The sequence below is a fragment of the Molossus molossus genome, unplaced genomic scaffold (genome assembly GCF_014108415.1).
Source record: "Molossus molossus isolate mMolMol1 unplaced genomic scaffold, mMolMol1.p scaffold_m16_p_16, whole genome shotgun sequence".
NCBI lineage: Eukaryota > Metazoa > Chordata > Mammalia > Chiroptera > Molossidae > Molossus > Molossus molossus.
Window position 1 is genome coordinate 44,194,029 of NW_023425351.1, and position 144,179 is coordinate 44,338,207.

The 144,179-nt window shown below is 40.5% G+C and overlaps 1 protein-coding gene, 3 long non-coding RNA genes and 1 pseudogene across 6 annotated transcripts; 3 read left to right on the top strand and 2 right to left on the bottom strand.

Annotated features, from left to right (window-relative positions):
• Positions 1-11,304: 11,304 nt before the first annotated feature.
• Positions 11,305-35,647, bottom strand: PABPC1 (poly(A) binding protein cytoplasmic 1). Of its 3 annotated transcripts, none has more exons than XM_036263857.1 (15): positions 34,960-35,167; positions 31,050-31,243; positions 30,454-30,569; positions 26,657-26,796; positions 24,813-24,907; positions 24,113-24,250; positions 23,618-23,713; positions 20,251-20,523; positions 19,942-20,032; positions 18,683-18,793; positions 18,447-18,601; positions 17,362-17,446; positions 16,687-16,817; positions 15,921-16,014; positions 11,305-11,451 (listed from the first exon to the last, which is right to left on the bottom strand). In XM_036263857.1, exons 1-14 carry the CDS (start codon positions 35,150-35,152, stop codon positions 15,922-15,924), a joined length of 1,911 nt encoding a protein of 636 aa, XP_036119750.1. In that variant the 5' UTR covers positions 35,153-35,167; the 3' UTR covers positions 11,305-11,451; position 15,921. The 3 variants fall into 3 exon arrangements, with proteins under 3 accessions (XP_036119750.1, XP_036119748.1, XP_036119751.1); XM_036263855.1 differs by lacking the exon at positions 11,305-11,451 and adding an exon at positions 14,805-15,047 and having other exon boundaries at positions 34,960-35,647; XM_036263858.1 differs by lacking the exon at positions 11,305-11,451 and adding an exon at positions 14,805-15,047 and having other exon boundaries at positions 26,666-26,796; positions 34,960-35,645.
• A 168-nt stretch (positions 35,648-35,815) lies between these two features.
• LOC118631821 lies at positions 35,816-60,045 on the top strand. Its single transcript, XR_004959906.1, has 5 exons — positions 35,816-35,852; positions 46,670-46,859; positions 47,906-47,980; positions 55,056-55,237; positions 59,945-60,045. It is a non-coding gene; the product is annotated as an uncharacterized LOC118631821 (long non-coding RNA).
• LOC118631540 lies at positions 37,750-68,070 on the bottom strand. Its single transcript, XR_004959853.1, has 6 exons — positions 67,876-68,070; positions 66,539-66,617; positions 62,733-62,778; positions 61,213-61,474; positions 53,097-53,160; positions 37,750-38,710 (listed from the first exon to the last, which is right to left on the bottom strand). It is a non-coding gene; the product is annotated as an uncharacterized LOC118631540 (long non-coding RNA).
• LOC118631822 lies at positions 61,804-63,017 on the top strand. The gene is made up of 3 exons (XR_004959907.1): positions 61,804-61,835; positions 62,589-62,656; positions 62,759-63,017. It is a non-coding gene; the product is annotated as an uncharacterized LOC118631822 (long non-coding RNA).
• Positions 68,071-90,785: 22,715 nt separating the features above from the next.
• LOC118631539 lies at positions 90,786-91,460 on the top strand (annotated as a pseudogene).
• Positions 91,461-144,179: the final 52,719 nt, after the last annotated feature.

Below are 144,179 nucleotides of genomic sequence, written 5' to 3' on the forward strand. Positions count from 1 at the left end.
CTTTCTTTTGTATTCCAGCTAGTGACACTATAGCTCAAGTTTGTGGTTTCTCCCTTTCCCATTAAGCTTGGTCTATTATCTGGGCATCTACTATGTCTACCGGATCTGGTTCTTGGAATGCACTCATGCAAGGAGCTGACAATGAATGGGGGGAAGTGTGGGTTTGGCACTTGGGGCACTGATGGAGGAATCCTCCAGTGAGGTACTCCCAGAGTTTTGTGGACAAACTTCCTGCTGAAGTCCTGAGCAGACACCAGGAAATGCATTCCTTTAATGCCCTTTGATATTCGTATCTGCTTCATTTTCTTTCTCCCTCCTCCTAGTAATGGAGGTCCCTCCTCAGAAATTTGGGTACTGCTGGAGAGAAACAAGTTGTAAAATCCACACAACTGTAGTAACCAGGCATTCACTTACCACTTTTGCTTTTCACTTCCTTCTTAGGAGAGGTCCCATCTCCTCCATCATAGAGGTTGCCACTGCCAGTGTCATAAGCCCAGCCCCTTGCAGTGTCACCCTGGGGAGAGGGGCCACCCTGGTGAGTTCTTCCCTTTGCTCTGCATCCAAACTCATCTCTATCCCACTCTGAAAGCATGCTGAAATCTTTCCTCAGGCAGGCTGGACTTCCATCCGTTCTCTCTGGCTCATGGGTATCTGTCCCATTGTGTACTCCTCAGGTTCTTTTCTGCCCCATCATGGTGAGCAAGTATGGACAGGTTCACTAAATTTTTTGGATCTACAGTCTTTACTGAAGACCTTTTTGCTTATCTTCAGGTACATAGGTGAACTGGATGTGCCAAGGCACTTTTGTTTGGTTATAGACGTCTAGTTAGGTGTTATAAACGAGGAGAGAAAAGACTTAACACTGCCATGAATCTGGCATCACTGGTCATCTCTATCTGAGACCAGATGAAAACTATGTTTAAATGAAAAAAAAAAAAAAAAAGCTGTCTTTTTTCCCTCAGTAATATAATTGGTAAAGAAAACACAAAGAATTCCTGTCTGTTTAATTTTTTTAGCAAGAGAAATAAAAGCTAAACTAAAACAAAATAAAAGCAATAAAAGTTGCCAGCACAGACAATAGAGTCAGAGAGCCTGAGTTCTAGAATTCACTTTGCCACTTACTAGTAGTATGTATTATTTGAATAAAACATACATAATTTGTTGGAAATTTCTTTTCTAGCAACAGCATTTGGCAGTTTATATAACATATTTCTTAATAACTGCTGAGAAAAGATTGATACCTCTCTAATTGGCACATGTGCAATACAGGGTGAGAAGGTTAATTCCATGGGTTTCATTTAAAAAACAACAACTCTTTGATAATTAAAAGGTTTTTGTTAAGTCCATTTGCAATCCCAAGAGAACCTAGAATGGAACTAATGACAAGCTCAGAAAAATGATCACAGCATTACTAAAGGAAATGTTTGATATTTCTAGGCAGTCTAAGATGCTTATTAGGAAGGAATTTTTTTTCTTGGAATGTAAAGCTCTTTTTTAATTAAATTAAAGTATAATTGACATACAATGTTATTAGTTTCACATGTATAACATAGTGAGATTTCACATTTATATACCTTACAAAATGATCACCACAAAAAGTCCACTATCAACCTGTCACCATACAAAGTTATTGTGATATTATTAACTGTATTCCCTATGCTATACATTAGATCCCCGTGACTTGTTATAAGTTTATACCTCTTAAACCCCTTCACCTTTTTGCCCATACTCCCACCACCCAATCCTCTAGCAACTATTAGTTTTTCTGTATCTATGAGCTTGTTTGTTCACTTATTTAGGTTTTTAGATTCTACATATAAATGAAATGATATAGTATTTATCTCTCTGACTTATTTCACTTAGCATAATACCCTCTAGGTCTATCCATGTTGTCACAAATGGCAAGATTTCATTCTTTTTCATGTCTGAGTAATACTCCAGAATGTGTGTGCATATACACACACTTATTCTCTATCCATTCATCTATTGATGAATACCTAGGTTGCTTGGCTATTGTAAATAATGCTGCAGTAAATATAGGGGTGCATGTATCTTTTCGAATTAGTGTTTCATTTTCTTCAGATAAGCGCTCAAAGGTGGCATTGTTATAGCCATTGTTTCAAAGTCTGTTTTGTCTGATATTGCTGTTCCAGTTTTTTGTTTTTTGTTTTTTCACTTTCATGAAATATCTTTCCATCCCTATACTTTCCATCTGTGTGTGTCTTTCAATCTGGAGTCTTATATAAGCAGCATATGTATGGATCTTGTGTGTGTGTGTGTGTGTGTGTTTTGTTAATCCTCACCTGAGTATAGATTTTCCATTGATTTTTTTAGAGAATGTGGAAAAGAAAGAGGGGGAGAGAGAGAAACATCAATGTGAGAGAGACAATGACTGGTTGCCTCCTGCATACATTCTGACTAGGGATGGGGATAAATCCTGCAACCCAGGTACATGCCCCTTGACCAGGAATCAAACCTGTGACCCTTCAGTGTGTGGGCCAATGCTCTAACTACTGAGCCAAACCGGCCAGAGCATGGGTCTTGTTTTTTTATCCATTCAGTCACCCTATGTTTTTACAATGGAACACTTAAGTCAATTTACATTTAAAGTAATTATTGATAGGTATGTACTTATTGCCGTTTTAATTGTTTTCATACTAGATTCATAAGTGATGGGTCTAACCTCTTTACTATATATTTGCCTTTACTAGTGAGGTTTTCTTTTTCATATATTTTCTTTTATTTTTTATCTTTATTGTTGAATGTATTACAAGTGTTCCTTATTTTTCCCCCATTGACCCCCTCCTCCCCACTTCTGCCCCCCTCCTGCCTTTTCCCACACTGTTGTCTGTGTCCATTGGTTATGCATATATACATATAAGTTCTTTGGTTTATTTCTTCCCATCCCCCAACCCCCTTCCTTTTGAGGTTTGTCAGTCTAGAAACCAATTTGTACTTCTTAATCCCTTTACCTTTTTCACCCATTCTCCCAACCCCCCTCTAATCTGGCAACCAACAAAATGTTCTCTGTACCTATGAGAATATTTCTGTTCTACCTGTTCATTTTGTTTGTAGATTCAATTGTCGATAGATATATATTCATTGCCATTTTGTTTGTTCATATATTTTATCTTTTTCTTCAAAAAGACCCTTCATCATTTCATATAATAACGGTTTGGTGGTGATGAACTCCTTTAGCTTTTTCTTGTCTGGGAAACTCTTCATATGGCCATTGATTCTAAATGACAGCTTTGCAAGATAGAGTAATCTTGGTTGTAGGTTCTTGCTTTTCATCATTCTGAATATTTCTTGCCACTCCCTTCTGGCCTGCAAAGTTTCTTTTGGGAAATCAGCTGACAGCCTTATGGGAACTCCCTTGTAGGTAACTACTTTTTTCTCTTGCTGCTTTTAAGATTCTCTCTTTGTCTTGAACCTTTTGCATTTTGATGATGATGTGTCTTGGTGTGTGCCTCTTGGGGTTCATCTTGTTTGGGACTCTCTGTGCTTCCTGGATTGTATGTCTGTTTCCTTCACCAAGTTAGGGAAGTTCTCTGTCATTATTGTTTCCAATAGGTTTTCAATTTCTTGTTCTCTCTCTTCTCCTTCTGGCACCCCCAAGATGCGAATGTTGGCACGTTTGAAGTTGTCCCAGAGGCTCCTTACACTATCCTCATTTTTTTGGATTCTTTTTTCTTTTTGCTGTTCTGATTGGGCGTTTTTTGCTTCCTTATATTCCAAATCAATGGTTTGTTTCTTGGCTTTACCTACTCTATTATTGAATCTCTGTAAATTATTCTTTACTTCAGTTAGTGCCTCCTTCATTTCTGACTGTGCATCCTTCATTTCTGACTGGTCCTTTTTTATGCTGTTGAGGCCCTCACTAAGTTCGCTGAGGTTCTCACTAAGTTCATTGAGCATCCTTATAAGCAGTGTTTTGAACTCAGCATCTGTTAGGTTGCTTATCTCCCTTTCGCTTGGTTCTTTTCTTGGGGTTTTGTTCTGTTCTTTCATTTGGGACCTGTTTCTTTGTCTCCTCATTTTGGCTGCCTCCCTGTGTTTGTTTCTGTGTATTACTTAATGAGAGGTATGGGGCTCAGACCTGAAACTGCTTGTTTGAAAGAATTTAGGAAAACTTGAGGCAGGATCCAAGACAGGCCAATCCTATGGTTAAGCAATTGGCAACAGCTTGGGTGGGCCTGAAAGTTGGGTGGGGCGGGGCCTCAGGGAATCACCAGGGCGGGGCTACCAGTGTGAGCCAGGTTGCTGAAGTCCCAGATATGGCAGCTATCTGCTGCCTCAGGGAAGGGCTCACCAAAGGAACAAAGGCCTCTGACAGCACGTCTGTCCCGGAGAAAGCCCCCTCTGCAGCCCTCGCTCCAGTGCCAAACAGCTCAGTTCTTCCCTGTATGTCTCTGGCACCCCTCGAGCTGCCTCCCCTCCAAGCCTGGAGGGAGGGAGTCTGATAAGTCCCTGCCCAGGCCCTTTAAGAGGAGCTGCCTGGGGCTCCAGTTGCCTCAGCCTCCCTGAGCCTCAGTTCCCGCTCGTTTTTCCAGCCAGAAGTTATGGGGATTCTCTTCCTGGCACTGGAACCCTGAGCGGGGCACCTGGTGTGGGACAGGGACCCCTCAGTCTGTCTCACCACTGGCCCTCGCGCCTCAGCCCCTCCTACCAGTCTGGATGTGGCTGCTGCTTTAATTCCGTAGTTGTAGGACTTCCATTCAGCTTGATTTCAGGTGGTTTTGAATGATGGTTGTTCTGTAGTTTAGTTGTAACTTTGATGTGGTTGTGAGAGGACGTGATACCGCGTTTACCTACGCCACCATCTTGACCGGTAGTCTCTTTTTCATATATTTTCTATTTCTAGTTTTGGCCTTTTCTTTTCCACTTAAAGAATTTCCTTTAACATTTCTTGTAATTCCAGTTTAGTGGCGATGAACTCGTTTAAGTGCTTGCTTGTTTTCGAAATTTTTTATCTCTCCAGTTCTAAATGATAACCTTGCTGGTTAGAGTATTCTTGGTTGTAGGTTTTTCCCTTTCATCATGCTAAACATATCGTGCACTCCTTTCTGGCCTGCAAAGTTTCTGTTGAAATGTCAGTTAACCTTATGGGCATTCCTTTGTATATAACTAGTTGTTTTTCTCTTGCTGCTTTTAGGGTTCTCTCTTTAACATTTAACAGTTTTACTAAAATATTTCTTGGTGTGTATCTTTTTGGGTTCATTTTGTTTGGGACTCTCTGCTTTCTGGACTTGGATGTCTGTTTCTTTTACCAGGTTAGGGAAGTTTTCTGCCATTATTTCTTCAGATAGGTTTTCCATCCCTTTCTCTCTTCTTCTGGGACCCCTATGATTTGAATGTTAGCACCCTTGATGTTGTCTCAAAGGTTCCTTATGCTACCCTCATTCTTTTTTTCTTTTTGATCTTCCAATTGGGTGATTTATACTATCCTGTTTTCCTGATTGCTTATGCATACTTCTGCATCATCTTATCAGGTGTTGATTCTCTCCAGTGTATTTCTCATTTCAGTTGGTATATTCCTTAGTTCTGATAAGTTCTTTCTTTTTTTATTATTATTATTATTTTATATCCTCACCCGAGGATATTTTTCCATTTTTTTGTTCAGATAGAGTAGGAGGGAGAGAGAGGAAGAGAGAGAGAGGGAGAAACATCGACGTGAAAGGGACACATTGAGTGGCTACCACCCGCTCGACCAACCAGGGCCGGGGACAAACTGCAACCGAGGTATATGCCCTTAGCAGGAACTGAACCCGGGTCTCTCTGAACCCCAGGCTGACTCTCTAACCGCAGAGCCAAACCAGCCAGGGCGTAAGTTCTTTTTTTATATATCATTTGTATATCTTTGTTGAAGTTCTTACTGAGTTAGTTTATCCACTTGTCTGCTGAGTTTGATGAGCATCTTTATGACTATTACTTTGACTTCATCTAATAGACAGCTTACCTCAGTTTGATTTTGTTCTTTTTTCTGCGGTTTTGCCCTGTTGTTTTTTTTTGGGGGGGGGGGGTTGTTTGTTACATATTCTTTTCTTTCCTCATTTTGCCTGTTTGTTCCTGTGTTTTAGGTAGGTCAGCTACATCTCCTTGTTTTGAAAAAGTGGACTTATTTAGAAGGTGTCCTATGGGGCTCAGTGGTAGAATCCCCCTTGTTACTAGAGCCAGTGCTCAAGAGGTGTTCCTTGGGTGGCCTCCTGTTGTGGTTGGGCCACAACTTCTATGGACACATTGGCAGGAAAGGCTAGTCCCTGGCCCACTGGCTGTGAGGCCCAACCATGCTGTTGCAAATACACTGCTGTGTGCTGGTGCTGACTGAGGCTGCCCTCTGGGTGTGGCAGGGCAGGAGCTCTGGAGGGGTGCTAGCCTGGATGAGTCCTCATGGAAATGCCAGGGCAGTGTGAACAGTGTTAGCAAGGTTAATGGAGTGTGTCAGAAATAGCACTAGCCAGTGTCAGACCAGCTAGGTTAAAGAAAAGGGGTCTGGGGATGGTGCCAACCAGCACCTCGGACACAGGAGAAAGTTTCAACAGGTCCTTGTCTCTCCAGTACACACCTTAAAATTAGTCAGTGTTATCACCTTCACATATGACCTGGGTGCTTTCAAACTGCTGCCTCTGTGCCAGGACTCAGAAAGAGTGCAACCTGTGCTTCCTACAGCTCTTTGGTTTTCCCAGATGTAAGCCCTGCTGGTTTTCAAAGCCAAATGTTGTGGGGTCTCCTCTTCCTGGTTCAGGTCTCCTACACTAGGGCTTGGATCCCCCACTTTTTGGAGATGACCTCCACAATTGTGATGTCCCTCCCACGTGTGAGTCACTGCATGGAGAGTGGGGCATAGATTTAGAGTACCCTTCCTACCCATTTCAATGTGGCTTTTTCTTTGTATCCATAGTTGTAGAAAATCTGTTCTGCTAGTCTTCAGGTTGTTCTCAGGTCGTTCTATATATTAGTTGTAGTTTTGGTGTCAATCAGAGGAGGTGAGCTCAAGATCTTCCTACTCCACCATCTTGAACTCAAAGCCAGATTTGCTCTTGAATGCCAACTTAGTCTGTCTATGAAATGTTGTTCCTTGCGGTTGGTGCACTGCCCTCACAACAAACATGTCTTGCGATGGGATCACCGAGTCACTCAGAAAATATTCTAATTTAGAATTTTTACGCTCAGCCTGGTTAAAGATCTCCTTTTTTCCCTAAAAGAGATGACTTCTCTTAGTTTTTTTACTGCCATAAAATGTTACAACATAAAGGCTAATTCTTGTATGCTTTTATATACCTTTGTCATTCCTCCTCCCACTGCCCAGATGGAAAGTAGCCCATGTACTTGAGTTTATGTAACTTCACTTTGTTGTTGTTGTTTGTTTATAGGCAGAGTTTAATATATAGAGCCTAAGATTCGGAACTGTAGAGCCTATAGGAGGTGTGGATACAAATCCCACTTTCACCACCACTATGTTACTGGGCAAGTCACTATACTTGTTGAATATATTACTGAACCAATCTCATAGGGTGGTTATAAGAATTAAATGAGATAGTGCATGTAAACTTCACTTGATAAGTAAACATGTAGCACATGGTCAATATTAGCCTTTACAATTATTGATTCAGAAGTAGTCATTTCTTCATTGTTAAAAAAAAAAGATTCTGATTTTTCAAACACATGCCCCTACCTTAAGAATCACTGCTTTATACAGGTGCCCGTAACTGCTTTCTCTTTTTAGTGAACATGAGCTTTGTTCCTCAGGTGCTTATTTCACAATTCTCATTCGTATTTTTTTTTAACTTCCTTGGCTTTTTATTACATTTATTGAAGTGACATTGGTTAGTAAAACTATACAGATTTCAGGTATACAATTCTACAATACATCATCTGTATATTGTTATTTTTGTTTTTTTTTTTTTTTTATCCTCACCCGAGGGCATTTTTCCATCTTTTTGTTCAGGTAGAGTGGGAGGGAGAGAGAGGAACAGAGAGAGAGAGAGAAACATCGATGTGAAAGGGACACATCGAGTGGCTGCCACCCACACGACCTACCAGGGCCGGGGACAAACTGCAACCAGGTATGCGCCCTTAGCGGGAACCGAACCCGGGTCTCTCAGGACCGCAGGCCGACGCTCTAACCGCTGAGCCAAACCGGCAAGGGCTATATTGTTATTTTTGTTACAGATGTTTCTCCTTTATCCCATTGACACCTTCCTCCTGATCCTGCCCCTATACCCCCACAGAATTCTTGTCCATGTCCATTGGTTTGCATATATGCATGTAAGTTCTTTGGCTTATCTCTTCCTTCCCCCTCACCCCCTTTCTCTGAGGCTTATCAGTCTGAACCCTACTTCTATGTCTCTGGGCCTATTTTGTTCATCAGCTTATTTTGTTCATTATATTCCACAAATAAGTGAGATCATGTGGTATTTGTCTTTCTCTAATTGGCTCTTGCTTAGCATAATACTCTGCAGGTCCATCCATGTCATCTCAAAGGATGAGATCTTTCTTACAACTGCACGGTATTCCATTGTGTATATGTACCACAGCTTTTTTTATCCACTCGTCTATTGATGGACACTTGGGCTGTTTCCAGATCTTAGCAATTGTAAATAGTGCTGCTATGAACACAGGGGTACATATATTCTTCCTGATTGGTGTTTCAGGCTTCTTAGGATATATTTCTAGAAGTGGGATCACTGGGTCAAATGGCAGTTCAATTTTTTTTTTTTTTTTGGTACATGCCCCTAGCGGGAACTGAACCTGGTACTCTCTGGTCCTCAGGCTGATGCTCCAACCAGAGCCAAACCAGCCAGGGCGGTTTTTATTTTTATTTAATTTTTTGTGTGGAACGTGCCCCTAGAGGGAACTAACCCGAGACTCTCTGGTCCGCAGGCCGACACTCAACCGCTGAGCCAAACTGGCCAGGGCTGCAGTTCAATTTTTAATTGACTGTCACAGTATCACTGTGCTTGTGTTCAAGTAACCCTTATTTTACTTAAAAAAATAATGGCCCCAAAGCATAATAGTAGTGATGCTGGAAATTCGGATATGCCAAAAAGAAGCTGTAAAGTGCTTCCTTTAAGTGAAAATATGAAAATTCAATGTTATACATGGTTTCAGGAATCCACTGGGGGTATTGTAATATATCCCCTGTGGATAAGATGGGACTCATGTATAGGGAGAATGTATATATTAAATACATGTATCCAGGTCCTCTTCAAAGTCATTTACTCACTGCAAATGCATAATCTGGGACTATAATTTTATATCAAAAGAACAAAAAAATACTTCAAAGTATTCTCTAAAATGCCACCTGTAATCCACTACTGTCATGGACAGCATAACAATGTTTTGGTCAATGACAGACCTCATATACAACAGTGGTCCCATAAGATTATAATGAAGCTGAAAAATTCCTATCGCCTAGCAGATAATGTAACATCACCGTGTAACACATTACTGTTTGTGGTGCTGCTGGTATAAACAAACTTAAGCTGCCAGTCATATAAAAGTACAGTACATACAATTATCCAGTAGTCGTCCCTTGCCACTTCGCGCTTCAACTTTCGCGGTTTCCTTCTATCGCGGTTTTATAGTATTTGAAAAAAACACGATAGAGTGAAGGCACGAAAGTTGAAGCACTAAGTGGGGAGGGACAACTGTGTATAAATAAAGAATCCTACTTTGTGGAAATCCATTTATCGTGGTAGAGTCTGGAACTGATAAACCGCGATAAACGAGGGCCGACTGTACATAATATTTGAAATGGTAATAAATGGTATCACTGGTTTATGTATTTACTATATCACTATTTTATAGCCTTTCTACTTAAAAAGTTTGCTGTAAAACAGCATGCTGTTATGTCAGCAGCAGCCTCATACATCTTATTTGCCAGGTCTCTTGATTAAGTCAAGCACCAAATGATTCAGTCTCATGTTTATTCACCATGGCCCCTAAGTGTATAAAATTTACTACTAACGTTGTCGTAAGAGGCCATGTCCAATGAATGACCTGGAAACAAAGTTAAGTGATTAAGGACTATGAAGGTGGTAAATCAGTGACGGTTATTGCTCACCTGTGAAGCATGTCCCATTCCATCTTAGCTACAATCGCTTTAAATAACTATTGATTTTTAGAGAGAAACATCAATGTGAGAGCAAAACAGATTGGCTGCCTCCCTATGGGGGATCAAGCCCACAACCTGGGAAGGTGCCCTGACCAGGAATTGAACCAACAACCTTTCTGTGCATGGGACGATGCCGAACCAACTGAGCCACACCAGCCAGGGCCTTAGCTACACTCTGGAAGAACAAGAACTAAGTGATGGAAACTATTAAAGGACCTGCTTCATTGAAGGCAATGAGACTAACAAAAACTCAAGAAGGGCCTATATGAGACATGGAGAAACTTCTAATGACCCAATTGAAGACCAGACACAGAGCTTATCCCTCTCAGCACCATGATGATCATGGCCCAAACAAACAAAAATGTTTGCAATGGTGAAAGTAAAGGCTAGATCTGACTGATATTGAATTTACTGCTAGCTCCAGGTAACTTAAACAATTTGAAGAATTGTTATTCATTACATAATGTAAAAGTGGAGAATCTGCCAGTGCTGATGTGAAGGCAACAGAAAAAATTTTGTAAACTCCAGATAAGCTGACTGTGGAGGAAAATTACTTGTCAGAGCAAAATTCAATACAGATGCCCTATTCTGGAAATGGATACCTGAAAGAACTTTCACCCTTAAGGGAGTAATAATCATTACAGATTTTCTACCTTTATAGTCCTGATTCACTTTTAATTTTGTTTCAAGGCTTTTTTTTTTCATCCTCACCCGAGGACATTTTTCGATATTTTGTTCAGATAGAGTGGGAGGGAGAGGGGGAGAGAGAGAGAGAGAGAGAAAGACATCGACATGAAAGGGACACATCAAGTGGTTGCCACCTGTAGGACCCAACCAGGGCCAGGGACAAACTGCAACTGAGGTATGTGCCCTTAGCGGGAACCGAACCCGGGTCTCTCTGGACAACAGGCCGACACTCTAACTGCTGAGCCAGACTGGCCAGGGCTGTTTCAAGATTTTTAAGAACAGGGTAACAGTCTTGTTTGGGGGGTGTTGCAGGCTACAAATTGAACCCTTTGTAATCTGGCACAGTGGACACTCCAGGGCCTTCAAGCTTATCAATAAACAGACACTGCTGGTACACTACAGGAACATGGATGACCCAGCTCCTCTTCCAAGACGCCCTTCTAAATTGCTAAACCAGCAAAATGAAGTACTATTTGGAAAATAACATACCTTTCAAGATTTTGCATATTGTTGATAATGCTCCTGGACATTCTCCTTTTATTGGTGATCTTCATCCCAATATCAAAGTGGTATTCCTCCCTTCAAACACCACTTCTTTGATCCAACCAATGGGTCAAGGAGTTATACCAGCTTTGCCCAGGCTATTGCTGCAAATGAAGACACTGATGTAATTCCGAAAGGAATACACCTATGACTTCATTAAGAACCTTGCTGAGGCTGGGAGTGATGTCACCAAAGAGTATAAATGTCATCTGGAAGACACTTAAAAGGTTGGTTTACAACTTCAAAGGATTTGCTAAGGATGAAATTGCAAAAATCAACAAGGCTGTGGTTGACATGGCAAGTAACTCTAAGTGGGTGTGGATGAGGATGACATTACATTCCTAGAGGTGGTTACTGAGAAACTGACTAAGTTGTTAGGTGTGAAATAGGAACACATAGCTGAAGAGGAAAAAGGAAACTGCAGAATAAGAACTCCCAAGAAAATTCACAGTAAAGGGGTTAGCAGCTTTTGCAGACCTCAATAAGCTCCTTAAAAAGTTTGAAAACATGGACCCCCAACACCTGAAAGGTTTTCACTAATAGACAGGAATGTTCATGATGCATTACCTGCTTACAAGAATACTTGTAACAAAAAAAGAAACAAGCCAAGCAAACCACCATGGACAAATTTCTGAAAACAGTAACAGCCTCAGGAATAGCCTAAGGCAGGTCCTTCAAGAGGTATTGCAGAAAGCAGTTGTCATAGAAGATGACAGTTCCATGTGTGTTATTGCCCCTGAAGACCTTCCAGTGGGACAAGAGGTGAAGGTGGAAGACAGTGATACTGATGACCCTACAGGCGTAGGCCAATTGTGTTTATGTCTTAATTTTTAACAAAGCTTAAATTAAAAAAATATATTTTTAATAGGAAAAAAATATAGGATATAAAGAAAATATTTTTGTACAGCTGTACAATGTGTTAGTTTTAAGCTTACTGTTCTATTACAAGATTCAAAAGTGAAAAAAATTAAGACAAGATTAAAGTCACAGTAAGCTAAGGTTAATTACTGAAAAATAGCTTATACATTTCATGTAGCCTAAGTGTTCAGTGCTTAGTTTACTGTCCTGTCTTAGGCCTTCCATTCACTAAGCACTCACTGAGGCACCCAGAACAAATTCCAGTCCTGCAAGCTCTATTCATGGTTAAGTGCCATATACAGGTGTTCCATTTTATCTTTTATGTCATATTTTTACTGTCTTTTTCTATGTTTAGATACTCAAACACCATTGTGTTACAATAGCCTACAGTAGTCAGAACAGTAAAATCTTGGCAGGTTGTAGCCTAGGAGCAACAGGTTATACCATATAGCCTATGTGTAGTGGTCTATATTTGGGTAAGTACATACTATGATGCTGGCAAAGACACATTGCTAACGATGCATTTCTCAGTTCATATCCCCAACACATATTCCCATTAAGCCACCCCTGACTATAGTTTGATGGGAGGCAAAGCACAGTCACATTCTGCATGATATTTCAGTCACTAACAGACTAGGTATAACAATGGTGGTCCCATAAGATTGTAACAGAGCTGAAAAATCCCTATGGCCTAGTGATGTCAGAGCCATCATAACATCAAAGCACACCAAATTACTCAAGTGTTTGTGATGCTGGTGTAAACAAGCCTGTGCTGCCAGTCCTATAAAAGTACCATCTAGGTTTGTGTTGAGTCTGCTCTATGATGTTCACACAAGGAAGAAATTGCCTAATGTATTTCTCAGAGTGTATCCTCATTGTTAAGCAGCACGTGACTTGTATAATCAAAGATAGCATACTGTAAACAAGATACATTCCCTCAGCTGATCTTAAACCATGAGGATGAAGTTTTTTCTAAACTGATTCCTGCCAATCACAAACTTTAGCTTTGTTGGCTTCTCTCCAGTCAGAAGTTTGCTTCACTAAGAAAATAAAGGTATTTGCAGAACAGATGCAAATTATTTATCTGCATCACACAAAATCATATAAAGAAAAATACTGTTACCCTGGCCAGTGTGCTCAGTAGTTAAGAACATCGGCCCACGCACCAAAGGGGCCCAGGTGTGATACACCGCCAGGCCTGGGCATGTGTGGGAAGCAACTGATTGATGTGTCTTGTTCACATTGGTGTTTCTCTCTCTCTCTAAAAAAAAAAAGAAAACCTATCAAATGAGGATTAACAAAAAAGAAAGCTACTGTATGCAAACTCATATCTACAACTCTAGATTTTAAAATAGTTTTAAACTGTGGTAAGTTTATAGATAGAGCTTCTAAGGTGTTGCAAACTAAAGCCTGCTCCTTTAAAATATCAAAGCTTGAACCATTTTGTACTCAAATTTTGAAAAACAGCATACACACACACACACACACACACAGACACACACACTCTTCTTCACCTTCCTAAAGTATTGAGGAAAAACTTTCATGGAGACTGAGAAATTGTTTTCATCTTAATGAACTGTCAAGCCCCTTAGAGAGCAAGTCTGTGGTTAGGCAAAATACAAAATAGTCCGTAGAATGCCTATAAAGCACACTGATTTAAATCATGGGATAGAGAAGTGGACTGAGTTTAAAAACAGGAAGCCAAAGTGAAAAGCATTCCAGGTACAGAGCAATATAAGGCTTCATTATGCAAAGAGGGCTAACACTGTCATAGGAATGGCTTTTTATTTGGATTTATTTTATTTGCTCCCAACACAGCAACAGAGCTGTTGAAACCATTCTCAAAAGTGCATTTAAATTGCCAGAGATATGTTTCATTCAAATGTCCTGGGTCCTGCCCTGATCTTCTAAAATTCATTCTCTGGAGACAGAACCCCTAATCTTCATTTTTCTTAAGTACTTTGGATAAGGTATTATACTGAGATGAAGTCATATAATCATCAATAAGGCTTAAAATGAATCCTAACTTTTTGATATTTAATCAATATCAATTATACCCAAGACACTCTTCTCTATACAGAGTAACCCTGTTGTTACTGTCTTCTACCATATAAACAAAGGATTAAGATAATTATCTCCCAGCCTAGAAACCTTAGTAACTGTCATCACCTCAAAAAAATGTTAAGATCATTGAACAAATACAGATACACCTTGCTTAAGAATCCACAAGGAAATCTAAATTCATAAAATACTTTAGAGGAATTGTCTTGTCTCCTCTTTTCCACAAAACCAAGACACTCTGGAAACTTACGCATCTTTGCCACAAAGGGGTTCTTATGCTAATTCCAGCTTATTACCTATTTACACAAGCCAAGAGAAATAAAATAGCATAACATCACCGTACATTGTTTAAGGAATTTTTATTAAAGCAAGAATTTTATAATCCAAATTATGTTTCCTTGCTCGGTTATCAATTCTGTTATTTAAAACAGAAGTGACATTTACAAAATTAAAGAAAGGAATGCTTTAAATTTTTGTACTTTGCTGAAAATTCTTTTTCCCAGGGTCTATAAAACATTAATTTGTTTTTATATTTTACTATTTTTTTTTTGTTTTTTTCTTTTTGTTTTTTTTTGTTTTTTAAATCAATAAGTAATCTAGGTCTAGCATTACGTTTGCTAGACCTGGCATTTGCTCGGTACATAAGGTCCAAAGTTTCCTTTCCTTTTTTTATTTATTTTATATTTTGCAATGTTTTTTTTCCCATAATATTTAAGTTTTTCGATGTTTAGGTATTTTTCTTCGGTGAAGCACGAGTTTCTTTTCGTGGTCCCTGATCAATCTGTAAGGGGGGTTGGGGGGGGAGAAAGATTATAATCATAAAACTTGCTCTGAGACTAGGTCTTAATTATTCCAAACTTAAAAAGAAAGGATTATTACATAAAGTGTGAGGTGCTAAGCATTGCCACAATGGCAATCATATCACAATATAGTAATGTGTCAAATTAACGTGGAGCACCTTAAATTTGCCCGTTATATATCAAACATGCTTCAATAAAACCCAAAACCAACAAAACAAGGCAGGTAAGACCAATACTATACTGGTGAGTAGCAAATGAAAGCCAAGGGCCAAATCCAGTTTGCAGCCTATTTCTCTCAAGTTTTACTACAACACAACCACACTCATTTGTTTACATATTGTCTATGGCTGCTTTCACACTATTAACAGTGAGAGTCAAGTAACTGCAAACAAAATCAACAAAGCCTACAAAGCCCAAAATATTTCCTCTATCTGGTCCTTCACAGTGAAGCGTTGCCAATCTCTGGTCCTGGCTCAAGAGTTGCATTACTCTGTTTCTTGGGAGTAATGAAGGGCAATATTAAAAAGGCCAAAAGGCAACTGTCATTACTGTCACCCAAAAAAAGGTATAAGCTAGGCAAGTTCTCTGAGAGAAATGTACACAAAGGGCCAATATAGGCAATTTACTAAAACTTACTATACGAAATGTTTAATCATGCTTTGATTTTGAAAATTCAAGTCAATACCAGGATAACAGGTAAAATTTAATTATTTTACATTTCTACTTCTCTGAAAAATTAGCAATATGTTGGGATTTAATGGTAAAATAAATTTTTGCTATGTTTCAAAATATGCTCACGCTATTATAAGAGATTAAGGAAATAAGCTTAAAACAATAAACAAGGGAAAGCTCACTTTAAACAGCTGGAACACCAGTGGCACTGTTAACTGCTTTCTGGGCAGCCTCTTTAGCTTGGTGGGCTTGTAGTACAGCTACAGCTTCATCAACCTAAAAGAGAAAACAAACTGGCTCTGAGAAGAAGTAACTAGAATTTCAACTTGACTATACACAAATGTCTAAAGGTAAAGTAGAAAGAACTGTTAATCCAAAAAACATTCTAACTGTATCCACATCTTTCTGGGTTCCACTCCATCACTGTTCTAGAATTATGAACCCCCTTATGTTTCTTCCTCTCTCACCAAAAATACTTCAAAGCTGAAAAATACTAGCAAATATCACTATCTTTTTCCAGTCAAGTAGGAGCACTTAAGATAGCATGGACACAAGTTAAAATGACTGATCTGAAACCAAGCTCTGCCACTTCCTAAGCTTTAAGCACTGGGCAAATTACTCAACCTCTCTATGCTTGTTCCCCCTTTATAAAATGGAAATAATAGCACCACAGAACTTACAATTAATACTTACAAAGCTCTTAGAACTGTGCATGGCTTGTACAGGGTGGTACAAAAGTAGGTTTGCAATTGTTTGTATGGAAAATAATACAATAATAAATAACAATCCAAGAATGAACTGTTTAGTACTCACAACTGTATACCTACTTTTGCCCCACCCTGTGCAATATAGCACTTTAAAATATTCTATAAAATTAAGTTCCTATAAACAGCCCTGCAATATATGTAGTCTTAAGAGGTTGTTAGATAAATGATAAAGTTAAATTACTTTAGAACGGAGAGACTCTGGAGACTCAAGCATATGAAGAAGTTCTGAATTATCAATCTCCAACAACATGCCAGTGATTTTACCAGCAAGAGTAGGGTGCATGGCTTGAATTAGAGGAAACAGCCGTTCACCTAAGGACAAAAACATTTCAAAAACTTCAATCAAAAGAATCTTAAAGGCATGAACCATATTAAAACTGATTTAAGAACCTTTTGTATATAGCAAATATATGCTAACCCATGACCCATCGTTTCAATACATCTTTTATGGGAAAACTACTATAAAACAGATTAAGATCCACCACAAGGCAATTAATTCTTGGCAGTATTGGTTTGTAAGAAAAAAAAGGGAGAAAGCTATGTTACAATATTAAATTGTTCAATCTGTGCTCAGTCAAAGCCAAAATTCTTCATTTGGTTCAAATTCCCTCTTCCAACAATGTGGTGGGGATGTATGGCAAGTAGGAGTGTGATGCTCTATTAGCCTATCCATTCAAAGTGACACACTAATTGATCCCTGGGCTTTAAATTAGGCAGGGAGACAAATTGTGCCATCATAACCACTCATACCAATTCAGATCAATCTCGCCACCCTAGCTGTCATTAGTAGATACAAAGGAAGTCTATGTGTCTTTCTATTTTCTAGTCTCTAACTAGGCAAGACAAAGGTACTTACCCAACATTTGCTTTTGCTCTTGAGGAGGGGCAGATGCCAACATGGAAGCAGTCAAAGGCTCCTGACCTTGTACATGAACAGCAGGCTAGATATAAAATAGGAAAATTCCAAAGTTTAGTCAAGTACAGAAGTAATGGCAAGTACAAGCGACAGTCATCACTGAAAAATCAATAAAGCATTAAAGACTGTAATCTAAACATAAATAGAAGCTGAGTAAATCAGAAATACAACCAAAGAGAGCTACTAACACTTATTTGCTCAAGTATTAGAACCACATGAAATAGCCCTGGCCGGCTTGGTTCAGCGGTTAGAGCGTCGGCCTGTGGTCCTGAGAGACCCGGGTTTGGTTCCTGTTAAGGACATGTACCTCGGTTGCGGTTTGTCCCCGGCCCTGGTCGGTTGTGTGGGTGGCAGCCACTCGATGTGTTCCTTTCACATCGATGTTTCTCTCTCTCCCTCCCACTCTACCTGAACAAAAAATGGAAAAATGTCCTCGGGTGAGGATAAAGAAAAAAAAAAAAGAACCACATGAAATATTTCGTTTTTTTTTAAACCTGGAGTATTCTTTGGAACCAGATTCCTATTATGATCAATGACAGTTTTAGTCCCAGGATCAAAAAAAAAAAGTGAGCCACATCTCACAAACTAAACTTGATTTTACTGTTTCTTCCTTATATTTATGCTAAACAAAACTCTCAAGCCACACAAGTAAATTAAGAATGGAAAATGCTGAATGCTCATCTAATTCCTATAATATAAGGCAGATAAGACATTTTTACATACTATCAATGAATGGAACAATTAACAAGATGTTCTAGACAGCTTAAGCCCATGGTTCTCAACCTTCTTAATACCGCGACCCTTTAATATAGTTCATGTTGTGGTAACCCCCAACCACAAAATTACTTTTGTTGCTACTTCATAACTGTAATTTTGCTACTGTTATGTCTTAGGCGACCCCTGTGAATGGGTCAAGACCCACAGAGCTTAAGCCTTAAGCTCTTCTATATCATACAGTTGTCTTCAATTTCTTTGATTGCCACCAAGGTTCCGTCACCTTTATGAAGAAATTAGTAAGTCCATACCTGCTGCATGGTAACTTGTGGCTGTGCATTAAGATGTTGTTGAGGATTGCGAACTCCCGCAGCGTATTTATACTGTGGAACGGTGCGGACAGCAGGAGTAGCTGCAGCAGCAGCTGCTGCAGGACGTGGACCCATTGTTTGTGTTGATGTGTTAGCTAAAAAACAAACATTTTTGTACATTTACCCTGCTACTTCAAATTGGAGATCCATTTTTTACATGCAGGGTTATGACTCACCAACACGCTGTGTTGACATGACTCGTGGAACCTGTGAAGAAGCTGGTCTCATAGTACTAAATGGTGGTCTAGGAGCAGCTGGGCGGATAGCACCGGGCATATTTTGGAATGCTGCATTTAAAGATATGAACACACATTAACAGGCAAAACTCACTAAAAGTGTTCATGTTGCTTTTTTTGAGCTGAGGTTTGCACAAAACGATTTTTTAACACTTAGTCTCACACCTGCAATTTCACCAGATTTGTAAGATCAGAGCAGCAGTAAACATTCATTCATGCAACAAGTACTTATTAATATCTGAACATGACACATGAACCTCATTCTAAGTGCTCCTGCAACACAGCACTATTCTACAGACAGGGCAAGGCCAAAAATGCCACGACCCTGGTCTTCATACACAAAACAAAATCTTTTTAAAACTACTGCCCAACAAATATGAAATTAAGGGTTGGATCCTGCCCTGGCCAGTGTGGCTCAGTTGGCTGGGCTTTGTCCTGTGCATCAAAGGTTGCTGGTCCAAGGCATGTGCCCCAGTTGCAGGCTTGATCCTGGTAGGAGACATGTGGGAGGCAGCTGATCACTTTTCCACTCTCAAATCGGTTTCTCTTTCTCTAAAAATCAATTTTAAAAATCTTAAAAAAAAAAAGTTGGATCCTAACAAGATGAAATAAAAAAAAATTATTAACTAAAACAGGTTAAAAAAAAAAAAAAAAAAGAGTTCCCTCCATTCACAAACTTATAAAGAAAAATCAAACCAGCACAGAAATCAATGTCTCAATAAGGAGACATGAAGCATTTCACAGGAGTAATGAAGCATTTTACAATTCTTTTTTAAAAAAGAAAAGATGCTAGAATCCCCAAAATGGACAACCATAAATTATGAAAAGCAAGTTAATAAACCACAGCTAATTGGCCTCATGTATATATTTTTTATCCTCACCCCAAGGACATTTTTTTTTTTTTCCATTTATCTTCAGACAGAGCGGGAGAGAGAGAGAGAAACATTGATGAAAGCAAGAGAGATACATCGACTGGTTGCTATCTACACGACCCCAACCGACTGGTTGCTATCTACACGACCCCAACCGGGGCCGGGGACAAACCACAACCAAAGTTCATGCCCTTAGCGGGAACCAAACCTGAGATTCTCTGATTCGCGAGCCGACGCTCTAACTGCTGAGCCAAACCGGCCAGGGCACCTTATGTATATTTTTATCCCAAATAATTCATCCCCTTAAGAGAAAAATAAAAGGCTTACGATGAGGTCTGGCACCCTGAGCAGTCCAGCGAGGACTTGGTCTTAGTTGAGCAATTTGGCTAGGAGGATAGTATGCAGCACGGTTCTGAGTCTGTAGAAAGCAAGTAAATATATCAGCAAAAAAAAGCGCTAATAATGCAACTAGCTATATACTCTAAATATATACCTGTTATACACTAAATGCAGGTTCTCACACTTCAAGCATTTTTAAAAATTTAGTCATTCACATGTCTAATATTTACCTCCAAGGCTTTATCATTACTACTTTTGGTACAAAAAAAAAAAAAAAGACCAAACAGAAAAATGTACCTGTGGGATAGCTGCCATGAAGTAACCTGAAGGAGGTGCTGGCTGATAGGGGTTGATTACAGGGTTGGGCACAGCTCTCACGCTTGCCATTCTCTGCATATACTGGTTAGTGAGGTGAGCCTGGCGCTCTTCTTTGCGCTGAGCTAAAGCTACATAGAGTGGCTTGGTAGCCACAATTCTACCATTCATTTCTGTAACTGCTTTAGTGGCTTCTTCTGGGGAGGAGAAACATACAAAACCAAACCCTTTGCTGCGACCACCCTCCATCATAACCTATTGAAAGAAAAAAAAAATATTAAACAAGGTTAATGCAGTGGTAAAATGAGGCACAAAAAGGAGAGCATTACAATTATAGTTACTGACTCAAATAACTAAACCCTGTTAATACTTCCACCATTTTCCCACTATTTCTCCTTAGTATCCAAATATTAAGGGCAAGCTATACACATGCATTACCCTAGCTAAGCAAAGGAGTAAGTAAAGGGGTAGAGGTTCAACAGCAACTTTAGATATTCAGTTAGATATTAAGATTTTCAAATTAAGGTTTCAATATCTAAATACATTCTAGGCCTACTAAATTTGACTCTTAGCACCACTGGAAATATCCACAATTAAAATCTTACTCTTCTAGCAATTCAAGCTGACAAAATGCTTTACTGCTCTTTAGAGAGGAAAGAGGGCCAGATGGAATCTCATAATACTCCTATTTTAAAATAAAAACTTCACACTAAAGACCAGAAAGGCCACAAATATTGGGGTATAAATAATATTTAGGAGGAAGCTTCCATTGGCTCAAAGATCTTTTAAACCAGCAATGAGGAGATGCAAAGAATTCTTCAAACTCCTCACTATCCTGGCAATATACTGAAGTATGCTATCCAGCTATATTAAATAGTATGCTGGCAGCATAGGAATAAACAAAATGGCAATAAAACAGACTACAACAATCTCACTTATACATGGAATAAAAACAGAAACAGAAGAAAAGAAACAAAAAAACTCCCGAGTTCATGGATACTGAAAACAGACTGGTGGGTGTCAAAGAGGTGGGGTATAGGGAGTTAAACAGTACAAACTCCCAGCTACAAAATAAATCATGGAATGTAATGTACAGCATGGGAACTATAGTTAATACTGTATTGTATTCTTGAAGGTTGCTAGGAGAGTTCTTAAAAGTTTTTCCAAGAAAAATATACTTTGTGACTGACTATATATGATAATGAACTGTGGTGATCACTTCACAATATAAACAAATACTGATTCACTGTATTGTAACCCTGAAACTAATGTTGTAAGTCAATTATATCTAAATTGAAAAGAATCTAGAAACATACCCATGCAATTATGGAAATTTAGTACATTAAAATTAACATTTACAAAATAGTGGGGAAAGGATGGACTTTGAACTATTTGGTATGTGATACATTGGGATAACTGAAAAGAGTTAAGTTAGATCTCTTCTTCACACCACATGAAAAAATAAAACTGCCAGATAGATTCTCAAAGCAAAAATAGTAAACACAAGAAAAAATATGCCACAATTTGAAAAGATATACACTGCTTTCTTCTAAATTACAAGACTAGTAGAAATTTGTTCAGCCCTTTTGGACAGTTTCGTTGTATCAATTTTAAATACATATATCCACAAACCAGTAATTTCAATTCTAGAACTTTAGAAATACTGGCATTGTGTGCAAAGATACACAAATGTTTATTAGAGAGGTGGATTTAACAGTGGAAATATGCAAAACAATCCAAATGCTTATCAATACAGGTACAGTAAAATAATCTATGTACATCCATTTAGCCCTTAGCAAAAAAATGAGAAAATGCCTGAAATATGTATTTAGATATACTGTTAAATAAAACAGCAAACTGCAGAATATGTATGGCATAATCTTGTTTTCTAAAAATAATTTATACAGCCCTGGTTGGTTTGGCTCAGCAGTTAGAGCACCGGCCCGTGGACCAGAGTCCCGGGTTCGGTTCCTAGTAAGGACATGTACCTGGTGGGGATGTGTGGGTGGCAACCAGTTGATGTGTCTCTCTCACCTCAATGTTCTCTCTCTCTCTTCCTCCACTCAATCTAAAGATAAATGCAAAAAAACAAAAAACACCCACAAAAAAACAAAATTTATACATATAAACCGTGTGGACAAGTATGAAAAATCATCTAGAAAAGCCACCCAAATCTCCACCTCAGACTGAAAATGGGAGAATGCTGGAATCGCCTTTCACTTTTTGTCCTTCTGCCTTGATATATACATGTGTGTTTTTTCAGCAAGCACTATAAAATCAACATAATGACTTCCTCCTCCAAAATAAATTCTTGCCAAACTTTTCACCTCTTTGTAGTGATATTATTAATCCACAAAGGGCTTTTTAAAAAGGATTTAATAAGCAGTCTTTTATAAAACATGCATGTCTCATATATTCAAAGCAAGCTGATGCACAACATTCAATTTAAACAACTTTCAGGGAACATACTGAGAATAAAGACACTCAGGAATAACTGCTATCACACTCCAGGTACTCGTACAAAAGCACAGGCTGCCAACACAAGGCAACCATATCACTTGCTTTTTTATTTGTATTCATCTACTGTGACCCTAACATCTACTCACTTTCACAGAAGCTTCCTTGGTTAATGGGTTAATCTTTCTACTCAGGAAAAGCTGAGTAGGAAGCTAAGCTACAGGTCACTCCAGAGCACTGAATTTTAATTTTTTCTATACTCTTTTGAGAACCTGACTAAAGTTTTAGACACTTCTTCCACCTCCCCCCATACCCTAAAATACATGTGCACACACTTGGACCTTGAGCACCATAAAAAACACCTAGAGCAGAGGACCTTAAATCAAAATTCCAGAATTTAGAATAGAATAATCCTACTGTTGTATTTCTCAATTTCTGACCTCAAGAAAAAGGAAAAACAATCTCTACTGATAGGGGGCTTCAAATTTGACTCCTCAGAATGAATAACTGAATACAGATTAACCCAATGTTTAAAAGGTATAGTTCCCTAATAAACTGCCTACTTTAACCAGTAAAAACACAAGTCTGACAAAGTGTATAACAGTGCATATCACTGAGGATCAATCAGTAACTAGGGTCGTCAACCAGTCTTCCTCAGGAAAAAATTTAGAACCCATCACCTGCAAAAATAAACCATGGGGCCACAACATCCACATCAAATTTGAAAAAAATTTTAAAGTAATGAAGCAATGATTTCCAGGAAAAGATTTCGAGTGGAGACCTACTTATTCATTTACCAAGTAAAAAAGAACTACATTTTGATGTGAAATTTAAATACACATAGCCACAGATTTTTTCCAAAATCTTAAAAACAAAACCTTCATATGCTTACCTTTGCACTAGTGATTGTACCAAATGGAGAAAACTCTTTCCGAAGACGTTCATCATCAATACCATCATCAAGATTTTTCACATAAAGGTTAACGCCCTGAAATAAATATATAAACACCATAATAAAAGGAAGAAAAACTGGTGGTTAAGCACACTTCCTACTGTTTTACCCCATGTGTCTTCTCCTTTCCCACTCTCAAATCACCTGTTACCAGGCAGTAAATGAAATGAACATAAAATAGATTTCTCATCCCGCCCTGCCTTATTTTGCTTGTTCAATTAAAAATGAACCTGGTAGCCCTGGGCCAGTTTGGCTCAATAGTTACGTAGGCCCGAGGACCTGAGGATTGCAAGCTTGATTGCTGACCCCGGTTGGGGTCCGACCAATCGATGTATCTCTCTCACATTGATGTTTCTCTTTCTTTCTCTCCTTCTCCCAAAACAAAAAATCAATAGAAAAATATCCTTGGGTGAGGATTAAAACAAAAAAATAAACCTGGTATCTGGTGATCCTGTCTTGCTTCATCTGTTCAAATTTGCGCTTAAGTTCCGTCTGCCGTTCCACTTTTTTCTGAGCTCGGCCAACGTAAATTTGTTTTCCATTAAGCTCCTTTCCATTCATCTCATCCACAGCCTACAGATATCACAAAAATTTAAATTACTTACTTAAAATATGGAAGTTCATTTCTTTAACAATTTTTCATAACTTTTATTAAGTTATGAAAACTAAAGATAGACCCATCACAAAAACTAAACTTGAGATTTTGGGAAAATTTAGGTTTCCCAATTTATACCCTCAAAATATATAAATTCCAAATAATTCAAAACAATATTATGTAAAGATGAACATGTAAAGTAGCCACTGGGGCCTGGTCGGTTTGGCTCAACGGTTAGAGCGTCAGCCCGCAGACCGATGAGTCTTGGGTTTGATTCTGGTCGAGGGCACATACTTTAGTTGTGGTTCGTCCCAGGCCTCGGTCGGGTCATCCGGGAGGCAACCAGTTGATGTGTCTCTCTCCCTCCCACTCTATCTGATGATGAATAGAAAAATATCCTCAGGTGAGGAATAAGAGAAAAAAAGAAAACAGCCACTGGTATGCATGTAAATTTGAACATAAGAGCAACCCAGTTTTAAATCCCATTATGTAAAATACAGAAAACCCACAGCGCTTTTAATTTGTATATTTAAGCCTTACTTTCTGTGCATCTTCATGCCTTTCGAAGCTTACAAATCCAAAACCTTTGGATTTTCCACTTTCATCGGTCATTACTTTCACACTTAAGGCAGGTCCTAAAAAATATATTTTTTTTAATGATTCAAAGATATTCCATACAACATTTAGTTTATACATTTCAAATTTCAACACATAAAACAAAGCCATGCATGGGCACTAAATATTTTCAAAGATCCTTTATGTGTACTATAAGAAGCTAATACTCTATTCCTTGAAACATTCCTACTTCCACTATTGAAGGTATGTTTTAGACAACTGTAAAAATGAGTTTTATTCTTAGCAGTAGAATAAAACAGATAGGCTTTTTTTTTAACTCAATAATTTGGTTTTCTTGACATCAGATTTAACAAATAAGAATTTCTTTAAGCTCTGGCCCACTTGATTTCAACAGGCAGTGGAAGGAATAGAGTCTGACATGTGGGGAGACAATGAATCACCTGAAGGAGGTGGCATGTTTCTGAATTCACATGTGTCCCCCCAAAGTAAAAAAGACACTTAACCAAGGTGCATATTATCTCAGGTAGATGGGTCAAAAAGGCTAAAAATTACATTTGATTATACAGAATTTGCAAAATGTACGAGCACAGGTATACTGTTACTTTTTAATGTGCCTCAGTCCTAAGGCTGTATTTTCAATTTCTGCTATTCAAAGCCATAAAGAATATAAATGACAAATTTACATATTGATGGTCAACTGACAGCATTATTTATTTGAAATAAGGACCTAGCAATATCCAACCCAACCTTAGAAACAGCTTCTAATTTAAAAAAGACAAATGAAATATACAAAAGCCAGTCACTAAAGAAAACTTGGAATACTAAGATGCACGACATGATGTTACATTTTCTCATCTTACACAATTTATTTTTGTGCAAAATAATATTTTTTTTTTTTTGCTCAAAGCAGAGGTACAATATGGCATGTTAACTTGGCAATAGAAAATTATTGAATTTCAGAAGAGGGGGAGGGAAGAGATAAACCACAGAACTTTTATGCATGTAAACATAACCGATGGACACAGATAACAAAGCTGGGGACGGGGAGATGGGGAGGAGGGTGTCAATGGGGAAAAAAGAAGAAACATCTGTAACAAAAATAAGTTAATAAAAAAAATTACTGAATTTCCAAATTCTTTATTTGAAGTGCTTAAAAAAAAGGCCACCAAAGTTCAATACAAGGAAAACAAAGAGTATGGAGCAAGCAAATCATACGCAAACGTGTACAATTTAAGTTCATCTCCTGATCACTTAATATTATTTAAAATAAAGCTGGTTATACGTCATTAATTTGAAATGAAAGGGAAGAGTAGTTAAGATCCCCTGGATTCAGAAGGCCATGCCAAGGCGATATCCCTGGAAAATCTGGATCTTTGTTTGGCCTTGTCTTTTTAAGTCAATTTTAGCTCAACATGATGTTCCTGAGACTGACCAAAGAACCTAAGTAAAGCTGGCCAGCTTTCCTGTCCCATAATTAAACACTGCACTTTCACATGCATGCCTCTGATGAGATGGGATCTGTAAGTGGATTAAGTCCACCACAATTTAACACAGCAAAACCTTTTAAATCTTGTTCAACTGCAGTTGCACCTGACTGTGCTAATACAATGCTATGCAATTTTTAAACTAGATAGAATTCTATTTATATATTACTATGTAGTATAATAGACTATCAGTAGCTCAATTTAAAAAACTACAAATATTTTAAGTACCATGGAAGTCTCTTTATTTTTAGTAAAATTAGCCAAAATTAATATTGAGCAATTACTTAGAATTTTAAGTGTAAAAATTTAATTCAGACACATTACCAAACTTGCCAAAGAGATCCTTAAGGCGCTCATCATCCATATCTTCTCCGAAATTTTTGATGTAAACGTTGGTGAACTCTTTTGCCCTAGCTCCAAGTTCTGCTTCTCGTTCTTTACGAGACTTAAATCGCCCAACAAATCTAATAAAATATGTAAAGACTATAATATTAGGTTCTATTTCATGAAGTTCATATTAATTAAGCATGATAGTTGATTTTGTAAATGTTACTGATAATTTCAGAATCTCTAATAAAGAGAACACGGTAGCCCTGGCCGGTTTTGCTCAGTGGTTAGAGCACCGGCCTGCAGTCCAGAGACCAGGGTTCAGCTCCCGCTAAGGGCGTGTACCTCTGCAGTTTGTCCCTGGCCCTGGTTGGTAGTGCGGGTGGCAGCCACTCGATGTGTCCCTTTCACGTTGATGTTTCTCTCTCTCTCTCTCCCTCCCACTCTATCTGAACAAAAAATGGGAAGATGTCCTCGGGTGAGGATAAAAAAAAGAACACGGTAAAACAGCATCTCAATTGAAAAAACCCGAAGCATAAAATATAAAAATAAAATTTCACAACTACAATCACAAAAAAAGAAACCCTTCTTATTCACCTTCAATGTTATTGACTTTTAGAGGGGAAGGCAGAAAGGGGGGAGGGGTTGAGGGAGGGAGAGAGAGAAAAACATCAATTTGCTGTTACACTTATTTATGCATTCATTGTTTTTTTTTTTATCCTCATTCGAGGATATTTTTGCATTTATCTTCAGATAGAACAGGAGGGACAGAGGGAAGAAGAGAGAGAAACATTGACGTGAGAGACATACTGACTGGTTGCCACCTACACGACCCCAACCTGAGCCAGGGAACAAACTGCAACTGAGGCACGTGCCCTTAGCGAGAACCGAATCCGGCACTCTGATCCGCAGGCTGTCGCTCTAACCGCAGAGCCAAACCAGCCAGGGCCATTCACGGTTCTTGTATGTGTCCTGACCAGGGATCGAACCTGCGAACTTGGTGTAATGGAACAACACTCTAACCAACTGAGCTACCTACCTGGCCAGGGCAAAAAAACATTTTTCTTAATACACACTTCTCTCTCTTCTGTCCAGCTAACCCAGGGTTAAAGAGATCACACCTCTAATACTACAGATGAGTGGGATGCCACAGAAAAGACAAAAGCATCCTGGCCAGGTGTGGCTCGTTGGAGCATCATCCCATATACCAAAAGATTTCAGGTTCAATTCCTAGTCAGAGCACATACCTAGGTAGTGGGTTCGATCCCAGGTCAGGGTGCGTACAGTAGGCAACAAATCCATGTTTCAATGTTTCTCTGTCTCCGTTTCTCTAAAACATATCCTTGGGTGAGGATTAAAAAATAAATTAAAAAAAGACTTAAAAATTTTCACAGCTGCTATTTCAAAGTGGTTCTTGAACTTTGTTTGCAATCTCCTAACTTAATATACTTCTTAATTCTACACTTTTAACACACAGTAGCCCCACATAATTTTCTTTACATTATCAACAAAATGTTTTAAAAATGTAGTTTTCCCCTAAAAGTAGTATGTGTCATTGAATATTTAATATACATCAAAGTAAAAAAACAATTTCCAATAATCCCACTCAAAACATGATTGACTTTTCGTGTTTGTTTTGTTTTTCCTCATCCAAAGATATTTTCCCATTAATTTTTTAGAGTGGAAGGGAGAGGAGGGAGAGAAACATCAATGTAAGAGAGAGACGTATGGACTGACTGCCTCCTACACGAACCCTACCAGGGCCGGGGATCGAACCTGCAACCCAGGTACATGCCCTTGACAAGAAATCGAACCCAACACCCTTCAGTCCACAGGCCAATGCTCCAACTGCTGAGCCAAATTGGCCAGGGTATGAATGACTTTTCATAATCTGCATTTGAGAACATTAGAGATACCTATGATTTTATTTCCTTTTATCACCCCCTACATGGATGCTTCTCCATGTTACTAATTTTATAAATGTTCTCAGTGGTAGCATAATATTCCAGTGACCATAATTATTTATAAAAACTTTCTGCCTTTGTAAATAATGCTGGAATTTTATGAGACGTTGTTACTTGTTTTTATGACTAAGTTGCAGAAATCAGAAGTTCAAAGGGTATATAAAGGATCTTAAATTTATACATACACAGTTTTCCAAAAGGGTAATATCATTTCATACTCAAAACAGCAATAAATCATGTCTTTATTTAATCTAAAGCACCCCAACAGTGATGGGCACTTTTCCCCCTTAAAATGCTGCAGACAGGGAAACTATGTTTTCATCTGTGAATACTACTAATGCTGAATATTCCTTATTTAAATGTACTCTAAGAATTAGCCTTTGTAAACATCATTCATATGAAGGACTTGCTGGTTTTCTTAAGACTTGGGTTCTTTACATATTACAAAATCTTTCCTTCATCATGTAATTGACATAGAATTTAAAAAGGTAACACCATGTGCATGACTTTTTCACGTACAGACTGATCATACCACTTGATGCGCTGGTTTATGAGAACCAAACCTTAAGAGTGATGCAGCTGACTTACAACCAAACCCAATTGGTATGCCATCATTACACAACATCATGAACTCACAGATCATTTACAATATGACCTCACAGCTGAATTTACCCATATCCACTGACAATGAGGATAAAACATTTAAGATTTATCAATTCTTTGGGCTCATAAAATCCGTATTCTTACAACTTGAAGCAGAAATAGTCTTATACAGGTTTTATCAATGTCATTATTTTATTTATTTTTTAAATGTTCTTATTGCCCAGCGGTATGGCTCAGTGGTTGAGTGTTGACCCATGCACCAAGAGGTCACAGGTTTGATTCCCGGTCAGGGCACGTGCCCAGGTTGTGGGACCATTCCCCAGTGCGGGGCATGTAAGAGGCGGCCAGTGGATATTCTCTCTCATCGATGTTTCTATCTCTCTCTCTCCCTTTCCCTTGCCCTCTCTCTAAAATAAATAAAGAAAAATGTTTTTATTGACTTTACAGAGAGAAAGGGAAAGGAAGAGAAACATTCTTCAGCTGCCTCCTGCACACCCCCTACTGGGAACTGAGCTCATAACCCAGGTACGTGGCCTGACTAGGAATTAAACCAGCAACCTTCTTGTACATGGGACAACATCCAACCAACTGAACCACACTGGCCTGGGCATCAGTGTCATTATTTTAAAAGTCTGCAACTTTAAGAACAAGTTTACATCAGAATATTAATCATAAAGACTTCTGGTTTAATTCAGCTTTTTCTTTAAAGAGATCAAGGGGGTTCACAAGGTTTTAAAAAACAAAACAACTTTTAATTCCATCAATAAATTGCAGCAGTATAACCAAGTCAAGAGTCACCCTGGGCTCAGAATTCAGACCACTCAGTTTGTATCCTAGCCTATCTGTCATGCCAGCATTTAATTACAGGCAAATTATTTTAGCCTCAGTTTCCTCAAATATAAAATGAGCTAATTACTACCTTAGGAATCACGATTAAGTTTCTGTCCGAATTTCTAGTTGTTCAACTATGCACTTATCTTGAAAAAGCTTTATATCCCAGTATACCCACTTTCTTTTTGGTTTGAATGTTGACCACTTTATTAATTCACTATTATTTATATGTAACATTCAATGTGGAGAAAAAACAATTATAAAATCTACCAAGATATAGGTTTTTAAATTTTTATTCTATCTTTTTAAGAGTACAAACACATTAACTTATAAAATTAATGTATTGATTTGAACTATTAAAAAGAGATCTGAAGTATGATTAATTTTTATACTTACACTTTGCGATCATTTAGAAGCATTCCATTCATTTTTTCAATGGCTCTTTCAGCTGCTTCCTGTGTCTCAAAATGTACAAATCCATAACCCTTGGAACCATTTTCATCACAAACCACCTAGGGAAAAATGTATAGCAGTTTTCCATTAGTTACTATTAATTTAGCATTTTCCTAGTGTTCAGACATACAGCTGACCAACACTGAAGGGAGCGGTCGAAATCCACATATAACTACTTTTGACTCCCCAAACACGTAAGCTGTTCCTGAGTATCCGGTTCCCGAGATACCAAATTCTGTGGATGTTCAAATCCCCTATATAAAATGGTGTACAACAATGCATAGTTGGCTCTCTGCATCCACGGATTCCCAATCACAGACAGAAAACAGTATAGGCATTTATTGAAAAAAATCTGCATTTAGGTGGGCAAACAGTTCAAATGTGTGTTGTTCAAGGGTCAACTGTAAAACTTGTCAGTCACCTAAACTAGGTACTTGGGAAATAAGGATATCCATGAATAGTATGGTCACTATTTTAATGAATGAACTACAAGTAGATAAAACACTGTAAATATGTTTACCTGTCACATTTTTGCTTACCTTACATGAAAGGATGTTACCAAAAGCAGAAAATGTATCATACAGTGCTTTATTATCAATGGATTTGTCCAAATTTTTAATGAATATGTTGCCCACTCCACTTTTGCGAAGTGATGGATCACGCTGAGACCACATGATGCGAACTGGCTTGCCCTTTATAACATCAAAATTCATGGTGTCCAAAGCACGCTCCGCTGCAGGAAGGATATTTTCATAGTGAATTATTACTTTAAAACTTTTACAGACCACTTAAAATTTTATGAACTACTGCATGTGGGAGGAGTGGTTGGGCCCACAGTCTATTTCTTCAAACTTCAAGATGGCTGGACTTTAGCTGGAACTAGTTGAGATTTGAGTTGTATAATATATAAAGAGAAGACAATTTCAAAAACTATATTTCCCACCTGTTAATGAATGACACTATTACTAATGATGTATTTCTAAAATAATCTTTCCCTGAAATTGCCATTATATTTAAAAGCACCTTTTTGTTCCTAGTCAACATGAAACCAAGATTCCTTTTCATATATAATCTGTTTAATGAGCAGTATAAAAGACATTAGACAATTGAAGATTATCCACAGGCTAAGTGTAGTTTTTAACTTTTAAGCATTTTAACTTCTTCCCTATTGCTTGCCAAAATGGTCCTTTCACTGGCAGCTGATCACTGCTAATATTACACAAAAATTAGTCCATTTTCCTAAAAGATAAAAGTCCCTGAATTATTGTGTGTGGGGGTGGGGGTGGGGATTTCCATGATTCATGGCACAACTTCCTAATGTCATGTAAACAAAAAAAGGAAATGCTATATCCATATCTATTCAGATCAAGATTTGAATCAGGCCTTCAAAAACTAATGTGACAGAGAAAGACAAGTACCATCTCTCACTCAAATGTGGAATTTAACGAACAAACTACCAAGCAAAATAGAGACAGATCAGAGGGCAGGCAGACAGTTTTGGGGGGGCGAGGGGGTGAGCAAAAAAGAAAAAAAAGAGAACCGCAGACATGGACAACAGTGTGGTGATTTTGGGGATGGAGGGGGATGGGTGGAGGTGGAAGAGGGCATAGAGGCAATAAAAAGTGATAAAAAAATAAAATAAAGGCTCTATTAAAAACAAAAACCCTCTAATGTGAGGTTTGGCCTAATTAGCTGTGTAATACAGAATTTTTTAACTACTAGGTCTACAATGTTCACAATTCACTATTAATGCTTTCTTGACATATAAAACCAACTTTATCTTAGATCACTTGTGTACTTAAATGATAATTTAACCAATTATTTCTGGATAGTGCTAGAAAATTTCAAAATCTATCCTATTATTTCAGGATCTATGAAGAATCATGTGCACCCATACCACTAAAGAAACACTTATTAGAAAAGTTGAGACTAATTGAAAAAAAAAACAAACAAAAAACACCAAACATCCGTAAGTGAAAAAATCTAGTCCCTTAAAAGGAGAAAAACAGCCCTGGCCAGTTTGGCTCAGTGGTTAGAGCTTCAGCCCACGGCCCAGAGTGTGGGGTTCGGTTCCCACTGGGGGGGCACGTACCTGTTGCAGTTTGTCCCCAGCCCCAGTTGGGGTCGTGTGGGTGGCAACCAGTCTACGCATCCCTCTCACATCGATGCCCTCCCCCCACCTGAAGATAAATGTAAAAATGTCCTCGAGGATATAAAAATAAAAAATAAAAAAAAGGGAGAAAAACATAGTCCATTTCCAGTTCTACACCAAATTTCACAAATCCCATGCCAATGTAACTTTAAAGTTGTTGAGAGGACAAATTTTCCAGCCACTTTTTACAAATGAAAGTTTCATTTTCTAGAAGACAGTGACAGATAAGCTGTCAGCTCATTATCAATTGACCACACCTACTCACTCCCCTAGTTTTTAGCTGACTTTGAGTTTCTTTTGAACGAGTCACCTCTTCCAGTTAAATTGGAAACTGGTCACTTTCAGGAGCTATTCTACAAGTCCATCCATGTAGCAATAAATAAGAAAAAAAGAAAACCACTCAAAAAACTATTTGGAAGGATACTAATTTGTACATGTAGAAACCAAATAAATGGAAAAATGCTATCTTCTTTTGAGCAGGCAGAGCACTATTTTATTGGTATAGAATGATAACATATATGATGTATTGTAACCTCGGTAAACCGAAGTTCAACTTTTTTCAAATCCCAAGAAATTAAAAAGTTGTTTCTTTGGATTTAAAATGGTTAAGCTTAGAAAAATTAGAAGCCCCCTTTCAAAAGCTACTATTTTCTGGTCTCTAGCATTTGTTCAAGTTTTCTCTTAGCAACTCTTTAGCTTGTGATTACCTGACCCAAACTTACATTCCCTAATACTACTTGATCTTCCAGTCAATGATAAGTCTTGCCCAGAGTGGGGAGAACTGTCAGGGAGTGACATTTGGAGGTACTGCCTACAGAGCAAAAGGGGCAGGAAACCTGCAGTTTTACAACTTCTGATTCAGTGTCATTCAGTAGTTTGCCTACCCCAAATCTCAATATTAACTTTACCTAGTGAGAAGCTGATAATTACGTAAATAACTTCTAAATGAACTTAATAAAATAAAGGTTTAAATTCCACTCTTACGGCTTTTTTTTTACGAACATAAAAACAAATTCCTTATATTTTAGAATATTTGATATGTATATAAGCGGCCTGGGGGAAAAAGCAAAATTGGGCCATAAAATAGAATGAAGCTGACTTGGATTTCAATTGATCTAGAAAGAAAGAAAAAATCCTGGCAAAACCCATCAGGCCACATACCCTATCTATTAAATTTTGTCTTTGTGAACTGTTTAACTTTAAAATAAAAATACAAGGTTAGCAATATTATTCCCCCAAAAGTTTCTGGCTAATTTGAATCTGTTACTCAGTACTCAACCACTCCTCATGATTTATGGATATTCTGGACCACTTTTTAAAAAATAAACCTGAACTACTCCAATTCCACGTAAGTAATAATGATCCAGTTCACAAGTAACATTTTACAGCCAAATCTGGAACTCATTTTTTAAGTAAAACCCTTCAAAATCATAGTAACTATTAGTTTCAGAAGAGAAAAAACAATATTCTGAACAAATGACCAGTACTACGAAACTAACTTGATTAAAACATTTAAATGATCTACATTCCCTGAGAAAACGATGGCCTTCCAAAGGGCCATCCTCCACATCTCCTCCAAACCTGCAGTTATGTTCAAGTGAGAAGTCCTTGATAGGGGAAAACCCCAAATGCATGGCTCATAGATAATTTACATCTGTAGAACCATCGACCACTGACAAGTTATTAAGAACGTAGTCAGAAACCTGAGGACCACCACTGCACACACACCACCATATCCACTTTATTCTAAGGCCAGTAGCTTTCCCAGGAGACTGGGCCACTAGCAGAAACAGGCCTCGGGCCTGAGGTTACAGGGTTCAACACGTGGTGTTTTTCGAGCACCAAGCTGCACTTCCACGCGGTGCCGGGGCGCCGGCAAAAAACTCGGGTGGTGAGAGCGCCTCTACCTATTACCGTAAAAGGGGGCTCGGCGCTCGACGCCCCAGAATCCCGCGGCTACTGGCGGAAGAGCCATGGAAGAACCCAATCTCACTAACCCTCCCAGCGCGTCATCACCCTAAAGTTTGAGAGCGGCTGAGGCCGAGAAAATGGTTGCAAAGGAGGAAGTGGCCAGGCGTGCGAGGGGCGTGCGGCTGCCGGCGGCGCGTGTTCCCCCTGGTATGGAGAACCGGGGTCTTGGCGCCCGAGCCTCTCCCCACCAGCCGTCGATAAAGGGGGGGTGTGACATGCCCTCCCACCCCCTCCCCCCACGCCGGGCCCGCCGGCCTAGCCCGCCCGCCGCCGCCGCCTGAGCCTCATGGCCGCCCGCCCGCCCGCCCGCCCGGCCCGGCTCTCACCGTCTGCCGGCTGCTGGAAGTTCACATACGCGTAGCCCAAGGAGCGGCGGGTGATCATGTCCCTACAGACCCGGATGGAGAGGATGGGCCCGGCCGGGCTGAACTTCTCGTAGAGCATCGCCTCGGTCACGTCGGGGTGTAGATCCCCCACGTACAGCGAGGCCATAGGGTAGCTGGGGGCGCTGGGGTTCATCTCGGCACGGCTGCCCGCAGGGCCACAGGCCGCGACCTTTCCGTGAGAGGAGGAGAGCGAGTGCTGGGGCCGGGGGCTGGAGCCGGGGGGAGGGGAGCGGGGGCAAGCGCAGAGGGACAAAAATCAACCGGAATCGAAAACTACTCAACAGCCGCAGAACGGGGTCGATCCGCTGCCGCTGGCCGCTGGCTGCCGGCTGGGGAGCGAGGGTGACGGTGTCGGGTCCGGGCAGCGAGAAGGCCTCGGTCTCTTGGTTCCTTCTTGGAGCTGCTGCGGGGCCGCGGGCGGGTCGGTCTCGGCTGCTTCACCGGGTTATTTTATAAAAAGGAAGAAAAAAAATAAAAGTCTCCGGCGGGGGAGACGCGGACTTTTTGTTATTTTTTTTGGGTTTTTTAAAAGATTTTTTTATATTTTTTTTGGGTTTTTTAAATAATAAATGTGTGTTCCGAGCCCGGAGCACACACTCCGCACTCTCAGCACTAACCGCCGGGGAGAAGGGGAAGCACCGCCTCCTGCACCCTCTACTTATACCGCACGCGGCACTCGTCCCGCCCCAGCGCGTCTGACGCCAGGACCCTACGTGAGCGTCAGCGCCGGAGGAGGAGGAGAAGAGGGCGAGAGGGAGGAGGGAAGAGAAAACAGGAGGAGGAAAAAGCTGAGAGGAAGGGAGAGGTGGCGGCGGCCGCGGCAGCTGCAGCGGGTATGGGGGTGGGGCTGGGGCGAAGGGGCGGGGACTCTGCGCACGCGCCGCGGCCTGGGGGCGGGGCCAGCGCTGCGTAGGGCCCTTGGGGGAGGGGACGGTCGGCTCGTGGGCAGCTTTCGGAGTAGTCGGGTGGGACCGCCCCGCCTTCCACACTCCCTGCCCCCACCTCCACCCGGGAGAAGCGTTAACCCGTCACCGCTGCGGTGGGCGGTGCGCGGAGCTTCCGGGTTCCTCCGTACTGACCACCCCCCACGTGCACGGTTGCCCGGCCCTCTTCCCGCGGCAGCCAGCCAAATTTCGTTCGCCCCCGTCCCTAGGGACGCCGGGCACGAGTGGGAGGGCGTGATCCCTTCCAGGCCCAGTTTCCGAAACGTGCGTGAAAGGAGCCAGGGCTGGCTTCCCCCTTCTCCTACCCGGACCGCACTACGAAACCCAGCGGGCACCGCCGCCCCGCGCGTCCGCCGCAGGAGCGGTGCCTGCTGGGAGCTAGAGTCCCCAACGGCCGCGGCGCCCGCCGACCTCAACTGGCCGCGGGTCCTGGCGACCCCAACCGTCCCGGCGCTGAACCCCGGTTGCCACCCCCGCGGTGCGTTCAGCGGGGTTAGGGGGAGGGGTCCTGGGGCTCCTTGTCCTTTGGTTTCCGAGCCTTAGGCTCTCCTCAGTCTCTTCTTTGGACTTGGTGGTTGGTCAGTGGCTTTAATTGAGGAAAGCTGTTTTGGGGTCTTTGTCCGCTTCCCCTTTTTAAACTATGGTGATAACTATTAATTTAAGATGCTAGGTTGAAATCACTGATTCGTGCTGTTTCTGCGAGGAATTTCTTTGAGACAGAAGACAGGACTCGACAAAATGTTTTTTCTTAAAGGATGAGTTGTTTATATCACAGTTTTACATGACACCACACACCTGCAACCGGGCAAATTTAGGAATGGTCTAAAACGCAGTATTACCAATGTTTAAAACAATTTTGTACGTTAGTTGTGACCTTTAATAGGAATGCTAAATTTAGGAGTTATTAGCCGTACAAAATGACAGTTAATAGGAATGACTGTATTAACGTACAAATTCCCACCTTAAGGTAGTAATGTATTTAGTAGTTTTTAAAGGACTTGCATAAACGTTCTACCGTCTATTCCCTACAGCAATCTCGTGTGGGACATGGAGCAAGTAGTAATAATTTTATTTTACTGTTAAGGGAACGGTCTCAAATGATTGCCCAGTGCATTCTTTATTTCAGCAAACTTCAGTGCATGCCAAATATATTGGCAGATATGGACCGGGTTCAGTATACTCATTTAATGAAAATTTAAACCAGCCAAGTCCCATGTAAGGGCTCGTTTACACTCCCACCCCCATCCCCACCCCCCGTTGGTAGGAAGAAGGTAATATTTCTGAAAAAAATGTTGCCTGGTGTGCTTTATTAGGCAAAAGAGCAAAAAACTTAGGAATGTGCATTAAGAAGACACTATTACTAAATAATAAATCACCATTCAATCTATTAGAACTCTGGTTAAAATCAATCCATCAATATATTTATAGAGTGCCTATCAAATGGAGAGTACTGTATCCGTAAGTAAGGAAGATGGATGACAGACAACAAATTCCTGTCCTCAAGAGGATTGATAAGTTCCTCTGGTAGTCATAACTACAAGCATTGAAATCAGTACAATAAACATCCAATCCCAGCATTTTATCTATGACAATTTCCTGTTAGATTCTAAATGTTTTCCTTAAAAAATAAGAGGGTAAAAATTCCATTATTGTACTTTATTTTTGTACATTTAAAAAAATTTTTTTTTTCTTTATTGATTTTAGAGAGAGGAAGGGAGAGGGAGAGAAACAGAAACATTGATGAGAGAGAACATCCATTTGCCGCCTTGTGCATGCCCCCCACTGGGCATCAGGCCCAAACCTGGGCATGTGCCCTGATGGGGAATCAAACTGGTGAGCCACACCAGCTGAGCTCCACTATTGTACTTTAAAATAAAACGTGACTCCACTTGAATATTTCAGTTAAATTACTGAACAGACACAATATGTAAAACCAAACAGGGATAAAAGAAGACTTGTACTCAATAAAGGAATAAAGGGAGACCACCTCCAGTAATTTGGAAATTAAATTACACCAAGTTAAAACTATCCAAACCATGCATAATTACTAAAATTATCTATCCAGGGGATTTTACATGTACTTCTGGTAGAGGAAGATGAGGGTGCAGTTTCTGGTGGACTTCACTAAAACATGATTGTAACTAACAAAGATGAAAAAAATTGTCTGCTTAGAGGCCAAAAAGTTTTTGTCAGAGAACAAGAGTTTGGCAAGCACTATGTAGGGTTTGAGCACTCCAGTCACTAGAAAGGGCTTACTATTCAGGTTTCACTGGAGCTTGAATTAAATAACTCTCAAAAGACTTCTCTTTGTTATGAATCCATTTTGAACAAGCAACTTCCCAATTGATAAGTCCAATTAATAGGTGAGCTTCCAAGGCACCTTGATGCAGAAAATGGATGCCCTGGATGATAGAAGTATTCTAGTCACTGGAAAGTTATATCAGTTCTTCGTAGGTTAATACTTTAGGAAGGAAACAGGTCATCAGTACTCATGCAGTTGTGGTTCTTGACATTCGGGGCATGTCATTGTCATATTTCAGGGAGGTACAGTTGAGTATGTACAAGGAAGACTAGAGTAAGTCCATTCCTGAGGAGAAGGAGCTAGTTGAATCAGGAGAGGGAGTCCGAGCCCGTCTCAGGAGGAAATAGGAGTGGGGTCTGAAACTAGAACCAAGAACCAGTTCCCTTGGTCCATCAATCAAGTCACCTCTTTATCTTCAACCAGTTCACTTCTCTTAGAAACCTTTCTGAGGTAAAAAACAAACAAAATCAACACAAACGAAAAAACAAGCTCTCCCTTAATCACATATTCTTTTCTAATTTACTTTTTCACAGCCAAACTTTTTATTTCCACTTGTCTCCCCTTAATTCCTCAAGCCCTCTGTGATGATTTCTCCCACCTCCACTCAAACTGCCCTGTCAGCAGTAGTCAGTGATTCCTCTTCCCTTTGACAAATCCAGTGGACTTTCTTCAAGTTAATTTCATTTAACATCTGCAGAATCTGACCCTGTTTTTCTCCCTCTCATTTTTAAAATACACCCTCTTGGCTTCTGGGCTACAAGTTTCCTGGTTGTGCCCAGCTCTCAGACTATTCCCAGTCTCCTTGTCACCCTTCCTGACCACTAGATTGGGCTGGGTACTCTTCCTTTGGGCTTTACCCTGACCATCCCTCTGCTATTATAACCACATTATTTTTAAATAGTCTGCTTATGAACTATTTCCCCTCAAAAAAACTTGTAAACTCTAAAATAGAGCATATTTTCTATTTATCTGTATTCCTACTACCAAGCATGAAGACTGGCACCTTGGAGGTAGTTTTTTCTCAATTTAAGCTCAGGGAGAAGGCCAATTAGGCTGTGGACTGACCACACAAGAATGGGGCTTAATCAAGAGATCTCAACCTGAAATTCACAGGGGCATCGAGGGTCATGTCCAAGTCCATACTGCTTTGACAGCCTGCTGCAGTGCATTACTTCTAAACTCCACAGGCAATTGGAGGGAGTATTTCCTAACATACTGGCTGGGCACTCATTTCCAGTGCTGAGCTTGGAGGTCGCCAACTTCTAGTACCCAGAGTCAGCAAGGAGGGACAAACAAGGACTGCTGTATAAAAGGAGTTTCTGGATATCCAAAGCTGAGGACACTATACAGTGGCAATTCCATTAATATTCTGTCACCCTTTAGGAGATATCAGACAGCCTCCCTCTTAGACTTTAGCAGTATAACAGATTTGGGGGGGGGGGGCGTTAATCCTCATTCGAGGATATTTTTCTATTGATTTTTAGATAGAATGGAAGGGAGGGAGGGGGAGAGAGAGAAAGAGACATCGATGTGAGAAAGACACATTGATTAGTTGCCAATCCTGAGACCCTTTGGTCTACAGGCCGTCACTCTAACCACTGAGCCAAACCGGCCAGGGCAGTATACCAGATTTTGATAGAGGTAGTTATGACAACAAATAAAGTCAGAAGATATAGTATTTGTTTATTCCCTTTGGGTTTTTGATTCACTACTCTCATTTTTCTCATTATTTCTCTTTGGTCTTAAAAAGTGTGCGGTCTATGTTTATCTGGCTTGCCTGTGTATATCTAATTTTAGATCGCAAAGCTGTAGGACAGAATAATGTCTTTATATGTGCAGCATCTCACTGTGGGTGCCTAAGAATATCTAATGACATCAACACCATTCAATTAACTTGTTTTAACAAATAAAATGTAGAGTTTTCTAGAGAACTTGTTCACTTGAACTTCACTAGAGATTTATAAATAATTTTCAGGGTATATTTAGAATATATCCAGACTATAGTGTTTCACATAATGTATGACAAAGTTGACTGGGCTTATGAGATCTTTATGTAATACTGAGAGATACATATTTGAGATAAATAGTAAGAGAATATAGCAGTCCTCTCCCAACTGAAGGGATACACTTTATATAGATCTTTAACACAGAAAAATATCAGACAATGTTCATGACAAGACCCAAACTATACAATGTTTAACAAGATTAGCTATTTGCTTCATTAGATTTGTGGGTTTGTGAGGAACACAAAACCTATACAAATTTGTAAATTGTCATGCCCATGATCAGAAGGATTTCCTATAATAAGGGTCCCCTTCGGATGTTATGTTTTCTTCCATGCGTATTACATATATTCCTCATACCAACCAAGAACAAATAAAGGAATTTATAATAGAGTTTTAAATTGCTGCTGACCTGTGTCAGATGATGTTGATACAACATTAGTTCTGAGAAAATGACTGCCAAGTAAGATCCTGAAACAGACCTACTTAGAGTCATAAACACAGACACAATATCAGGACAAAAGGGTAATTAAAGGCTTTCTTGTAAAAGGGAATAAGAAACTCAGAGAAAGGCAACAAAATTTCAGACATTATATGCAGCAGAATTTTCACTGATACATCACCTAAGGCAACAGAAACAAAGGAGAAAATGAACACATGGGACTACATCAAACTCAAAAGCTTCTGCACAGCAAAAGATAAAATCATCAAAATGGAAAGGCAACCCACTGTATGGGAGAGCATCATTGCCAATGATGTATCAGATAAGGGGTTACTTTCCAATATATATAGAGTGCTCATACAACTCAACAAAAGGAAGACAACCCAATTAAAAAATGGACAGAGGAGCTAAATAGACACTTCTCCAAACAGGACATACAAATGACTAAGAGACAAACGAAGAAATGCTCAACATAACTAATCATCAGAGAGATGCAAATTAAAACAACAATGAGGTATCACCTCACACCTGTCAGAATGGCTGCCATCAACAAATCATCAAACAACAAGTGTTGGTGAGGGTGTGGAGAAAAGGGGACTCTAGTGCACTGTTGGTGGGAACGCAGACTGGTGCAGCCACTATGGAAAACAATATGGTGTTACCTCAAAAAATTAAAAATTGAACTTCCATTTGACCCAGTGATCCCACTTCTAGGAATATACCCTAAGAAGCCTGAAACACCAATCAGAAAGAATATATGTACCCCCATGTTCGTAGAAGCACAATTTACAATAGCTAAGATCTGGAAACAGCCCAAATGTCCATCAGTAGATGAATGGATAAAAAAGCTGTGGTATATATACACAATGGAGTACTATGCAGCTGTAAGAAAGAAAGATCTCTTATCCTTTGAGATGATATGGAGGGACCTGGAAAGTATTATCCTAAGCAAAACAAGCCAAGCAGAGAAAGACAAATATCACATAATCTCACTTATTTGTGCAATATAATGAACATAACAGTCTGAGGAACAGGATAGTCCCAGAGACATGGAAGTGAGGTTCAGACTGACAATCCCCAGAAGAGTGGGTGGTGGGAGAGAGAGAAACCACAGAACTTATATGCTGTATGTATGAACAATGGACATGACAACAAAGGTGGGGACAGGGCGGGGAGGGAAGGAGAGGGGGGAATCAGTGGGGGGGAGGAGAAACATCTGTAATAAAAATAAATAATTAAAAAAAAAACTCAGAGAAATATCAGAATACTTAGGTTTCTTACAAAGTGCTCTTCTTGTTTAAAAATTTTAAAAATTCATTTTAAAGAGAAAAGAAGGGAGAGAGAGAAAACCAAACAAATCAATTTGTTGTTTCACTTATTTATTCATTCATTGGTTGCTTCTTGTATGTGCCCTAACTGGAGATTGAACCCACAACCTTGGCGTATCAGGACAATGTTTTAACTAACTGAGTTACCAGCCAGGACACAAATTGCTCTTCTAATGGCATAACCATCTGTATAAAACCAGTATGTTATAATAACAATAGGGTATACTATAGGTATATAGGGTTACTATAATAGACATACCACTGTCTGCCTAATAGAATTATTGCGAGACCTGAATAGGATACTATATGTAAACTAATGTTATATCATCTACAGTGCTACCATTTATTGAGTAACTTATCTCTGTAAATATAACTGCACATTGACTTGGCATATACTAAATCTAAATGCATGGCAGAAGTAGAAACATACACAATACAGACATTAAAAAAATATCACTGTTACTGTCCTACGCTAACTTGGAGGACAGAAAAATGCAATGGCTATATTGAGACTAAATATTGGATGAATAACAAAAAGAAAAGCCTAATTTAAATCAATTGCCTTTCTAGGGCATGAATTATGTCGAGAGGGGGTCAATGTGAGAACTTTGAAATGAATTATACTCTAGGACCATGGTTCCTAAGGCACAAATAACTTAAGTACATAAGATAAAAAGAATAACAATACAAGAATAACAAGGTAAATGGAAGAAATTTTATTAATATTAAGAGCCAGTATTTATTGAGCATTTACGTGCCTCCTCATCACAAGCCCATCAGATGTAAAACTACAATATTGTCAATGATGAAACTATGGCTTAAAGAAATCAAACAACTAATTCAAACATAGGCAGTATGTCCAGCCAGTGTGGATCAGTGGATTGAGCGTCATCCCATGGACTGAGAAGTCCTGGTTCAATACCTGGTCTGGGCACTGCCTGGGTTGTGGGCTTCATCCCCAGCAGGGGCAGTGCAGGAGGCAGCCAATCGATGTACTAGCTCTCTAAAATAATCAATAAATCAAGTTTTAAACCAAGTTTAAAACCAAAACTTTTAAAACCAAGTTTAAAAGATGAGGTCTTTGCCCTGGGTCAGTGGTTTGAGCATCGGCTGATGAACTGAAGGGTCTCGGGTTCGATTCCTGGTCAAGGACACATGCCTGGGTTTCGGGCTCATTCCCTAGCCCTGGTCAGGAGAGTGCCAGAGGCAGCCAATCGATGTGTCTCTCTCACGGCTGTCTCTCTCCACCCCCCGCCCCCCCTTCCCTGCCACTCTAAGAAAAATCAATGGAAAAAATATCCTTGGGTGAGGATTAACAAAAAAAGAAAAAAGATAGGTCTTTGATCTGGGAATTAAGGGGGAGCAATACTTGAAATAATGAGAGGAAAGGACATTGTAAGGTAGAGGAAATAACATCAGAAATGTCGTGGAGGTAGGAATAAGCAAAATGTGTTGAGGGTATGTCAAAATTCTTGGCTGAAACGTGGCAGACAGAAGGGAGTAAAGGCAAGTGAGAGAGAGGGCAAATACAAGGAAAAATAGGTTAGGTCTTAAATATTGGAAAAATAGATTGGGGCTCCAATGAGATGATAGCACCTGATCTAATCCTGTGGCCTTGTGGTTTATCGGAAGATAATTCTGGTGGCAGTGTGAACTTACTGGATTTGAAAAAAGAGAGACAAAAGGAAACCAATTAAGATATTTATTCTTGCCCTGGCCGGTTTGGCTCAGCGGTTAGAGCATCCGCCTGCGGTCCGGAGAGACCCGGGTTCGGTTCCCGCTATAAGGGCATGTACCTCGGTTGCAGTTTGTCCCCGACCCTGGTTGGTCATGCGGGTGGCGACCACTCGATGTGTCCCTTTCACATCGATGTTTCCCTCTCTATCTCTTCCTCTCTCTTCCTCCACACTCTGTCTGTACAAAAATGGAAAATGTCCTCGGATATGAGGATTAAAAAAAACCAACAAAAAAAAACAAACAAAACAAAAAGATAGTTCTTACTGTCTAATGAAAAGAACACCATTTTATTTAGGAATTAAAACTTTTACCCTATAGTAAATCTTAAAAAGAATTTATTGTGTATCTCTTTATATAAAGGACATTGAATTACAGAATTCATTCATTTGTTCACTACAAATTAAATCTTATTTAGGCCTATAGGGTATGCTGTTTAAGGCACTGCATGTAAAATATTACAACCAGTAAAGTCTCTGCCTTCATGGAGCTTACTCTGTAGACAATTGGGCAACTCTCTTAATGATTTTACAAAAAATACAGGAACAGTTTTCATATAGATGTTTTCTTTTGTCAACTCTTAACAATGGCTAATTATAGTCCAGCAAAGGTATTTCTGTTGAGAGCTGAATTTGACATAAAGCTTACCAAATCTATACAGAATAGGGCAAAAGTAGGTTTATAGTTGTGAGTACAGAGTTTATTCTTGTATTTTTACTGATTATTGTATTATTTTCCATACGAACAACTGTAAACTTACTTTTGCCCAACCCTGTAGAAACTGATGGTTGTGTAGCCTTTAAGCAACATATCTCAAATATCAGCAGGACTTTTTAAAAAGGTAGATTGAAGTCACTTTCAACCTGAGGTCTCTGGTAGCTGACTAAAGGACAACTATTCTGGGTTGGTGATTAAAAAGAGGTATATAGCACGGCCTGTGTGGCTCAGTGGTTGAGCATGCACCAAGAGGTCACCGGTTCGATTCTTGGTCAGGGCACATGCCCAGGTTTGGGCCTGATCCCTAGTGGGGGGCATGCAGGAGGTGGCCAGTCGGTGTTCTCTCTCATCAATGTTTTTCTCTCTCTTTTTCTCTCCCCCTCCTTTCCTCTCTCTCTAAAATTAATAAAGAAAAAAAAAAAAAAAGAGGTATATAGCCTGGCCAGTGTGTATCAGCAGATTGAGCATTGTCCCATGGACTGAGAGGTCTCGGTTCAATTCCCCATCAGGGCACATGCGCAGGTTGTGGGCTCAATCCCCAGTTGGAGGCATGTAGGAGGCAGCTGTTTGAGGTTTTTCTCTCACATTGGGGGGAAAAAAAGAGATATATATTTACATATCTCATTTTCAATATATATAGACTGAGTGATATGGTAAGAACCTTGGAACACTGCAGATACCGAAATGGAGAAGAGAATCTCTACCTTAAAGAATGTATAATGACATTAACGCCATTGAATTAACCTCTGTGTGTGATTTTTTTTTTTTTAATCTTAATGAATGGATTGCAAAGTTCTCTAAATTAAATCTACAGATTTATAAATAACTTACAAATACTTTGTAAGCTACTTCTCTCTAGGATATACCTTATATAATATACCTTATTATGTACGGTAAATCAGAGTTGTCTGGCTTCATGAGGTATTTAAGTCTAACATTAAGAGATCTATCTGATATGAATAATGAGGGAATACTGCAACTCCCAACCGAAGGGGTATACTTTCTAGAAACCTCTATAAAGTTAAAATTTACATGAAGGAAGTATAATCTAGTGGGGTGACAGGCATCATTACCAAATTACAACACAACACAAATGATATAGTAGCAGAGTGAGCACAAGGTGCTCTGGGTACAAAGAGCAAGTGTATTGAACTCAGCTTTGGGTGTCTGGGGCTGGGGGCATGAGAGGAGCAATCGGGCTGAGTTTCCTAGTTCAGTAACATCTACCATTTAGCAAGGTGCTCCAGAGAAGGTCAGCACACGGCTAGACCCAGGTCCAGGCCCACTAGCAATGTACTCAGTGATGGTGTCACCTCCTCTGAGTTAGGCCCAATAGAGCACTGCAGCAGCTCTAATGAATCATAAGTAACCCACCTGTTAGATTAAATGAAGAAAATCAGTTTCAGTTCAGTAAGAAATTGTATTTATGCTAAACAGTGGATAACTGCCCTGTGTCCTCACAAGTGCATGCTGAATGATTGTAGCGACAAAATTATGTGTTTAAGTACCTGTCCAGTGTGTCTCTGACTTGGGAAATCTATAGTTGTATAGTCTAGATTATTTTAAAATTTTTATTTATTCTTTTTAGAGAGAGAGAAGAAGAGGGAGAGAGAGAAACACTGACTTGTTGTTCCACTTATCCATGAATTTATTGGTTGCTTCTTGTATGTGCCCTGACTGGAGATCAAACCTGCAACCTTGGTGCATCAGGGCAACACTGAGCCACCTGGCCAAGGCTATAGTTTAGACTTTAAGCCCACTTTTAATCTTTTAGAATTACTTAAAGTTTACCCAGTAATACCATTTTCTTTTCAACAATAATTTTGGGCTGTTCATTTCTTTCCATATAAAAATCTATTAAAATTTTTTTTCTTTATTAATTTGAGAGAGAGAGAGAGGAAGGGAGAGGGAGAGATAGAAACATCGATGAGAGAGAACATTATTGGATGCCTTCTGCATGCCCCGCACTGGGGATCAGGTTCACAACCTGGGCATATGTCCTGACCAGGAATCGAACCGGCAACCTCTTGGTGCATGGGTCGATGCTCAACCACTGAGCCACACTGGCCGGCTGGGCTAAAAATCTATTTTTAAAAGATAATGTGAAGGTAGCCTATCTGCCATTTAACTACTGATGAAGTAATTTGTATTTGAAAAATAAAATCCTCATCTCTCAAAAGGCAAAAGTGAGAAGCTGAAAGTCACTGCATCCAAGAACTCAGAAGTGCCAATTGTCTGTCTGCTGACCTCACGTGGATGAAGACAAGAGGATCGAACCATGTGCTTGTAAATATTATATAAGCATGCAAAATGAAGGCTTGTGAGTGGCAAACTAATTGGCTGGACATCCTTAGTGAGATGCATTCTAAGGTAAAAAATTCAGTATTAGTATTAATATTTATATTAATATTTTATGCTTTTGAGTATTTCATTGACTTATAAAAAAGGGACATATAATATGGATGAAGAATTAAAATATTAACGTACCATACTGTAATGTGAGAACTAAGTTGGAAATAATAATATAAACTAAATCATTTAATAAAATATATCTTTTCTAGCTCTGTTTAAAGAAATGGTCAAGGAACAATATTACTCCATTGTCATGAGCCTGATGATTTATACTCCTAATGCCTAAATTATGGGGCTGGGTACTGTTTTTCACTTAAAGGAAACACTATACCTTAGAAAAAGGCTGATTCTTGGGCCTGGGAAGGTACAAGTGGCTCTTGGAACATTTTACTGGGACAGAAAGCAAGAATGCTTTAAAAAGTAATGGTGTTGCCCTGGCCAGTTTTGCTTAGTGGTTAGAGCGTTGGCCCATGGACCAATGAGTCATGGGTTCAATTCTGGCCAAGGGCATGTACCTCAATTGCAGTTCATGCCCAACCCTGGTTGGGGTCATGCGGGAGGCAACCAGTCAAGGTGTCCCTCTCATGTTGATGTTTCTCTCTCTCTCTCCCTTTCCCTCCTACTCCCTGAAGATAAATAAAAATATATCCTCAGGTGAGGATTCAAAATAAATAAATAATGATGTTGCATGGAAGAACACAGAGCCAGTTTAAGGGGACAGCCATTGGCTAAATTCTGTCAATTTGAGTATCAGAAGGAAAATGAATACTGTGGGTGTTTGAAATGTGTTAATTTGTAAAAAGCTGAGTTCATAATGATAGCAAAAATGAGAAAAGTTGATGAATTATACTAAAGAAGTTGAATATAATTGAATCTCATTACTTATACTTATCATGTTAGTACTGTTGACTCATTAAATCAGTACAGAATATCAAATTCAGTAAATATCAAGCATGTTAGTTTTACTTGATCTAAGTTTACATTTAGAAGACTACTTCTTAACTCTTAGTCAATAACTGCCAGTGTCTATCCTAGTGCAAACTGATTTTTTTTTTTTTTTGTAGTGACAAAATCGCATCCTTAACTGCCTTGGAAATCTAATGCTGGGAGTTTTGATTGCACCTCAAGGTGCCATTCTAGTAAGTCATCTTGGGAAAATTAGTTTGTTAATATATTGAATTTTTGTACTCCTTATTCTATATGATCAGCTAAGTTTTAAAGCTAGTTCATAACCTGGTTGTATTTTGCATATAATTATATCGCAGGCTCTCTGATAGAACTTTCTGTGATGGGGAAATGTTCTATACCTGTGTTATCCACTAGGGTAGCCATTAGTCATGTGCAGCTAATGGCTATTGAGCCCTTGAAATGTAGCAAGTGAACTGAATTTTAAATTTGATTTATTTAAATTAATTTAAAGTCAAATAGACACATGGTTCATGACTATTGAATTGGACAACACAGGTCTTGATCTTAAACCTCCTTTTAATTATATGGAATAACTTTAGATTTACCCGATATAAATTCCTTCTCACAAATTCTGGAATATTGTCCATTTCCTTTAGGATACAGATCTACACTGAAAAAAATAGTGTTTTAATTTTTTTGAATAGGTAATACATTCACATTGTTTAAAATATTAAAAAAGATAAGAGGGTAGACAGTAAGAATTCTCTCCCTCTCTCCCCAGCTACTCATAGGTGTGACCCGTGTTATCTGTTACTTATGTGTCCCAGAGATACTTTATGCATATGTAACACCTTCATTGTGTGCAAGGGTTTTTCCTCAACTTATTTTAGAACCACTTCGTATCAGTACATATACAGTCTCCTTCATTATGACTGCATAGTCTTGAGAATCTATTTTAAAGGATACCTGAAGGTGGCCTGTCTGCCCTCTTGACAACTGATGAAATAGCTTGCATTTGGAATGTGAAGAATACACATTTCACAAGACAGGTAAGAATAACAGCAGGTAGAACTTCCTCATACATCGGAACAGTGTTAAATTATGGCAATATTTGGACTTTGGGAATGAGTTCATAACGGTATGATCACACTCTGCAAATGCCACTTTTAAAACTGTTAATAGACTTTGCACCTTTTCTTTATAAAAAAAAAAAAAAAAGAACTTCCTCATATAGCTTCTACTCATGCACCCCACCCATGTGGAAGATGCCCAAATTTAAAAATGCCTAGTTCTTTTCTTTTAAACTTGTATTTTGAACCAAATCATGCTAAGTTTTGTGTAGTGACCCAAGATACTATATTATGATAACACAGTGATTTTTTTAAGAAGTAGAATTATAATTGCAATAATAGGTAAGCCCCTTTAGCCCCACTGCACATAGAATTAAATCCAGACTTCTCACCAAAGCCTGCCAGGCTTTGCACAATCTGGCTCCAGACGTCTCTTTAATTACTAGTCTCCAACTGCATAGGCCTCTTATCACAGCCAGCCCTTTCTTGCCTACGGGCCTTTGCCCTCACTCCTCTCTCAGTCTGGCATGCTCTCCTGGGCTCTTTCTGTGGCTCTCCACTTCATCCTCCAACCCCAGCTTAGTGTCATCTCCTTGATGTCTTTCCTGAATGTGCCATCTGTAGTGCTCCCTCACCCAGCTCCCACTAGTACTAACTTCATAGCATTTATTATAATCTATACTCATTTTGTTTATTTATATGTTGTCTGCCACTGGAATGTAAGATCCCCAACAACGAAGACTTGAAATGTCTTTACCAATATATCTCCAGGACCTAAAACGGTGCTTGCCCTCTCAAATGGTCCCCCATAATTAAATAAACATAGTAAAATACTCTAAAAGAAATACTGTTTTTATATGAGGTTTTAAATTTTTTATTGACATCTATCTAGAGTCCTACTTACTTTTTCTGTAAGAGACATTCAGTATGTTTGAATTACTAAAGCTACTTGCATCTGCTATGCTATGCCATCTATGAAGTGATGCTGCTTATGCCAGTATGGTATGTGCTCTTCATCTTAGAGTCTTTTTGAGTCACTAAGTCAACATGTATTGGTCATATGTCAACATTTATCAGCCAAGTACTTACCTCGTCATTACTGAAAAATATATACTTATATGATGCTTTAAAGTTTGTAAAATGTTTTTTACTTATGTCAGTTTCTTTGCTCTTCAAAACCCCTTCTACCCTGTAAGGCATCTATGGCCATTTTACTGGTGATGTTACTGGAACTCAGGAAAGATTAAATTTTGCTTAAAACAACATAACTAGTAAAAAATAGAGTTAATAGGGGAACTTAACTCTTCCAAGTCAAACTTCTAAGTCTAAATCCTTGGCTTTTTCAGCCACACCACAGCTATTCCAACACAGTATTTGAATAAAACTTGGTAGCTTACAAAGCACTTCTACCTCAACTATTTCATCTAATACTCTTTACTACCCTTGTGGTTGACAATGCTGGTAAAATTCCTCCCCTGAAGAATTTGCAGTCTCTTTAAGGAAACAATATATATTCAAAACCAAAGCCATTGTTGCAGAGTAATATAAACACTTGGAAGTTAATTACAGAAATGCATACAGATGCTGAGGAGACTGTGTATTGTGGATAGCCAAAAGAGATCTATTATAAAGCCTGGGAAGAGGTGAGTGCTATCAGGATTTGGAAGGAGAGGAAGAAACCAGATTCAAGGGGTCAGAAATGATGGATCCTGCCTTCCATATACAGGCAATGGCTGTGCAAAAATGTATGTGCATGTAAGCACAGCGTCACGTGGAGAACATGACCAGCAAATCAGCTTGACAAAAATAGAGGGGCTTCATCAAGAAATAATGAAAGCTGAGGATGCTAAGATGAGTATTTCTAGTTGGTAGAAGATCTTAGATGTTAAGGGGAGTTGGATTTTATTTGACAGACATTGGGGAGTTGGTAAAACCTTATGCAAATAAAAGAGATGAAAGCAACGCTTAGTGCAGCTATGTGTAGAATGAATCACAGCAGGGGAGACTGATCGAAGGCTAGTGCAATAATCCTGGTGTAAGGTGATGCAGTCATAGACTATGTTGGTGACTGAGGAAAATGGAAGGAAAGTGGACTTTCAGAGAAAGGCTCATCAGGATTGGATGATGGATTTAGGGTAGAGGAGAAATGTAAGAGTAAAATGACCAGGTTTCCGGAACTGGGCTGATTGTGGTGCAATAAACATGTTAATTCTGAAGGAAAGCCTTTTGGCTAAGGCCCAGAATAGAGAGGTGGGGATAAAGAAGTGGTGAGCTAAGTTTTTGAAATGCAAAATTGAAGGTGGTGCAAGGATGTTTAGTGGAAGGCCTGTAGGCAATCAGAGAAACAAATCTGGAAAGAAGGTAAAAAGTGAGAATTTCTATTGTGTGATTTTTTTAAAAAAAATATTTTTTCTTTATTGATTCTAGAGAGAGAGAGGAAGGGAGAGGGAGAGAGACATAGAAACATTGATGAGATAGAACATCGACTGGCTGCCTCCTGCATGCCCCCAACTGGGGACTGGGCCCACAATTTGGGCATGTGCCCTGATCAGGAATTGAACCCACGACCTCCTGGTGCGTGAGTCGATGATCAGCCACTGAGCCACACTGGCCGGGTGTAATTTATTTATTTATTTTAAACCTCTGACTCTCTTTCCCAAACTGCACATTCGCTACCTACTCACATAGCCTCAAATGCTCTTTTCTTGGCAATTCACTATTGAGAAGGATCCATATTGATAGAGTTGGATATTTCTTTGTGAACCTTCTCTGTGGTAGTATTAAAAAAAAAGGAAATGAGTTTTAAAATGTATTACGACTTTACACCCTGAAATGATTATTTAGAAGCTACTTTGGTTTTTAAAAATGAATATTCATTATTTTCAAATTAAAAATTTGTACTTAAGCTTTTATATTAACTATATCCATTTAGAAATTCCATTTATAAATCTATCAAATTGATGCCTGATCCACCTGGTTAATCATTTTAAACTACATTTATTAATTTAATAATTTGAGGGTTATTTTGTTTTTTGTTTTGGTTAATTCTCACCCAAGGATAGTTTTCCATTGATTTTAGATAGAGTGGGAAGGAGGGAGGAGAGAGAGAGAACATCAATTGGTTGCCCCCAGCACGACCCCAACCAGGGCTGAGAATGAACCTACAACCCAGGTACACGCCCTTGACTGGGAATCAAACCCACGACCCTTCGGTCTGTGGGCTGGTGCTCTAACTGCTGAGCCAAACTGGCTAGGGCAATTTGAATTATTTTTTAAACATCAATTTTCTGATTAACAAACCCTTCCAAAATCTGAAGTAATTTTCAGAAGACTAATAAATTAAACAAACACATGTGGCGAGTGGTAAGTTTTCTTAAAAGTTACCATACAGCCTGGCCAATGTGGTTCAGTGGATTGAGCCATCCTCCCATGGATTGAGAGGTCCTGGTTCAATTCCCTGTCAATTGCCAGCTAGATCCTCAGTGTGGGGTGTGTAGGAGACAGCCAACTAATGTTTCTATCTCTCTCTTAAAAATCAATAAAAACATTTAAAAACAAAAATTATTACAATGCAGTATATAAACTTTTAAAAGATTTTTAACTTAAAATCAAGTCTAAGTCAATTAGTCAGTTACGTGCTATAAATCATCATTGCAAGGTTAATTTTCAGATATTTTAATAAACATTAAAAGTATTTCTATTAAATATTATTAAACATTAGCACTATTTAAGACATCAAACATTAGAAGCATTTAAAATACCAAATATGTAGATCCCTTAATAAAAAAAAAAACAATACTATGAGTTTAGATTTCTTCTCTTACGTCTTTATTAATTATAAATCTTCCCAAGATTAAGAGATGCATACTAAGAAAACAATTGTGTCATCCCAAGCAAATCTAGGAACATCTAACCAAGAAAGCTTGGGTTTTTACCTTCTTAGCTAGGAGGTCTTAGTATGGCCAGAGTGTCTCTTGGCCTCTGGGTCTTCAGTTTTTGCCTTCTCTCTAGTGCAGCGATTTTCAACCTTCTTCATCTCATATCACACATAAACTAATTATTAAAATTCTGTGGCAAACTAGAAAATATATATTTTTTGCCGATTTGGTGGGGGGAAAAAGGTATAATTTTGTTTTGTTTTGTTTTTATTGATTTTAGAGAGGGAGAAAGGAAGAGAGGGAGAGAAACATAGATGTGTGAGAGAAACATTGATCAGTTGCCTCTCTCACACACCCCAACTAGGGATCAAACTCGAAACTCAGGCATGTGCCCTCACCAGTAATCAAACCTGTGACCTTCTGGTACATGGGGCGACACTTCAACCAATTGAGCCACATGACCTGTGGAAAAATAGATATAATTTTGATTCATTCACACCAGACAGCTGTTATTGTTTTGGCTATTGTCATTTTTTTATTTGACAGTCTAAGGGGAAAGAGGTAAGTGCCCCTGACTAAATAGTCAGGTATTGCACATTTAAAAAATTCTTGTGGCACAACTGTTGAAAATCACTGTTCTAACATCCAAAAGGAAGGAGTTTTAGCTTTCTCTATGGAAGTGTAGTCAACCAGATTCCAGTTCTACAATTTCTTCCCACCACCCCTTAAAGGCTGATTTTTAAGAAAGTACAGAACTGGACTAGGCCAAGTGTCATTGATATCCTACTGCATTCTGAACCTCTGATCCCTCATCACCCTGTAGTGGGGAGAAAAGATATATTGTTAAAATTAAAAGCAGTCAATAGAACTTCTTTTAGGAGAAAAAAAAAATGTCTTTAACTAAAGAACTAGACTTAGCAAGTTTCGTGGGCCATTTTGATTGTCAAAAGGTAGTCCTGAAGGGATGGCAGGCATAAGTTGGAAGTCAAGTGACTTACATGATGAAGAAAAATTTTCGAATTCCAGAGGGCAGTCAGAGAGGGAAGGGAAAGAAAAATTAGAGTAAATGGGGAAAGACAGGAGCCTAGCTTGAGGATAAGGCTAATGTAGGTGGATGGACTCTGAGGGAGGGACTTGTGAAAATTCCCAGGTACAGGGGGTATGAAATGTTCATGCTAGTTTGTTCTGCAGTGTTCCCCTCCGACAGGACCACCGTGGTGTCTTGTGAACCAGTGGTGACCAGTGGTTGGATCAGAGCTTGAGAGACGTACGGGAGAGAATAGAGAACAGTTGGGAACCAATCACAATTGCCCAGGAATTACAACAGGGATGGAATGGAAGCAACAGATGGAGGAGAGATTCAGGGACATCAATAAGATTAGGAGTTGGAGCCACATGAGAGAGAATGGTGAGACCATTCACAGAAGGAATGAGGTCAGACACGTGAGGGTGGGGTGTGTGGGAAGGAATGAAGTGGGTAGAGTGCGTGGGGTAGCCATGTTGAGTATGACATGCTGGGACCATCAGGGGGAATTCTATAGCTGGAAATTATACCATAGTGGTGATATTTGAAACTGTGAATATTTCTGAGGGACTGAATTTAGAGAGGAAAGAACAGACTTCGTGCACTACAGGACCTTTGAAGGCTTTGTGCATTAGAATTAGGGAGATGGGGAAGAGGGAAAGGGACCTCTGAGGAAAATGGAAATAAATGGTGTGAAAGAGAGATCTTGGGTATTGTCGATTCATAGAAACCCAAGGAATAACATAAATGAACTTATCCCAACATACATAATTCAGTTTATGCCTTTCAGTCTACCTCATTAGCCATATATTAAACACCTTCAGTGTGCTAGACCCAAGAATACAGATATAAATAAAACAAGATCCCTGAGGCTGGCCTGGGGAAAGTCACTTCCTAACATGATGGTTTGGGGGGAAATCCATCCAGGAAACAGGTCTGCCTCGTTGTGGGTGAGGGGGTGTGTTGAGGGGGGAGCCATGGGTCCATAGTTCTCAAGTTTTACTGCACACCACACTCTCCCTGAGGCCAGTTAAAATACAGATTACTGGGCCACACTCCTAGAGTTTCCGATTCAGTAGGTCAAGAATAGGTCCTGAGAGTCTGCGTTTTGAACATGTTTCCAGGTGATTCTGATGCTGCTGGTTCTGAGCCCTAGGTTGATGGTGGGTTGTGGCTTGGGGGTATGAAGCATAGGAAAATCAGTGCCATCCTTTGCCTTCCTTCTCTGTAATTCTCAACGTCTGACCACTGAGCGTCCATCACTTCTACATTCTTTTCACCACACTGTTAATGACTGCAGTGGCAACCTCTAACTTTAAGAAATTGTTTCCAGGGCTGCGGCTTTTGAAAACTGTTCTGGAATGGAGGTGGAGGAGGGGAGTTGTTAAACCTCTGCCCCAAACCCCATCCCCTCACCCTGCAAGGCACTGGCCCCCTGCTTCTGCTAATGACAGATAAATAAAGTTTCTACTTTCTACTTGGCTGCTACAGAGTGGTTCCATCAAGAACCTGGAAGTAAGTCTGAGTTCTTCAACTATAAAATCTATGCTTAAAGGATCAGAGCATAAGACAAAAGGATGGCCTTTGTTAACAGGCTTCTTGAGTAACTTCATTAAAGACTTAATGAGGGAAGCACTCAGACCAGGAGACAGGGGAATTTGGTGAGCCAAGGAAGGAAAAAGGGAGTTACAGAGGTTAGCATTGGCAGTGACTACTCAGGCTTTGGCCAGGGAAGAGGCAACATTAGTGAACAGACTTCTGATGTTATGGTCCCATTGGCAAGCCCATTTCTGGTGTGGAGATAGAGGCATCACATTTTTAAGCCTGATCCATGAGTCATTTGATTTATCTGGCTTCTGTTGGTCTGATTCTCATTCATCTCCATGGGTAGATATCTTTGCAGGGAAAGAATTCACTGTCCTCTCACACTCTCATATTACAGTCCTAAGGAAAGTTACAGTTCTTACTGTAATTAATCTGTTGATATCCTACCTTTATACATTTCTCAAGAAGTTAGTTAATTTGAGTCTGCAACTAAAGATGGATCTGTTCAAAATAAGTTAATGAAATCAGGTTTCTGAACCTGCCAGGTTGAGTACCAAAGCCTGGACTGGTAAATTCACCAAGGGAATGTCTAGTCTTCCATATTATTTTGCAGGACACATGGTAATAGGGTATGACGACAGGGAGCCACAGTTCACCCTGAGGATCCAGAGGAGGGTTCTTGGAGGTAACAGCTGAGTTATATGTTAAAGGCTGAGTAAGAGTTTACAAGTAAAGAGAGTCAGGGCATTCCCAGGTTGGTCCAGGGCCCAGAGAAGAGAATTAGCATGATGATTTGTGGGACTAACAAGTATAAATTGTGGGGTGGCTGGAAAAATAGATAATGGTCAAACCAAGGAGAGCTGTCAGCCTCATGCATAAGAAGAAATCATTCAAGTTTTTATTTATTGATTGATTGGAGAGAGAGAGATTGATTTGTTGTTCTACTTATGTATGCATGCATTGGTTGCTTCTTGAATGTGCCCTGACCGGAGATCAAACCTATAACTTTGGTGTATTGGTACAACGCTCTAACCACCTGAGCTACTAGGCCAGGGCCTACTCAAGTGTTTTCAGCAAGAAAACGACAGGATTTATCATTCCAGCTGTGGGGTGGAGTACGATTTTAAGATGGGGTGAGGTCAGAGGAAGTTAGGACATTATAGTCTAGAAGAGACAGTTCTGAACTATTATAGAGGAGAAGAAACATTTCAGAAGTGAACACCAGCAGAACTTAATAGTTGGACACATAATGTCAAAAGAGGATAAGGGAGAAAAGAGGTCACCCAGATTCTGGTTTGGGTGTCTCTGCGTAACATCAGCATCTGTTGGTCTCCAAGGATGAGCCTCTCTCTTCCTGTTTGTACGAGTGATCTCATTGAATCTCTCATCCTGTCTCCTCCAGGACCTGCTTCCATCATCAACTTTTTCTCTCTTACACCTTGAGTCTCTCTTATCCACTGGCTCTTTGTTTTCAGGCTTGTTCAAGTGTTTCATACTAAAAACCAAAAGTCCATCAGTGAATCCTGTGTCCTCCACTACCTCCTACTTTTTTGCTTACTCTTATAACAAACAAACTTAAAGAAAAGCAAGGGTGACTGGTCATGCCCCTCAAGCTGGGACAGGACTTCTGGGATCTACTCAAGGCTATAGGTTAAGTAGATCTCCCTCCTCCTTCCATGTTGGTGGTAAATGGGGAAGACTTTGGATCCCAGCTGAGGCCTTAAGTAGGGAAGGAAGGGCCCAGCAGTGGTGAAGGGAAGGGGCCCGCTTCTTCATTCTTTTCTGTTTTTAGGAGCCCGAGCAGGGACAAGCCTGAGTACCGTGGGGATGATGGGGAACCTCATACTCCATAATATGGTGGCTTTATAGATCCTAGAAACTGGGCATCGGGCAAGGCATGAGGAAATCAGAGCAGGAGCACTGATTGGATGGCACGGCCATGAACTCAAATGGAACGGAGGAGGAAGCATCTCGGCATTTGTTTCATAGCATCTAGGGGCTAGGGGTTAAGTAGAGTGAAAATAGTTTTACAAATGTTAATTTTGAGGCATGTGCATGTGACAAATGGAGATGTTCAGCATTCAGTTACATATAGTTTCTGGATGCTCAGAGAAGTCAGTGCTAGAAGTAAGGATTTGTAAGATCTCTATATAGAAGTAGTAGTTAAAGCTGAGACTGGATGAGGTTGCTCAGGCAACACAGAGAAAGACAATGGTCCAAGGAAAAATTCCTGGGCAGCAGTTTTTAGAGGTCGACAGAGGTAGAACCATGAAGAGGAAAAAAAGTCCTGATACCAGAGAAAGAGAAGCAAAATGTAAGAGTTTCAAGAGCCAAGGGAACAGTTTCAAGGAAGGGTGGAAACTCCCAAGAGAGAGCCAGGAAATTAAGACTTACACGTGTCCACTGGATTCTGCACAAAGGGAGTCTTCAGTATCCCTGAGAAAGATGGTTCCAGTGGTGTGGAGGGAGTGAATGTGAGGGGAGGAGGTAAAGACAGTGAGTGTGGATCATTCTTTCATAAAGTGCTGAGCTTTCCTTCCTGAGATGCCGGTATAGACCACAATCATTTTGGTGGGCTGCCTTTTTTCCTGACCTTTCCACCTTGCCTAAGAGCCAAGCACTAGGAAATAACAACCCTAGACAGATAGGAGAACCCCTAAACCAATACTGGTAGAGGATTCAGGGTTGACCCTTTCCTCAAAGTCACTTCACTTTCACTAGACACCTCAAACCTTCTCCATCTTTTTGCTTCCCTTCATTTGTGCAGATGGATTTGTCCCTATTCCAACAGAGATCCCTCCTCATGGGGGAGCAATAAGCCAGGGGGGACCACACGGAAGATTACAACTCTCAGTGATGCAGTCTGTCTGGGAATGAGAGGAAGACCATCTGTCAACCATAGGAATGAGCACACTTTCCTGAGCCCCTTCCCCTTTAGTCAGTGCTCCTGCTCTGATTTCCTCATGCCTTGCCCGATGCCCAGTTTCTAGGATCTATAAAGCCACCATATTATGGAGTATGAGATTCCCCATCATCCCCACGGTACTCAGGCTTGTCCCTGCTCGGGCTCCTAAAAACAGAAAAGAATGAAGAAGCGGGCCCCTTCCCTTCACCACTGCTGGGCCCTTCCTTCCCTACTCAAGGCCTCAGCTGGGATCCAAAGTCTTCCCCATTTACCACCAACATGGAAGGAGGAGGGAGATCTACTTAACCTGTGGCCTTGAGTAGATCCCAGAAGTCCTGTCCCAGCTTGAGGGGCGTGACCAGTCACCCTTGCTTTTCTTTAAGTTTGTTTGTTATAAGAGTAAGCAAAAAAGTAGGAGGTAGTGGAGGACACAGGATTCACTGATGGACTTTTGGTTTTTAGTATGAAACACTTGAACAAGCCTGAAAACAAAGAGCTAGTGGATAAGAGAGACTCAAGGTGTAAGAGAGAAAAAGTTGATGATGGAAGCAGGTCCTGGAGGAGACAGGATGAGAGATTCAATGAGATCACTCGCACAAACAGGAAGAGAGAGGCTCATCCTTGGAGACCAACAGATGCTGATGTTACGCAGAGTCACATTAGACACTCTTAGGGGAGTTCATCTGAATTTTAAATAGATCCAAAGTCATTTGACAAACTACATTTAATCCTCGTAACAACCCTATGAGGTAGATATTGTTCTGATTTTATACTAGAAAAAGAACCTCAGAGAAGTTAAGCAACATGTCCTAGGTCACACAGTTTACAAGAAGCAGACCTAGGTTTTGAATCCAGGCCTGTTTAGCACATGTTCTTTGTATGACCCCATGTTACAGCCTGGTGCCTTAGAGCAGAGGGAATTGTGCCTGTCCTAGAAAGCCCACGTGGGAGGTGTTAGGAGACATCGAACCTTTTAATTTGTGAAATCATTACAGGGGTATTATCTGTTTAGGTGTAGAGCTTGTTCTGGGTTCCAGATTTTCTAGTTTGTCTAGAAATCTGCCCAACTGCAGCAAACAGCATAGGCCCAACTAGGACCGCAAAAAGTCAGCAAAAGCCTGCTTAGAATTTGAATTAAAAATCAGCGAGCAGTCTCCTGATTTTGTGTCTTGTATTTATTTCGGGGTATCTGTGTGATAATGGAAAATGTGGTAAGGGCTGGAAACGATATACCTGAATGTTTCAGGTGAATCATGTTGAAGGCATGAGCCCTCAACTGTAACCTTTTTTTCAGGAATGAGTTCCAGGTAGTTGGTTTTGAGGTGCACATAACCCGTCCCAGCCCCCCAATCACTCCTGAGACCATCAGCTAATGGCACAGGCAGAGTCATGCCCACTCACCATGTAAAGCCACTTGGCTCACCCTACCACATGGCCTAGCCCCACCCAAAAAGGAACAGGGGGGTTTTCTCCCTGGTCTCAAGCCTGGTTCTACACTACTTCCTGAACTGCCCTCACATCTACCCATTTCTGACCTCACCATCCCCACACTCATTTCCCCATCTTCAACCAGGCTGATATCACTCCCTCATTTCGGGGAGTTACATATGAATCCAAGTGCCACCTGAAGAGAGGTACTCAATACCTGCTTCCTGGTTGATTGAAACATACACCCTTTTCATTTATGTCATTATAATTACTTTCTTACCACAGGCAAAGATGCCACAGTTCTTAGTTATCCTAAGAGAATTTGGTTTATTTTTAAACTATAGATAAATCTGAATTTTTAAAATCATCAGAGTCTGAGCAACTGCCAGGAGTAAACATACTTCAGCTGCATGAATCTGAACTGCTGCCGAGGGAAAGCTGACTGGTAATAATACTTGATGTCTGTTCCACACCATATGTGTCCACAAGGTTTCTCCCGGATCACCACACTTGCTCATTACAACTTGTTATTTCCATTTTATAGGCTTAGTTCATCAAACATTTACTGGTTCCTTCTGTATACCTGGCCCTATGCTGGGCACTGGTGGTGATATTGAGAGGAAGATAATACAGTTTCTATCTTTAAATTGCTCACGGTCTAGTGGGAGACACAGATATAGCAACCAAGTAAAGTATGCTGTGGTTAGAATTAAGCAAGTGGTGTGAGCAAAATGTTATGGGCACCAAGAGGAAGGAGTAAAGAAGAGGGTGGGGAGAAGTAAGCATCATTGAATGCCTATGAAGTACCAGGTACTAGGCTAGGGCCTTGCTATTCAAAGTGTGGCTCACTACACATCAGCATCTACATCATCTGAGTGCTTTTAGAAATGCAGAATCTCAGGCCCCACCCCAGACCCACTGATTCAAAATCTGCATTTTAGCAAAATGTCCAAGACATTTCATTAAAGGTTGAGGAGCACTGAGCTAGGTGACTTAACAGATTTTACTTAATTTGCAAGCCAGTGAGGTAGTTATTACTATCCCCATATTATAGACAGGAGATAGTGTTACATAATTCTCTGTGTCACAGCTATGTCACAGAGATGGAATTTGAACTCAAGCCTGACAGACTGCATTCACTACACTGTGCTGCTCCTTACTCTCTAGAGGAGATATGTCTGAGCTAGACTTGGAAGGACCTCATTTGGAGGAGGAAGGGATTCCAGTCAAAATACCACTTGAGCAAATGCTTGGTATGGCAATGGAATAGGGTCTGCCATGGGGAATGGTAGGAATTAAGGTGAGTGAAGAAGATTGGAATCAAATTATAAAGGGCCTTGAATGTCAACTTGAATTTATCCTGTGAGTAAAGTTCACAATCTGCTGTGAGGCTGTAATTATAGGTAGACTGCTTGTCAGAAGTCCTGCCTCACCACTTATAAGCTACATCGCTTTAGGCAGTATTGCAGGTTGGTTTCTCTTGAAGCAGACACTGAGATGGAATTTGGGGTGCAAGATGGATGTTAGAATTCAAGGCTGTGAGAGGAAGAGGGAGAAAGCAGGGCTGGCAGAGGAAGAAGTCAGAGAGCAGCCCAACAAAGTATCAATCAACCTGATGTAAGTTCTTGAGTGAGGATGGCCTGTCCAGGTTGTCCTGTGTCAAGTTGAAATGGCCAGGCCTTTGTCAACAGATGCTCAGGCAGGGCATGACCTTGGGTGATGTGGGTCTCTGCAGCTGGGGAAGACCCTGACGCAGGAAGTTGTCTGTTGACAGCTGGGTGGTGGGTGAGTCCTTCCCTCAAGGGGCTCCGCAGTGCACCTCTGTGTCTGCCACAGGCAGTTTCCTTCCTTCTGTATCTATGTTCCTTCATTGGCTAAGCAGAAATATTAGTAGTAAATCCCCCCACAGAGCAATTGAGATGTTATATACCTGGCATATAATCCAAGGATGCTAGTTATTATTATTATCTTCCCTGATGAGATAGTTACTGTATAGTACTTTCTTCCTTGGAGCACTTAGATTTTGAAAATCCCTTACTATGGCCAGAGGAATATGAGAGGGTCATGCCCAGTTCCTAGCTCGCCACCTGGAATTCTACCCCTTTTTCACAATGTTCTATGTCTCATTGATTCTCAGGACTTCGTGCTGAATTAAGCTGCATTAGGCAAAAGGCAAGATCTGAGGAATTTAAACCAGAGGAATGCCATGTCAGATTAGTGATTCATAAAGATCATGTAAGTTGAATCATGAAGGATGGACTAGAGAGTGTATTACTTGGGTATAAGCTAAGCTTCTGTAATATACAGATTCAAAATAAGACACAAACAAGAGAGTACCTTTCTTTCTCATATAACAGTCTCAACATAAGTGGTCAAGGGCCATGGCACTACTCCATTAGGGCACTCAGGAATCCAGGTTCCTTTCAATCTTGTTTCTCTACTGTCCCCTGTCAAATAAACTCAAAGAGAGTCTGAAGGGTTTGGCTAGAAATAAAGACTTATTTAAGGGTCTTAGGGTTTGCAAACTGTAAACACAACCAGGCAAAAGTATTCCAAAGTGTTCCAAAGAAGGAAGAAAAGTCAAGAGTTCTTATAATAAAAAGTTCATTATTGAGAATAACCAGTTCTGCATTCTTAGCCCTCGAATTGGTCCAGGGGAGTTATTAGTCAGAAGTCAGGCAGTCTGGAAGATGGGTGCCAGGTTGTCTAGAAGATGACACCAGGAAGTCTGGTCATGTCTGGTGGTCTGGATAATAGATGTCAGTGGTCAGGGTTATCTAGAGGTCTGGTGTATGTCCAAGTATTAACACATAAGGAACTGATGTATATTCAGGCATTGACACAGGACTGAAAAGTTTAGGTTCCCAGTCTAGTTAGGACAAGAATAGAATTATTTCCTCATGTCCCAACTTACTTGATTTTAGTAACTTAGCAGCTTGACTAGAGTGACTCCGTTTTATCTTTTCCACTCTATTCCTCACCCCTAAGACAGTGGTTCTCAAAGTGCAGTTCCTGGACCAGCAGCAGCAGCATCGCCTGGGAACTTGTTTGATTAGGTATGGCCCAGCAACCTGTGTTTTAACAATCCCTCCAGGTGATTCTGAGGCACATTCAAATTTGAGACATACTCACCTGGGATTTTTGTTCTCATCTTTCAGGTCAAAACTATGGGACCAGCCTGTGGAAAGGTGGAAAGAAAGCAAGAAGAATGCAAACCATTTTCTTTTCAAAGAAAGTGCCTGAAATTGAATGTATCACTTCTGCAGACATCCTGTTGGTTGGAACCTGGTCATGTGGCTATGTAGTCATGTGGTTTACCTAGTATTAGGAACCTTGGGAAATGTAGTTTCTAACTGGGCAGGATTGTGTCCAGCTAAAACTTGGGGTTCTATATTACAAGAAAGTCAAGGAATGAATACTGGCAGAAAACAGCTTCTGCAGGAAGGAGGGGGTCAATGAGGGGGAAAGGGGGGGGGTCATCTGTAATACTTTAAACAATAAAAAAAAGAAAGAAAAGAAAATTAACAGCTTCTTCCACTATTGCATTAGGAGAGGCAAAAAAGAAAAGTGAGGGGCAAAGCTAAAGTAGTGAGTATATACGGGAGAGCAAACTATATATATCTGAGAAATTGATTTGTTTTGATGACTGTTTTGATGTTATGATGAAGGAGGAAGAAGTGGAGAGCGCCTAGGTTTCTAGGTAAGTGGATGCTGTGGTAAAGATTCTAGGGGAAGAGAAAGGAGAGAAGAATATAAGGTTGATACCAGACATAATGAGTTTGAGTTGACTAAGAATATCAAGGTAGAAACATCCAGTCCTCTAGGCAGTTGAAAATACTTGTCCAAGGATTGTGAAATTGGTTGGTACTGGAGATAGAGATATGGAAAACACTGTGGTAGTCAGAGCTTGGATGTGAACAGGATTGCTCAGAGTGTGATATGGGAAGAGGGATCAGTGCTGGGGAGCACAGACATTTAAGAGGTGAGCACTAGAAGAGAAACTAATGATGAGTGGTCAGAGTGATAGAAAGGCTAGAGACTGGAAATCAATAGAAGGAGGAAGGCACTTTCAGGTCAGGGTGGGTACCACTGTCAAATGCTGCAAAGGTCACATATATGGCAAATACTTAGAATTGGTCTTTGGTGACAAATGAGAAAAATTGAGCCTCATACAACTTAAAGGACATGCCCAGTGTTCTATAGCGAGTGGGTGGCAGAGCCAGAACAAACCATGTCTTTTATTTTTCCAGGCAGCCACTGTCTCTTTCCTCCTAATGCTATGTCTATGCAGGAAGCCTTAACATTTTGTCTCATACCAAGTTGGAGTATAAAAACTCTTCTGGTTTGTGGCTCTCTGCCCATCTGTAGGACTGTTTTCCAAAATTATTGTGGTTCTTTCTGTCTCCTATGTACTTGGGCTGACCCACCCTAGGTATAATTGTGACATACCAGGTTGGTTTATAGGCTTCCCTTTCCTCCCAAGCATTCCACAGTCATGTTGTCTTTTGTCTTTGTGGTATGCCTTGCTCTGCATCCCAGCTTTAGAGCAATGCAAAGTAGTTGTCATACCTCTCTACCCACCATGCCAGTGCTAGAAAGAGGAGCCTGATGACTAAGAAGCATAACTCAATTTCAAATGCATGGCCTTGCTGAAGATGCTGAACACCTGGGTCAAGGACAAATCCCACTAATGTGACCTTATTCTCTAGGCTCCCTGCCGGTCAAGAGGTTGATCTTGGACTTGGCAACATACAAAGTTGCTTATCTTCAAAGTGATCTATTTGATTTTTATTCTATTTTCCTAAATCTTTGACAATTATGCATCAGGGTGCTTTTAAGGTAGCTGAATTCTATGGCAGCTTTCAGCCTTCTGCTACTGGTGAATGTTTTCTGCCTATTAGAAGGACTTGCCAGCTACAGGCAGACTCCTACTATCCACCAACGAGCTCACGGAATCTATAGCTGTGTGCTGACTGCAGAGTGACCCCAAGTTTTTGCATATCTTGTAAGATTACTATGGGAACACAGTCATTATGATACAGCAGTTCTTGTCTTAAGTACTTTTGTTAGTTTTAATTTTATGGTTTCATTTCCTATTGATATGACAGACTCTTGATAACCAAAAATAAATATATCCACAAATGCCAGGTTCCCTATTTCATATATGAGTGTGACTTCATAATCTAAATTGAGTAAACCAGATCTGTTATGCAGCTGTGTACTCTCAAAACAGGTGAGTCAGACAAGACTCCATCAGCTCTGACACACTGGATGACCTTGAGAATTTAGTGACTTCCTATGACATAGAACAAACCAGGTTAGTAACTGCTAGCAGAAACAGACGTAAATACCACTAGTAAATACTACCACTGATTCTAAAATAAATGCTGACCAGATTTACACTTCACTTTCTGCTGCTACCACCAAAGTCCAAGCGATCAAGACACTATCACTAACATGGAATATTAACCAGTCTACCTGCTTTCATTCTGACCACCTCCATCTACTTTTCACACAGAAGCTGGAGTCATCTTGTAAGTAAATCAGATCTTGTCACTCATCTGCTTAAAACTCATCTGTGTCCATCTCATCTCACAATAAAATCCAAACTCATCCTTGTGGTCTATGAGACCCTGTGTGATCTGGCCCCTGCCTGACTCCCATTTCACATCATTCTGCTCTCCTCCCCCTTGTCGTAGTCTGTCTATACCGGCTGTCCTGCACCTTGTGATGACCTAGTCACACTGCCTTTCTTTTTCTTGCACACAGGGCTACCAGGTGCAGGCATGCAGGTTATGCACTCCATAACTCCAGGAACGGCATTCAGCAGGCTTCAGGGTGAATGATGGCCCTGGAATTGTGTAGCATGGCAGCCCAGCTCACACATGCCAAGCTCATTCCCAGTGCCAGACCTTGGCACTTGCTGATCCTTCTGCCTGGTACATCCATCTGCAGGTTCTGTGCAGACCTGGCTCCCTCTTGTCATCCACCCAACAAGTACTTTACAAAGCACTACTTTTATACTAGGCAGAACTGACCTAATTTGCAGGACTCCAGATAAAATGACAATCAGGACCTCTTAATCAAAAATTATTAAGAATTTCAAGATGGTAACAGCAGAGTATTAAACCAAGCTCAGGCCCTTCTGAGTGTGGGGTCCTATCTGACCACAGGTCATACCCACCTCCCCTCTTCCCGTGAACTTGGCCCTGGCCTCAGACTCAGCTCAAGCGTCACTTTCCCAGAGGGAGCTTTCCTACCGACCCAAACCAGTGTGTGAAGGTAAGGTAGGGACTCACCTTCCTTTCCAGGTAAAACTGCTGCATTTGAAATTACAGATGAAACAAGGACTCTTGGTTGCACTAGCACTATGTTTTTAAGGCTGAACATCCAATCAACATAAAAAGTTGTGTTTTTTAATGAGATCTTGGACAGGTTCATTGTTCTGTTAATTTACCTTAAAGGCAATGACAGGCCTTATAAGCTGAGAACTTTGTTGTGCAAAGATCAAAAAGGACTCATTACAGTATTATCAATTTGAAAACAATACTGTGGTTAGATTAAAAATAAATTTAAAAAAACAGTCATGTACATTTTATGGAACTAAGGATTTTATATATAATAATGAACTCAATTATATTTTAAAGTTTAGTAGAAATTGCAGTTACTAATTGGCTAGCTTATATTTCCCTCTGCCTTTGGAAATGAAAGTTTTTGAAGAACTAAAACAAAATTATTTTAAGTATAATTTCATCCTTGAAAAGTCAAAGTTTTGTTTTGTTGTAACACTGAAGTGTCTTATTTAAAATACAGGTAGTTCAAAATATATTTATTACTTTCATTCATATGGCATTTGGATTATAAAGTTTCACATAAGGTATTTGACTCAGAAAAAAAAAAAGATGCATAGAACAGCTTCTTTAAATATAAGTTCTCACCTTGTTATGGGTTTCTCTCCTACTCCTAGGAATCCAATACTCTCATTCTAAATAACAGGAGTAGCAAAAGTTCAAGAATCTGCGAGAGGAAGATAAGGCGAGAACTTGTTATTTCAGAGTGACTGCCATTCCTGCCACCATCCTCTGGCTAGGCAATGATATCTGGGGGCTTCAGATACGGTTTTCTGTAGTGGATTACCTTTGGGTTACTGCCAGGAGCAAAGTAGTTGTAAAGTGCAACTTTCTAGAAGCACTTGTAACCAAGGGAGAAAACAAATTTCTGACCTATTTTTTGCTCATTTTGTAAGCAATCATCAGGAAGGAAGGAAGGAAGGAAGGAAGGAAGGAAGGAAGGAAGGAAGGAAGGAAGGAAGGAAGGAAAGAAGGGAGGATGGAAGGAAGGAAGGAAGGAAGGAAGGAAGGAGGGAGGAAGGAAGGAAGAAGGGAAGAAGGAAGGGAGGAGGGAGGAAGGAGGGGCCTAAGAATGATAGGAGTTTACACTAGTGTCATGTAAAGATTCAAAGCAAAATTAAACAGGCATAAAGTACCTCATTCAGGAAGTCTAGTCCTAGACTAAATTATGAAGAAAACAACCCTGACTTCCTCCCTTCTTGCCCACTTGTTCTCCTAAAACTAGCTGATAAACTTTTTATAGTACTAAGGTATAAATGACTAAAATAATTACTGGATTATCTTCTACAGGAGTATTTGCTTTAGAGCGGGGGGGGGGGGGGATGTCTCTTTCCAAATTGCTAAGTTTTAGTGGCAGAATTTCAGCAGAGCCCCCAAATCATCCACAGACAAACTATTTTATGTTGAGAGAGTTCTCTATATTTGCTGGTTCCTTTTCATCTTCTCTGTCTTCTCTTGGAATAATTTTAAATTTACAGGAAAGTTGCAAAGATAAACAGAGAGCTCCATACATCTCTCACTTGTGTATTCCTAATGTTAACATTTTATGTTACTATGGCTTATTTGTCAAAATCAAGAAGCCAACAATCATACATTAGTACTATTCACTGAACACTAGGCTTAATTAGGGTTTCACCAATTTTCCCACTAATGTATTTTTTCTGTTTGATCCAATCCATGACACCACATTGCATTTAGCCTTTTCTTTTACACCCAATCTAATCAGGCTTTCGTTCCCAGAATTTCATAAAAACAGCTCCCATCAAGGTCATCAATGACCATCATGCTGCCAAAGCCAGCATAATGCCAAGGTTTTTTCTCAGTACTCATTTCAGCAGCTTTGTTTGACACAGTAGTTCACTGGCGCCTTCTGAGAATCCTTTTCCCTAGCTCTCTGAGACACCCCTTCCCCCAGGCACTCATACCTCCGCAATGCCCAGTCATTCTCCGTCGCTTCTGATGGTTCCTCCTATTTCTTCCCTACTGCTAAGCAATGGAGAGACCCAAGCCTCAATCCTTGGTCCTCTTTGCTATCAACACTCCCCGGGTATTCTCTTTAAGTCACATGGTGATAAAAGTCACCAATTTGTGATGACTCGATGACTCCATTTATATCTCTGACCCTGATTCCTCTGCAGAACCTGATATAACTGAAGCTGCGTGCTCAACATTTCACTTGGTTTCCAACAGGAGTCTCACACTCAATACCTCCCACACTGAACTTGTGCCCTTAAACCTGCTCCTCCATAGGTTTTCTACATCTGAGAAAATGGCAGTGCCAGTCCACCAATTGCTCAGGCCAAAAATCTTAGAATCACTCTGACTCCTCTCTTTTGTTTATACCCAACAATCAGCCTATCAGCAAATTCGATCAGCTCTACTTTTGGAGCTATCCTGACCACTTTTCACTATTTCCACTGCCATAATCCTGGTTTAAGTCACCATCTTTCAACTTGGATTACTGCAATGGCTTTCAAAGTGTTCATCCTGCTTCTGCCCTTATCCTGCCCCTACCTCCCCACCACCCCAAGTTTATTCCCAACACAGGAATAGTTTTAAAATGTAAGTCTGTTCATGTTACTTTACTCAAAACCCTCCAAAGGCTTCCGTTCTCAAAATACATAGAATCCAAAGTGCATGGAATTACCAGGACTGCAAGGTACTACGTGATCTGCCCCTCCCCCAACTCTCTGCTTAATTTCCTGCCACACTCTCACTTACCCCACCCCAGCCACACTTGCCTCCTTGCTCTTCCTTTGACTTACCAAGCACGTTTTGCCTCAAAGGCCTTGCACCTGCTATTGTCTCAGCTTGGGATGCCTTGTCCCTAAATACCTTTCTGGCTTGCAGGGAAGAGTGATAAGGTAGTTTGAGCAAGGTAGGCTGACCAACTTCTTTTTTTTCCTTTATTGATATTTAGAGAGAGAGGAAGGGAAAGGAGAGAGAGAGATGAATAGCAATAAGAGAGAACACTTATTGGCCGCCTCCTGCATGCCCCCCACTGGGGATTGGGCCCACAACCTGGGCATATGTCCTGATCGGGAATTGAACCAGCAACCTCTTGGAGCATGGGTCAATGCTCAACCACTGAGCTACACCTGCAGGACGTGACCAATTTCTTTATATTTTCCAGGGACAGTCCTTATTTTAAAACCGAAAATCCCTCTATTCCAGGAACCCCTTGAATTCCTGGCAAATCAGGACAAATAGTCACCTAGCAGGAGTAGGTGTCTGTAAGGGATCTGCAAACATTTAACATTGAGGTCAGAGCAGGCATCATGGACAAGGAGACATTTGGGCAAAGGCTTGACAAAGGTGAGGACTGAGTTTGCAATTCTTATTGATGTATTATTCCTGTGGGCCTGTCTACAGAATCCAATGGCCACAGACAAAGGAAACCCCAGTGGTTATCAAAAAATGCACTTAGCTCTGGCTGGTTTTGCTCAATGGTTAGATTGTTGACTTGAACATCAAAGTGTTGTGGGTTTGATTCCCAGTTAAGAGCAGGTATCTGGGTTGCAGGTTTGATCCCCAGCCCTAGTCGGGACACATGTGGGAGGCAACTAATCAATGTGTCTCTCTCACGTCAATGTCTTTGTCTCTGTCTTTGTCTCTGTCTTTCTCTCTCTCCCCCTCCCTGCCTCCCTTCCACTCTCTCTAAAAATCAATGCAAAAAAATATCCTCAAGTTAGGATTAACAAAAGATACACTGAAGCTCTGGCTGGTGTGGCTCAGTTGGAGCATCATCCTGTGCACCGGAAGTTTGTGGGTTCAACATTTTGCATTCTATCACAGCCAGGAAATTGATATTGATACAATCCATAGTTCATGCTTAGTATTTTGTTTCCAAAACTAAGACTGTCCTCTTAATGGGATTGAATGATTGGTACTCTCATGTGAGGGTGGGAGGGGCAAAGAGTGTTGGTCAAAAGTCCTTACCACTTCAGTGCTGGACCATGGCAGTGAGTGCCTCACCTTGCTCTTCCTAATTCCATCTGCAGTAAATCACCAACTGTGTTTCTGATAGGATCACTTCTTAACAGTGTTCTTTTATTGCCTTCAGCATAATCAAAGCTACCACTTACCTAATGTTTACTATGAGCACAGGTTCTGTGCTAAATATTTTTCATGCACTATCTCTCAGTCTTTACAACAGCCCTATGGGGTAGGCTGTTCTTATCCACCCACATATCCCCATCACACTCACGGCCCAGTATAATGGAAAGGGACTGGATTAACTGTGGCTTATGACAGGCATTTTCTTTCCTTCCTCAGTGAGCTCACAATTGATTGGAGAAGCAGAATATAAAATTATAATTGATAATATAAGGTAGTATATATATAGCAGCAATCCAGGGTGATCTGGGAACCTAGGGGGTGGGGCACTTGTTGAGGGAGATGGGCTGGATTTTGAATGTGGGCCTGGACTTACACATATGAAAAGCCCATGTCTGGTAGAGCTCACACTGTTAATGACACTCATGTCTAGTGTCATTTCACCCTGCCTCCCTACATCTCCCTTGTCCCCTTCAACCAAACAGATCTGTGGCAGTCTTTCTTCAGAATACACAATAATCCTAATAACTAACATGTATAGTGTGCTCGTATTGTGCCAGTCACTGTTCTAAGTGCTGTACATATGATATCTCATATAATCCTCACAACAAACTATAACACAGGTATTATTATTAGCCCCATTTTACAGATGAGAATATTGAGGCACAAACAGGTTAAGTAACTTGCCTGAGGTCACCCAGTTAGTGAGAGCTAAGATCTGAAGGGAAGCAGTTGAGTCTAGAACCCCTGCTGTTGAGCTCTATGCTCTGGTATAATTTTTGTTTTCCTTCATGTGAGCCTTTGTAGAGGCCCTGCCCTCTACTTTCAAGTCCTTTTACACATCTCTATTGATAAAATCTCACTCAGTAAAAACTCAAGTTAAATAGCAGTCACCATAAGGGAAGCAAGCACTTTCTGAACAACCTTCTGTGTCTGGCCCTGGGCCTAGGGATTCATATTTCATTTTCACAACAATTATGCAAGGTTTTTATAAATGAAGCAATTGTGTCTCAGAGACATTAAGTAACTTGCTCAAACATTGAGATTCCCACCCCCCATCTATGCCCTCTGCCCTATAGCTCCTGTCTCAAATCCCTCCTCCTCACTGAAGGCTTCCTCTCCCTGCCTCCCCCAGTACCCATGCCTCAGTCCCTGCTCTGTACCGGCCACATGCATTCTGCACCTGTTTATGAATTTGCAGGCATGGCCTTGATAGTTCTCTCAGTCACATGTCTCTCCAGTCACAGATAGCTCTAAATCTCAGAAGCCATGCAATACACTTTGTAGGGCTTATAAAATCTTAAAATTCTTGAGCTGGAAAGCACCCGGAGATAACCAGACCCACTAACTGCCCCAGGCAGGGTTTCCTTCTACAAAGATCCCAGATCGTTCATTCATTCAGCAGTGAATGTCTACGATGTGGCAAGTATATCCTAAGTCACCGATACAGCAACAAATAGAGCAGGTCCAGTTCTTCATCTTTCCACTCAGTTGAAGGAGGGTTACAATAAACAAGATAAAAAAAGCAAAATATATAGGATGTTAGGGGAATATATATGTGTGTGTGTGTGTGTGTGTGTGTGTGAAAGAGAGAGAGAGAGAGAGAGAGAGAGCGAGAGCGAGAGAGAGAGAGAGACCTTAGGTTGGCCAGTGGCAGCCCCTCTGAGAAGGATTTCTCCCTCAAAGTCCGTCATCAACCCTTTGCTTGCATATGTCCAGCTACAGAAAGGTCATTCCCTTAAAAGGCATTCATTCCATTTTTAACAAGCTGATTGTTCTGAAGCTTATCAGATCTTCTCCCAGTGACTTCTACCTTCCTTCCAAGTTCCGCTTTCAGTTGCTGCACCCAGCAAGCCTGACCCACTCTCCTAAAACAGACAGTCCTTCACCTGTTTGAGGGTAACTATTTTTCCTTCTAGTAAGTTTCCCCAAAACCCTAACATCCTCAATTCCTTCAGCTGTTTCCTGACTGATGTGGTTTTAATACCTATCCCCCTGCTGGCTGCCCTCCTTTAAATGCACTGCCCTTTATCTAAGAACAGAACATTTTACTCTACAGTGGCTTGATTGATGCAGAATATTCCAGATTCCTGGATATGGATTCAATACTATATATATATATAGTGTATGTGTCATATATATATATATATTTACTGTATGTGCCAGGCGTGATATTCAGCACTTTACATAGGTTTTCTTATTTAACAGCAATAATTATGGTAACCTCTATTTTACCAATGAGAACATTGAAGCTTAGCAAGGCAAACTCAGCCAAGATCATACATTTAGTAAGTGTCAGAATGGAAACCAAGTCAGCCTGAGTGCACTTTTTATGCTCTTCACTATATTTATGAGAGGCATCCTATGTTGCTTGGAAATCCCCAACTTAGTGACCGCGCATTTCAGGAAAGATTGATGTTGAGTACATGATGACTACTGCCCATGCCATGAGATGTGAAGAACTGCATGACGCATTGAGGTGGAGCAACTGCATGTCAGTTAGTCAAAGTCACTCTGTAGCTCGGTAACTGACTCATACTCCTGCCTGGAAACTGAGGATTCAAATTCTTCTCTTGGCAAAATTATAGATACGTAGATTAAGTTACATCAGAGTAGACAGGACTGTGACTATTAAATCTTTGAATATAAGTGTCTCTTGAACTTCCCTTGTCACGGAACAGCACAGATCCCAAAGTTTGGATGGGGTTCAACATGCAAGTAGGGCATAATTTTGGGATTCCTAGATACATATCTTTTCACATTGAATATCTCTGAAATTAAGATGCTTGTTCTAATTAATGGTGTCTTATAATTGCTGTTGGTCATTTGATAGACAAGATGTAGCAATGCTGCCTGCACATGTGCCAACTTGCTTTATGTTTCTCATGGCACAGTGGACAATGGCAGCCCATCAATTTTTCATTCAGCAAATAATCTAAGGACCATTTCAGAAAGTAATATAATCTTGGTAGTTTTCTGAAACCCTCGTTGACACCAGAAAAGGTAAGAAGGAACCTGCATTAGAACTTGTGAATGGGGGGAGGGGAATGAAGTCACTGGCTTGGAAGAAAATTGTTGAAAGAACTGTTTAAAGAAATAATTGCATAACTGACATTGCTGGAAGATGACTATGTTTGGAAAAACAGAACATATATGCCCAATTCTGAAGTGAAACACATTTTATAAGACTGAATTTTGCATAAGAAGTTTGGGGACTACTTTAACCTATTTATTTCTCTTAATATTTATCAACATCTCTTGGAGGAGGCAGGGCCTATGAAAAATGAACATTACTAGCCTTCTTCTGCCAGAGACTTAGTAAATTTGAGATGGGGCCCGGGAATATACATTTTAACAAACACTCTAGGTGATTCTGATGTACCACCCTGTGAAAAACACCTTAAATAGAAGAAAATAATGGGAAATCATTAGGTAATCTTTTTTTTCTTATAATCTGTTAGTATTACATATCTCTCCCAATAAATGTATCCTAGTCCTATTTTATTGGTCTTTATGGTCCAAATATTGCTTGTAAAAAGCCCCTTTGTTGAGCATTTCATAAACCTCAGATTATTCTGGATTTTTACTTTCCTGATACTACTCACAAAGCTTATGCATAGTTGATATATGTTTAAAATTACTGTTTATTAAACTTTTTGTTAGCAACTGATAATTAATTAAAATAGTTGAGTTAAGCATCAGCAATGGCAACTTCAGCCTCTACTCCTGGCTCTATATTAATGGATGTAATCTATTTAATCTTGGATGAACTGTGCAAATCACTGGTGGATTCTCATCTGGAAACCATCCCAAATCTTAGAACTTTCAGCACAAGGAATTTTTCTCATAGTGATTCTCAGAGTCTTGGTAGAAGACCAAGGCCTTTAACTTTGAAGTTCTTTTCCTTTGTGCCTCTAATTAGTCAGCCCATATTTTCTCCAGGGGTTTTCTGTGTGGCTGGTTAGTATGACTCTAATCTGCGAATCTCCCTCTCTGGCTGCCTTTCCCATCTCCACTCTGGTGTCTTTCCCATATCCTTAAAAACCTCCTGACCAACCTGTTCCTGGGCAAGAGCTAACAGCCATGAGTCAGGAGCTGCAACAATCACTGTGTCTTCCTCAAATTGCTATTAATGTTTAAAAGTATTTCAATTGTTACAAAATTTAAATGCTAAGTAATATGAAAGCACTGTGTCCTAGTTTAATTAATGGCATTTTCTCCCCTTTCTTAGTGGTGCTAAGACATTGGTACATCTTACAATCAACGGCATCTCAGACTTGACTTTGCCTTTGGAGGGGTGTGGGTCAGGGAACTAGTTAGACATAGAAGTACAGAGGTAACTTTGTTGTTGCATATTTTCATTTGGAACAATTCTGTGGACTCATGTAGCCATTAGTGAATCCCTCAGGTTGGCATGAGTCCACAGATCACTCTGAAATAGAGTGCAGTTGTTAGGCGCCCAAGTTTTGATCTCAGAGCAGATCACTCAAACCCTAGCTCCACCATATCCTAGCTATATGATCCTAGGTAAGTTACCCAAGAACCTCTGCTTAGTTCCCTTATCTAGAAAATGTTTTTACTTTATAGGGATGGGTTGAAGATGAAATGAATTAGTACTCATAAAACAGCACAGTTCCTGACATACAGTAGGCTCTCAATAAATATTAATGATTAATCCTATCAATTTCCTCAGATTTCTCCATTTTGCCCAATGCCTATCATGAAACATTTTGTCAAATGCCTAACAACAACCCAACATAAACTAAGTTCATCATTCTACTGTTCTAGCAGACTTAGAACAACAACAACAATAACAACAATAATGAGAAGATGAAGAATAATTGAGGTCAGTTTAGTATGTGAATTTTCTTATTTACAATTTATTATTTGAGTATTTTTAACAATGGGTTGATGCAGCTTAAAATTAAAGATACACAGAGATTTATTTGTGGTAACTCCAGGCTGATTCTTAATGATGAACACTCCATTTTTATGTGCTCACTAATACTTTTTGTTAACCCTTTTCAAGTTTTGCTAGGAACTGACAGCTTTATATGTTTTTGAAACCCTCTTTTTGCCACGAAATGGCAACCGATATTCCTATCTCTAAGTTTCTAGCACTTCTGCCATTCTCTAAGGTTTCTTCTGATTCATGTTGATGTTTGTATGATCACATTTGCAAGTTATTTCATTTATCCTGGATGCATTTTATAGGTTTTACAGAATTAAACTATTTGAAGCAGCTGGGACTCTCTTACCACCTCCTCATTTATCTTGGGCTTCATTTCCTCATAGCTATTGTTCTGTCCTTAAGAGTAGAAGTTTTAGATCTTTAGAGGACATCAGCATCTCTTGGAGGAGGCAGAGCCTGTGAAAAATGCACATTCCCAGCCTTCTACCAGAGATTTAGGCTTAGTAAATTTGAGATGGGGTCTGGGAATATACATTTTAACAAACACTCTAGGTGATTCTGATGTACCACCTTGTGAAAAAGACCTTAAATACAGGAAGATAATGGGAAATCATTTAGTAATTATAATTTTCTTATAATCTGTTAGCATTACATATCTCTCCCAAGAAATATGTAAGATGCCCTAGTTCTACTTGACTGGTGTTTTTGGTCCAAACATAGCTTGTAAAAAGCCCTTTTATTGAGCATTTCACAAACTTCAGATCATTTTGGATTTGGACCTTCCTGACACTACTCATAAAGCTATGTCTTTTTAAAATAATTGCTCTTGGTTATGGGCCATTCCTGTCCTTGTTAGTATGTGTGAGCCCATACAGTGCTCACTGTGTGGCCCTACCTTGGCTCCTTCAGATGCCCACAGGACAGTAGCCTATACCCTGTGGCATTCAGCCAGCACTCAGTAATAATGAGATGAAGACTATGGACGACAGAGAAAAGAGCTATATGAGCCTCTTCTTAGGATGCCTTTAAGAATTTACAAAACGAAAAGCCTGCATGGCATGTAATAGGCTTTCAATAAATATTCATTGCACTTATCCAAGGATAACAAATATCTGACTGGCCCGTGGCACTCCCTCTCCGATGTTGGGCAGACATCGCTAGTGGATCTCAGAGCTCTTTCCTTCGGAGCCTGGAAGCGGCTTCAATAGTCTCAAAGCATAACTTTCCATCAAATCAACCAGAAAACTGGCTTGCAAAACTGAACTTATTTGCCATTGCTAAACAAAATGAAAACCCTTTTCTCCTACTGTTCATTTGTTAACTCCATTTGTGTAATAAAAAAAGAGAAAAATTACAAATATAAAATAATACTTAAAAAGTCAAGTTGGTAAATACTAAGGGAAAAATGCAGAGAATTACACTGGACGGACATGACATAGCCAGCATCTCACAATAAGCAGGTGTCTGGGTTTCCACAGCTGTTGAGACTCTAGAATGATACTAACAATATAATAATGAAAATGATACTAAAACTCATCCCCTCATCTCATGAGACTAGCAAAGTCTGAAACCTTCCCAGTAATGATTCTAATGCCACCGAAACAGGGCCCACATTTCAGCTGGATCCAAAATCAATGTGTAAGCTGAGAGTCCTGGAGGCAGGGATGGCATTATCGGCGCTGAAAGGGAGACAAAAGCAGCGCTGTCTGGGGAGCGTGTTCTTTCGTTCCACTGCCGTCACCGCCCCTCCCCGTGCACCCCTGGAATCCTGAGTATTGTCTATCGCTTAATGATCTTGACACTTCTGTTTGCCTGACAAAAGTTATCTTTTGTGTATCTACATAACCTGTCCGAAGTAGGCTGCTCTGAAGTAAAGCCAGACTCTTCTGACTCTTTCAAACATGGTCAATCTAGTTGTTTTCTCTTAAGATCCTATTTTGGAATGCAGTGTTTAATCTTAAGTTACTATTTTAACTCCTAGACTGAAAACCAGAAGACTTCAAGGTATATTTAGGGCATTTATACGCCCTGAATTTTCTGGAGTCTCAAAGGGAAAGAGAGTGGTAAGAGGCAGTAGTATAGAAATGCTTATTTATCGGACCCTGCTAGTGAATGAGATTCTCTAAAGGAGAACTTTTTACCATAAATTAAATTAATGTTTAATTTTAATAACTTACAAATATAGGAAGTGGAGTAAAGGCATTACATGCCTCTCTGCCTCCAGAAAGAGCCTCCCTGGCTTGAAGCTGCCGCAAGAGCAGGCTGCTCACAGCACAGCGGAGAGGAGCAGCGAGCCTCCCCCGGCTGCGCAGTAAGTGGGGCTGAATGTCCCCAGTGTGCCTCTTCCTGACTTTGTAGGCAGATTTTCACAGTTTACTTTCTTCTTGGGGAGCTGTCATACACCATTCCTGGCTCTTATAATTAACCCATCTTTCAAAATGCATGTTTTCTTTCCAGTGGTGGTTTCTAAAGGTTTACGGTAGAAATCAGAGAATGAGGTTTCTTTGAATTGTATTAAATAATACTTCATAAGCTCTGAATGAGGCCTTAGGGACTTTCTGATGAACAAAGTACATTAAATTAAGTGAGGAACCTTTTGCCATCTAATTAGATTAGGCAGGATCATTTTACACTTACTCTTGGATTCTTGGGTAGTTGAGTTTGTTGGGAAAGTAATTTCTGGATAATGTGCTGCAATTTAAAAATAATTTAGTAGTGGTTAGTAAATTAAATTTTTTTGGAAAACATTTCCTAGAAAATTTCAGATATATTCTTGAAACATTTTACAAAATTCAGGTTTTGTAGTATATTTAAGGGAACCTTGCAATAATCCTTTTCCTGAAGACTTTACAAACATATCTTGCTTTTCCATACAGTAATTTGCTCAGAGCAAACAGGTCATGATGGGTTTTTTTTAGTTTCTACATGTGCAGTTTAACCAAACCTAGGAAGATCAGGGAAGAACTTCCATTTCTCAGAACAAGGCAGAATAGGGATCAGACCAACCTCTCACTAGAAACAAACAAAAATGCTGACTACATTTTTTTAACTTCTTAAAAGTATCAAAGACCTGGCAGGATAGTAAAATAAAAGTCCAAAATCAAAGGAAAAACAAGATCTCTGAAAATGAAGTGGCATCCTGAAGCTGTTTTTGAATTGAAGACAGGGGGACAGAATCAGAGCCCAGGGCCCACCCCTCCCATCACTGAAGTGGGTCAAACCCTCAGGGCAATGGTGAAACAAAGTGAATGTGTCAAGGATTCCAAAATGGCGGTGGAGTGAATGGACCATCTCCCAGGACCAAACTGAAATTACAACTAAAACACAGACAAATCGACGGGGGAAAAAAAAAGGAAAGCAGCTTGCAAGGACCATATAACCAGGGACACTGACTCGATCCTGGAGAGGGAGCCACAAACAGCAGAACACCAATACCCACAAGGAAAATTTGGCAGGCTCCAAAGCCCACTGTGATAGCCAAAGTGGTGGAACAAAGAAACAAATGCCAAATGAAAGACCAAGAGACCTCTACCAAAGATGAGATAAATGAGGAGCAGTTAAGAAAGTTAACAAAGCTAGAATTCAGAGCCATGATCTTGAGGAAGCTCAACAGCATGAGTAAAAACATCAACACCATGAGTAAAGACATAGAAATGTTGAAACTCAACCAATTGGCAATTAAAAATCACCATGAAGAAATGAAGAATGATATAGCAGAAATAAAGAACACATTAGAAGATCTAAACAGCAGAGTAGAAGAAGTTGAGGACCAGATAAGTGAATTAGAAGACAGGGTAGAAAAAATCAGCCAATCAGAAAAACAAAAGGAAAAAAACAATTCAAAAACAGGAAGACAGCTTAAGAGAACTGTGGGACAACTGGAAACATAATAATATTCACATCATAGGAGTCCCCGAAGAAGAAGAAAATAAGCAACGGTTAGAGAATATATTTGAAGAAATAGTGAGAGAAAACTTTCCTAACTTGGTGAAGGAAGAAGGCATTCAAGTTCAAGAAGCACAGAGAGCCCCAAGTAAGAAGAACCCAAACAGGACCACACCAAGACACATAGTAAGTAAAATGCCAAAAATTAAAGACAAAGAGAGAATCCTAAAAGCAGCAAGAGATAAGCAACAGGTTACCTACAAAGAAACCCCCATAAGGCTCTCAGCTGACTTCTCAACAGAAACACTACAGGCCAGAAGAGAATGACATGAAGTAATCAAGGTCATGAAAAACAAGGATCTAAATCTCAGACTACTCTCTCCAGCAAAGCTGTCATTCAAAATAGAAGGTCAAATAAAGAGCTTCCCAGACAAAAAAAAAAAAAAAAAAAAAGGCTAAGGGAATACATTAGCACTAAACCAGCACTGCAAGAAATGTTAAAAGGACTGCTGTAATTAGTAGACGAAATAGGAAGAAAAATATAACCACACTAATAAAAAATGGTGCTAAATAAGTACATATCAATAATTACCTTAAATGTAAATGGATTGAATGCTCCCATAAAAAGACACAGAGTAGCTGATTGGATAACAAAGCATGACTTATCTATATGTTGTTTATAAGAGACCCACCTCACAACAAAAGATTCACATAGGTTGAAAGTGAAGAGATGGGAAAAAAATCTTTCAAGCAAACAAAAAGGAAAAAACAGATGGGGTAGCAATACTCATATCTGGTAAAATAAATTTCAAAATGAAGGCCATAACTAGAGAGAAAGAAGACCACTACATAATATTGAAAGGATCTATCCAACAGGTAGATATAACCTTGATAAACATATATGCACCCAATATAGAAGCACCAAAATATATTAAAAATCTTCTGGAGGACTTCAAAGGAGAAATCAACAGCAATACAATCATAGCAGGGGACTTCAACACCCCACTGACAACACTGGATAAATCCTCTAGACAAAAAATTAGCAAGGAAACAGAGACTCTAAATGAAGCACTAGACCAAATGGATTTAATAGATATCTACAGAGAATTATACCCCAAAACTACAGAATTCACATTCTTCTCAAGTGCACATGGGACATTCTCAAAGATAGACCACATGTCAGGGCACAAAGTAAATCTCTACAAGTTCAAGAAGATTGAAATCATATCAAGCATCTTCTCAGATCACAATGGCATGAAACTACAAATCAACTGCAACAAGAACATGCAAAGACATTTGAACACATGGAGGCTAAATAGCATGTTATTAAACAATGAATTGGTTACCGAGGAGATCAAGGAAGAAATGAAAAACTTCCTGTAAACCAATAAAAATGAACACACAACAGCACACAATCTATGTGATGCAGCGAAATCAGTTCTGAGAGGGAAGTTCATAGCACTACAGGCCTACCTCAAGAAACAAGAAAAATGTCTAATAGACTATCTAACCTCACAACTTAAAGAACTAGAAAGCAAACAAAAAGAAAACCCCAGAGCAAGTAGAAGGAAGGAAATAGTAAAGATCAGAGCAGAAATAAATGACATAGAGACCAAAAAAACAATTCAAAGGATCAATGAAACAAAGAGCTGGTTTTTCGAAAAGATAAATAAGATTGATGGACTTAGCTAAACTCACCAAGAAACAAAGAGAGATAACCCAAATACACAAAATCAGAAATGAAAGAGAAGTAACAACTGACACCACAAAAATACAAAAAATCGTTAACAACTGCTATGAACATTTATATGGCAACAAATTCGACAATTAAGCAAAATAGACAAATTTCTAGAAACACACAGTCTCCCAAAACTGGACTGGGAAGAGATAGAAAACTTGAACAGGTCAATAACAACTAAGGAAATTGAAGAGGTAATCAAGACTCTCCCAGCAAACAAAAGCCCAGGCCCATAGGGCTTCACCGGGGAGTTTTACCAAACATTCAAAAAAGAACTAACACCCATTCTTCTCAAACTATTTCAAAAAATTCAAGAAGAAGGAAGACTTCCAAACTTGTTTTATGAGGCCAGCATAATTCCAATTTCAAAACCAGAAAAAGACACCACAAAGAAAAAAAACTACAGGCCAATATCCCTGATGAACATAGATGCCAAAATCCTGAACAAAATACTAGCAAATCGAATCCAGCAATACAACAAAAAAGTTATTCACCATGACCAAGTGGGATTCATCCCAGGGATGCAAGGTTAGTACAATGTTCACAAATCAATAAATGTGATACACCACATAAATAAAAGAATAAAAACCACATGATCATATCAATAGATGCTAAAAAAGCATTTGACAAAATCCAGCATCCATTTCTGATAAAAATGCTCCGCAATGTGGGAATAGACGGATGATATCTTGACATAATAAAGGCCATATATGAAAGAACTACAGCCAACATCATACTCAATGGGAAGAACTAAAACTATTTCCCTTAAGAACAGGAACAAGACAGGGATGCCCACTTTCGCCACTCTTATTTAACATAGTACTGGAAGTCTTAGCCACAGCAATCAGACATGAAGAAAAAATAAAAGGGATCCAAATTGAAAAGGAGGAAGTGAAACTGTCATTATTTGCAGATGACATGATATTATACATAGGAAATTCTAAAGACTCTATCAAAAATCTACTAGACTTAATAAATGAATTTGGCAAAGCAGCAGGATACAAAATTAACATCAAGAAATCAGCAACATTCTTATACACCAATGATGAACTCACAGAAAGAGAAACTGAAAAAACAATCCCATTTACCATTGCGGCAAAAAAAATTTAAGATACCTAGGAATAAACTTAACTAAAGAAGTAAAGGACCTATTTGCAGAAAACTACAGGACATTGGAAAAAGAAAGAGAGGAAGATATAAAAAAGAGGAAGCACATACCTTGTTCATCGATTGGAAGAATTAACATCATTAAAATGCCCATCTTATCCAAAGCAATCTATAGATTCAATGCAATCCTCATCAAAATACCAACAACATATTTCACAGAACTAGAACAAAAATACTTTAAAAGTTTATATGGAACCAAAAAAGACCCTGAATAGCCACAGCAATCTTGAAAAAGAAGGACAAAGTAGGTGGGATCACAATACTGGATATCGGGTTATACTATAAAGCTACCATAATCAAAAGAGCCTGGTACTGGCACTAGAACAGGCATATAGACCAGTGTAACAGAGCAGAGAACCCAGAAATGAACCCAAGACATTATGCTCAATTAATATTTGACAATGGAGGCAAGAGCATAAAATGGAGTACAGAAAGCCTCTTTAATAAATGGTGTTGGGAAAATTGGACAGCTACATGCAAAAAAATGAAACTACACATCAACTTACACCATACACAGAAATAAACTCAAATTGGATAAAAGACTTAAATGTGATCCGTGAATCCATAAAAATCCTAGAAGAAAATGTAGGCAACAAAATTTCAGACATCATGCGCAGCAGATTTTTCACTGATACATCACCTAAGGCAACAGAAACAAAGGAAAAAATGAACACATGGGACTACATCAAACTAAAAAGCTTCTGCACGGCAAAAGAAATAACCATCAATATGAAAACACAACCTACTGTATGGGAGAGCATCATTGCCAATTACACATGAGGTAAGGGGTTAATTTCCAAAATATATAGTGCTCATACAACTCAACAAAAGGAAGACAAAGAACCCAATTAAAAATGGGCAGAGGAGCTGAATAGACACCTCTCCAAACAGAACATACAAATGGCCAAGAGACATATGAAGAAATGCTCAACATCACTAATCATCAGAGAGATGCAAATTAAAACAACAATGAGGTATCACCTCACACCTGTCAGAATGGCTGCCATCAACAAATTATCAAACACATGTTGGCAAGGGTGTGGAGAAAAGGGGACTTTAGTACACTGCTGGTGGGAATGCAGACTGGTGCAGCCACTATGGAAAACACTATGATGTTACCTCAAAAAAATTAAAAATTGAATTGCCATATGACCCAGTGATCCCACATCTAGGAATATACCCTAAGAAGCCTGAAACACCAATCAGGAAGAATATATGTACCCCCACGTTCATAGCAGCACTATTTACAATACCTAAGGTCTAGAAACAGCCCAAGTATCCATCGGTAGACGAATGGATAAAAAAGCAGTGGTACATATACACAATGGAGTACTATGCAGCTGTAAGAAAGGAAGATCTCTTATCCTTTGAGATGATATGGAGGGACCTGGAAAGTATTATACTAAGTGAAACAAACCAAGCAGAAAAAAGACAAATACCACATGATCTCACTTATTTGTGGAATATAATGATCATAACAGTCTGAGGAATAGGGTAGACTCAGAGACGTGGAAGTAGGGTACAGACTGACAACCCTCAGAAGAGGGGATGGTGGGGGGAGGGAAGAGATAAACCACAGAACTTATATGCATGTATGCGTAACCAATGGACATGGACAACAAAGCCAGGGACGGGGTGGGGGGGATGGGGAGGAGGGTGTCAATAGGGTAAAAAAGGAGAAACATCTGTAACAAAAATAAAAAGAACAACAACAACAAAGTGAATGTGTCTCTACCCGGGCCCGGGAGATTCCAGGGAAAGTTGCCCTTATAATGAGCAGAGCAGGAGAGGTGGTAAAGATAGGGAACTGCTCTGAAAAGTTACAACTGCGAATTGGTACTTTCACAGCTTCCAAATCTTATTGCTTTGGTGATCAACTAAATAAATAAATAATAACAACAATAACAAAACTATAAAACCATAAAACCTCTCAAGTTGTGAATTTAAAGTGCCCCTATAGTCCTGGCTGCTTTGGCTCAGCGGTTAGAGCGTTGGCCTGCAGCCCAGAGAGACCTGGGTTTGGTTCCCGCTAGGGGCATGTACCTCGGTTGCAGTTTGTCCCCGGCCCTGGTTGGTCGTGCGGGTGGCAGCCACTCAATATGTCCCTTTCACATCGATGTTTCTCTCTCTTTCGCCCTCCCACTCTATCTGAACAAAAAATGGAAAAATGTCCTCGGGTGAGGATAAAAAATAAATAAATAAAATAAAGTGCTCCTGTAGGCCCAGCAGGGGCAAAGGAAAACTTTTTCTGGGGGAAATTAGTGTCATCGGCTTCAAAGAAGTCGACTAAATAAAATTTCAAGAAAAATGAGCGGCAGTGATCTCTCTCCAGGGAGCATGCAGTGCCTTTCCTCTCCCTCTTCCTTTCCCCCGGGTACATTACCTTTACCTTTTTCTCTCCCAGTCTCTAAGGGCCCTTCTTTTGCCTCTATAACTTGTTTCCTGAGCCCATTTCTTCTTCGGCTAACTTCTTCTATCTCTGACTTTCTAAATAAACTTTCTCTCTCTCTCTCTCTCTTTTTTTTTTTCACTTCACACCCAATTAGGATGACTTTAATTTAAAATGAACACACACACACACAACCATGGACTGTAACAAGTGGGGACGGGATGTGGAGAAATTGGAACCCTGGAATGTAAAACGGTTGCTTTAGAACATAGTCTGAGAGTTTCTCAAATGATGAAATAGAGTTACCACGTGACCCAGCAATTCAATTCAATGTCTCGGTATACAACCAAGAGACATGAAAACATATGTCTATGCAAAATCTCTATATGAATGCTCACAGCAGCATTATTGTAACAGCCCCAGACTGGAAACAAGCCAGAGGTCCACTAACCCACGAATGGGCACGTCAGATGTGGTCTATCCAATTGAATTCTACTTGGCAGTAAAAAGGAATGACGTACGGATACGTGGTTACAACGTGGACAAACCTTGCAAACATTATGCTAGGTGGAAGAAAATGGTCACAAGACCACAGATTTTATGATCCAATTTTACAAAATACCCAGAGTAGGCAAATCTCTAGAGACAGGAAATAGATCAGTGGCAGTCTTGGGTTGGGGATGGTGGGATTAGGGTCATGGGAGGTGAGTGTTACAGGCTATGGAATGATGAAAATGTTCCAGAATCAATTGTGGTGATGGTTGCCCAACTCTGAATATACTAAAAGCCATCAAATTGAATAGACATTTCATTTGAATTGTATCAGACCTGAATTATATCTCAAACTGTTAAAAAACACGCAAAGGAACCAGGATCCCCAGCAGCTGAGGACCATTTCTCTTGGTATTACATCATGATGACTTTGGGAAAAAGAACTTCTCAGCCGAAGTTATGATTTGAACTATTGAAGTCCACTAGGGAAATAAGCATCGGATGGCTTGGTGTGGTGGCAGAGTTCTTTTTTCATTCTTTTTTTATTCTTTTTTCTTTTTTAATTTTATTTTTGTTACAGATGTTTCTCCTTTTTTACCCCAATGACCCCCTCAACACCCCCCCGCCCCATCCCCAGCTTTGTTGTCCATGTCCATTGGTTATGCATACATGCATATAAGTTCTGTGGTTTATCTCTTCCCACCCCCACCACCCCCTCTTCTGAGGGTTGTCAGTCTGTACCCTACTTCTGTGTTTCTGGGTCTACCCTATTCCTCAGACTGTTATGATCATTATATTCCACAAATAAGTGAGATCATATGGTATTTGTCTTTTTCTGCTTGGCTTGTTTCACTTAGGATAATACTTTCCAGGTCCCTCCATGTTGTCTCAAAGGATAAGAGATCTTTCTTTCTTTCTTACAGCTGCATAGTACTCCATTGTGTATATGTACCACTGCTTTTTTATCCATTCGTCTACTGATGGACACTTGGGCTGTTTCCAGATCTTAGCTATTGTAAATAGTGCTGCTACGAACATGGGGGTACATATATTCTTTCTGATTGGTGTTTCAAACTTCTTAGGTTATATTCCTAGAAGTGGGATCACTGGGTCAAATGGAAGTTTAATTTTAAATTTTTTGAGGTAACACCATAGTGTTTTCCATAGTGGCTGCACCAGTCTGCATTCCCACCAGCAGTGTACTAGAGTCCCCTTTTCTCCACACCCTCAGTAATCTTTCTCATATAGTTTGAAAAAAGAAAAGAACAATGAGCAATAAAAACAAAAACAAAAAACAAACAAACAAAAAACCCTATTATGACAAACCACCAAAAATTAGAACTAGGACAAAGAGATTGCCAAAGACTTCAGATTTTGAAATTATTAGACACGTGTACAAAAGCAACTATGCTTACTTAGAAAATATATGTACATAAAAGGAAATAATAAAAGTGACCTAGCAAACTTGAAAAAGAACCAAAGAGAACTTCTCAAAATAGAAAAATATATACTAACCAAAATTGAAAACTCAATAAATATGTTTAAGCAGTTTAGACACAACTAAAGAATGAATTGAGAATTAAAATATAGATCAGGCCCTGGCCAGTTTGGCTCAGCGGTTAGAGTGTCGGCCTGCGGTCCGGAGAGACCCGGGTTCGGTTCCCGCTAAGGGCACGTACTTCGGTTGCAGTTTGTCCCCGGCCCTGGTTGGTCGTGCGGGTGGCAGCCACTCGATGTGTCCCTTCACGTCGATGTTTCTCTCTCTCTCTCCCTTCCTCTCTCTCTCTCCCACTCTATCTGAACAAAAAATGGAAAAATATATCCTCGGGTGAGGATAAATTAAAAAAAAAAAAAAAAAAAAAATATATATAGATCAGAAGAAATTATTCAGCATACAGTACAGATAGACAACAATGCAGCAAATATAAGAGAAAGGCTAAGAGACATGGAGAACAGAGTGAAAATGTCTAGCATTCATTTTATCAGACTCCCAGAAGGAGAGAAGAGTAGGGCTTAGATAAAGATAATATTTGAAGAGATAATGGCTAAGAATTTTCAGAATTGATCAAAGGACATCAACCCACAGATTCAAGAATAATAAGCAGGAAAAAGAAAAAGAAATCTATACCTGGCTCATCACTGTGAAACTTAAATAAACCAAAAGCAACTAGAAAATAACAGAATTTCTTTTTTTTTAAATTTTTATTGTTGAATGTAGAATGTATTACAGATGTTCCTCATTTTCCCCCCATTGACCCCCTCCTCCCCCTTCCCGCCCCCCTCATGCCTTTCCCCACACTATTGTCTGTGTCCATTGGTTATGCATATAAGTTCTTTGGTTTATTTCTTCCCACCCCCCAACCCCTTTCCTTTTGAGGTTTGTCAGTCTAGCATTGAATTTGTACTTCTTAATCCCTTCACCTTTTTCACCCATTCCCCCAACCTCCTCCCATCTGGCAACCAACAAAATGTTCTCTGTATCTATGAGAATGTTTCTGTTCTACCTGTTCATTTTGTTTGTAGATTCCATTGTTGATAGATATGTATTCACTGCGATTTTGTTTGTTCATATTATTTTATCTTTTTCTTCAAAAAGACCCTTCATCATTTCATATAATAACGGTTTGGTAGTGATGAACTCCTTTAGCTTTTTCTTGTCTGGGAAACTCTTCATATGGCCATCGATTCTAAATGACAGCTTTGCAGGATAGAGTAATCTTGGTTGTAGGTTCTTGCTTTTCATCACTCTGAATATTTCTTGCCACTCCCTTCTGGCCTGCAAAGTTTCTTTTGAGAAATCAGCTGACAGCCTTATGGGAACTCCCTTGTAGGTAACTAGCTGCCTTTCTCTTGCTGCTTTTAAGATTCTCTCTTTGTCTTGAACCTTTTGCATTTTGATGATGATGTGTCTTGGTGTGGGCCTCTTGGGGTTCATCTTGTTTGAGACTCTCTATGCTTCCTGGACTTGTGTGTCTGTTTTCTTCACCAAGTTAGGAAAGTTTTCTGCCATTATTGTTTCAAACAGGTTTTCAATTTCTTGTTCTCACTCTTCTCCTTCTGGCACCCCCAAGATGCTAATGTTGGCACGCTTGAAGTTGTCCCAGAGGCTCCTCACACTATCCTCATTTTTTGGATTCTTTTTTCTTTTTGCTGTTCTGATTGGGTGTGTTTTGCTTCCTTATATTCCAAATCGATGGTTTCCTTCTTGGATTTACGTACTGTACTATTGAATCTGTGTAAATTATTCTTTATTTTAGTGAATGCCTCCTTCATTTCCGATTGTGCATCCATCATTTCTGACTGGTCCTTTTTTATGCTCTTGAGGCCCTCACTAAGTTCACTGAGGTTCTCACTAAGTTCATCGAGCATCCTTATAAGCAGTGTTTTGAACTCAGCATCTGTTAGGTTGCTTATCTCCATTTCACTTGGTTCTTTTCTTGGGGTTTTGTTCTGTTCTTTCATTTGGGACCTGTTTCTTTGTCTCCTCATTTTGGCTGCCTCCCTGTGTTTGTTTCTGTGTATTACTTAACGAGAGATATGGGGCTAGCTGAGACCAGATGCTGCTTGTTTGAAAGAATTTAGGAAAAACCTGAAGCAGGATCCAAGACAGGCCAATCCTATGGTTAAGCAAGTGGCAACATCTTGGGTGGGCCTGAAAGTTGGGTGGGGCGGGGCCTCAGGGAGTCACCAGGGTGGGGCTACCAGTGTGAGCCAGGTTGCTGGAGTCCCAGATATGGCGACTGTCTGCTGCCCCAGGGAAGGGCTCACCAATGAAACAAAGGCCTCTGACAGCACGTTTGACCTGGAGAAAGCCCTCGCTCCAGTGCCACACAGCTCAGTTCTTCCCTGTATGTCTCTGGCGCCCCTCGAGCTGCCTCCCCTCCAAGTTTAGAGGAGAGAGTCCGATAAATCCCTGCACGGGCCCTTTAAGGAGCTGCCTGGGGCTCCAGCCACTTCAGCTTCCCTGAGCCTCATTTCCTGTTGGTTTTTCCAGCTAGAAGTTATGGGGATTCTCTTCCTGGCACTGGAACCCTGAGCGGGGCACCTGGTGTGGAATGGGGACCCCTCAGTCCTCAGTAAGGACCTTCCCAGCCTAGGTATCCTCCTGATTTTTATCCGCCACACGTGGGTGTGGGACCAGCCCGTCTGCCTCTGCCCCTCCTACCAGTCTGGATGTGGCTGCTGCTTTAATTCTGTAGTTGTAGGACTTCCATTCAGCTTGATTTCAGGTGGTTTTGAATGATGGTTGTTCTGTAGTTTAGTTGTAAGTTTGATGTCTGAATTTCAATATAATAAAGAAAATGGCAAAGGAAGTCAGAAGCCAGTGGAATGAAACCATCAATGCACTTAAATATTACCAACCTAGAATTCTACACCCAGCAAAAATCTTTCAAGAATGAGGTCAAAATAAAGTCATTTTTAGACAGATCAAAGCAGAGTTTGCCTCCAGGACACTCTAATTTAAAACTTTTCCTTCCTTCCTTCCTTCCTTCCTTCCTTCCTTCCTTCCTTCCTTCCTTCCCTCCTTCCCTCCTTCCCTCCTTCCTTCCTTTAAATTTATCTTTATTGTTGAAAATATTACAGATGTCCTCCTTTTTCCCCCAATGACCGGCTCCACCCTGCTCACCCCCCATCACAGGACCTTCACTGCACTATTGTCTGTATCCATGGATTATGCATATATGTCTATAAGTTCTTTGGTTGATCTCTTCCCGCCCCCACCCTCTCCCTTCCCTCTGAGATTTGTCATTCTGTTTCATACTTCCATGTCTCTGGATCTATTCTGTTCATCACTTTATTTTATTTTATTTTATTTTATTTTTATCCTCATCTGAGGACATTTTTCCATTTTTTGTTCAGATAGAGTGGGAGGGAGAGAGAGGAAGAGAGAGAGAGAGAGAGAGAGAGAGAGAGAGAGAGAGAGAGAGAAACATCGACGTGAAAGGAACACATCGAATGGCTGCCTCCTGCATGACCCAACCAGGGCTGGGGACAAACTGCAACCAAGGTATGTGCCTCATGTGGGAACTGAACCTGGGTCTCTCTGGACCGCCAACTCTCCATCCGCTGAGCCAAACCAGCCAGGGCTGTTCATCACTTTATTTTGTTCATTAGATTCTACATATAAGTGAGATCATGTGATACTTGTCTTTCTCTGACTGGCTTATTTCACTTAGCGTCATATTCTCCTGGTCCCTCTTTGCTGTCTAAAAAGGGTAAGAGATCCTTCTTTTTTTTTTTCAAAAAAAATTTTTTTTCTTTATTGATTTTAGAAAGGGGGGAAGGGAGAAAGAGAGAGAGAGAGAAACATCTATGAAAGAGAATACTGATTGGCCACCTCCTGCATGACCCCACTAGGTATTTGGCCCACACCTGGGCATGTGCCCTGACCGGGAATCGAACCGGCAATCTCTTGGTGCATGGGTCAATGCTCAACCATTGAGCCACACCGGCCAGGTGAGATCCTTTCTTTTTTTTACAGCTGCATAGTATTCCATTGTGTAAATGTACCACAGCTTTTTTAGCTGCTCATCTACTGATGGGCACTTGGGCTGTTTTCAGATCACAGTTATAGTAAATAGCCCTGCTATGAACATAAGGGTGCATATATTCTTTCTGATTGGAGTTTCAGGCTTCTTAGAATATATTCCTAGAAGTGGGATCACTGGGTCAAATGGCAGTTCCATTTTTAATTTTTTTATTTAACTCCATACTATTTTCCACAGTGGCTGCAGCTGTCTGAATTCCCACCAGCAGTGTACTAGTGTTCCCTTTTCTCAAAATAAAGTCATTTTTAGACAGATCAAAGCAGAGTTTGCTACCAGGACACTCTAATTTAAAATCTTTTCTTTAGGTAGAATAAAAGTGGTCTCACAAGAAAGACCCAAGACAGAAGAAGAAAGAGAAAAAAAAGTTGAATACATGGATATATCTAACTGTATAAAACAACAATAACAGTGTCTTAAAGGACAAAACTTATAACAATAAGCAGTGCCCTCCGTGGTCTCCTGGATCTGTCTCTTGCTTCAACAGTGTTTGGATGGAACAGACCCAGGGACACCCCTTCTTTCAGCCTCTGACCACCCTCAAACCTGTTTACCAGTCACCACCTTTGGAACCACATCAGCATCCTCAGCCTCAAGACCAGCCAATCCCATTTTTTTTTTTAACCTTAACTCTTTATTGATGAATAACCATGAGCTCCCAAATTTGTTAGAATTATTCCATTGAGGTGGAGGCTACCGTCAACCACTTGGTCAATCTGCATCTTCAGGCCTCTTACACCCACCTCTCTTGGGCTTCTACTTTGACTGTGACAATGTGGCTATGGAGGGTATGGGCCACTTCTTCTGTGAGTTGGCTGAGGAGAAGCACAGGATGCCAAGTGTCTCTTAAAGATGCAAAACCACTGCAGTAACTATGTTCTCTTTCAGGATGTGCTGAAGCCTTCCCAAGATGAGTAAGGTAAAACTCAAGATGCCATGGAAGCCACCATGGTCATGGAGAAGAGCCTGAACGAGGCCCTTTTGGATCTGCAATCCCTGGGTTTCACTGGCACAGACCCTCTTCTCTGTGATTTCCTGGAGAACCACTTCCTGGATGAGGAGGTGAAATTCATCAATAAGATGTGCAGTCACCTGACTAACCTCTGCAGGCTGGCTAGCTCCCAGCTGGGCAAGGCCAGTATCTCTTTGAAAGGCTTACTCTCTAGCATAAATAGGAGCTGCTGAAGCCCAAGGCCTTTGAGGGGCCCCTCGGCATTTGCCTGGTGTCTGGCTTTTGCCTGAGCCTAAAACCACTAGGCATCCTTTTAACCACTCTAGAGCCCTCTCCCATGCATTGGACCAAATGGAAACAATAAAGCTTTTTGCAGAGGAAAAAAACTTACAATAATAAAACAAGATAGAATCAAAATATCTGACAATAACAACATGTCAGGAAGGGTAAAAAGAATGAAGATGTTTTAAGGTCTTTGAATTACGTGGGAGAAGGGTAAAAGCATTGATTAATTTCAGACTTTCAGTTAAGGATGCATGTTAATTTCTAGGAAAACCACTAAAAAATAGAGAGCATATAATTTCCACACCAGCAGATGGAAAAGAATGGAATAATTTTTTAAAATTGTATTTGAACAATTCAAGAAGGCAAGAAAGGAAAGAAAAGGCAATACATAGCAAATGAGACTAATATAAATGAAATGGTAGTTTTAAATTTAATATACTGTATAAATAATTTCTTTAAATATAAGTGAATTATATGAGCAAAAGAATATATACAATATGATTCCATATATATATATAAACTTCAAAACAGACACAACTAAAGGAAATTATAGGGGTTATGATAAGCTAAATAATGGCCCTCAAAGTTGTGCATGACCTAATCCATGGAAACTATGAATATGTTACCTTAGAAGCAAAAGGAACTTGGCAAATATGATTAAGACTCTTGAGATAGAGAAATTATCCTGGATTATCCAGTTGAGCCCACTGTAATCACAAGGGTCCTACAGAGTCACAGACAGAAGAGAACAGAAGGGCAAGAGAGGAGAGAAGACGCCATGCTGCTGACTGTGAAGATGGAGAAAGGGCCACAAGTCAAGGAATGTAGGCAGCCTCTAAAAGCTGGAAAAGGCAAGATAACAGATTCTCCCCTAGAGCCTCTGGAAGGAACACAACCCTGCAGAGCCATTTTAGACTTCTGACCCCTAGAACTGTAACATAATTTTAAGCTACTAAATTTGTGGTAGTTTGTTATAGCAGCAATAAAAAACTATTGGAAGATTTGCCCTGGCCGGTTTGGCTCAGCGGTTGGAGCATCGGCCTGCGGTCTGGAGAGACCCAGGTTTGGTTCCCGCTAAGGGCACGTACCTTGGTTGCAGTTTGTCCCCGGCCCTGGTTGGGTCGTATGGGTGGCAACCACTCGATGTGTCCCTTTCACATTGATGTTTCTCTCTCTCTCTCTCTCTCCCTCCCACTCTATCTGAACAAAATATCAAAAAAATGTCCTCGGGTGAGGATAAAAAAAAAATATTGGAAGATTAGATAGAGATAGATAGATAGATAGATAGATAGATAGATAGATAGATAGATAGATAGATAGAGATGCTCCTCAATTTATGATGGGATTATGTCCTAATAAATACATCATAAATTTAAAATATTGTAGTAAAAAATGCATTTACTGGAGTACTACACTGAAGAGTATTGGTTGTTCATTCTCGCAGTCGTGTGGCTGTCTGGGAGCTGTGCTCACAGCTGTGCACCCAGCATCACAGAGGGTGTCATACCACATATCACTAGTCCAGGAAAAGATCAAAATTCCAAATTCAAAGTACAGTTTCTACTGAATGTGTATCACTTTTGCACAACAGTCAAGTCAAAAAATTGTAAGTCGAACAATTATAAGTCTGTATATCTATATTTATATCCATATCCATATCCATATCACCTATATCCATATTTATGTATATGGCAAAGCAACAAGTAAAAGCTAAGAAATAATCATCCCGTAAGTCAGGATGGTGGTGCCTCCAGTGCTCAGGAAGAGAGACAAGGGAACAAGGCTCTGAGGCCCTGGGGATTCTATTTCTGGACATGGGTGGAGGTTACACATGCAATAATGATTCTTAAACCATACATATGTTTTATGCACTTTTTCTGTAATATCAAATGTTTCATAGTAATAAAATGTAAAAAGCACAAATAAAGACCAAGAAACCTGAAATTTAAGTGGGATTCACAGAATTCAATAGAATTAGTAATGAGTTTCTAATAATTGAGAAACATATTATCTAATCTGTAGAATATCCCTGCTCCTTATCATGCCCCCTTAATGCCCTCCTGACATTTAACCCCTTCTCTGCTCATTAATACCCCCATATAACTGATAGCAGAAAGACCCTGAAGGAACAAAGTCACCTGTGGGCTCTATTACTTACTATGTGGACCCAGGCAAGATACTTAAACTCTTGGTTTTCTAGTCTATAATATGGAGTTAACAGTAGTATCTCCTCTATAAAGTTGTTACAGGAAATAAATGAGATAAAGCACTTAGCATAATACCTACCTAAAAATGCCATATATCCATTCCCTACCCCGCCCAAATAATGTTTATGGAGCACTTGCTTTATACCAACCACGCCCTTTGCTAGGTTTTAGAAATGCGAAGCCAAATAAACCATGGCCCTGTCTTCAAAGACAGGAAGCAAATGAAAAATACATAACTTTAATGCAAAGTGTTAGCAGTACAATTAAGGTTTAAACAATAAACTGAGGCATTTGAGGAGAAGGAGTCTTTAACTAGGTATGTGGTAGAGAAGCCTGCTCAGAGGTAACACTTGAATGACGTCTTGAAGGATGAGTAGAAATTTGCCAGCTGTAAAAAAATGAGAGAGAAAGATTTCTGTAAAGAAATTAGTATAGACAAGCTAGGAAGAAGTTAATAGATTGAGAAAATGGCAAGTAGTTGGGTGTTAGAGTACTGAGAATGGAGATAAAGTTTGAGTAATCAGCTGTGGTCAGAAATCAAAAGGCCATAATCCCCATGTGAAAGAGTTTGGGCTTTGTCTAGGCAGTGGAGGGCTATTGTAAGCAAAGGTTAGGATGATCTGAGCTGTATTTTAGAAACATTGCTCTGTCTCTGTACAGATTTGGGGGGGAAGATTCTGAAGACCACTATCTGCAGGAGTCCAGGTGAGAGGACTTGAATTAAGGCAGTGGCCTTAGACTGAACGAAGGGGACATAGATTCAAGAGACATTCAGGAGATGGAATTGAATGCATTTGATATTCTGTTGATTCAGGGTTGAGGTAATTACCAGATTTCTAGTATGTGCTAATAATGGTGATGGATAATAATAGCATTAGCCAAGTTTGAAGAGACCAATAGAGTAGATTGTGGGGTGAAGATATTGGGAGTTTTATTTTGATTTACTGAGTTAGAGGTGCCTGTGGTACATCTAGGTGGAGATTTCTAGTGGGGAGATGGAATTTTGGTTCTGAAACTCAGAAGAGAAATGAGCCGTGGACATGGAGATTTTAGAAGCCATAAAAATATAAATGGAAGATGAAGCCAGAGGAATGTGTAGGGTGGCCCAAGCAATGCATATGTTTGTTGAATGTACTTGAAAGGAATGAGTAGTATGCTCACTAAGTGCCCTTTTCCTTAGCATGTATTTTAGGCCTAGATTAAAAGTGTTTCTATAAAATATCTTTTCCTACCCAAAATCATATTTCTCTCCTTCGAATAACTATTAATGACTTAAGTCCTATTACACCTTCAGTTAAGAATGTTGGATTTTACCAAAGTAATTTAAGAATGAGAGGCCTATGAAAAATTTATTAGAGTATTCTTACAAGCAAATCTTGTACCTGGATACCAATTAAGTAAAAAGTTTGCAGCAAATATTTAATGCAACAGCAAGAGTTCTAAGGATGTCAAAACATACTCTTCTCAAATGAAAATTCAGTAAGCAACTTATTGAAAATTATTAGCACAAATAAAAAATTTCTGATGTTAAATTTTTTAAATGTAACATTGTGATTTTCAATAACATACCTTGGAGGTTTAAGACCTTTCGAAACTAGAATTATAAAAGTTTTAGCCCTGGAAGAAAACCTAGAGGTAATTTAATCTAAACCTTTAAGTCTTCAAATAAAGACTAATGAGAGAATGCCATGCCATGGCCGCTTGACTTAAACTAAGTGACCAGGTCTCTTGATCCCTAGATCATCTTTTCCTCTTCACAACATCCTTCCTCCAATCTTGCTGATGTTTCAGGATAAAAATGATTTAAACTTCATCTGTCCAAAGGAAAGCTTTTACTTTATTTATGAATTTAATGCATTTCTGTGTCACTTGGAGCTAGATAAGAACAAAAAGCCAACTGTGATTAAAATCCTTCCTTTGCTTCATTCTGTCTCAGGCTTCTTGGCAGAATGCATTATCGGTGTCCCACAAGGACAGACCCGGAGGATAGGACAATGACAAGAGTCTGATTTCAAGTAGTGTTGCCAGATTTAGCAAATGAAAATAAGATGATGCCCAGTAAAATCTGAATTGCAGATAAATAATGAAATTTTCTTTTTACTTACAATAAACTTACTGGTTTATTGTAAAAGGATATAACTCAAGAACAGTCAGATGGAAAATGTGATGAATAATTTTTTAGCATAAGTATGTTTCATATAATATTTAGGACATACTTACTAAAAAATTATCCATTGTTTATCTGAAATTGAAATGTAATTGGGAGTCATGTATTTTATCTGTTAACCCTAATCTTGAGGTCAAGAACGCAGACTTTCAAGCACTTATATATGAATGAGGCAGATTAAGTTAGACTCACTAGAGGTAGCTGATGTTTTATAAAATTGCAAATTTCAAATCATCCTAAAACCTTTAACTAGATTCACCAATGGAAGTGTATATATATATATATATATATATATATATATATATATATAATGAAATACTACTCAGCTATTAAAAAGAAGGAAATCTTGCCATTTGTGACACATGGATAGAGCTTGAGAATATTATGCTAATTAAAATAAGTCAGACAGAGAAATACTGTATGATCTCACTTATATGTGAAATCTAACAAAACAAAACAAACAAACAAACAAGACTCATAGATACAGAGAACTGATAGGTGGTTACCAGAGGAGAATGGGGTAGATTGGTGAGCAAAATGGATTAAGGGGGTCAACTGAATGGTTATGGATGGTAACTAGATTTATTGTGGTGATCATTTAGTGTATACAAATATTGAATTATGTGTATACCTAAAACTAATATAATGTTATAGGGCAATATTATTAGCTCAATAAAAACATTTTTTCAAGTCATCCTAGGATCTGCTACTATTTGTACAAACGTGAAGGCGGTGTCTTGCTGTGCCACTGCCATGCCCGGAGAGCATAGTATAATGCGAGACCGATCTTCCACGAGATGAGCAGGACAGTGGTGAAGGGGTGGGAGGCATGGGCACAGAGTCTCCATCACTGTGTATTCTAAAGCAGCTGTCCCTTCTCCTGTGTTTTTAATAGTGCAGACCGATTTCACAGGCACAGAATCAAAATTCATTATGTAATCGGTGATTACAAAACCAAAGCCAAAATGTAGAACAATACAACGTTTCATTACAGAAAACCATGAAAAAGAAGCCTTCTGCAAGATCGTGTCTCACTCTAAAGTCCAAGGCTGTGGGCCTGTAAGTAAGCCTCATTTAACAAGAAGGCTGAGCATTAAAGTCTCACCAGGCAATGAGGAGATTCGTCACAAAACCAGAGCTGAGAAGGGCCACGAAATGCCATCCATGTGTCAGCATATTCGCAGAGTTTGGCCATACAGTCAGCGGCAGTAAGGTGTCATAACAACACTAACTCGAAGAGTAATTTTCAAGTTCAGCTACAGTGGCCATACAGCAATGCCCAAACTAGGCTGAGTCTAGGTATGAAATGAGCTCCCCACATGGCGAGGTGTCCTTGGCTGGAAGTGGTGAGAGTGATGGTGGCAGTGGCCGTGGCAGTGCCCGTGGCAGTGGGGAAAAGTTAGAAGTGATTGGGGAAGAACACGCTCCATTAATCAACAGATTTGGGGTGTAGTGGAAAGCATATTTGTTTTTAATTTTTTTTTCTTTATTGATTTTAGAGAGAGAGGAAGGAGAGGGAGAGAGATAGAAACATCAATGAGCGAGAACATTGATCGGCTGCCTCCTGCATGCCCTCCACTGGGGAGCTGGCCCACAGCCTGGGCATGTGCCCTGACCACGAATTGAACTGGTGACCTCTTGGTGCAGGGGTCAACGCTCAACCACTGAGCTACGCTGGGCAGTTGCAAGCATTTTTGTAAAGTTGCATTTAGACCTATGGCCAAATTTTCTCATAGCAGCATTATAAATCATGTAGTCTGTTTAGGTTTCATCTGTTATTTTAAATAAAAATATTCATAGAAGACATTTGAGCCTAATATTTTTTAAACATTCATCATTCAGTTTTAACTGTCATATAGCATAAAAAATATGTGTTGAAATCCAGGCTACAGTGGGGTTAAGAATGTGGTTAATTATAAAAATCACATGTGGCTGCCATGGCCAAAAATCACATTGAACAACTGCATAATAATTCTATTTTCTAAAACCTTAGTGACGGAGGAAGCTAATGGTATCTGAGTGTCCACTGTGGGCTGCGGCTTTATAGAAACTTTTTTTTTTATCATCTCCTCTAATTCTTTTACATGTTTTTAGTAATTTATTTTATTATGGTAAGACATAAATAACATAAAATTTACCACTTTAATATTTTTAGTGTACAATTCATTGGTATTAAGTACATTCATAATATGCTACCATCACTACTATCAATCCAGAACTTTTTCTTCACCTCAAGAGAAACTCTGTACCCACTAAACAATAACTCCCCATTTATCCCTTCCCCAACCCCTGGTAACCACTAGCCACTTTCTGTCACTACGAATTAGCCAATTTTAGGTACCTCATATGAGTGGAACCATACACTAGTTGTCCTTTGTGTCTGGCTAAGTGTAGCATAGTGTTTTCAAGTTCCACCCATGTTGTAACATATGTTATCACATCTAATCTTACCACCTGCAAAATAGGTTTTGTTATTACTCCAAGGAAATGACCCTGCCCCAAGTATTGCGTGCTCTGTCCTGGAATTAAGGTTGGATGGTGTATTATTGTGGGCTTGACTTATTGACACCATAATGTATGGCCATAAATCCTGGAGGTCAGGCGCCCAGGTCCTTACAACTATCCTGGAAGAGAGTGTGGTGATGCAGCAGCAGGTGTTTCTGAGTTCTTTCAACCTCCAAAGAGGGAACAAATAGGTTTGAGTGAGGAACTGAGCTGCCTGGAGACTTTCTGGGGACAAAGCCAATTAGCCCAGAGTAGCATTGAGAGGTCCTGAGCCCTGAAATAATTCTAGCACCTTATCTCCCCTTCCCCGCCCCCAATATGGAATTCACAATAGAATCAATACCAAATCATTCGATAATGCGTGGAAGCTCTACAATTGTTCCATTACTTTATGATTTTAAAAAACACTTGTATTTTAACCTAATTTTAGGCTTACATAAAAGTTGCACAAACAGTACAGAGATTTCCCCTATGCTTCAGCTTTCCCTAATGTTAACATCTAGCATAACAATAGTAATAATCAAAATTCAGAAATTAACACAATACTATTAACTAAACTACTGACTTTGTTTATAGTTCACCCATTTTCCCATTAATGTCTTTCTTCTGTTCCCATATCCAATCTAAGATCCCAGGCTGCATTTAGTTGTCATGTCTCATTAGTTGATTCCAATCTGTGACAGTCCCTCGGTCTTTCCTTGTCTATTATGACCCTGACATCTTTGAAGAGTACTGGCTAGTTATCCTCTAGAATGTTTTTGAATTTCTGGTCGTTCAATGTCCCCTCATAGTTAAGTTGAAATTATGCATTTTTGGCAAGATTGCCCTTCTTAGTGAAAAATATCAGGGGTGTGTATGTCGATGTGTCTTAATACTAGTGATGTGAACCTTGATCACTTGGTTATGGTGGTGTCTGCCTGATTTCCCCACTGTGAGTTCACCACTTTTCTCTTTGTAATGAATTAGTATAATGGGAGAAATACTTTGAGACTGTGTTTCTCCTCAAACTTTTGCCTGCTAATTTTAGCATCCATCAGTGTGGATCTTGCCTGCAACAATTATCACTGAGGTGCTCTAATGGTGATTTTCTATGTTCTTCATTTTTAAGTGGGATTCTTTTGTAAGGAAGGGCTGTCCTTTCTTCTATACTTATTCATTCGGTTATTTATTTATACCAGTATGGACTCATTGATATTTATTTTAAACATTGATACTTTAAGAAATTAATCAAATGTCAACTTATTTCTAACAAATTCCCTTTTCTATTTCCCATGTTCATTCTCCGTCCCTTCTTCTGTTGCTCCAGCTTTGTTGGTGCCCTGACCACATGGCTGGTCTGTCTGTTGAGCCATCCTGCTCTGAAAAGATAGAGCCACCATTCAAAGGATGGTCCTGGAGGCCTCCTCATGCTGCGGTGACCACCTGCAATGAGGGGCAAACCCCTGAGGGCCACAGGAGGGTGGGAAGGGGGAGAGCCCCACCTCCGGCCAGAATGGGCAGGAAACAGGAAAGGGGTGGTGCTCAGCCAAGTCGGGGGTTCAGCAATGTCTTCCACCGGCATTTCTTAGGTCCTATGACTCTGGTCTGCAGACAGTGGGATTATGTAGATGTCTCCAACTGTACAAAAGCAGGCATTAACCAGAGGTAATCCCCCTCTGCAATGAATATCTGTTTACTCTTCATTGAGTAGTGGTTTGGGCATATGAGAAAAAGATGATAATTTGGGTGAAAGTTCTCCTTCATGAAAAGATTCACTTTGAATGACATTAAACATCTCTCCTACCAAGTACACTCTAAAATTATTCTTTTATAAGGGTTAGAATCAAAACAGGATTTAATAATCCAGCCAAAAACTGGATTCAGTATCTGTGTATTCACAAATCACCCTGTAATTCCCAAACCGACATCGTGCATGTCTGGTCCTTCGAATCACAGGGTCCTAAAAGCCGCACAAGCGAGAAGGACCCAGGCTTCACTCCCACTACTGTGGGCTTTGGACTCTTCACAGATGGAGAGTCTTTCTACTTGGCCTCTTAGCCTCACTCCTGCAGGAAAGATAAGGCTTTAGCCTTCCCTCGGGGGACCCCTGGTCGATTTAGGGCAAGGCAGAACTGTGTTTAGTAGTCGCTCAGTATAATAGTGTGGACGTGTGTCTGTCCGCCTGTCCCTTGTTGAGCACCTTCTATGTATCAGGCCCCACACAGGGTGCACATCACCATCATGACAAAACTTTCAGGTAAGAAACTGAGACACATCATTCCCACCAGGGAGGGTGGGGCTAGGATGGAGGTTTCTCTGGCTCCAAAGTTGAGCCTTCCTCCATCAGGCCACACCGCCTTTCGGTGGGAATATGTCCAATCTCAGACCTTTCATTCCCATCCTTGTGATGCATATTCGGAACATTTTTCTTGGCTTTGGTCTCTGGGTTTCAACTCCACAGTGCCAGCGGGAACATGGTACAGAACCTTCCCACCAGGGCCGGTGGGAGGGGAGTAGGAGCTTCAGAGTTGGACCTTTTCCCTGGGTGAAGGCCAAGGTGATAAGAGCAAGAGCAGAATGACTCCTGTCGATGTAAGAAGGTCCAAGCCCGTAGAAAATGTTTATGTTTATTTGAGCCAAACTGACAACATATGCCAGGGAGCAAGATCTCAAATGCTCCAGAGACGAATAGTTTTTCAGCTTCTTTAATGCATTTGAATTGAAGGAGGGGATATAAGGAATATTACATGCAAGTGTGAGAAACCAAGGCAGGCATTGGGTTACAGGATAAGGAGGGGTCTGAAAGAGGCATTTCAAAGGTGTGTTAAGCCAGATGCACAGGAAGAACGGAGAGGGCTTGCTTAAGGCGAATATAAACCTTTTACTAAAAAATTACATGCCTGGGGTGTGACTACCCACATGACCTGCCTAATTAGGAATTTATGATCACATCACCCTGTGATGTTACTTTCCATAGAACCCCTTTATTCGCCCACACTCCTTATTCAAGTTTTTAGTTAGAAATTCTAATTTGTATTTCCTGAGCATTTACAAAGTTCCGGGCATTGTTGTAAGCACCTCACACACACATTATCTCCCTGAGTATTTCCAGCAACCCCAAAGGAACAGGTCCCAAATCCTTTGTCAGATTTCATCCAGATCCTGGGTAGGCTTCAGAATTGTCCACATTTCTTTCCTTCTTTCTTTCTTTTTTGTTAATCCTCACTCACAGATATTTTTCCATTAATTTTTAGATAGAGTGGAAGAGAGGGAGGAAAAGAGAGAGAGAAGAAACATCGATGTGAGAAAGATACATCAACTGGTTGCCTCCTACACAACCCCAACTGGGGCCGGGGATCAAACCTGCAACCCAGGTACATGCGCCTGACCGTGAATCGAACCCAAGACCCTTTGGTCCATGGGCTGGCACTCTAACCACTGAGCCAAACTGGCTAGGGCTAGAATTGTCCACATTTCTGTGAGACAAATCTGTGCACATGCTGTATTATTCATAATACGCCCCTGCAAGGTCTGGGACAGCGTCCGTCATCAAACATATTGATATTTCTGAGGCAAACATATGGGTAATCAGGCTAAATGAGATAAATAAAACTGTATAAAGTTTCACATCAGTTCAAGTCAGGTTTTGCCATCAAATAAATTTCCTGGAAGCTTAAAAAAAGAACACTTGTTTTCCAGGGCTCTTTGGGTTTCAAAATTGCCAGTACAGGGTCATGGATCTGGAATATTATTATTCCCATTGTACAGATAAGAAAAGTGAGGTTTAGAGGTATTAAGAACCTACCCAAGGTCAAGCTGTAAGTGGTGGGACCAGGATTCAGACCCAATCTGACTGTGTTTATACCATTACACCTTTTAGCCTTTGCTTTCATTCCAAACCTCCACAGGCAGGAGGTACAAGTAAGTACACAGATAGATCTAGTTCATTTCCATGAAAAACCATTTACTGCTGACATCCTAATACATTTACACTGGAAATGACTAATAGATTTTCTTGTGAACTGAAGACTAGCGGTGTTTTTCATGTCGGGACACCTTCTCAAAGAGGTTAACACAACACCAGTCATACTGGGGAGGGGAGATGAAGAGTGTGTGACTTGCCCTTCTCACTAAGCAATGACATTGCACTTTTCTACTCTTTCCAACTCATGTGCTTTCTTCTTTGGTTCCACTTCTTTGATCAGTGGACTAACGGCCTCTGCTTTCTGTTCACGTGGGCTCCAGGAGCTGCTGGCATTTCCTACTGTCCGCTTCTACCAGGCCTGCTATTCTCTTTCACCTCTTCCTCTTTCTTTAGTCCAGTCTCTCTTTACCATCTCACTGGCCCCGCAGTTCAAGGTTCTCACCAATCATCTGTCATCCACTGATTTCATCATGTGAACCCAGTGCAAGAGCCACCTGCTAACTGAATAGCAGAGAAGATCATTTCACCTGAACACTCTCAGCCTCATTTTAGAATTGAGAAGTTTGTCATTCAGACTGAAGTGGAAGAGCATGTATCGAGGGACTGTAGAGGACTGACGTGAGGTGTGTGCATGTGTATATCTCTGTGTGTATGTATCTGTGTTGTGTGTGTGTGTGTGTTATTGCTACTTTGCCAAGGCTCTTGCCTCCTCCAAGTCACCAAGAGTGTGAATGCCTGGCCAGCTACTCAGCAAGACATCAGATTCCCGGGATCTGAGGAGAAAAACAGGGAGAGTGACTTTTCGCCCTTGAATCTCTGCCATTTCATCTGGGGCTGGGTCTTGACTAAATTATTGTCACTGGCCACCCACTCTAGATAATGAGGTGTGAGATTGTGATGAATTGACACACACTTGGTTGACTTTGTCTTTATACTTTTTCAATTAAGTATATTGTCCTTCCTTGGATATATTTGAAGCATATCCAAACTTTGGTGGGGCAGAGCAACTGCTGGTATTTGTTCAGGTTATTTGGTGGAGTCTAAGCGTGGGCAAAAAAAAAAAAAAAAAATCATCAAAAATCAACAACCCAAAAAACTGAATAGAAAGTGGATCTGTCCCCTTTTAAAATTTTGTTTTTCCACAGAGGTCTCTCTTCTTGTGAAGTCCTGTTCCCCCAATGTTCTTATGAAATATACCCTTTTGTTCTTCAAGTTGAGAAAACAAACCATGGAAAGTGATGAAATGCCACTGATTTTCATTTGGGGCTGATGAATACTTGGGTCAAATCTCTTCATTACAGAGATCAAAGGAGAATAATGCATTTAAACTCAAAGTTCTTTTTTTCTTCCAAAGGAAAGACCTCAGTGGAAACATGTATTTCCTAATCCAATAAAGAAATCTGACAACCTATCCTTCTAGCTAATTTACTAAATTTCATGTTTGTTTAAATCACAGATAGTGTGATGAGTCTTGCCCTCCCTGTATTTTTTACAACTCAAGCCAGTGAAACACCCACAAGGATGTTCGCGGGCATGATTTCTCCCAACAGTGAGGCAGCCCCTTATTTCTTCTTTGTTTATGTTCTGAGGGAACCATGTACCCCCACTCACGCCTCCCCCCAGAGCCTCTATTCTCTCACCTTTGAGTCCAGCTCATGTTTTCTGCCTTTGACATTGCAGACTTGGTGACTCGTGGTTCTTTCTCAGTGTCCCTGTTTTCTTACTCTGCATATGCTGTCCCTCTGTAGCTATCATTGTTATGGCTTGACTGCTCGCCGAGGAGCTGGACACCCCGATGTATACCCAGCCCTGCTGAGCTCCAGAGCTAGGAACTCAACGGCCTCTTCTTGAATTCTCTGCTGGAATATTCCACAGGCACCTCAAACTCAACACGGCCTAAGTGCACTTGGTATCCACATCTGCCCTTCTTCCTGCCACCACTGCCGATCCATCCGCCCCTTCCTCAAACCTATTCCTTCTTCAAGCTCAATTGATGAGCCAACCATTTACCCCCCTTCTAAGCCAGAGTCATCCTCAGGCCATCCTCCATGACTCCATCTCTCATCCAGTCAGGCACGCTGTTCCGTCAGCTCGGCTCCCCATTCGGCTTCGGGAGCCATTCCTCTTCTTCATCCCACTGCCATCGTCTTAGGGTGGATTTTCCTCCTGTTTCACCTGCACTGACTTCTTCAGCCCTGGGTTAGACTCATTCCCGTCTACACCAGCCCTAACCAAGCCAGCTATCGCCCTGCTCTCCCCTGGAGCTAGCTTTCTCAAACACACATCTGTGATTTTTCACTTCCTTAAAACTCTTCAAGTGTTCCCTTTCATTTGAAAAACAAAGTCTAGCCCCACTCCCCACCCCCATCCCATCTCCACCCATATTCTGGCCCCACTGTATTCCTTTTCTCTTGCCATGTTTTGTCTTACATGTTTATTTATTTTTTTATTTTATTTTTATTTATTTATTTTTTTATCCTCACCCGAGGATATTTTTCCATTTTTTGTACAGATAGAGTGGGAGGGAGAGAGAGGAAGGGAGAGAGAGAGAGAAACATCGACGTGAAGGGACACATCAAGTGGCTGCCACCTGCACGACCAACCAGGGCCGGGGACAAACTGCAACCGAAGCACGTGCCCTTAGCGGGAACCGAACCCGGGTCTCTCCGGACCGCAGGCCAACGCTCTAACCGCTGAGCCAAACTGGCCAGGGCTTGTCTTACATGTTTAAATATTCTGATCCTTCTCTAATCTTTGAACATAGCATGTGGCTTCAAATCTTTGGGCTTCCATACATGAAATTCCCTCTCTCTAGGATGTCTTTACCTCCTCCACCTAGAAGGCACCTACAGGGTCATCCATGTCAACACACATTAATCAAGTGTCTACTATGTGCCTTAAGACTGTTCTAGATAGTGGAGACAAAAATGAGAAGGCATGGTTCTTTTTCTAACCATCTCACTGAAACATAACTTCTTGCAGCTCCCATTAAATATCCCCTCTGCATCTCCACCACTTAAGCACAGTAGACCATTTTTTCTTCCTACTTTGTACATACTTTTTTCATTGCATTTACATGATATAACTTTTTGTTTTTTTTGCCGAGGCCTAGAACCAATGCCCATAAATTTGGAGAGGAACTGAGTAATTGAAAGAATATGTGGGTATTGACACCTGTGTGGTAGGCAGACTTCTAAAATGGTCTCCCAAGATTCCTGTCCCTTGGTGTGCATGCCCTCCCTATGAATGCGGGCAGGACTTGCAAATATGATGAAATTTTACTCCAATGAATAGGGAGACATTTGAAGCAGCACAGATGATCTCCTATTGGCTATTAAGTAAAATTGTTGTGGAGAGAGCCACAGGGCAGGGAGCGGTGGGCAACCTCTAGGAGCTGAGGGCCTCAGTCTTACAGCAATAACAGAATTTTACAACAATAACACAGAATTCTGCCAACAACCAGGAAATTTGGAAGAGGACCCCAGACCTCATATGAGATTATAATTGGCTGACATCTCGATTTTAGCCTCATGAGACCCTGAGCTAAACTGTGTCCATATTTCTGACCTGAAGAGATTGTGAAATAATAAATGGGTATTATTTTAAGCCACTAAGTTTGTGGTAATTTGCTACACAGCAAGAAAAAACTAGTACAATCTAATAGGCAGGTACTGAATTCCTGCTTTCTGGTTACTATCCATGTAATATGGGACTTAATCTCTCTAAGCCTCATCTTCCTCTTCCTCAAATATAAAATGGACATAGTAATACCTACCTTATGGTATATCTGTGAAGGTTAAACATGCTGGAACATTTGATACCCCCCCCACCACCACCACCACTAAAAACAAACAAACAAAACAGTTTCTTGAAGGTAGGAGCTATGTCTCTCCCTGGTATCCTTGTCACCTAGCAACATGCCTGCACATGGAAGGTGTTCAATATATTTCAGCTGAATGAATGAACAGTGCTCAAACTGTCTTTAGAGAACAAGTGTAAACCTAAGCCTTTCCTTCCAGACCTTTTTTTCCCCCTAATTTAGTGCTGACACAGTCCTCATTCACTCATATGTGAAATTCAAAATCATCTCTTTCAGGTGCCTTCTAGTAACAAATTCTATGATGCTGATGAATCTTTTAAAATTATTTTTAAATTTTCAATTACAATTGACATACATTATTATATTAGTTTCAGGTGTACACCCCAGTGACCAGACATCATATAACTGAGTAAGTAATCACCCCAATAAATCCCAAGCCCATCCACGCCTAGTTATTAGACTATATTCCCTCTGATGTACTTTACATTCCCATGACTATTCTGTAACAACCAATTTGTACTTTTTAACCCCTTCACCTTTTTTGCCCATCCCCAACCCTCCTCCCATCTCACAACCAACAAAAAGTTCTCTGTATCCATGAGTCTGTTTCTGTTCTACATATTCATTTTAATCATAGATTCAATTGTTGATAGATATGTATTTATTGTCATTTTGTTGTTCATATTTTTTATCTTCTTCTTTTTCAAGAAGACCCTTTAGCATTTCATATAATACTGGTTTGGTGGTGATGAACTCCTTTTGCTTTTTCTTGTCTGGGAAGCTCTATGCATGTCCATCGATTCTAAATGAAAGCTTTGCAGGATCGAGTAATCTTGGTTGTAGATCCTTGTTTTTCATAACTTTGAATATTTCTTGCCACTGCCTTCTGGCCTGCAAAGTTTCTTTTGAGAAATCAGCTGACAGTCTTGTGGGAGCTCCTCTTGTAGGTAACTAACTGCTCTTCTCTTGCTGCTTTGAAGATTCTCTGTCTTTAACTTTTTGCATTTTAATTATGATGTGTATTGGTGTGGGCCTCTTTGGGTTCAGCTTGTTTGGGACTCTCTGTGCTTTGAACATGTATGTCTGTTTCCTTCACCAAGTTAGGGAAGTTTTCTGTAATTATTTCTTCAAATTATTTCTTGCTCTCTTTCTTCTCCTTTTGGCACCCCCATGATGAAATGTTGGTATGTTTGAGGTTGTCCCAGAGGCTTCTTACACTATCCTCATTTTTTTGGATTCTTTTTCTGTTCTGGCTGGGTGTTTTTTTGCTTCCTTATATTCCAAATTGATGATTTGCTTCTTGACTTCACTTGCTCTATTGTTGATTCCCTGTAAATTATTCTTTATTTCAGTTAGTGTATCCTTCATTTCTGACTGGTTCTTCTTTATGCTGTAGAGGTCCTCACTAAGTTCCTTATATCCAGAGTTCTGAACTCTGCATCTAGTAGATTGTTTGTCTCCATTTTGTTTAGTTCTTTTTCTGGAGTTTTGTTCTGTTCTTTCATTTGGGACATGTTTCTTTTTCTCCTCAGTTTGGCTGTCTTCCTGTGTTTGTTACTATGTATTGTTTCTACGTCTCCTAGACTTGGTAGGGTGTCCTAATGTAGTAGGTGTCCTACAGGGTCCAGTGGCACAGCCTCCCTGATCACCCAGCTGGGTACTCGAAGTGCACTCCCCATTTGGGCTGTATACCCTCTTGTTGTAATCAAGTTTTGATTGCTGTTGGCACATCAATGTGAGGGATTTACTCAGGCTGATCAGCTGCAAGGACTGGCTGTGCCCACTGACCACTGACCTCCAACCACCTTGGAGGATCAGCTGTGCAGGGGCCCACCACACAGAACAAGACTTACTTCAGTAGTGCTCTGGTACCCACAGAGTCCACCCCTGGAGTGTGTCACTTGTGGAGGTGGTTGGGTGGTGGTGCTTTGATGTGGTTTGAAGCGTTCCACTGGGTGTGCTGGCTCTGGGGCATCCCAGGAAGTGCAGGCCAAAGTCGGTCACTGCCTGCATACTACCTGGGGCCACCAGGCATAAGCTACAAAGAGATCTGAAGATGGCTGCTTCTTGTGCTGGGCTTGGAGGTGCCAAGGCAAGGCCAAGCTGTGAGCCAAGGCTGGCTGCTGCTAGTGCCGGGCCTAGGGCCACTTAATAGGAGGCATGGGGCTCGCTGAGGCCAGATGCTGTTTATTTTAAGAGATTTTATGAAAATCTGAAGCAAGAGCTAAGATAGGCCATTCCTATGGTAAAGTAATTGGAAACAACTTGGGTGGGTCTGAAAGTTGGGTCAGGCAGGGTCTCAGAGAATCACCAGGGTGGGGCAAACAGTGTGAGCCAGGTTGATGGGAGTCTCAGTTACGGCATGGTCTGCTGGCTCTGTTGGGGAGTGTTCATCAAAGGAACCATGGCCTCTACCAGCACTTCTGTCTGGGAGAAAGCTGCCCTTCCAGCTCTTGCCCTGATGCCAAACAATTCAGTTCCTCCCCGTATGTCTCTGGTGCCTTTCAAGCTGGTTCTCCTGCACTGGAGCTCCAAGGGAGTAAGCATGAGTAAGTCCATGCATGGGCCCTTTAAGAGGAGGTACTTTCTCCCAGACAGAAGTGCTGGTAGAGGCCATTGTTCCTTTGATGAGCTGTTTTGCTCTCTCAAGCCTCTCTCCCCAACCAGTCAGTCATCATCCCCAACCACCATCAAATATTAATATCCAGATGTCTGCATTGAGTATTGATAGTATTTGTGTAGTGTTTTACTAGCTGTTAAGTGCATAATATTTTTTGATCAAATGATAAAGACAAATTTGAGTTTCTTACTTGAATATTAATATATAGTTCAATCAACCATTTTAAATTCCTAGTACTGCCCTGGCCAGTTTGGCTCAGCAGTTAGAGTGTCGGCCCGTGGCCCGGGGAGTCCTGGGTTCAGTTCCTGCTAAGGGCACATACCTTGGTTGCAGTTTGTCCCCAGCCCTGGATGGGGTCGTGTGGGTGGTGACCACTCGGTGTGTCTTTTTCACATCAATGTTTCTCTCTCTCTCTTCCTCCCTCTCTCCCTCCACTTCTATCTGAAGATAAATACAAAAATGTCCTCTGGTGAGGATAAAAAATAATAATAATAAATTCCTAGTACTAAGATGGATATTATGAAGTACACGCAAAAATAAAAATACTTAATAGGTGATGAGATTTTGTTTTATTTATGCTTTTTAAAAAATCCTCACCCAAAGATATGCTTACCAATTTTTTTTTCTTTACTGATTTTAGAAAGAGAGGAAGCGAAAGATAGAAACATCGATGAGAGAGAACATTAATTGGCCAGCTCCTGCATGCCCCCCACTGGGTTTTGGACCCACAACCTGGGCATGTGCCCAGACTAGGAAGTGAACTGGTGACTTCTTGGTCAACACTCAACCAGTGAGCCACACCCAACCAGTGAGCCACACCAGCTGGGCTGCTTACTGATTTTAGAGAGAGAGGAAGGGAGAGAAAGAGAAACATTGATGTGAAAGAGAAATGTCAATCAGTTGCCTCCCATACACACCTGACTTGGGATTGAACATACAACCTAGGTATGTACCCTGACCGGAAGTTGAACCCACAGCCTTTTGGTACACAGGACAATGCTTCAACTAACTGAGCCACCCGGCCAGGGATATTTACATTTTGCTCCAAAATGGCATGAAAGATTTGGTCACCAATTTTTGCCATAACTGTTGCTGCTATAGTTGCTGCTATAGTTTGTACAAGTGGAATATGTATACGTATTTATATATTATACGTATTTAATTATAAATATGAGCATAAATAATGACTTACCACTTGGATGTTTGGCAACTGCGTTTAGACCGAGATCCCAAGGGGATGCTTAATTACAGTCTCGTGATCTAATAGAATGTTTAACCTCAGAGCTACATTTCAACATCAAGGAATGTCCCTGGCTCATGTCATTTAACAAAAGGAAAGAGTGAAATGACTTCTCAAAGAAGCAAGCCTTAGGTGGAGGGCCATGGGGAGTTTCATGTTGAACACAGCACTATCTCTGAGCCATGATCTTACATTAAACTTCTCACTTCAGAGCAGAAGACTGTGTTCCTTCCCCAAGAAGCCTCTAATAACCGTACCATCAGAGCAACAGTTTGTGAAGAATGAGTTTCAGAAAGAGTGACTAGTTAATTCGTGTGTGTGTGTGTGTGTGTGTGTGTGTGTGTGTGTGTTGTTTCTGTGCCTCTGGGAGGGAAGGAGTGTAGGTTAAGAGGTTAACCAACTCTTACTGATCCACCTCTGCTCCCAGCAGACACTTGCCTGGTCCACCTTGGCTGTCCTAGGAGCTGAACTGACAGAGGGTTTTGCTGTGATTAGTAGGATTCCAAGAGAGGAAAGGCCCTATATCAATCAAAATGGCACAACCTGTTTTCCTCTAAGGGAGATAAACTGATGAGCCTGTGTAGGTAGTAGAGAGAGAGGTGTTTGTGATCATCAAAAGAGAGAAGGGACAAGCTGAGTGTTCTTAGATCCCTAAAGATTCAGGGGCCTCTGATAGGCTGCAAATCCTACTCCTCCCCAGGGGTGACCACAGCCAGAACAGCCTAGGAAGCTGTAATCCTTCATTGCCTACTGTCCCACCCAATGGGTCAGAAACCAGACCCAGGAAAAATAGCAGGTCCTGGGATATCCTTGGTTTATGAAAGCGCTCCCTTCTAATTCACGAAGGGGTGTGGTATGGCGTAGAAAAGGTCCATGTCCCAGGCTCTGGGAACTGAGTCACTTGTAGAGTGCTTTGCTGTTCCAAAGAGCCTTTGTACTGCTGGTCTCATTGAGTTAGCACAGTAACTCCATTGGATAGAAATTGTTATTCTTAATGTGACTATTGTGCTATAGAGGAGAAAACTGTCTTAATAAATTAAAGAGTTTGACCAGATGATGCATCCAGAGAGTAGTAAAGATGACCCAAAATTCAGGTGTCTGTAGCTTGACCATCTTCTAATCCTGGGCTCTGTATGTCTGCCATTCTGAAGCAGGAAAAAGAAGCCAGAGCAGGGATCATGACTATTCCCAGGCATGGGCCTCAAGACCCTCCTCATCACCACACTTGCCTAGGCCACAGTGCAAGTCAGTTTGGGCAGCAGTACTTGGGTTTGTCCTCTGCCTAATTCTTTAGTCTAACTCATTCTGTGGCATCATGAGCAAGAGTCTAGGGGAGCTTTAAAATGCCCTCTGCCGTGCATGGTGAGAGAAGGCATCTAGAGGAGGGCATTACGTGTGGTTGTGGATGTGAGGTGCTTAGTGGGTACATCACCAGGGATGCATGCCAACCCCAGATGCGTGTGTGGAGGAATTACCTCCCACTTCCTGTCAGGAAAGCCCTAGTCTAAAGCTTGAACTGTGCAGCCCAACAGGCCAATCCCTACCTCTATCATTATGAAGTATATGACTTTGAGCAAATTACTTACTTTTTCTAAGTCTCTGATTCCTCAATAGCAACAATAAGAAAAATAATTGTACCTCTCTTACATTAAGAGGATTACACAAGATAGGGAATGCAAAGCACTTAGCACAGTGCCAGACTCATTGTAAGAATTCCTTAATGATCTATAATGCACACCATGAAACACCCACCCATTCATTCATTCATTTGGCAAGAATATATTAAATACCAAGTCTATTTTTAGCAGTATGCTAAAAGCTCAATGCCTGGGGCTTTACAGCACTGGTCTCTTTAGAATCTACAAGGGTCCTTTATTCATACATATTATAGTATAAATGGTTTTACAAACATGGAGAATAGGTTTGATGTTTAAGTTATTTCAGCTCTTTACTCCTCCTTTATTTCCAGCATAAGGATGTAGATGGAAAAACATGACATTGAGTGAGGAAGATTGGGTACTATTTGTAAATACCTGGGCAAGCTGCCTCCCTCCTCCAAATCTCAACTTCTCATCTGCAAAATGGGGAGAACCATACCTTTGCTATAGGACTGATGAAAGGAGTAAATGAAACAATGGATCAGGTAAGGCAGCTGATTTAAGGGAGGTGCTCAACACATATTAATTATCTTTCTACATTTTAAAGCACTTGGATGGAATTTCCAGTTTCTGGTCTAGCATGTAAGAAGCTTAGAAGTCACCACTCCATCTTTCAACAAATAAAAAGCTGAACAAACTGAAAAATTAGCAACTCTTTTTATTTTATTTATTTATTTTTGTTTTTTATCCTCACCCGAGGACATTTTTCCATTTTTTTTGTTCAGGTAGAGTGGGAGGGAGAGAGAGAGAGAGAGAGAAACATTGACGTGAAAGGGACACATCGAGTGGTTGCCACCCACACAACCCAACCAGGGCCGGGAACCAACTGCAATTGAGGTACGTGCCCTTAGTGGGAACCGAACCCAGGTCTCTCTGGACTGCAGGCTGACGCTCTAACCACTGAGAAAACTGGCCAGGGCGGCAACTCTTTTTATATCCATAAGAGAAGTGAGATAACCAGGCAAACTGAAGGAGAAATGCTTTCTCAGATAAACAAAAATTAAGGGAATTTGTTACCATTACACCTACCTTGTAATAAATGTTAAAAGCTCTTTAAAGAGAAAGAAAATTATATAGGTTAGAAACTTGGATTTACATAAAGGAAGAGCATAGGAAAAGCAAGTGCAGGTGAAATAAAAACTTTCCTTTTTCTTGTTCTTAATTAATATAACAGATGACTGTTCAAAATAATGATAGCAACAATGTATTTGAACATGGATGAATGGATCAATAAACTGTGGTACATCCAGGCCAACTGGTGCAACTCTCTTTATTTCCAGCTCTTCCTATACAACAGCTCCTTGATTGGTCTTCACAGAGCATGGTTGGTAACCTTTCTCTAAAGGGCCAGATAATAAATATTTTAGGCTTTGAGGGCCATTCGGTCTGTTACAACTATTCAGCAGCTGTGATTTGGGATAACTTGTGGAGCAGCAATACTAACCAGAATGATTTTTATTCAGATTCACAACAAAGAAGACTTGGCCTCATTAGTTTTTTTATTCATGTTACAGGACAGTCTAACATCTGTGCTCGGGTCACCTGTGGCTGGGGACCCTGGCCATGAGAAACATATGAGGGCTAAGAAGAGGCTCTGGAAGGGAGGCTCAGTAAACACGGGTGGCACCTGCCCCTTAACTGGCTCCGACTCCTTTCCCCCTATTTCCTTTGATAGCCTTGGCCAAGCAAAACTTCTACTTTCTTTTCTCCATGAATTCTCCTCCCTAGCCTTCTGTCCTCCACGTTCTTTCCCCCATTCCTACCTCCACTCATTTCTAAAAACTGTGCATCTGTCAAGACCCAGGAGAAGTGACTCTTTTTCCAACCTGGAAGCAACTGCTCACCCTCTCTGAGGGCCCACTGCATTTCATCTATATCTCTTTTAAGACCCTTTCCATTTATTATACTTTGGTCATCTCTATTATGTTGTAAGCTATTTGAAGGCAGGATATATACCTACTTCATATTTGTATCCTATAGTTTGTGCCTTACTTCTGACTTAAAATCACAGACCTTTAGGAATGGCTGCTCAAACAATGAATGGATGAATAAATGTACATGTGATGGAGACCCATCATGTCACCCACAGAAGTGTGGGTAGCAGACTATTTAGTGGGAATCATAGGATATAATAGTTAACAGTTGTTGAATATTTACCATGTTCCAGGCATTGCACTAAGAGTGTTACATAGAATCCTCAAAGCAGCTGGATAAGGTAGGCTACTGTTAAACCCATTTTCAGATGAGGACCTTAAGGCTCAGAATGGTTAAAACCTCTCAGGGACATCCAGCTAGTGACTGGCAGCGATGGGATTCAAATCCAGGCAGCCTGACTCCAAGACCTAAGCTCCAAGTCACTTCACTCTATTATCTGGAGAGTTGATGCATTTTCCAGGGATCTGGGGTTCCTGCACATCATCATGCTGTAATTCCTAGATGATGGTGAGTCTTCAGCACTCCCCTGCTATTCCGGAAAGATAGGGAATGACTTGGCAAATCCAGGCCCTTCCAGGGCTCAAAGTCCAGGATAATTCCCCGTCATATTGCACCAACATCCATTTCTCGAGGGGTTAGAGGCTCTTGGCAGGGGAGATAGGGGGTGGGGGTGGGGGTGGGGGTGGGGAGGGTGGCAAATGAAAGAACAGAGGCAGAAGGCCAGGAAGGGAAGGAATCTACACTCTGCAGAATCTCTCCCCACCGGCTTCCTTTTACTCAACTGTCACGATCCTTTACCAGGCTGCTTTACAGTATATTTTTGAAAATCAAAATGCTTTCTTTCATTAATTCATTAAATAGCAATTGAATAACTACTTTGTCCCAGGCACCTAAAATAACAAATTTAACGACCTAGATCAGTAAGAATAATGAGAAAAGACGTTTGAGAGCAATGGGGAGAGAATGAGTACAGACTTGTTTCCTGTGCCAATAATTAAATCTTAAGATGAGCCTTCCTGTCCCTTAATTCCTCATTTCAGATGAAAGTAGAAGAGAAGTGTCACCACTTTACTTGGGTAAAGCTGAACACTTGGCTACCCCATACACCAATACGTCCCAATGTATTTCCCAAAGTGTCCTGTGATCATGGACAAATATCCATACCTCATTTCAGTGTTTATTCCTGAACCCACTCCCCTGCCATACCCGAGCCATCTCTTATTGGTTGGTGGGATATTAACGTTACTGAAAGCCTGTGCCTGCCAACATTTTGCTCCTCCCCAATATTAGCGTGCTTCTCTGATCCATCTTTTCAGAATATGGCATAGTCCCCATGACTTCCTCTGCTGGAAGTATGTTCACAGGGGCGATTTGATCCTTGGGGGGGACTGAATCTCGGCTTCCTTGAATGTCTGTCCTACTAAAGAATTCTGACAATCTTTCCTTGGATCATTATATGCCCTGTTTACTGTTGTAAACAGGTATATGACATCGTAACCCTATTTCAGATCCTATTTATAGCAACCCCATGCCTAACAACTAAGAGATAACTAAATTCTCTTGCCCTTTTGAAGAACCTTTCAGCAAAAGATTTCAGGGAATTTTACTAAACAAACAATTCCACGCCCTCCACCTCCCATTTGACGGGTAGAGAAGCTGAGGCACAGTACAACCTGAAGAACAGAGTCAGAGGGGAGTCAGAAATGGAGCAGGGCTGTATCTGGTTATACCTGCTTTCTCACCCGTGGCTTAACCCCTGACATCATTGACTTCTTGGAAAGGTGTAACTTCTTTATGGTTTATCTGTTGAGTAAAAATTGCTATGAGCTTTCAGTTTTCCCCCAGGTCTTATGAGGTTGTGCTTCTGAGAAGGAATTAAGCTTTGTACGATTCAAAGGGCCCCTTGGTCAACACTGGTTTCCCTGTGCAGGTCTATTCACCGTCCTCATAATCCAGCCTCTTCCTATTGGGACTTGCAACATAGTTTGTTGGTGAATTACTGCTTAGAAAGTCCCACAATGTCACATGCCTTTCCCCACCCATCTTCTTCCCCATTTTATCAAAGAAAACCATTGGGGATGGTAGAGTCATCTGTTTCACCCGCTGTCTATTATCCCGTTTCCATGAAGATAACCTCTGGTAAACTTACTGCCCTCCACTTTCCATACTGCCACCAGTTCGATGTCTGGACTCGTTCTCCCAGCGTAGCTCTTTGTTGTGTCCTAGCATGAAGGGAGAATTTGGAGCAATGACACTCCTCCCTCTAACAAGAATGAGACCTAACACTTGTCAAGATCTCACAGAATTAAGGTTTTATAGAGATAAGGGCAAAAAAGAAATGCTCCCAAGAATAAGAAAACAGAGGGACGTCTGATTCCATCACAACAACCATTACATTAGACTTCAAAACAACAGCTCCTGTTGCCAACTGGCGATCACTCCCTTCCATCTTCACAGTAAGAAACTGTATGGATATGTTTTTAAAAGGTAAGTGTGAGTGAAAGCAGGTTTGGTTTCCATTCTTCCTTTGGTAGATAATAAGCTATGAATGCTTTCTTTAAAAATATTTGTAAATGTGCCCAGAGGCTGGTGAAAAGTGAGAACATTTGATACAGCAAATACTACCAGCTTTGAGTGTTCCTCTGGAAGTTACCTAAGTTTGGATCCTAAGGTGGAATTACTTTCTCTAACAGCTTAAAAGACCGCAGAAAACAAAAGGCAGAAAAACTTGGTATAACCTACAAAAGTGATGTTTACAAACAAATAAAGGAACTACTAAATCCTCTGTAGATAAATGAAACTTCAGAGAAAATCATATTCAGAAAAAACCTCTGAGCACCTAAAATAGTTGTGACAAAGCCCAAGCACTTAAGCATCCAACTAAGAGAAAGGCATTCTGATCATTCTTTGGGGTTTATTGACTCTTAGTTTACACACATGTCTACAAGTCATAGTTATCTGATTTCTCAGACCTCAGCCAACAGGAAATAGAACATTTGAAAAACGGAGATCGGAGCTAGCAGGAATCAGATAACAAGTGGTAGCCAGGAGTGATAGCTAGGAGAGAGACAAAAACAAGTATGTTAAAGCATAATTTAAGAAGTATTAGCCATAACCATAAGCATGATTCATTAAGAAAAAGTTAGGTCATTTTCATCATCCTCCATATGTAATCCCTTCTAGGTCTTCTATCAAAAGGTGGTTCCAATGGTGAGCTGCAAGCATCTGAAACATTCCCTAAAGTGGAATGTGACCTTGCTCAACAAGGAAAGAGTCAAGGGCTACTTCACCTCCTTCCTGTCATGCTAATGACATGGGCAAGGCATTGGCTTCCTTCCTGACTCACTGTCTGTTTATAGGCAACTGCTGGCTTCTCAGGCTGCTCCCCCTCCAGTAAAAAGGGGAAAGAAGCTCCTGAGTACCTCATAGGGAGCCTTGGAAACCTTTGATGGCAGATTCTAAAATAAGGGCCAGCTTCATAATAGTGCAATTATGTTTTAGGCCAATTGGTGCAGAGATGCCTTTTTGGAACACAGACAAAACATAGCATGAGATGTTTGTGCTCAGCAACAATGTTACAACACCTCAAGGCACAGGGGAAGCCTGCAGGAAACCTGGAGATGGGCATGAGGGAGGACTTTGCAGGCCCACCCCTCCACAGGAGTCCTAGCAAGTGGGTATCAATGAGAGGAAGCAGTTCCAGATGGCCTCTTGCAAGCTTCTTTGCCCATTGATACCTGCCCCCGCTCCAGGGAACTGGCAGAGTCCGCGTGGCCTACCAGACACTGTGTGGGGCAAGCATCTTGGATGGAGTCAAGGCAAAAGACGAAATTGCAAAGTCACAGCCAATTCCCTCCACACTCCACCCCTGCTGCTCATCCCCCCCGGGCACCCTCTTCTACTTCCTTCCCAGGGCCGTATTACTATCTTCTGAGCCAAGTGCTAGATACTGCAGATCCCAACGTGGGGGAAGGAGGTGACATTTCTAATCACTGATGGAAGTTCTTCCATTTCCTTGCTCTAGTTTGCACTGTCCAATAGGAAGCACCTGCCACATGGTGGCTATAGAGCACTTGAAATGTGGCCAGTGCGACTGGCATGATGTGACCATAAAATAAATACACACCAATATTCAAAGATTTAGTGCAAAAAAGTAAATGAGTTCATTAATAACTTTTTCATACTGATCACATGTTGAAAAAATATTTTGGATATATTGTTAAATAAAATAATATTAAAATTAGCCCTGGCCGGTTTGGCTCAGCGGTTGGAGCGTCGGTACAGAGAGACCTGGGTTCGGTTCCCGCTAAGGGCACGTACCTTGGTTGCAGTTTGTCCCTGGCCCTGGTTGGTCGTGCGGGTGGCAGCCACTCGATGTGTCCCTTCACATCGATGTTTCTCTCTCTCTCTCTTCCTCTCTCTCCCTCCTGCTCTATCTGAACAAAAAATGGAAAAATGTCCTCGGGTGAGGATAAAAAAAAAAAAAAGATTAATGTCACCTGTTTCTTTTTGCATTTTTAAATAAGGCTACTAAAGATCTAAAATTATATATGTACGTGGCTTGCGTCTGTGGCTCACATGCAGTTCCTACTGGACTGTGGCTGCAGGTGGCTCCTCCCCACTCAGGCAGCTCAGCTTGGCAGTCCTTGGCTAACCGCCTCACAGAGAGGAGGAACGCGTCTTTTATTGCCTTGCAGTTTCAACAGTTTGGGCTTATGGGGAAAAGGAAGCACTTTGATAAAGGCAAATGTAGGAGAATCATCCATGATGACATATGGGCAAGGCTCTCCAGCTACCCTCCTCCCCACACCTAGTCTCCCAGATCAGGTAAGCACTCCTCAGGTTGGTGGGAAAGAGAGGAGAATTCCCTGAGGAGGGGCAAGGGGGTCAGCCACACCACAGACATATATTAAGCACCTGGCATGTGTGCCCTAAGGCACTGTTCTAGGTATTGGGGTTCCTACAATGAAAAGTAGAGTCCCTTTCCTCAGGGCATGTGAAACAGAAAATAAACTTGTGAACGAATAAATGAGAAAATTCCAGGTATTCCTAAGTGGTACAAAGACTCTGATGGGTTGCTGGGACTGGTGCGTATGTACTACTTGGGCCCCATTCTCCTGCTCTTTTTGTCAAATGAACTTTCTAAGAATGCCTGTTTCTACTTATTTTAGCCCTTCACATTCTGTTTTTAAAAGGCTTTTTAAAACAAAAAACAACAACAAAAACCAGTTTTAGGTTCACAGCAAAAGTGAGTGGAAGGGTTAGAGATTTCTCATATACCTCCTACTTCCACAAATGCACAACCTCTCCCATCATCAACATCCCCACCAGCGTGGTATATGTGTTACAACTGATGAATCTTCACTGACACATCCTCACCCAAAGTCCATAGTTTACATTGGGTTTCATGCTTTGTGCTGTACATTCCATGGTTTGGACAAATATGTAATGACATGTAGCTACCACATAGCATCGTATGGAACAATTTCACTGCCCTAAAAACCCACTGTGCTTTGCCTACTCATCCCTCCTATTGCACCAACCCCTGGCAACCACTGATCTTTTTACTGTCTCCATAGTTTTGCTTTTCCTAGAATGTCATATAGTTTGAAACATACAGTATCTAGCCATTCACATTGGCTACTTTCACTTAGTAAATGCATTTACGTTTCCTTCATATCTCTTCACAGTTTGATAGCTCCTTTCTTTTTAGAGTTGAATACTATTCCATTGCCTGGATGTACCACAGTTCATCCATTCATTTACTGAAGAACAGCTTGGGTGCTTTCAAATTTTGGCAATTATAAGTAAAGCTGCTGTAAATATCTGTATACAGGTTTTTTGTGTGGACATAAGTTTTTAACTCCTTTGGTCAAATACCAAGAAGCGTGATTGCTGGACCTTATGGTAAGAGTACATTTAGTTTTGAAAGGAACTTAGCAGTCCTTACAAAGTTTAGTCCTAAGGAACTAAATTGTCCTCCACAGTAATTGTACCATTTTGCATCCCACCAGCAATGGATAAGAGTCCCTGTTGTTCCACATCCTCACCGGCATTTGGTGTTGTCAGTGTTCCAGGTTTTTGCCATTCTAATGGGTGTGTAGTAGTATTTCATTGTTTTAATTTGCATTTCCCTTATGACATATAATATAGAGAATCTTTTCATGTCCTTGTCATCTGTGTATCTTTGGCGAGGCGTCTGTTAAGTCATTTGGCCCATGTTTTAATCAGGCTGGTTTCTTATTGTTAAGTTTTAAGAGTTCTTTATATATTTGGTAACAGTCCTTTATTAGCTATTCTGTTGCAATTTAACCCAGTCTGTGACTTGTCTTCTTATTCTCTTGACAGTGTCTTTCACAGAGCAGGAGTTTCTCATTACAGTGAAGTCCAGTTTCCAATTATTGTTTTCATGGATTGTGCCTTTGATGTTGTATCCAAAAAGACATTGCCATACCCAAGATCATCTAGATTTTCTCCTATGTTATCTTTTAGGAATAGTTTTTCATTTTATATTTAGGTTTATAATCCATTTTGAGTTAATTTTTGTGAAGGGTGTAAGGTCTGTGCCTAGATTCATTTTTTCAAATGTGGATGTCCAGTTGTTCTAGCACCTTTTAAAAAATGATGTTTCATTGATTTATAAATATATTTTATTTATATTTTTCAACTTGTGCCTCTGAATGTGATTTCTCCTTGGAGGTTTTTGCTAACGTGCCAACCCAGGGAGTCTACCTTTTTAACTTTACCCAACATTTAGGTTTTCTTGCTATAATTAAAATTTCTTGCTATAATCAGCCTGGCAGAGAAGCAAGAACACTACTGAAATTCTTAAAATGTTTTGTAATAATCTAGTTATCTTGAGATTAGAATTTTCCCTTGTGTTTATAATTTATATTTTCCCCTTTAACTTTATTTCATTATGTCTGATTATATCTACTATATAATACTAATTAATTTCTTGGCCTTTCCTTATTTTGAACTAATATATGTTTAACTGCTATACAATTATTGTTCATGCCTCAAACTGATGTTAAACTGCCCCAGCTTTTCCTACTTCAAGGCCAGTAGGGGATTAACAGGTCTTTAGGGCTTCTCTGGTGGGAAGTAGGGCCTGTCCTCCACCAATGCTCACACAGTGAGTATGTCTCCAAACACAGTGGGGTTAAAATGCTTGGTCCCGGGTTCCCACCTGCCAAGCATGATGTCCCCTATAGTTAGGCAAGCCCTGAAGAGATATATAACTTAGTATCTTTATGACAGGAGAGTGAGGGCCAGAGGAATGACCTGTGGTTTTTCCACCTCTAGCTTCTACTTCTAGGGAAGTAGAAAATGAACCTAATTGGTTGTATACGTAGCTATTTTGAGGGAGAGATCTGGAAGTGGCACACACTTCTGTTCATGGGCTCATGGGAAGAACTTAGTCATGTGGCCACTTAGCTGCACAGGAGACTGGGTAATGTAGTCTTCGCCTGAGCAGCTGTATACTCGGCTAAACCCTGTTTTTGTGAAAAGAAGGGGAGAATGGATAGAGGGACAATTAGCAGTCAGGCACGGGTATTAAAAACCGTTCCCATGCATAACGAAGAACCCAAAGTCCAGGAGTCAGGAACCCAAAGTGATAGCTGGGAGTTAGACAGGTTCTCTGAACATATGCTGCTGTCAACACCACATTGCCAAGTGTCATCCTAAAGACACGGTGTGGCCTCTGACACTGTGGCCACTGGAGGATTATTGTCAGGAGTCCACGAGGGCCAATGAACATGTTTCTCACCAAGGTTCTTTGAGGATTTAAATTCTTAGCATATCTTAGGCTTTGGGAACCCTTGATGAATTTTAGGTGATCCTCCTCTGCCTACAGTGACCTTGTTTTTAGAAAAACAAAGGACATGAATGCTGACATGTGGTTGACAATAAAAGAGAATACCCGAAAAAACTAGTACATATGGTCACCCTGGTCATATGTCCAGCTCCTGTGATGGTCCAGTGAAGGGGCCTTTGGGCATCTTCTTTCCCCATAGAGTTAGTGTCCACATAGTTTCACACTCCTTCGAAGCTCCTCTTGTGCAAAAACACATGGCAAGAAAGCATAAAAGAATCAATAATTACCTAAAACAGAATGCTTCCCACTTAAACGTTTTACAAGTCAATATAGAATTCATCCTTTCCAATACAAAGAGAAAAGGAAAATGTTTGCAGATATATCTCCACAATAGCCATTAAACAACACAGTCTGAAATAAGACAAAGTCAGAAACATTCAGCAATAAAAAGCAGAGAAGAAACCCAGATAATTAACTGAAGATAATTTCTTATCACTGGACTGCCCACAATAACATTTTCAAAGGTGATAAAACTATTACTCAAACCTTTGTTTTCAGCCATCCTTAGGAAAGAAATCCAGACTTCTTAAACTGGCATAAAAGGGCCTTCAAAAATAAGATCCTAATCTCATTTATGAACATAGATGCAAAAATACTACTACATAAAATATTTCTTAAATAATGCATTATGACCAAGTAAGTTCAATTTTAGGGATGTAAAAGTGGTTTGACATTAGGAACTCTATTAATATAATTAAATATGTTAACAGATTAAAGAAAGAAAACCATTTGAGAATCTAGTAGATGTTGAAAAGCTTTTTATTAAATTCACCTCTCATTGCTATTTAAACTCCCAGTAGGTGCAATAGATGGAAACTTAGCTACTGGAACACACATCAGACATGATACTTAGTGGTATAAAGTAGTATTCCCACGAAGACAGTATTATCTTCTCTGTCTGCTGCTATTCTGGAGTCTACCAAAAGTCTTACTAAATCAATAAAATTGGTACAAGAAAAGTAGTATAAGGATTGAAAGAAGGGATTAACTGTCAATATTTATAAGCAATATAATCATCTAGATAGAAAATTCAAGAAAATCAAATGAGAAATTGGACTAAGATACAAAATCAACACACCAAAATTCCATTCATTACTGCCACACATTAAAAATTATTAAAATACTTAGGCATAAATATCAGAAACATGTAAGAATAAAATTGTAAAAGTTTATTGAAGGACATAAAAGAAGACCAAAAAAAGTGGAGAGACATTCTACCTGCTGAATGAGGTTTGTAATTGAATACGTGTGAATTTTCCCTCAAATTAATCTATAAATTCGATTCGGTCTTAATCAGAGTTTTGATTGAAGTTTTTGGGTAGAACTTAATAAACTTATTTTAAAGCTCATATGAATGGACTATGTCTAAAAGAATGGAAAAGAAGCTGGTAAGATTAGTTGCCTCTGAGGGAAAGTTGAATGAGAGAATATAGGGGAGAAAGACTTCTCTACTGACTTTTTACTCTCCTGTGTCTTTCGTATGTAGTACCATGTGTGTTTATTCCCTAACAACAAACTAAAATTAAAATATAGGCTTCACATGGGAAAATCTATTTTTTAAAAACACAAGATATTTTTGAAAAAAATAAATGGTGTAATGATATCAAATAGGAAAATATACAATAAATAAATAAAGCCTTATAAAAGGCTTTGGTGTTGAGATAGAAATAGTTGAGCAGAAATCAGTGGGGCAGAATAGACAATTAAAAAGAATCATTTATATATGGCAATTCACTTTGTGATAAAGATGGCATTTTTTTTTTTTAATTTTTTTTTATCCTCACCTGAGGATATTTTTCCATTTTTTTATACAGATAGAGTGGGAGGGAGAGAGAGAGAAACATCGACGTGAAAGGACACATCGAGTGGCTGCCACCCGCACGACCAACCAGGGCCGGGGACAAACTGCAACCGAAGTACGTGCCCTTAGCGGGAACTGAACCCGGGTCTCTCCGGACCGCAGGCCGACGCTCTAACCGCTGAGCCAAACTGGCCAGGGCTAAAGATGGCATTTTAAATCAATGAGTAAAAGAATGGACTATTAAATAAATACCAAACCTCTCAATTTCCTCTCTGTAAATAGGGATAGTGATTCTTTCTTTTCTTTTTTTAATCCTCACCTGAGGACATTTTTCCACTTTTTGTTCAGACAAAGTAGGAGGGGGAGAGAGGAAGAGAGAGAGAAACATCGGCGTGAAAGGGACATATCAAGTGGCTGCCTCCCGCACAACCCAACCAGGGCCAGCGACAAACTGCAACCGAGGTATGTACCCTTAGCGGGAACCAAACCCAGGCCTCTCTGGACTGGGTCAGGCTGACTCTCTAACAGCTGAGCCAAACCAACCAGGGCAAGATAGTGATTTCATAGGATTCTTAGGAGGATTTATTGAATTGATATGTGTAAAGTGTTGGGCAAAGTGTCTGACTTAAATAATGCTACTAGTAGTGGCAGTAATAAGCAATGATGTGATTAGAACTATCAACAAGATAAAGTTTAAAAACATGAGACACATTATACATATAGTACTTATACCGCTAGACTGTTGGAAGATCGCAACAAGCTCAGAATATTTAATGTGGTCTTGCACTTCTACAGTGATTTTTGCTTTTTTAAGGCACTTTTCTGTATGTTATCTCATTTAATCCCTTCAACACCTGAGCAACATATTTTGTCTTTTTTTTAATCCTGCAAAGATCATAAACAGTTCATGGATGGCAAATGCTCAGGTTTAGCAGGGCACAGATTTAACAATGGCACCTAGTATGATAATGTAAATCCTGTTACCATTTTTGCTTAAAGATTTTGCCAGGAAGTCTCTGAAATTTCTTTTTTAAAAGTGGAGAAAAGGCTTTCGTGGTTATCATTTTGAGCAGTGGTTCAGCTGCCTCCATAACAAAGGCAAGGCGACCAGATCTGGGCAGAGGCGGGCGTAGGTATGGGTGTTGGTGGCAAAAACAGTCGTGGGAGTGGGTGGGTGGGTAGGTGGACAGCAGCTCCAGACCACCCCTCTCTAAGCAAGGTTGTAATGGATACATTAAAAGTAGGGCAGGGGAAGGAGGAGAAAAGAGCAAATGTTTCTCATGACTGCTCCTTTTGTGTCACTTCTTTGTATCATCACTTCCCCCATTAGTCAGTTTCCCTCTAGACACAGAGTTTCTTCATCAGGGTCTCTAGGAATGGGTGAAAAGTCGAAGACAGGTGGCTTCATGCCCGTGTTGACCTCCTTCCTGGTGTAGGACTGTGCCCATTTCATGCCTCTGGCCTCCTTCTCCATGGTAGGTGTCAGCTTCCCCATAGCCTACCTCCCACTTCCTAAGCATTCTGACCCTTGGCCAACTCACACCCAGGGGCCCCATCAGACCCTGGTGTCCCTCCTGCCTCTGGTAGGAGTAGGTATACGTTCACAAAGGCTCTCTGGCCACACGTGTTCCAGGGCCCAAGCACTCGACTGAGCATGTCCACATTGCTTCAGTGCTCTGTGAATCTGAAAGCCATTGCCTGTACTCAATTTACAGTGGGGTAGGGAGTCACAAAATGAGTTTAAACATAATTGCTCTGGCATCTTTTCTTCCACTAAATGACATTCTCAGCTCTCTGCAGGGAGTTGAACTAAACCCAAAGTAGGAAACTGATATTTTAATTTGAATTGAAACTGAACTCAAATAACAATATTGTTCTCTCTTTGAAGTTTAAACTGGATCTGACCTGGACAAAATCCAGAAAATTCCTTACCCTGTTCCTGCTCTCCAAAAACAACCCCCAAGACTAGCCTAAATGATTGTGAATTCTGAAACAGCTTCACGTTTTGTCATGTTTTTCCAACTGAGTAGAGTAATATGTGAAATAGTCATTTTTTTTGAAAAAAACTGTTTATTACCATGATAGAAACATAACCTTTTAAATACAGAGTCTATCTTTGCTTTTGAAAGAATAAACTGAGTTGGCAAGATTCAAGAACTTTTTAATTAGAAAAAATTTAAAAACTGATACAAAATTTTATTTGAAATTCCATACTGTAATTTTAACTTTTGTGGGTTTTTTTTCCACTGATGAATTCAAGCAGCTACACAGAAAAAAACATTTGTTTAACTTGGTGAACATTATGCTGCCATGTTTTTGCTGCTAGGTCTTTAAGGAGTTTCAGTAAAAGAGGGTAGAGGAATAGTAAATGTAGATTCCTTGAATCAGTGGTGATACCTCCTCAAGACCTCTGTTCAAGATTTTTGAACAAAGCTGGAGCTCAGTAGCTATTTGTTGAGTGAATGAATCAGGCGAGGCCCTCGAGCCTTCTTCTACACAAGGACAGAATTGCCTTTGTTGATTATAGACCTTTGGTCTTGATTTCAGATGTTTTTTTTTCAGTTCAGCCTTTTAGTCTTCTAGATTAGATGTGTCTATGGGTCTGTCAGCACTGAGATCGCCATCCTGATCCCATTAGTCATTTTCTTCCTGACTTGCTAATTTATCGTATGTGTATGTGTATGTATATATGTATGTGTGTGTGTATGTGTGTGTGTGATTTTTCTAAATATTTAATTTCTAATGTGATCTTCTTTATTAAATAAATCTTTTTTTTTTTTATCCTCACCCGAGGACATTTTTGCATATACAGTGATACCTCGGTTCTCGAACATAATTCGTTCCAGGAGGACGGTCGAGAACCAAATTGTTCGAGAACCGAAGCAATGAAACCAATAGGAAATAATGGAAACTGGATTAATTCGTTCCAAGCCCCAGAAAATGCCTATTTACTGGCCTAATTTGTATATAATATGTAGAAAAACATAAGTCTCAACAAGAAATAAAAGTGTACAGTATGTCTAAGGGTTAAATTCAGTGTAAAGCGTGACTCTCTCCACAAAGCGGGACTCTCTCTGCACTCACACTGATGACGCGAGCAAGGCGCGCTGGGCCGAATGAACGCCATTCGGCTCAACTCGGCTCATCTCGGAAGTTCGAGTTCCAAATATTTGTTCGGATTCCAAGACAAAAGTTTCTCGAATCTCCTGGTCGAATACCGATTTGGTCGAAATCCGAGGCGTTCGAGAACCGAGGTATCACTGTATCTTCAGATAGAGCAGGAGAGAGAGAGGGAGGAAGAGAGAGAGAGAGAAACCTTGATGTGAGAGAAGCACATCAAGTGGTTGCCACCCACACGACCCCAACCGGGGCCGGGGACAAACTGCAACCGAGGTACGTGCCCTTAGCGGAAACCGAACCCGGGACTCTCCGGTCCGCGGGCTGACGCTCCAACCGCTGAGCCAAACTGGCCAGGGCTATTAAATACATCTTTATTAGAAGCTTCAATTTTATTTTCTCCTTACATGGAGTTGTGTACTTTAAAATTTTTTTTTTTCCCTTTATTGATTTTAGACAGAGAGGAAGGGAGAGGGAGAGAGGTAAAAACATCAATGAGAGAGAACATTGACTGGCTGCTTCCCACATGCCCCCCACTGGGGATCGGGCCCACAACCTGGGCATGTGCCCTGACTGGGAATCGAACTGGCAAGCTCTTGGGGCATAAATTGATGCTCAACCACTGAGCCACACTGGCAAGGCTGGAGTTGTATACTTTAAAAATATGCACAAGCTTATATATGATTGAAGAAATATTTTTTTCTTTAGACAACTAAACACAGGCTAGCTCTTATGCTTTGGCTCAAAGTTTGACTTTTTCATTTACTTCCTTTATATTTATCTTTTATGTGTGGTTAGCACCAGTGCCTTCCATTGGGCACAGCTAACTGGGGCATCTTTCCCAAACTGTACATGAAAACTCTAAAGAGCAGTGACTAGGAAGAGAAGCAACTTCCCCCTGCTCTCATACATACCTTCAGGTTGCTCTTTTTGACCTTGCTTCCTGAATAATTTCTCTATTCCTGTTTCTAATATTTTCAATCTCAGTTCTAATGACCAATCCTGCATAAAATCCACTCAATTGAGAGCCTACCTGTGTCCCTCTAGGGAAAGCTCAGGTGAGTGAATCCACAGGTGGGCGTCCTTGCACAGCATGTGTGCCCCATACATCTTCCATCGAGACACTACCTACCACCCATTGCATGCAGGCTTGGTGTGGTCACTGAAGGTACCCCACTCCCAACCAAAGGTGAACACATGATTAAAACTAAGCAAATGGGAATCTTGCCCTGTCAAAATTAGATCTTGAGTCACGTGACACAAGGAACCAAAATGGCAAAACAAATTCATCGCAAAGGACAGAGTGGACCATTGCTTCCTGGTCCCTGGATCTCTGGAGCTGCCAGGTCCCTGCTGAGGCCTTTTCCTGTGATTCTCTAGCCTATTCCAAGACACTTTTTTTTGTCTTCAGTTATCTAGAGTTTATTTCTGTTCTTTGCAAATATCTGAGAAATTCCTCTGTTTCTTTGTTGTTGTGCTTTACCAAGACTCTGTGCCCCAGCTACATAGATCAGTGTGGATCCTTCAGCCTTGGACTGTTGAACTTTGAAGTTCACTTCCACCAGCTCAGGTGCCTGAGCATCCACCTCTGCTTTTCATGATCACTATTGCCTCTGGAAGACGTGGTACTATCCTATTTGTATTAAAATCTGCTATGACTTTGGGATGACAGGGTATTTCACTGCCATTTGGAGACCAGTTGGGACTCTAGTCCTATTCTGTTTAAATAAACAGAAAACAGATTAAAATCAGCCTATTAGAATCTCTCCCTCCCCACTTTCCACCTGGGCTCTCTCTGACAACAGGTGACCTTTGGGTGAAGTTGATGCAAAACGTGGGGAGAGAGGATGCCCACTGGGATGACATTTTTAGCATAGAGCAAGTCTTTGTGAGGCAGCATCACATGGAGCTTTCGTCAGGAATGTCAGGCATCCTGTCTGCGCAGGCACTCTGCCAGCCTCCCCTCCCTCTTGCCTTCTTCCCTCTTCCAGTCTCTACTGCTGCCTCTGTACTTTAGCTGACTCAAGTTCCCTCTGCAGGGCAATGCCTCTGGGGAAGGCTTAGGGACTCCTCTTAGCTGAGCCTAACTGGTGGACTTGGTGGCCCTAAGTTTTGTTTTCAAAAGTCAGACAGCATCCACTCGGGCCGTCCTCAGCAAATACTCAGCACAGCTCCATATGAGCTTCTGGAGGGCGGGGTCTGGGTCCTCTTTCTACCCTGACTGATGGGATAAAAGTTGACTGTGATATAGCAGAGTACACACAGCTACTTAATTTTAACCCATGACCAGTACTAGGACACAGAGTCATCTAAGTTAATGGAGAGAAGGAAGGTTTCCGGGGCTCCCAGAGGAGGAGGGGTTTCACAGTGAGTGGTTAACAGCATGACCACTAGACTCAGACAGATCTGAGCCTAAGGGCCAGCTCTGCTACTTAGCTGTTAATTTAGGCAAATTACTTATGTTTTCTGAGCCTGTCTGTAAAGTGGAGATAATATTAATATTTATTTCATATGATCCTGCAACAATTAAATGAGACAAAATTTTAAAAGCTTCCAGTACGGATACTAACCTGAAGTAAGAATGCAATAAACATTAGCTATTGTTTAATTAGTGGTAACATTATCAGTAATTAGCTACTGGGGGAGGAGCAATCTTTTGGCCAGCACTGGGACCTTTCTGGAAGCAAAGGCTGGGGAGGGGGAGGGAGGCTTTTGGGACTAGAGACCACAGTGGGGCACCCCCACCCCACCACGCACAGCACAATGACAACATAGGACAGACCAACACCAAGAGGAGTTTGCTCTTCCTGCCAACATCAGGCTATTGCATACGCCCTGAGATGTAGAACTAATGCTAGGGAGAAGAGGAAAGGGTAAGTCCTGTAGTTACATAAGTTTGTGGGTGGGAAATAGTCTCATTTGCTACACCTGTAAAGGTGTGTCCTGGCAGAAGTGAAACAGATGCCTCTGGAATGAAGCAACCCATCTTCACCTTCACCCTTGTCAACCTAAGTAAGAAACGTTAAAAACCTGTAGAGAATGTTTTATGAGTTTATTTGAGCCAAACTGAAGACAACTGCAAGGAAGCAAAATCTCAACAGACTGAGAAAATGCTCCAGAAAATGGCAGTTTTACCACTTATTTTATACACCAGAATCAAAGGGGAAGGAATAAAGGGTTACAGGAAATTCACTAGGGACAGATTAGGGAGGCAGGAGAAAGCAAAGCAGGGAGATCTCTGGAATTGGATAAAAAGTAAAACAAATAGATACATACTTCTTTTACATTTGTGGGTGAAATACAGCTAACAATTAACACGGTAACAACAACGAGAGGATTTGTGGTCTCGGCTCTGGTGCAGTGGTTGTGCCCTGAGTGGTGGTGGGGTGGTGTGGAGGGTAGAAAATCACCATGACATTCCAAAAGTAGTTATTCTATATGCGAAACCAAACAAACAAACAAAAACAATAGACAGGCTCAGTTATTATTTGTCAGGGAAGAATCCAGCCTAGAACACGACTACATGATCTGGTTTTACTTAAAAAGTTGTTCTTTTATTTTTTATTTTTCTTCACCCGAGGACATTTTTGCATTCATCTTTAGACAGAGCAGGAAGGAGAGAGGGAGGACGAGAGAGAGAGAGAGACACATTGACTGGCTGCCACCCACACGACCCCAACCAGGGCCGGGGTCAAACTGCAACCAAGATACGTGCCCTTAGCACAGTGGTTCTCAACCTTCCTAATGCTGCGACCCTTTAATACAGTTCCTCATGTTGTGGTGACCCCCAACCATAAAATTATTTTTGTTGCTACTTCATAACTGTAATTTTGCTACTGTTATGTCTTAGGCCACCCCTGAGGAAGGGTCATTCGAACCCCTCAGGGGTTGCGACCCACAGGTTGAGAACCGCTGCCTTAGCGGGAACCGAACCTGGGTCTCTCTGGTCCATGGGCCGACGCTCCAACTGCTGAGCAAAACCGGCCAGGGCAAGTTAGAAAGTTTTAATTTCAGACCATCCTATGTGGTTACTTTAGGTCTCTGAGTTTGTAAGTCTGCTCCACAGGCCTCCCCTGAGCTGGTCAGGTTTTGTATGTGGCCCCCTTTTCATCCACAACCTTCTCTCCTAGAGGGAAAAGTGAAAGTCTGGTCAGAGGAACGGCAGGACACGGCCATTCAGATATGGAGGACTAGAACTCTGGATTTGATCCTGTAGGTAATGGACTCTACTGAAGGTGCCTGAGCAGAAGGCAGGCACGGTGGTCCTGGGGCAGAGCACAGAGCAGCTTGACAAGTACAAGGGCAGGACAGTGGAGATGTGAGATGAAAGGTGGGTGGAGTGGGGGTGAAACAGGATACATGGATTTTGCAGACATTCCTGAGTAAAAATTGTACAGGATGCAGAGAGGATAGAAGTTAGAGAAGATGAGCATTTTGAGCCTGGATGGCTGAGATAATGAGGATGCAGGAATGGAGGAGTCAGGAGGAGGAGGATTGGATTGAGGGTGAGAGGGACTGATGAATATGCTTCTAGTCAAGTTGAGTTAAGGTGCTGATAGGATGTCTAAGTGCCAATATCAGGAACACTAATGAACTGATCATAGATCTAGAGCAGTGGTTCCCAAACTTTTGGTCTCAGGACTTTTTTTTACACTCTAAAAAATTACCGAGGACCCAAAAAACTTCTGATTGAGTGGGTTTTATCTATCAATGTTTACTCTGCTGGAAATTAGGATTGAGATACAGAAAATATTTAGAAATTTATTTAAAAGTTGCAATAACATGCCCTGGCCGGTTTGGCTCAGCTGTTAGAGCGTCGGCCTGCGGTCCGGAGAGTCCCAGGTTCAGTTCTCGCTAAGGGCACGTACCTCGGTTGCAGTTTGTCCCCGGTCCTGGTTGGTCGTGCGGGTGGCAGCCACTTGATGTGTCCCTTTCACGTCGATGTTTCTCTCTCTCTCTCTTTCTCTCTCTCTTTCTCTCTCTCTCTCCCTTCTCTCCCTCCCACTCTATCTGAAAAAAAAAAGCTGCAATAACAGACCTATTATATACTAACATAAATAACAGTACCATATTTCCAAAGCAAAACAAAATCTTAGTGATTGTTTGACATTTTTGTAAATCTCTTTAATGTCTACTTCTATATTCAGTTTGTTATGACAAATTGTTTTAGTTGAAGTTTATGAAGAAAATCCAGATTCACAGATATGTAGTTGCAAAGGGAGGATCTTATGGACCCCTGCCCTCCAGGGATCCTGGAACCACACTTTGAGAACTGCTGGTCTAGAGAGAGGGTAGGGCTTCGTATGCGTGTTTTGAAGTAATCTGATGGTGTGAGAGAGACAAGCTCTTGGAAGAAGAGAGAGAGAAGGGCAGACTGCCAAGATCTCAGCTTTGCTACATTTGTACAGTTGATTCTCATTCTTCATCAATCTGTATTTGCAAATTTGGCTACTTACTAAAATTCATTTGTAACCCTCAAATCAATATTTGTGACACTTTTGGGGTCATTCCCAAACATGTTACATACAGACAGGTGAAAAATTTGAGTTGCCTGGTACACACATTCCCTGCTGAGATCACACAAATTGATCCTCTGCCTTCAGGTCTCAGTTCTCATACTGTAAACGTGTTCTCTTTGCAGTGTATTTAGTGTCACTTTTTTCACATTTTCTGCTTTGTGTTGGTGATTTAGCTGTTTAAATGACCCCCAAATGTGGTGCTGAGGTGTTGTCCAGTGATCCTAAGTGTTGGAAGAATGTGATGTACCTTATGGAGGAAATACTTGTGTTAGATAAGCTTCGTTCAGACATGAGTTATAGTGCTTTTGGCCATAAGTTCAGTTAATCAATATATTTATTATAGGACTTCCGGTCAAGATGGCAGGTAGGTAAACGCGGTATCGTGTCCTCTCACAACCACCTCAAAGTTACAACTAAACTACAGAACAACCATCACTCAAAACCGCCTGACATCGAGCTGGATGGAAGTCCTACAACTACAGAATTAAAGCAGCAGCCACATCGAGACTGGTAGGAGGGCGGAGGCGGACGGGCTAGGCCCACACCCACGTGTGGCGGATAAAAATCAGGAGGACACGTCGGCTCGGAAGATCCTTCCTGAGGACTGAGGGGTCCCTGACCCACACCAGGCGCCCCGCTCAGGGTTCCAGTGCCAGGAAGAGAATCCCCATAACTTCTAGCTGGAATAACCAGCAGGAACTGAGGCTCAGGGAAGCGCCTTAAAGGGCCCGCGCACGGACTTATTGGACTCTCTCCCTCTAAGCTTGGAGGGGAGGCAGCTCGAGGGGCACCAGGGACATACAGGGAAGAACTGAGCTGTTTGGCACTGGAGCGAGGGCTAGAGAGGGGGCTTCCTCGGGGACAAACGTGCTGTCAGAGGCCTTTGTTCCTTTGGTGAACCCTTCCCTGGGGCGGCAGACAGAAGCCATATCTGGGACTCCAGCAACCTGGCTCACACTGGTAGCCCCCGCCCTGGTGACTCCCTGAGGCCCCGCCCCACCCAACTTTCAAGCCCACCCAAGCTGTTGCCACTTGCTTAACCATAGGATTGGCCTGTCTTGGATCCTGCTTCAGGTTTTCCTAAATTCTTTCAAACAAGCAGCATCTGGTCTCAGCTAGCCCCATACCTCTCGTTAAGTAATACACAGAAACAAACACAGAGAGGCAGCCAAAATGAGGAGACAAAGAAACAGGTCCCGAATGAAAGAACAGAACAAAACCCCAGGAAAACAACCAAGCGAAATGGAGATAAGCAACCTAACAGATGCTGAGTTCAAAATACTGCTTATAAGGATGCTCAATGAACTTAGTGAGAACCTCAGCGAACTTAGTGAGGGCCTCAAGAGCATAAAAAAGGACCAGTCAGAAATAAAGGAGGCACAGTCAGAAATGAAGGGGGGCACTAACTAAAATAAAGAATAATTTACACAGATTCAATAGTAGAGTAGGTAAATCCAAGAAGCAAACCATCGATTTGGAACATAAGGAAGCAAAACACACCCAATCAGAACAGCAAAAAGAAAAAAGAATCCAAAAAATTGAGGATAGTGTAAGGAGCCTCTGGGACAACTTCAAGCGTGCCAACATTTGCATCTTGGGGGTGCCAGAAGGAGAAGGGAGAGAACAAGAAACTGAAAACCTATTTGAAACAATAATGGCAGAAAACTTTCCTAACTTGGTAAAGGAAACAGACATACAAGTCCAGGAAGCACAGAGAGTCCCAAACAAGATGAACCCCAAGAGGTCCACACCAAGACACATCATCATCAAAATGCAAAAGGTTCAAGACAAAGAAAGAATCTTCAAAGTAGCGAGAGAAGAGCAGTTAGTTACCTACAAGAGGAGCTCCCACAAGACTGTCAGCTGATTTCTCAAAAGAAACTTTGCAGGCCAGAAGGGAGTGGCAAGAAATATTCAAAGTTATGAAAAGCAAGGATCTACAACCAAGATTACTCGATCCTGCAAAGTTTTCATTTAGAATCGATGGACATGCATAGAGCTTCCCAGACAAGAAAAAGCAAAAGGAGTTCATCACCACCAAACCGTTATTATATGAAATGATGAAGGGTCTTTTTGAAGAAAAAGATAAAATATATGAACAAACAAAATGGCAATGAATACATATCTATCGACAATGGAATCTACAAACAAAATGAACAGGCAGAACAGAAACATTCTCATAGATACAGAGAACATTTTGTTGGTTGCCAGATGGGAGGGGGGTTGGGGAAATTGGTGAAAAAGGTGAAGAGATTAAGAAGTACAAATTGGTTGCTAGACTGACAAAACTCAATGGGGAGGGGGTTGGGGGTGGGAAGAAATAAACCAAAGAACTTATATGCATAACCAATGGACACAGACAACAGTGTGGGAAAAGGCAGGAGGGAGGTGAGAGGGGGGCGGGAGTGGGGAGAAGGGGGTCAATGGGGAGAAAAATGAAGAACATCTGTAATACATTCAATAATAAAGATAAAAGGTAATATATATTTATTATAAGTAAATCAATATATAAGATCATATAAAACAAAATAAATCAATATACCCGAATAGCCTCAGCTATCTTGAGAAAGAATAACCAAGTTGAAGGGATCACAATACTGGATATCAAACTATATTACAAAGCCACTGTAATCAAAACAGCCCAGTACTGGCACAAGAACAGGCATATAGATCAATGGAATAGAAAGAGAGCCCCGAAATTAACCTAGACCTTTATGGTCATTTAATATTTGACAAAGGAGGCAAGAGTGTACAAAGGAGTAAAAACTGTCTCTTCAATAAATGGTGCTGGGAAAACTGGACAAAAAAATGCAACTAGACCACCAACTCACACCATATGAAGAATAAACTCAAAGTGGATAAAAGACTTAAATATAAATCATAAAACCATAACAATTCTAGAAGAAAACATAGGCAGTAAAATCTCAGACAGCTCTTAGATAAATATCTTTGCTGATATGTCTCTGAGGGAAAGGGAAACACAGGGGAAAAAACAAATGGGACTACATCAAAATAAAAAGCTTCTGCACGACAAGAGAAACTATCAGCAAAATAAAAAGGGAACCCACCATATGAAAGAACATATTCACCAATGATTCATCAGATAAGGGATTAATCTCTAAAATACATAAAGAACTTACACAACACAACCAGAAAGACAAACAATCCTATTTTAAAAATGGGCAAAGGACCTGAATAGACACTTCTCCAAAGGGGATATATAGATGGCTGATAGACATATGAAAAAATGTTCAACCTCACTAATCATCAAAGAGATGCAAATAAAAACTACAATGAGGTATCACTTCACATTGGTCAGAATGGCAACTATCAATAAATCAACAAACAACAAGTACTGGCGAGGATGTGGAGAAAAGGAAACCCTAGTATTGATGATGGGAATGCAAACTGGTGCAGCCACTGTGGAAAACAGTATGGAGTTGCCTTAAAAAATTAAAAATGGCCCTGGCCAGTTTGGCTCAGCGGTTAGAGCATCGGCCTGGGGACCAGAGAGTTCTGGGTCCGATTCCCTCTAAGGGCACATACTTCAGTTGCAGTTTGTCCCCTGCCCCAGTTGGGGTTGTGTGGGTGGCATCCACTCGATGTGTCTCTCTCACATCAATGTTTCTCTCTCTCTCTCTTCCTCCCTCTCTCCCTCCCGCTCTAGCTGAAGATAAATGCAAAAAAGTCCTCAGGTGAAGATAAAAAAAAATAATTTAAAAATGGAACTGCCTTTTGATCCAGTGATCCCACCTCTGGATATATATCCTAAAAATCCTGAAACACCAATCAGAAAGCATATATGCCACTTTATGTTTATATTAGCATTATTTACAATAGCCAAGATCTGGAAACAGCCCAAATGCCCATCAGTAGATGAGTAGATAAAAAAGCTGTGGTTCATTTACACAGTGGAATACTACATGGCTGTAAAAAAAAAAAAGAAAAGAAAGAAAGAAACTCTTACTCTTTGAGATGGCACAGAGGGACCTGGAGACTATTATGCTAAATGAAATAAGCCAGTCAGAGAATGACAAATATCACAAATATCACACGATCTCACTTATAAGTAGAATCTAAATAACAAAATAAACTGATTAACAAAATAGGACCAGAGGCATGGATAAATGGAACAGACTGACAGATCTCAGAGGGGAGGAGGTTGGGGAGGACAGGAAGAAATCAACCAAAGGACATACATGCATAGCCCACGGACACAGATAATAATGTGGTGAAGGCCTAAGAGGGGTAGGGGGAGGGGATAGAGAGGCAAAGGGGTGCGGAGAGAATGGGGGACATCTATAATAGTCAACAAAAAAATAAAAAAGGAAATCAACATACTAAATAAGGTGTCTTTAGACAGAAACATGCATAAAACAAGGTTATATATTGATCAATTGACAAAAATGCTGTGGCCAGAGGCTCACAGAAACCTACTTGTATTTCCCCAGGTGCAATGGTTCAGTATCCATGGCAACTTTATGGAACATAACCACCGTGAATAATGAGGATCCATTGTACTTAGAGGGGAAGGGAAATCAGTGAAGAATACAGAGAGCCCAAGTAAAGTCATTTCCAGTGAGAAAAGTTTCCAAATACAGGTACTGGTCAACCTGTCAAATACAGCAGGGAGGAAATGTTCAGCTTGTCCAGTCTCCTTCACCACCATGGAGGGGTCCCCATCACCTTCCGCCTGGCCAGGCTTCTTCAAGCCTTTTACAGGCCTCTATAAATAAATAAAGCCTTGAGGCTTGCCCCAAGCAGAGTATGCATTCCTTCCTAGGGCTGTAATGAGAGGGCGAGGGCTCCTCTCCTCTACTATAAAAAGAGGGGGAAAGAAAAATATTACGTGGCCCTGGCCAGTTTGGCTCAGCGGTTGGAGCGTCGGCCTGTGGTCCGGAGAGACCCGGGTTCGGTTCCCGCTAAGGGCATGTACCTCGGTTGCAGTTTGTCCCCAGCCCTGGTTGGTCGTGCGGATGGCCGCCACTCGATGTGCCCCTTTCACATCGATGTTTCTCTCTCTCTCTCTCTTCCTCTCTCTCCCTCCCACTCTATCTGTACAAAGAATGGAAAAAATGTCCTCGGGTGAGGATTAAAAAATATATATATATTACGTGGAAGATGACAAAGATGAGCTGATTGAAAGAGGAGTGCTCTGAGGTAGCTATGCTTTTGAAGTACAGGAACTCCACTCTCCCAGAGGTGGAGAGAAGGGTAGAATGTATTGGCAAACTTTTAGCCAGGAATTGCTAAAAAGCAAATATCTTTTGATGAACTACAGGTTGAATATGGCTAAAAGGAAAGAAGCCATGACTCTCCCTGTTGTTGTTGTTTTCGTTTTTATTGAATTTATTGGGGTGACACTGGCTGTTTGATGCAAGGTGAACTCAGCTTCTCTGTCAGTGTCAGCAGTTGGACAATGTGGTCATGGCACACTTCCACCACCTGGTGACCACACACTTAAATTGCAAGGCCTGCTTCTAGAAACCAGGGGAAAATCCTTTGGGAGAATAGAGAAAACTACTGAGATGAACTTATATCAAACAAGTGCTAATTCTTTTTTTACCCAGAAATAACAAAATTGATAAGCCTAGACCAACCTATAGTGATCACTCTTTTCCCTGGATTATTGTACACTTTGGGGTGTTTTTTCACCCACACCTGGTGAACTTTTCTTGACTTGACAATGGATGTTGAATAAGAATCAAATGACTGCTTAACAGCAGGAGCTAATAGCGTTTTTCTTCATGGGTCCCTGAAGACTTTTAAATCAGGCCTCAGAAGCTGTCTCCAAAGAATTTGGGTTTTCTCCACTAGTGTGATCTGAAAAGCCAAGGAAGACTCTCCTCTGGTGTCCAGAACCATAAAATTCTTGCATTAGTAACTAATTCTATTTCCTTTCCTGAGTCTTCTCTTTGAAGAGGTAGACACCCATTGTGAGGGTGAGCTGTTAAATCATTAACACTTTAGTGTGAATAACTGTTTTAGCCATGTTCCTAGGGTCTTGGGAGGGGGTGAGGTTAAGGAAAGGGCCCAAAATGGAGAGAAGGCTCCAGATTAGGTCTTTCTGGTTATCCTGGGGCCAATAGGGTCAGGGAGGACCCCTGGTGAGAGCCTTGCACAGGGTAGTAGCTTGCTTTACTCTAGCCTGAGGAGCACTGACAAAACCCACAGGGCCAGCCTACAGAGGAAGTAGTTTGTGGTGTGCCTGGGAGGACCCGGGGGAAATGCTAAGGAAGACTGAAAACCACAGGATTCCAAGGAGGGAGCTGGGTCCTCTACCTGGGGGACACTTGAAAGGCTTGTGGACCAAATCCTCTCCACAGAAAGAAATTGTTTTGATGCCAGAGGTGTCAGTCCTAGTAGAGGGTTCTTGGCTTTGAGCAGGAAATAATTCAAGCAAGGCATGCAAGAGGTTAAAGTGGAAAAGCAGGTTTTATTGAGCAGAGCAGACAAGAAAAGCCACTCCACAGACAGAGTGGCTGTCTCTCTTCTCTCACGAGGAGACTCCTCATGAGAGAAGGGACACCCAACCATCTCTAGGGGTTGAGCTTTTATCTGTTTGTAGTTTCTGTAGAAAATTGCTGGTATAGGAAAATAGAGAGTGCAAACAGCTTGGGATTAATCTTAACCTTTACAAGGTAAATTTCGTGGTCTGTTTGCCTTTTATGGTATAGGTCAACGATGAGATATGGGTGAGGAGCTCTTCACCTTTGCAGGGACTGTCTGTCCAGAGGTTCCTTGGCCTGCTTGCATCTCCAGTCAGCGAGTTCCACGTCAGGCAGCACAGAGCAGGCCCCTGACTTAACTTTGATTTTAGTTGATTTGTATAGTTCTCATGCCCCTCTCCTATATTAGTTTAGTTCTTAATATTTAAAATTGGAGATTTCACATAAAAATATGGATTTCCAGCTCTTCCTTAAGAAAATAAAAAAGAATGAGGATGGTGATGAGGAGACCAGTATTTTTCTATGCCGGAGACTTGCTGGAACTGAATGGGGGTGCTCCATTGGAGGGGAGTGCACCTCCCATTTGCCACAGCCCCACAAGGCCCACTTGCCTCATTCAGGTTCCTGGGCTGGCTCCTGAAACTATGTGAGGTTGCAACTCTGCTTCCAAATACCAATGAAAACAATGATTAACAATAATAAAAAATATCAGTAATGACCAGTTATGCTACAATAAGCCAGACATTGTGCTAGTAATTTCACCCACAAATTATCTTTAATTCTCAAAAGAACAACGGTTTTATATTCATATATTAGAGAGAAGGAAAATATAGGACAAAGAAGAGTTTCATATCCACATGTTCCTTATCATATTTGTGTTAGAATATTGCCACTGTAGATTTTCTTGGGCATTTATTACATATTTTGTATTCATTTGTCTTCATTCTCACTTCATTAGAGACTCAACTAAAACATGAGCAACGATCTGGCTCTGTTTAAGCACCAGCATTGCAACCACATGGTGCCACCTGCTTGGCCAAACCTCCTACAATTCCAGATTCTGAGCAATACCCTTTGGACCTTCCCCATCCTGCCCAGGAGATAAAGGACTTGCTGTTTACCAAAGCTTCTTTCCGAAACCAGTCATGGCTCCCTATTGTTTTGCTAATTTATTACCAACTATGCGGTATTTCAAATGATCAATTGCATTTGTGCCAGCAGGGACAAGGAAAGATGTTTCCATGTGTGCCCACTTATTAGCAATGGAAATTTATTTAAGCTGTTGTTTCTATGACTGTGAGGAGTGATCCCTAGGAAGGCAATGAAAGAAGTCTCAGAGGGTAGAGAATGGGCTTTCCCTTAAATATGAAAATAATGCTACTTCCCTCAATTATTTGGAGTCCTTGCTGCCCCTTCTAGACCCTTATAACAGACATACATCTTCACAAGTCCTTCTATACTCTCTATCCTGGTGCTTCAGGTAACCAAGGGCATGCATTTTTTCTGTTTTTCTTTAAGAGGAAAACACAATGTGGGAAAAAATGAGCCTATTTTCTCATTTCATTAAATTAGCTTGGCCAGAAAGTAGTTTGCTTGTGTATTGTGTATTAAATAAATTATCCCAGAGACACATCTTTTTACATTCCACAAACTCTGTAACTTCCTTTCTTTCCTTCCCTTTTTATTTGTTTCAACCCCAATGACTTTCTTTTTTTTTAATGTAAGTTTTTATGGATTTTTTTTTTTAGAGAAACATCGATGTGAGAGAGAAACACCAATCAGCTGCCTCCTGCTCCTCCCCACCCCCCAACTGGGGATCGAGCCTGCAACCCAGGCATGTGCCCTGACCAAGAATCGAACCAAGACCTCTCAGACCATGGAACAAGGCTCAATCCACTGAGCCACACTGGCCAGGCCCCGGTGCTTTTCTTTCTATAAGTTTAATTTTTATCAAAGTTACCTATGATCATGGAGTCAAATACAAGTCTTGTACCAAAAAATAGCTGATCTCTCTCACTCCACTTCCTGATCCCAAAATACAATCACTTTCAAATCTCAAATAACAATCTTAGATTATAAATCTTTATCATATTCCTACCATGGAAGATAAGAATTAAGTGCTCTCTCTCTCTTTCTCTCTTTTTCTCTCTCTCTCTCTCACACACACACACAATCCAACTCTCTATCCTCCCCAAATAATTACATTTATGGTTAGATAAGCATTCAGTGTTGAATTGATCAAGGTCCAATCAGGAGACAGAAACCACAAGTAATTAATAGAGGGAAAATTTAATATAAACTTATTATATTGTAGTTGATAAATAAATTATTAACTACAATATAGAGTTATCTAAAGAGAACTCTAAAGAATACCCTAGAAGTGCACAAGGCTACTCGAGGAAGGACTACCCCTCCCTGAGGCTGAGATAGCAGAGAAGTGTACTGAGTTGCTCCAGGCCAGAGCTGGGCCAGTCTCTAGACAAGCAGGAGACACTGCACCAGAATGCAGGTGGGTAGAAAGACCATGGCCAGGACTAGCAAGCAGTAAACCCCTTTCTGGAGAGCTGAGAAGCCAGCCACCACTGTGCCAGCATGATTCACTGGAAATTCAGTCATGAGAGTGCTACAGGATTTCAATGAGAAGCTATCTATGAGGTGCTGCTATAACTTAAAGGGGGTGAATGCCACTGTATGTCTCCCCAACCCACCCACTATTGTCAACCAAACAGGAGGAGAAGCAGAACAGAAAACAGTGGAACCAGGAAGAGTAGCTCATTCCCCGTGCAGTGTCCCTCCAGTGCCCTCTACTGATGATTTAACATCATGTCAGTTGCAAAGGAAAAATAGTTCAAGGATCCAGATCCATTTTCACAGGTCAGGCAATGATGGATGAATTTGGAGCCTAAAGGCAATAAATTGCTAACGGACACAACTGTTTATCTTTTATGGCTGTAAAAAAAATCTGACCGACAACTGAGCCATGTAGTATACTATAATCACTTCACCCTCCCTACTTTTCTGTTTTCTCTTGAATTAATAATTGGACTTTGTTGTTTTTGTTTCTTTAATTATCATCAATCCCCAAACTCTTCCCTAGTTATGTAACTCTCTCCTCCCAAGGGGGGATAATCTCAGTCCTAATTCAGGCAACATTTGGAGCCAGGACCACCAGCCAGGTGAGGAAGACATGGCAGCATTATTTGAAGTTGTTTATGCATCTTCAGCAGGATTTCCCACAATGACCTTGGGACCAATTCACAGAGTTCACTGATTTTTTTCTCTACCATCTCCTTTCCCAAGGGTGATCTCATAAATTTGGTGCCCTTTCCTTCATTAACTCAGCTTCTCAGCATCCATTAATTAAAACACAGCCGTAAATATAGTTGATAAGCATGAATAGTGTGGCAATGCATTGTATTAATGACAAGGAGAACAACAACTGTGACAAACTTTCATCTTCCTTCGGGACTACCATTCTAGACAAATAAGCCATGTCCTATTAAGTTGTATTTTATTTCTTTTCATCACTAATATTATATCTGATAAGTGTTCCTCAAAACAAATGTACATAATTTTGACTACTTCTCATAGAAAATGCTTATTATTTTAACAAATCAAAAAACCTATAGCAAGGCTGGTTCTCACCACTACTTAGAATCTTCTTTTTATGTGATTTCTGAGTTTTGAATAACTGACTTAGAAACAAATCTTTGAAATTCAACTCATTTGTGAATTGGAAACTGCTAATGTTCAGGGTTTGACCATTAAGTAGTAAAACTGCTTTCACAGTATTAATTAAAATGCATCATGTAATATCATACTATATATATAACACATATTTATGTATTAACTCAACAAATCTGTATTGTGTCTCAAATTTACCTGCATTACAAATATTTGCTTTGTTGCCATGCACACATCGGAAACACAGGCCTGAAGAACATAGTGGAGGCTTAGGAAAGACTTACTGGATTAAGTGGAAAATTTAACATAACTGAATATTTCATCACTAACATCATTTTATACTTGTGCTTGTTATTGTGTTTTTATATACTTTATTTTATAATTATTAATAAAATACCAGCATTGCATGTAGCTATTAATTGTTGAATCTGTTCACTATATTTAGAACCCGCCATTCTGCTGCCTGAAGCTTCGCTCACGGGCACAACAAACATCTAAAGTTGGCCTTGTTTAGGACACTGAGTGGCCCCAACAGATGAAGTCCACGTTTTTTTAAATTCAAATATCTAAATAGGTTTCTTTCCCAGACAGGCGTTTTTAATTGGTGTGAAGATCAAATAACTTTAGGATTCAAAGGAATGTGAAAGCCATAGTACACATTCAGATGAGTTGATCATTAATTGCTATACACGGAATGCTGTTCAAGCCTGAAATAGTAAGGAAACTCATTTTTTCCTTTAAAAAAAAAATCAGATCCGTTGTTGGTCTTTTACTGAATGAATGGATTTTCCAGAGAGACAAAAAAATTGTTTTCTGGAACTAGCATAGAAAGGGATGGAAGAAGGGGAGTTTCATTATTCAGATGATGGCAAACCCAGGACTCCTGTCTCAGGTTAAATAAAGGCTTATGTGCTTAGAGACTGTTTTGAAGCTGTATTTAAAGAATAAAATGGTAACCAAAGTACTTTAAGTGGGCAAAAAACAGAGTCAGACCTTACCCCAAATTAGATATCTGAATGATTAAAATTTTAATGTAAAATAAGGCAAATATAGGGAATTTTAAGAAAGTGTACATACATGTTTATGAATCTCTGATGAGAGGGGCCTTACTAAACATATCATTGAAGCAGAAAAACATCAAGAATATGACTGACAGGTCTGACCATACAAAAACCCCAAATCTTAGGACTAAATGTTTTGTCCCCACAAAAGCCATATGTTGAAGCCCTAACTGTCAACGTGATAGCATCTGACAATGGGGCCTTTGAGAGGTAGAGTTAGATGAGTTCATGAGGGTGAGCTCTCGTGCTGGGATTAGTGCCCCCATAGGAACAGACACCAGAGAGTCTGCTCTCCCTCTGCCATGTGAGGACAGAGAGGGAAGATGGCTGTCTGCAAGCCGGGAAGAAAGCTCTCACCAGAAACTGACTATGCCGGCCCCTACCCTTAGTCTTAAACTCCAGAATTGTGAGAAATAAACTTCTGTTGTTTCAGGCACCGTCTATGGGGTTTTGTTATGGCAGTCTGAGCTGACAAATAAACAGCCTAAGGAAATTTTAAAAACCAGAAATGTAGACAAAAAAATTGCTATATCTGTAATAGGCAACATGTTTATAATTCCAAAATATAATTATTTTTTACAAATTAGTTAGAAAAATACAAATATCCTAATAGCAAAATGAACAAAGGACAAAGACCAATAACTTATGAAACAACTACAAATGTCAATAAACAAAAGAACACATACTCTATATCATTGCTGTGATAGGCAGAACAATGCCCCCACCCCCAATGTCAAGCCCTATTTTCCAGTACCAGTGAATATGTTATCTTACACAGCAAAAGAGACAGATAGTGCAGAAGTGGCTGAGTTAAGGGTTTTGAGATGGGGATATTGTACTGGTTGGGCCCAAAGTAATCACAAGGGTCCTCATAAGTGAAAGGAGGAGGCAGAAGGGTCAGAGTCAGAGAAGGAGATGTGAGAACAGAAGCAGAAGTTGGAATGACATGCTTTGAAGATGGAGGAAGGGGCCACAATTCAAGGAATGCAGGTGGCTTCTGAAGCTGGAAAAGGCAAGAAAACAGTCTCCCTTTGAGCTTCTAGAAGTAATGCAAGCATGCTGGCACATTAATTTTAGCCCTGTGAGACCCATGTTGGAGTTCTGACCTCCAGACTGGTAAGTTACTAAGTTTGTGGTAATTCATTACAGTAGCAATAGGAAACACTACAATTACTCACCAGAGAAATATAAACTAAAAAAGTTATATTTTCACCTTTAAATCAGTATAAATGGAAAATGCT

Excerpts from the sequence above, each read along its gene's own strand:
- PABPC1 (XM_036263857.1), bottom strand. The coding sequence starts at position 35,152 with ATGAACCCCAGCGCCCCCAGCTACCCTATGGCCTCGCTGTACGTGGGG. Across the intron at positions 30,570-31,049 it reads GTAACATCCTTTCATGTAAG|GTGGTTTGTGATGAAAATGG; the intron begins GTAAGCAAAAAT and ends ATTTTTCCCTAG. Across the intron at positions 24,251-24,812 it reads GGCATGAAGATGCACAGAAA|GCTGTGGATGAGATGAATGG; the intron begins GTAAGGCTTAAA and ends TGATATCTGTAG.